We start from the raw sequence: 144,179 nt of genomic DNA on the forward strand, positions 1-144,179 counted from the left end.
CTTCAAGTTGATCTAGATAGGGTTTTGAAATGGTCAAAGGATTGGCAGATGCAGTTTAATGCTGATAAATGTAAAGTTCTGAGGTTAGGTAATGATGATAGAGTTACAAGATACGAGCTAGATGGTGATGTGATTGCGAAGTCGGATTGCGAAAGGGATCTGGGAGTTATGATTAGTAAGAATTTAAAACAAAAGGATCAATGCATAAATGTTCGTAATAAGGCAAATCGGACACTTGGATTTATTAATCGCAGCGTTAGTAACAAGACACCTGGTGTGGTTCTCAAGCTATATCTTGCTCTAGTTAGGCCCCATTTAGATTATGCAGTTCAGTTTTGGTCGCCATATTATAGAATGGATATAAATTCACTTGAACGTGTCCAGCGTAGGATGACTAAGTTAATTCCCCAAATTAGAAATCTTTCATATGAAGAAAGATTAACAAAGCTTAAGTTGCATTCACTGGAAAGGCGAAGAGTTAGGGGTGACATGATAGAGGTTTACAAGTGGATGAATGGACATAACCGGGGGGATATTAATAGGGTATTAAAAGTATCAACACAGGACAGAACACGAAACAATGGATATAAATTGGATAAGTTTAGATTTAGGAAAGACTTGGGTAAATACTGGTTCAGTAACAGGGTTGTTGATTTGTGGAACCAATTGCCGCGTATCATTGTGGAGGTGGGGTCCCTCGATTGTTTCAAGCACGGGTTGGACAAGTATATGAGTGGGATTGGGTGGTTATAGAATAGGAGCTGCCTCGTATGGGTCAATAGGCCTTCTGCAGTTACCTTTGTTCTTATGTTCTTATGTTCTTATCAAAAGCTTTGCTAAAGTCAAGGTACACAACATCACAATCCTTACCACTATCAACTGCCTCAACTATGCTGGAATAAAAAGATAGCAAATATGTGAAACATGAAAGGCCATTTGTAAAACCATGTTGCGACTCATTTATTAATTTATGTTTATCAAGATGAAGACGAATTGTATTTGCAATTATCGATTCAAGGAACTTTTCCACAATAGACGTTAGGCTAATTGGCCGATAGTTTGACGCAAGTGATCTATCTCCTCTCTTAAAAATTGGTACCACATTAGCTGCCTTCCATGACTCTGGCACTCTACCTAACTCTATTGATTTATTTAATATGGTAGACAGTGAATCGGAAAGCTCCTCTTTGCATTCTTTAAGCACCCTGGCAAACACTTTATCCGGCCCTGGGGATTTGTTTGGTTTTAGTTTTACTATTTGTTTAATTACGTCCTCCCTGGTAACTGCTAAACTATTGAACCTGTCCTCGTCCCCACCCACATATACTTGTTCGGCTGAAGGCATATTGTTAAGTTCCTCTTTAATAAATACAGATATAAAATATTTAATTAAAATACTACTCATCTCCTCGTCATTATCCGTTATTTGACTTGTCTCAGTTTTTAATGGACCTATCCTTTCCCTAGTCTTAGTTCGATATAACTGAAAAAACCCTTTAGGATTTGTCTTCGCTTGCCCTGCTATGCGAACTTCGTAGTTTCTTTTTGCTTTCCTTATCTCTTTTTTAGTATTTCTAACCAGTTGTACGAATTCCTGTTCTAAACTGATTTCCCCATTCTTAATCCTTTTGTAACACGCTCTCTTTTTACCTATAAGGTTCTTTAAATTATTTGCTATCCACTTTGGGTCATTAGTATTCGATCTATTCAATTTGTATGGTATACTACGTTCCTGTGCTTTGTTTAGAATATTCTTAAATAAGTTATATATTAAATCCACATCGAAATCCCCTTTTACGTAACCTATCGCTGGATTCATGTCTCGCTCCAAGACTGGCCCACACCTCATACCCAAGACTTTCCAATCTATTTGACCCCAAAAATTTCTTAGGCTATTAAAATCAGCTTTTCGAAACTCTGGAACTTTTCAGAATTTTCTCCTACCAGTCTATTCCATTCTATGCTAATTCTGATTACTTTGTGATCACTGTACCTTAGCTCACTCCCTATTTCGATGTCATTAATTTGTGTTTCCCTGTTAGTTAACACTAAATCTAAAATATTATTTTCCCGCGTTGGTTCCTTAATGTGTTGCGTAAGACAGCAATCGTCAATTAATTCTAGAAAATCTTCTGCTTCACTATTCCCTGTTTTGTTCACCCAGTTTATTCCACTAAAATTAAAGTCACCCATGACATAAATACTGTTAGATCTAGATGCTCTAGATATTTCATCCCATAGAGGCTTTGCTTCCATTCTGTCTAAATTTGGTGGCCTATATATAACTCCTATTAAAATATTATTTGCTTTTTCGTTTAATTCTATCCAAATAGTTTCTGTATGTGGCTCAGTTTTGATTCCCTCTTTGAGACTACATTTCAAATTGTCCCTAACATATATGGCTACTCCCCCTCTATAATATATCTATGTGTGTGAAATAGTTTAAATCCATTTATTTGATATTCAGCTAATAGTTCTCTATTTTCTACATTCATCCACGTTTCGGTAAGTGCAATAATATCTATTTTTTCTGTGCAGACAAGAGCATTTAATTCATTTATTTTATTTCTTAGACTTCTACTGTTAGTGTAATATATCCTAAGTGAATTGTTATTTTGAGGCCCTTTTCTTTCCCTCATCATTTTGCCAATTCTTTTCTCCCATGAACACATACTTTTATTATCTCCTTCCTAACAAACAAACACCTCTAACCACTGGTTCCAACGAGTTCGCAACAGCAACAACCCCAGCCCTCGATAGATGCACCCCATCACGAGCACACATTTCATTTCTTCCATAGACGTGTCCAACGTAGGATGACTAAGTTAATTCCCCAAATTAGAAATCTTTCATATGAAGAAAGATTAACAAAGCTTAAGTTGCATTCACTGGAAAGGCGAAGAGTTAGGGGTGACATGATAGAGGTTTACAAGTGGATGAATGGACATAACAAGGGGGATATTAATAGGGTATTAAAAATATCAACACAAGACAGAACACGAATCAATAGGTATAAATTGGATAAGTTTAGATTTAGGAAAGACTTGGGTAAATACTGGTTCAGTAACCGGGTTGTGGATTTGTGGAACCAATTGCCGCGTAAAGTGGTGGAGGTGGGTTCCCTTGATTGTTTCAAGCGCGGGTTGGACAAGTATATGAGTGGGATTGGGTGGTTATAGATAGGAGCTGCCTCGTATGGGCCAATAGGCCTTCTGCAGTTACCTTTGTTCATATGTTCCCAGTTTTCTATGAAAGATATTGCATTTGATTTGCAATATCTTTCCAGCCGGCAATTGACACCAAGTGCCCTCGACATCCATTCATTTCCCACTCCCTTTCTTGGAAGAATGCCACATATGATCGGAATAATGACAAGGAGATGAGTAGTATTTTTAACAAATATTTTATATCTGTATTTACTAAAGAAGAACTTAACAGTATGCCTTCAGCCGAACAAGTCTATGTGGGTGGGGATGAGGACAGGTTGACTAGTTAAGCAGTTACCAGGGAGGATGGAATTAAACAATTAGTAAAACTAAAACCAAACAAATCCCCAGGACCGGATGAAGTGTTTGCCAAGGTGCTTAAAGAATGCAAAGAGGAGCTTTCCGAGCCACTGTCTACCATATTTAATAAATCAATAGAGTCAGGCAGAGTGCCAGAGTCATGGAAGGTAGCTAATGTGGTACCAATTTTTAAGAAAGGAGATAGATCACTTGCGTCAAATTATCGGCCAATTAGCCTAACGTCTATTGTGGGAAAGTTACTTGAATCAATAATTGCAAATACAATTCGTCTTCATCTTGAAAAACATAAATTAATAAATGAGTCACAACATGGTTTTACAAATGGCCATTCATGTTTAACAAATTTGCTAACTTTTTATTCCAGCATAGTTGAGTCAGTTGATAGTGGTAAGGATTGTGATGTTGTGTACCTTGACTTTAGCAAAGCTTTTGATACAGTGCCACATGAAAGACTAATTAAAAAAATAGAAGCTCATGGTATTGGGGGTGCTATATTAACTTGGATTAGGGCATGGCTATTCCAAAGGAAACAGAGTTAGTACAAATGCGGTTAAGTCAGAGTGGGATAATGTTGTTAGTGGAGTACCTCAGGGCTCTGTCCTGGGACCTCTGTTGTTTATTATATATATAAATGATTTAGATTCAGGTTTGAGTAACAACATTTGCAAATTTGCCGATGATACATAAGAACATAAGAACATAAGAACAAAGGTAACTGCAGAAGGCCTATTGGCCCATACGAGGCAGCTCCTATTCTATAACCACCCAATCCCACTCATATACTTGTCCAACCCGTGCTTGAAACAATCGAGGGACCCCACCTCCACAATGTTACGCGGCAATTGGTTCCACAAATCAACAACCCTGTTACTGAACCAGTATTTACCCAAGTCTTTCCTAAATCTAAACTTATCCAATTGATACCCATTGTTTCGTGTTCTGTCCTGTGTGTCCTGTGATTCCATTTATACTAACTCTCCGTTTCCTTTGGTATAGCCCCAATCCAGCTCAATATAGCACCCCCAATACCACGAGACTCCATCCCTCCAATCAGTCTCTCAAGTGGCACTGCATCAAAAGCCCTGCCAAAGTCAAGGCACACAACATCGCAATCCTTACCACCATCAACTGCCTCAACAATGCTAGAATAAAAAGATAACAAATTTGTTAAACATGAACGGCCATTTATAAAACCATGTTGCGACTCAATTATTAATTTATGTTTTTCAAGATGAAGACGAATTTTATTTGCTATTATAGATTCGAGTAACTTTCCCACAATAGACGTTAGGCTAATTGGTCGATAGTTAGACGCAAGTGATCTATCTCCTTTCTTAAAAACTGGTATCACATTAGCAACTTTCCAAAACTCTGGCACTCTGCCTGACTCAATTGATTTATTAAATATGGTTGACAGTGGGTCACAAAGCTCCTCTTTGCGTTCTTTAAGCACCCTGGCAAACACTTCATCCGGCCCTGGGGATTTGTTTGGTTTGAGTTTTACTATTTGTTTAAGAACATCCTCCCTGGTAACTGCTAAACTCGTCAACCTGTCCTCGTCCCCACCCACATAGACTTGTTCGGCTGAAGGCATATTGTTAAGTTCCTCTTTAGTAAATACAGATACAAAATATTTATTAAAAATACTACTCATCTCTTCATCACTATCTGTTATTTGACCTGTCTCAGTTTTTAATGGACCTATCCTTTCCCTAGTCTTAGTACGATATAACTGAAAAAACCCTTTAGGATTTGTCTTTGCTTGCCCTGCTATGCGAACTTCTTAGTTTCTTTTTGCTTTCCTTATCTCTTTTTTAACATTTCTAACCAGTTGTACGAATTCCTGTTCTAAAGTGACCTCCCCATTTTTAATCCTTTTGTACCAAGCTCTCTTTTTACCTATAAGGTTCTTCAAATTCTTTGTTATCCACTTTGGGTCATTAGTATTCGATCTATTCAATTTGTATGGTATACTACGTTCCTGTGCTTTGTTTAGAATATTCTTAAATAAGTTATATATTGAATCCACATCGAAATCCTCATTTAAGTCACCTATCGCTGGGTTCATGTCTCGCTCCAAGACCGGCCCACACCCCATACCCAAGACTTTCCAATCAATTTGACCCAAAAAATTTCTTAGGCTATTAAAATCAGCTTTTCGAAAATCTGGCACTTTAACAGAATTTTCTCCTACTGGTCTATTCCATTCTATGCTAAATCTGATTTCTTTGTGATCACTGCTCCCTAGCTCACTCCCTATTTCGATGTCATTAATTTGCGTTTCCCTGTTAGTTAACACTAAATCTAAAATATTATTTTCCCGTGTTGTTTCCTTAATGTGTTGCGTAAGAAAGCAATCGTCAATTAATTCTAGAAAATCTTCTGCTTCACTATTCCCTGTTTTGTTCAACCAGTTTATTCCGCTAAAATTAAAGTCACCCATGACATAAATACTGTTAGATCTAGATGCTCTAGATATTTCATCCCATAGATGCTTTGCTTCCATTCTGTCTAAATTTGGTGGCCTATATATTACTCCTATTATAATATTATTAGCTTTTTCGTTTAATTCAATCCAAATAGTTTCTGTGTGTGGCTCTGTTTTGATTCCCTCTTTGAGACTACATTTCAAATTGTCCCTAACATATATGGCTACTCCACCTCCTCGTCTAATATATCTATCTGTGTGAAATAGTTTAAATCCATATATTTGATATTCAGCTAATAGTTCTCTATTTTCTACATTCATCCACGTTTCGGTAAGTGCAATAATATCTATTTTTTCTGTGCAGACAAGAGCATTTAATTCGTTAATTTTATTTCTTAGACTTCTACTGTTAGTGTAATATACCCTAAGTGAATTGTTATTTTGCGGACCTTCTCTTTCCCTGATCGTTTTGCCAATTCCTTTCTCCCACAAACACATACTTTTATTACCTCCTTCCTCCAAATCAATTCCCATACCTCTATCTACTAACAGTTTAAACCCAAACAAACACCTCTAACCACTTCTTCTAACGAGTTCGCAACAGCAAGAACCCCAGCTCTCGATAGATGCACCCCATCACGAATGATATTTCCCTACCGATACGAAAATCGGTAGGGAAATTAATTTGGAGGAGGACTCACTATCACTTCAAGTTGATCTAGATAGGGTTTTGAAATGGTCGAAGGATTGGCAGATACAGTTTAATGCTGATAAATGTAAAGTTCTGAGGTTAGGTAATGACGATAGGGTTACAAGATACGAGCTAGATGGTGTTGAGATTACGAAGTCGAATTGCGAAAGGGATCTGGGAGTTATGATTAGCAAGAATTTAAAACAAAAGGATCAATGCATAAATGTTCGTAATAAGGCAAATCGGACACTTGGATTTATTAATCGCAGCGTTAGTAACAAGACACCTGGTGTGGTTCTCAAGCTATATCTTGCTCTAGTTAGGCCCCATGTAGATTATGCAGTTCAGTTTTGGTCGCCATATTATAGAATGGATATAAATTCACTTGAACGTGTCCAGCGTAGGATGACTAACTTAATTCCCCAAATTAGAAATCTTTCATATGAAGAAAGATTAACAAAGCTTAAGTTGCATTCACTGGAAAGGCGAAGAGTTAGGGGTGACATGATAGAGGTTTACAAGTGGGTGAATGGACATAACAAAGGGGATATTAATATGGTATTAAAAATATCAACACAAGACAGAACACGAAACAATGGGTATAAATTAGATAAGTTTAGATTTAGGAAAGACTTGGGTAAATACTGGTTCAGTAACAGGGTTGTTGATTTGTGGAACCAATTGCCGCGTAAAGTGGTGGAGGTGGGTTCCCTTGATTGTTTCAAGCGCGGGTTGGACAAGTATATGAGTGGGATTGGGTGGTTATAGATAGGAGCTGCCTCGTATGGGCCAATAGGCCTTCTGCAGTTACCTTTGTTCATATGTTCCCAGTTTTCTATGAAAGATATTGCATTTGATTTGCAATATCTTTCCAGCCGGCAATTGACACCAAGTGCCCTCGACATCCATTCATTTCCCACTCCCTTTCTTGGAAGAATGCCACATATGATCGGAATAATGACAAGGAAATGAGTAGTATTTTTAACAAATATTTTATATCTGTATTTACTAAAGAAGAACTTAACAGTATGCCTTCAGCCGAACAAGTCTATGTGGGTGGGGATGAGGACAGGTTGACTAGTTAAGCAGTTACCAGGGAGGATGGAATTAAACAATTAGTAAAACTAAAACTCAGTCAGTCAGGTGAAGTCACAGTGAGAGGTTGTGTAAACCGGAGCTCCTGAGTGTTGTTATATTATCATAGCAATATGGAAGTTGTAGTTAAGGACCTGGTGACTCTAGTGGGAGCCCTGAGGACAGAGTTGGACTCTCTGCGGGAGGAGGTGCGTCAGCTTAAAGAACAACGAGAAGTAACGAAGGAGGAGACCAGTAGTAAAGGGACCTCGTCTTGGAGAGTTGCGAAAGACAGGGGCCTTAAGAAGACTTTGATAAAGCCGCCTTCAAACGCCATAGCAACTTCTAATTCATTTGACGTTTTGGAGGACGAGTGCTGTGGTGAGACTGCGGATCGCGCAAAAGGGATAGCAACGAAGAGAAAGGAAGCGCAGGCCCCTCAGAAAGTAAAGGAAGTACCTAAGCAAACATTAGTTGTGGGAGATTCCCAGATAAGGTATTTGGATAGAGCGTTTTGTGCTAGAGATAGGGGGAACAGGTTAAGGGTTTGCTATCCCGGAGCTGGCATTGGTGATATTATAAACAACATGAATGATATTATGGCTGGTAATGGGAACAATCCCATTATTTGCATTAGCGCGGGAGGAAATGATGTTGGTCGAGTTAGGAGTGAGGAACTGATTCAGAGGTATAAAACAGCCATAGAATTAGTTAGGAGCAAGGGAGGAATCCCGATCATATGTGGCATTCTTCCAAGAAAGGGAGTGGGAAATGAATGGATATCGAGGGCACTTGGTGTCAATTGCCGGCTGGAAAGATATTGCAAATCAAATGCAATATCTTTCATAGACAACTGGGAACACTTCTATGGAAGAAATGAAATGTATGCTCGTGATGGTGTGCATCTATCGAGAGCTGGGGTTGTTGCTGTTGCGAACTCGTTAGAAGAAGTGGTTAGAGGTGTTTGTTTGGGTTTAAACTGTTAGTAGATAGAGGTATGGGAATTGATTTGGAGGAAGGAGGTAATAAAAGTATGTGTTTGTGGGAGAAAGGAATTGGCAAAACGATCAGGGAAAGAGAAGGTCCGCAAAATAACAATTCACTTAGGGTATATTACACTAACAGTAGAAGTCTAAGAAATAAAATTAACGAATTAAATGCTCTTGTCTGCACAGGAAAAATAGATATTATTGCACTTACAGAAACGTGGATGAATGTAGAAAATAGAGAATTATTAGCTGAATATCAAATATATGGATTTAAACTATTTCACACAGATAGATATATTAGACGAGGAGGTGGAGTAGCCATATATGTTAGGGACAATTTGAAATGTAGTCTCAAAGAGGGAATCAAAACAGAGCCACACACAGAAACTATTTGGATTGAATTAAACGAAAAAGCTAATAATATTATAATAGGAGTAATATATAGGCCACCAAATTTAGACAGAATGGAAGCAAAGCATCTATGGGATGAAATATCTAGAGCATCTAGATCTAACAGTATTTATGTCATGGGTGACTTTAATTTTAGCGGAATAAACTGGTTGAACAAAACAGGGAATAGTGAAGCAGAAGATTTTCTAGAATTAATTGACGATTGCTTTCTTACGCAACACATTAAGGAACCAACACGGGAAAATAATATTTTAGATTTAGTGTTAACTAACAGGGAAACGCAAATTAATGACATCGAAATAGGGAGTGAGCTAGGGAGCAGTGATCACAAAGAAATCAGATTTAGCATAGAATGGAATAGACCAGTAGGAGAAAATTCTGTTAAAGTGCCAGATTTTCGAAAAGCTGATTTTAATAGCCTAAGAAATTTTTTGGGTCAAATTGATTGGAAAGTCTTGGGTATGGGGTGTGGGCCGGTCTTGGAGCGAGACATGAACCCAGCGATAGGTGACTTAAATGAGGATTTCGATGTGGATTCAATATATAACTTATTTAAGAATATTCTAAACAAAGCACAGGAACGTAGTATACCATACAAATTGAATAGATCGAATACTAATGACCCAAAGTGGATAACAAAGAATTTGAAGAACCTTATAGGTAAAAAGAGAGCTTGGTACAAAAGGATTAAAAATGGGGAGGTCACTTTAGAACAGGAATTCGTACAACTGGTTAGAAATGTTAAAAAAGAGATAAGGAAAGCAAAAAGAAACTATGAAGTTCGCATAGCAGGGCAAGCAAAGACAAATCCTAAAGGGTTTTTTCAGTTATATCGTACTAAGACTAGGGAAAGGATAGGTCCATTAAAAACTGAGACAGGTCAAATAACAGATAGTGATGAAGAGATGAGTAGTATTTTTAATAAATATTTTGTATCTGTATTTACTAAAGAGGAACTTAACAATATGCCTTCAGCCGAACAAGTCTATGTGGGTGGCGACGAGGACAGGTTGACGAGTTTAGCAGTTACCAGGGAGGATGTTCTTAAACAAATAGTAAAACTCAAACCAAACAAATCCCCAGGGCCGGATGAAGTGTTTGCCAGGGTGCTTAAAGAATGCAAAGAGGAGCTTTGTGACCCACTGTCTACCATATTTAATAAATCAATAGAGTCAGGCAGAGTGCCAGAGTTTTGGAAAGTTGCTAATGTGATACCAGTTTTTAAGAAAGGAGATAGATCACTTGCGTCTAACTATCGACCAATTAGCCTAACGTCTATTGTGGGAAAGTTACTCGAATCTATAATAGCAAATAAAATTCGTCTTCATCTTGAAAAACATAAATTAATAATTGAGTCGCAACATGGTTTTATAAATGGCCGTTCATGTTTAACAAATTTGTTATCCTTTTATTCTAGCATTGTTGAGGCAGTTGATAGTGGTAAGGATTGCGATGTTGTATACCTTGACTTTAGCAAAGCTTTTGATACAGTGCCACATGAAAGACTGATTAAAAAGATAGAGTCTCATGGTATTGGGGGTGCTATATTAAGCTGGATTAGGGCATGGCTATACCAAAGGAAACAGAGAGTTAGTATAAATGGAATCAAGTCAGAGTGGGAAAATGTTGTAAGTGGAGTGCCTCAAGGCTCTGTCCTGGGACCTCTGTTGTTTATAATATATATAAATGATTTAGATTCAGGTTTGAGTAGCAACATTTGCAAATTTGCCGATGATACGAAAATCGGTAGGGAAATTAATTCGGAGGAGGACTCACTATCACTTCAAGTTGATCTAGATAGGGTTTTGAAATGGTCAAAGGATTGGCAAATGCAGTTTAATGCTGATAAATGTAAAGTTCTGAGGTTAGGTAATGATGATAGAGTTACAAGATACGAGCTAGATGGTGTTGTGATTGCGAAGTCGGATTGCGAAAGGGATCTGGGAGTTATGATTAGTAAGAATTTAAAACAAAAGGATCAATGCATAAATGTTCGTAATAAGGCAAATCGGACACTTGGATTTATTAATCGCAGCGTTAGTAACAAGACACCTGGTGTGGTTCTCAAGCTATATCTTGCTCTAGTTAGGCCCCATTTAGATTATGCAGTCCAGTTTTGGTCGCCATATTATAGAATGGATATAAATTCACTTGAACGTGTCCAGCGTAGGATGACTAAGTTAATTCCCCAAATTAGAAATCTTTCATATGAAGAAAGATTAACAAAGCTTAAGTTGCATTCACTGGAAAGGCGAAGAGTTAGGGGTGACATGATAGAGGTTTACAAGTGGATGAATGGACATAACCTGGGGGATATTAATAGGGTATTAAAAGTATCAACACAGGACAGAACACGAAACAATGGATATAAATTGGATAAGTTTAGATTTAGGAAAGACTTGGGTAAATACTGGTTCAGTAACAGGGTTGTTGATTTGTGGAACCAATTGCCGCGTAACATTGTGGAGGTGGGGTCCCTCGATTGTTTCAAGCACGGGTTGGACAAGTATATGAGTGGGATTGGGTGGTTATAGAATAGGAGCTGCCTCGTATGGGCCAATAGGCCTTCTGCAGTTACCTTTGTTCTTATGTTCTTATGTTAAAACCAAACAAATCCCCAGGACCGGATGAAGTGTTTGCCAAGGTGCTTAAAGAATGCAAAGAGGAGCTTTCCGAGCCACTGTCTACCATATTTAATAAATCAATAGAGTCAGGCAGAGTGCCAGAGTCATGGAAGGTAGCTAATGTGGTACCAATTTTTAAGAAAGGAGATAGATCACTTGCGTCAAATTATCGGCCAATTAGCCTAACGTCTATTGTGGGAAAGTTACTTGAATCAATAATTGCAAATACAATTCGTCTTCATCTTGAAAAATATAAATTAATAAATGAGTCACAACATGGTTTTACAAATGGCCATTCATGTTTAACAAATTTGCTAACTTTTTATTCCAGCATAGTTGAGTCAGTTGACAGTGGTAAGGATTGTGATGTTGTGTACCTTGACTTTAGCAAAGCTTTTGATACAGTGCCACATGAAAGACTAATTAAAAAAATAGAAGCTCATGGTATTGGGGGTGCTATATTAACTTGGATTAGGGCATGGCTATTCCAAAGGAAACAGAGTTAGTACAAATGCGGTTAAGTCAGAGTGGGATAATGTTGTTAGTGGAGTACCTCAGGGCTCTGTCCTGGGACCTCTGTTGTTTATTATATATATAAATGATTTAGATTCAGGTTTGAGTAACAACATTTGCAAATTTGCCGATAAGAACATAAGAACATAAGAACAAAGGTAACTGCAGAAGGCCTATTGGCCCATACGAGGCAGCTCCTATTCTATAACCACCCAATCCCACTCATATACTTGTCCAACCCGTGCTTGAAACAATCGAGGGACCCCACCTCCACAATGTTACGCGGCAATTGGTTCCACAAATCAACAACCCTGTTACTGAACCAGTATTTACCCAAGTCTTTCCTAAATCTAAACTTATCCAATTTATACCCATTGTTTCGTGTTCTGTCCTGTGTTGATACTTTTAATACCCTACCAATATCCCCCCGGTTATGTCCATTCATCCACTTGTAAACCTCTACCATGTCACCCCTAACTCTTCGCCTTTCCAGTGAATGCAACTTAAGCTTTGTTAATCTTTCTTCATATGAAAGATTTCTAATTTGGGGAATTAACTTAGTCATCCTACGCTGGACACGTTCAAGTGAATTTATATCCATTCTATAATATGGCGACCAAAACTGAACTGCATAATCTAAATGGGGCCTAACTAGAGCAAGATATAGCTTGAGAACCACAACAGGTGTCTTGTTACTAACGCTGCGATTAATAAATCCAAGTGTCCGATTTGCCTTATTACGAACATTTATGCATTGATCCTTTTGTTTTAAATTCTTACTAATCATAACTCCCAGATCCCTTTCGCAATCCGACTTCGCAATCACAACACCATCTAGCTCGTATCTTGTAACTCTATCATCATTACCTAACCTCAGAACTTAACATTTATCAGCATTAAACTGCATCTGCCAATCCTTTGACCATTTCAAAACCCTATCTAGATCAACTTGAAGTGATAGTGAGTCCTCCTCCGAATTAATTTCCCTACCGATTTTCGTATCATCGGCAAATTTGCAAATGTTGCTACTCAAACCTGAATCTAAATCATTTATATATATTATAAACAACAGAGGTCCCAGGACAGAGCCTTGAGGCACTCCACTTACAACATTTTCCCACTCTGACTTGATTCCATTTATACTAACTCTCTGTTTCCTTTGGTATAGCCATGCCCTAATCCAGCTTAATATAGCACCCCCAATACCATGAGACTCTATCTTTTTAATCAGTCTTTCATGTGGCACTGTATCAAAAGCTTTGCTAAAGTCAAGGTATACAACATCGCAATCCTTACCACTATCAACTGCCTCAACAATGCTAGAATAAAAAGATAACAAATTTGTTAAACATGAACGGCCATTTATAAAACCATGTTGCGACTCAATTATTAATTTATGTTTTTCAAGATGAAGACGAATTTTATTTGCTATTATAGATTCGAGTAACTTTCCCACAATAGACGTTAGGCTAATTGGTCGATAGTTAGACGCAAGTGATCTATCTCCTTTCTTAAAAACTGGTATCACATTAGCAACTTTCCAAAACTCTGGCACTCTGCCTGACTCTATTGATTTATTAAATATGGTTGACAGTGGGTCACAAAGCTCCTCTTTGCATTCTTTAAGCACCCTGGCAAACACTTCATCCGGCCCTGGGGATTTGTTTGGTTTGAGTTTTACTATTTGTTTAAGAACATCCTCCCTGGTAACTGCTAAACTCGTCAACCTGTCCTCGTCCCCACCCACATAGACTTGTTCGGCTGAAGGCATATTGTTAAGTTCCTCTTTAGTAAATACAGATACAAAATATTTATTAAAAATACTACTCATCTCTTCATCACTATCTGTTATTTGACCTGTCTCAGTTTTTAATAAGAACATAAGAACATAAGAACAAAGGTAACTGCAGAAGGCCTATTGGCCCATACGAGGCAGCTCCTATTCTATAACCACCCAATCCCACTCATATACTTGTCCAACCCGTGCTTGAAACAATCGAGGGACCCCACCTCCACAATGTTACGCGGCAATTGGTTCCACAAATCAACAACCCTGTTACTGAACCAGTATTTACCCAAGTCTTTCCTAAATCTAAACTTATCCAATTTATACCCATTGTTTCGTGTTCTGTCCTGTGTTGATACTTTTAATACCCTATTAATATCCCCCCGGTTATGTCCATTCATCCACTTGTAAACCTCTATCATGTCACCCCTAACTCTTCGCCTTTCCAGTGAATGCAACTTAAGCTTTGTTAATCTTTCTTCATATGAAAGATTTCTAATTTGGGGAATTAACTTAGTCATCCTACGCTGGACACGTTCAAGTGAATTTATATCCATTCTATAATATGGCGACCAAAACTGAACTGCATAATCTAAATGGGGCCTAACTAGAGCAAGATATAGAACATAAGAACATAAGAACAAAGGCAACTGCAGAAGGCCTGTTGGCCCATACGAGGCAGCTCCTATTCTATAACCACCCAATCCCACTCATATACTTGTCCAACTCGTTCTTGAAACAATCGAGGGACCCCACCTCCAGCACGTTACGCGGCAATTGGTTCCACAAATCAACAACCCTGTTACTGAACCAGTATTTACCCAAGTCTTTCCTAAATCTAAACTTATCCAATTTATACCCATTGTTTCGTGTTCTGTCCTGTGTTGATACTTTTAATACCCTATTAATATCCCCCCGGTTATGTCCATTCATCCACTTGTAAACCTCTATCATGTCACCCCTAACTCTTCGCCTTTCCAGTGAATGCAACTTAAGCTTTGTTAATCTTTCTTCATATGAAAGATTTCTAATTTGGGGAATTAACTTAGTCATCCTACGCTGGACACGTTCAAGTGAATGGACCTATCCTTTCCCTAGTCTTAGTACGATATAACTGAAAAAACCCTTTAGGATTTGTCTTTGCTTGCCCTGCTATGCGAACTTCATAGTTTCTTTTGGCTTTCCTTATCTCTTTTTTAACATTTCTAACCAGTTGTACGAATTCCTGTTCTAAAGTGACCTCCCCATTTTTAATTCTTTTGTACCAAGCTCTCTTTTTACCTATAAGGTTCTTCAAATTCTTTGTTATCCACTTTGGGTCATTAGTATTCGATCTATTCAATTTGTATGGTATACTACGTTCCTGTGCTTTGTTTAGAATATTCTTAAATAAGTTATATATTGAATCCACATCGAAATCCCCATTTAAGTCACCTATCGCTGGGTTCATGTCTCGCTCCAAGACCGGCCCACACCCCATACCCAAGACTTTCCAATCAATTTGACCCAAAAAATTTCTTAGGCTATTAAAATCAGCTTTTCGAAAATCTGGCACTTTAACAGAATTTTCTCCTACTGGTCTATTCCATTCTATGCTAAATCTGATTTCTTTGTGATCACTGCTCCCTAGCTCACTCCCTATTTCGATGTCATTAATTTGCGTTTCCCTGTTAGTTAACACTAAATCTAAAATATTATTTTCCCGTGTTGGTTCCTTAATGTGTTGCGTAAGAAAGCAATCGTCAATTAATTCTAGAAAATCTTCTGCTTCACTATTCCCTGTTTTGTTCAACCAGTTTATTCCGCTAAAATTAAAGTCACCCATTACATAAATACTGTTAGATCTAGATGCTCTAGATATTTCATCCCATAGATGCTTTGCTTCCATTCTGTCTAAATTTGGTGGCCTATATATTACTCCTATTATAATATTATTAGCATTTTCGTTTAATTCAATCCAAATAGTTTCTGTGTGTGGCTCTGTTTTGATTCCCTCTTTGAGACTACATTTCAAATTGTCCCTAACATATATGGCTACTCCACCTCCTCGTCTAATATATCTATCTGTGTGAAATAGTTTAAATCCATATATTTGATATTCAGCTAATAGTTCTCTATTTTCTACATTCAATACGATGATACGAAAATCGGTAGGGAAATTAATTTGGAGGAGGACTCACTATCACTTCAAGTTGATCTAGATAGGGTTTTGAAATGGTCGAAGGATTGGCAGATACAGTTTAATGCTGATAAATGTAAAGTTCTGAGGTTAGGTAATGACGATAGGGTTACAAGATACGAGCTAGATGGTGTTGAGATTACGAAGTCGAATTGCGAAAGGGATCTGGGAGTTATGATTAGCAAGAATTTAAAACAAAAGGATCAATGCATAAATGTTCGTAATAAGGCAAATCGGACACTTGGATTTATTAATCGCAGCGTTAGTAACAAGACACCTGGTGTGGTTCTCAAGCTATATCTTGCTCTAGTTAGGCCCCATGTAGATTATGCAGTTCAGTTTTGGTCGCCATATTATAGAATGGATATAAATTCACTTGAACGTGTCCAGCGTAGGATGACTAACTTAATTCCCCAAATTAGAAATCTTTCATATGAAGAAAGATTAACAAAGCTTAAGTTGCATTCACTGGAAAGGCGAAGAGTTAGGGGTGACATGATAGAGGTTTACAAGTGGGTGAATGGACATAACAAAGGGGATATTAATATGGTATTAAAAGTATCAACACAAGACAGAACACGAAACAATGGGTATAAATTAGATAAGTTTAGATTTAGGAAAGACTTGGGTAAATACTGGTTCAGTAACAGGGTTGTTGATTTGTGGAACCAATTGCCGCGTAACATTGTGGAGGTGGGGTCCCTCGATTGTTTCAAGCACGGGTTGGACAAGTATATGAGTGGGATTGGGTGGTTATAGAATAGGAGCTGCCTCGTATGGGCCAACAGGCCTTCTACAGTTGCCTTTGTTCTTATGTTCTTATGTTCTTAATTTAAAACAAAAGGATCAATGCCTGAATGTTCATAATAATGTCAATAGGACACTGGGATTTATTAATCGAAGCATTAGTAACAAGACACCTGGTGTTGTTCTTCAGCTATATCTTGCTCTGGATAGGCCCCATTTAGATTATGCAGTTCAGTTTTGGTCGCCATATTATAGAATGGATATAAATTCACTTGAACGTGTCCAGCGTAGGATGACTAACTTAATTCCCCAAATTAGAAATCTTTCATATGAAGAAAGATTAACAAAGCTTAACTTGCATTCACTGGAAAGGCAAAGAGTTGAAAGTGACATGATAGAGGTTTACAAGTGGATGAATGGACATAACAAAGGGGGATATTAATAGGGTATTAAAAGTATCAACACAAGACAGAACAGAAACAATGGGTATAAATTGGATAAGTTTAGATTTAGGAAAGACTTGGGTAAATACTGGTTCGGTAACAGGGTTATCTTGAGATGATTTCGGGGCTTTTTAGTGTCCCCGCGGCCCGGTCCTCGACCAGGCCTGCACCCCCAGGAAGCAGCCCGTGACAGCTGACTAACACTCAGGTACCTATTTTACTGCTAGGTAACAGGGGCATAGGGTGAAAGAAACTCTGCCCATTGTTTCTCGCCGGTGCCTGGGATCGAACCCAGGATCACAAGCCCAGTGTGCTGTCCGCTCGGCCGACCTCCCCTCCCTCCTCGACCGGGTTGTTGATTTGTGGAACCAATTGTCGGGTAACTTGGTGGAGGTGGGGTCTCTTGATTGTTTTAAACGTGGATTTGACATGTATATGAGTGGGATTGGATGGTTATAAATAGGAGCTGCCTCGTTTGGGCCAATAGGCCTTCTGCAGTTAGCTTGGTTCTTGGGTTCTTACGTTCGTATGTTCTTTCAAAGAAGAAACGAATCTAAATGAATAATTTCACCTCACCTCCTTCCATGAATACCATATAATGCCCTGAAGTTAGATTCTCTCATCCCATCACATCATCATTACAGATTCTCCCCTCATTGCTATCTTAATAGCTTGTCTTGTTTGACTCATTCGCGACGCTGATTCCTCTTGGGAGCATCTATTAATCCAGAATGGACATTTTCGAAGATTTCAGTTCTAGACGTCATGCATTTCTCATTGCCGCATCGCAGATCAACCCCACCAAAATCTCTCCTGAATATATATTTAAAACTATGAAAGAGGCTGAGCAAGTGCTTGACGATGATGCAGATTTTATAAAGGATTTATACGTTAAGAAGGCGCGTCTTGGAATGTTTTGGGCACAAACAATAGCCTCATGTATGGGTACGAGCTTGATGAAGATGACAGGTCGTTGGGAGGACGTTCTCTGGACCATGATAAAGCTTGTCAGACACTGGCAGCCAGAGAACTACAGGGATTCAGTCCTATTATATTCTGATTTCTTGAAATCGTGGATTCTGAAGATGTATTCTGATCAGAAATTGTGTCCCAACCCGTATCTGCGACTGGAAATGATTCGCTTTATTGCCATGTGTCCAGAGAAGTACTTGCAAGAGGCCAACTGCGGCATGCAAGTTGTTGAAGGATTTGTAGCCACGAGTCTATACATGGAGGTGAGTCACCTCAATAACGAATCACCCACGAGCATTGAATATTGTTTCTTCAAGGTATTTGAAGACCTTAACACACATGGTTACTTACATGCTGTTGCAGCTGCAGCCGTGCAACAGGTGAGGCATCTGAAGATTGGACCAGAATCCTCCTTCTTCAACCACATTGTGCAGTTGTTGGGGCGAATGTCCGAAGCATTACGATCGAGACGTCTTTCAAGTTCCTCGGATACTCTTCGCACAGTGTCGTCGTTCGATAGCATTTGTTATTTATATGAGATGATGGTTACTACACCATCCACAATGGTGGCTTTTGTGGTTCCTGGCCTGGCTGAGGCCGCTGCAGCTTCCATTGTATGTATAACCTCTTCTCTGGTTACTGTGAGCTCGACATTACAAAATGAGAATGCCAGCTACTTATGGCCATCAACCGTTTTGGACAGAGTTTACAAGGCATTACCAACTCCTGTTTCTCGAGTCCTGAGCCTGAATCACTCTCAACTTTTGTTTTCATTCAACGAAAAGGTAGCAGAGACTGGATTCTGTTTTAGTTACTTTCCCACTCCCATTGAGGAGTCGACGGAGGAGTGCCCGGAGAGGTTCCTAGACAGCGTGACGCATGCAGTGATGGAGGCGCCGGTGCTGTTACACTCGTCCAAGATGGTGGTGGACGAGTCGACGCTGGTCACCCTGCTGCTGACGTCCCACCCGTCCGACCCCTTCACGCGAAGCCCTCTGGACCACGGCTCCTACAGTCGCCTGCCAGACCTCCAGGCCGACATTATTGCTTGGAAGAAATCTACCATTGGAGTTAGCTGTAGCGAGAGTGATGTCAATAGCGACAGTATTAACGACTATGGGATCACGAGAGAGAACGACAGCACCGCCAGGAACATTGACATAGACTATATCGACAGCACTGATGTAGACATTGACAGTTGTGAACTACGGAAATTGCTTTTGCAGTTTTCAAATTATATGTGATTATTATTGCTTCATACGTGGTACTGTAGTTTTCTCTATATGATTACTTAGTTAAAATGTCTTTTTATGTATTGTATTTATGCACAAGTATTTTAGTAAATAAGTTTTTATACCAAAACATATAACCAGTTTTATTTCATTAAACCTGGGCAGAACAGACATGCCAGCATGGACATGGTACATTTCCTTTAACCGAATGCGCCTATTCACCTATCAGTAAGTAAGTACTCAGGAGTTAGTCAGCTTCTTGTGGGGACGCATTCACTCCAAACATCCGTTTTTGCTTCCAAGATGGACAACAGGACCCAAGCTCGTGTGGTCCAGGACCCACCTGCACCATAGGAGCAAGGTTCGCCACGTTGACGGAGATTTTAGCACACATCTCAGCTAACGTCTCACCGACATCCTGGAGACAAGAGAGTAGGGACTCGTACCACGAGAAGGTATTCACTGCCACGGTCACGGTTTAAAATATTGCTTCTCCCGATAGCATGACCGTCAAGTAGAGTAGCTCTGGCCTTAAGACGTTTGGGACGCATTGTGACTACACTGCTCCTTGTGGTGAGTGGTGTCAGACTGGACCACTGTGGTATGTGCTCAAAAACCTTATTCCAAAATGTTAATCTTAAACCAAAACTTCATAGGTGTAATAACCCCATGAGCACCACACCAGAAATAAATATCTCTTTGATATCCCCAGAGTCAGACTAAAGCTGTGCAAACACTCCATGCTCTCTGATGAATTAAACTATTGTCCAAGCCAACCCCCTGTTCAAAAGTAAAACCAAAAAGCACCTAATTTCATCCTCATAGTTTCCTACCTTGTGCTTCAAACTCGCACTGTATCTTGTACTACCAACTTCCCCCATATTTATTTATTTATTTATTTATTTATTTAGTTATTTATTTATTTATGTAGGAGTAAATAGAGTAAGAGAGGTACCCTCAGAGATTAAAGGAATTACCTAAGCGAATTTTAGTTGTGGGAGATTCCCAGGTAAGGTATTTGGATAGAACGTTTTGTGATAGGGGGAACAGGTTAATGGTTTGCTATCCGGGAGCTGGTATTGGTGATATAAACAACATGAATGATATTATGACTGAAATGGGAACAATCCCATTATTTGCATTAGCGCGGGAGGAAATGATCGAGTTAGGAGTGAGGAACTGATTCAGAAGTATAAAACAGCCATAGAATTAGTTAGAAGCAAGGGAGGAATCTCGATCATATGTGGCATTCTTCCAAGAAAGAGCGATGGGAATGTCGAGGCACTTGGAGTCAGTTGTCGGGTTGAAAGATATTGCAAATCAAATGCAATATCTTTCAAAGACAACTGGGAATACTTCTATGGAAGTGAAATGTATGCTCATGATGGGGTGCATCTATCGAGGGCTGGGGTTGATGCTGTTGCGAACTCGTTGGAACCAGTACTCACCTAATTGTGCTTGCGGGGGTTGAGCTTTGGCTCTTTGGTCCCGCCTCTCAACCGTCAATCAACAGGTGTACAGATTCCTGAGCCTACTGGGCTCTATCATATCTACATTTGAAACTGTGTATGGAGTCAGCCTCCACCACATCACTTCCTAGTGCATTCCATTTACTAACTACTCTGACACTGAAAAAGTTCTTTCTAATGTCTCTATGGCTCATTTGGGTACTCAGTTTCCACCTGTGTCCCCTTGTTCGCGTCCCTCCAGTGTTGAATAGTTCATCCTTGTTTATCCGGTCGATTCCCCTGAGGATTTTGTAGGTTGTGATCATGTCCCCCCTTACTCTTCTGTCTTCCAGTGTCGTAAGGTGCAGTTCCCGCAGCCTTTCCTCATAACTCATGCCTCTTAGTTCTGGGACTAGTCTAGTAGCATACCTCTGGACTTTTTCCAGCTTCGTCTTGTGCTTGACAAGGTACGGGCTCCATGCTGGGGCCGCATACTCCACACCCCATACAGTGCTCGTTGTCTCCTGTTGCTTAGGTACTCCTCTATCCACCGTACAGGAGGTACAGTCTTTAACATGGTTGGGAAGGTCATTCCACAATCTGGGTCCCTTGATTTGTAGAGCATTTCTAGTTTGATTAAGTCGTACTCTAGGAATATCAAAACTGTATTTATTTCTGGTGTGGTGCTCGTGGGTTCTGTTACAACCTTCTATGAAGCTTTTGAGGTCAGGATTCGCATTACAGTTTAGCGTTTTATATATGTATAATACACATGAGAGAATGTGCAGTGACTTAATGTCTAACATATTCAGAGATTTGAGTAGGGGTTCCGAGTGATGTCTGGGGCCAGAGTTGGATATCGTCCTAATAGCAGCTTTGTGTTGAGTAATTAGAGGACGTAAATGATTTTAGGTAGTAGAACCCCAAGCACAAATACCATAGTTGAGATATGGATAGATGAGGGAGTAATAGAGAGTCACCAGGGCAGGGCGGGGTACATAATATCTGATCTTAGAAAGAATGCCAACAGTTTTTGAAACTTTTTTTGATATATTTAGAATGTGTCCCTGGAAATTCAGCTTGTGGTCAATGAGAATGCCAAGGAATTTGCCATCTAATTTGTTACAAATTTGGGTATTGTTTATTTTGAGATTTATTTGATTAGAGGATTTATTGCCAAACAGAATATAGGAAGTTTTGTCAGTGTTAAGGGTGAGTTTGTTGGCAGTTAGCCAAAGATAGACTTTATTTAGCTCAGTGTTTACTGTGGCATTTAGAGCAAGAGGGTCAGGACTGGAGTAAATGAAGGTTGTGTCGTCAGCAAATAGAATTGCTTTGAGGTGTTGGGAGGCATTTGGAAGGTCATTAATGTAGATGAGAAAGAGGAGAGGGCCAAGTATGCTGCCCTGAGGAACACCAATGTTGATGGGTAGGGTGGGAGAAATTGAATTATTCACAGAAACATACTGGAGCCTGTTAGTAAGGTAGGATTTGAGGTATTGCAGGGAGTGTCCTCTGACTCCATAATGATGTAATTTAAGAAGAAGGTTTTGGTGGTTGACAGTGTCAAAAGCCTTACGCAGGTCCACAAATAACCCAACAGGGAACTCATTTTTATCAAGAGCTGTATGAATCGAGTTAAGCATACTAATAAGTGCATCGTTAGTGCTTTTTTTGGGTCTGAAGCCATATTGGCAAGGGCTAAGTATATTGTGTTTGGCTAGGTAAGAGTAAAGCTGCTTGTAGATTAGTTTTTCAAAAAATTTTGACAAGTTTGGCAGGATTGATATAGGTCTGTAGTTGTTAACATCTGTAAGATCACCACATTTGTGGACAGGCGTTACTCTCGTTTTTTTTTAGAATATCTGGAAAGGTTTGGAGTTCAAGTGACTTGTTGAAGAGCAATGCAATAGCAGGGGCTAAAGATCTGAAGGTTTTTTTGTAAATTAAAGTTGGAATCTCCTCAAGGGCACTAGACTTGGTTTTAAGGGAAAGGATTATCTCATTGACGTCAGTGGAATTAATAGGCTTTAGGTACAGAGACTGTGGATAGTTACCTGTAAGATAGTCCTTAACGTCAGTACTGGAAGATGGAATATCATTTGCAAGGGATGACCCAATGGAAGAGAAGAACCTATTGAACTCAATAGCAGAATCTGAGGCTGAAAGCTGACCATCGTTATTGGACAGGAGTGTTGGTTTGTTATTTAAAGTTTTCTTTGATCCCAATATTTGTGAAATTGTGCTTCAAGTTTTTTTAATGTTGCTCTTTATTTGGGTAAATTTATCTTCGTAGTATTTAGTTTTGGCTCGTCTAATTATCTTAGATAGCAATAACGAGTAATTCTTTGAGAATTCTTTGGAGACAATTCCTAACCTATACTTCTTCTCAAGGTCATGTTTTTTATTAATGGATTTAAGTATTCCCTTTGTAAGCCAGGGATTGTTAAGCCTTTTTGTTGTGACTTGTTTTGTAAGCATAGGAAGCTGTCAATGTAATCAATCAGAGCTTTAATATAACAATGTGCTTTAATATACTTACTAAGCTCTCTCATCTCATTTTTCTCTTGCAATGTATTTGTTTTCATTTATCAATTCTGATAGAAATTACCTACTTAAAATTATCTGTTAGATTAAGGACCTGCCCGAAACGCTGCGCGTACTAGTGGCTTTACAAGATTGTAAATACTGTACTATTCAATGTATTTTCACAAACCCAATGTACCTTCTTGTATATATATAAATAAATAAATAAATAAATAAATAAATAAATAAATAAAGGGACCCAGTCTATGGAACTCACTCCCTATTGAATTGAAAAGCTGTCCAACTTTTGCGTCATTCAAAAACAATACTAAAAAGTACCTAATTTCATCTTCATAGTTTTTTACCTTTTGCTTTAAAATTGGGTAGCAATAGATACAGTGCAATCTCCCAATCTTTATGTACTCAATCTGAACCTTCTTGTATATAAATAAATAAATAAATAAATAAATAAATAAATAAATAAATTTAAAACATACCAATCTTATATGTAATCTTAGCAACCTATTGTACCTTATTCTTGCAAGTTAGTTTAGTTTGTTTATTATGCACCCCATACCCATCTTGTGGGTGGTAGTGGGAACGGTTACAGAGACACATAATGGGCTCAGGGACTGAACCCCACAATTCATTGAACTAAACAAGTTACAATCTTGATGAGCTAGTTACAAAATTCAATGCACCGTCACATCATTAATGGGCTCGAGACCGACCACAAGTACAGTTTCTAAATTAAGCAACTGGCATAGGTGGAGAGCCAGTGTCACAAATAATATGTATATCAATTAACATTACTATTATTAGTAGTATTAGTAGTAGTAGTGGACCCTTTGGGTAAATACACAAGTTAGAGCTAGTATCAGACCATTTTCTATGGCAGGAAGATGGTGTTCAAGGCCGCCGGTAGATGGTGCCACCGACCACAACACTTAAAGTGGCACTGAGTTGCTGTGCCAGCTGCTGTGTCCTGTCCAGCTGCTGTGACCTCTCTAGCTGGCTGTGAACTCCTCAGCTGGCTGTGACCTCCCCAGCTACTGCGACGTTCCCAGCTGGCCGTGACCTCCCTAGCTGGCCGTGACCTCCCCAGCTGGTTGTGACCTCTCCAGCTGGTTGTGACCTCTACACCTCTCTCATATTACGGCCTACTAGCCCGGATAATATCAGTTCAGTGTGATTTTTTAAAGAGGATTAAGGTCAAAGTTCGACCATGTCAAGACTGTACAGAGCTGTGATCAGGACGGCTGACAAGTTTGTCCCAGAGAAATTTCAGCCTTTTTGGAACCACCCAGCAGGTAGGCCTAAAAAATATATTTTAGTAGGCCTTTAGTTTAAAAGTAGATCTTCAGTATAAAAATAGGCCTTAAGTATATTTTGTGGTTTTTACAGCAGCGATTGGAATGCCCATATTCAGCTCAATTTCAGGTTTATCACATGTGTGATAAACAGTGTGACATTGTAATTGCCAGAATTATTTATTTATATATATACAGGAGTTGTTACATTCTTGTACAGCCACTATAGCATGCATGGCGTTTTGGGCAGGTCCTTAATCCTAATTTTTATCCCCGGAATACGACCCACCAAATAGTTTAACAACCAGGTACCCATTTTACTGTTGGGTAAACAGACGCTACAGTTAAGGATTGGCGCCCAGTAAATCCTCTCCCGACCAGGATACGAACCCAGGCCAAAGCGCTTCGAAACACCAGGTGAGTGTCTTACCACTACACCGTGGAGAATTAGGCCCGGAAGCACCTCAAGGTAACCTCAAGGGATATAGATATCTATAGCAGGTGGCTGCAGGTAATGAATCCCCTGAATGGTGGACATTCCAATTGTAAACTATGTGAACAAGAGTTGGGGCATACTCTCCAACACTATATCTGTGGTTGCCCTGTTATAAGTTTTGATTTTCAATTTTGCTAGAAATATCTACTTCCTGTTAAATTATCTGTTAGAGTAAAGACCTACCCGAAATGCTATGCGTGCTAGTGGCTTTTCAAGACTGTAAAAGCATCAATGCTTCTCATAAACCCAATGTATCTTCCTGTATATATATAAATAAATAAATATAATAAATGACTTTAGACCAAATAGTATGAGGTACTTTGAGCTTTGTAATTACTTAATACACTCAGGAGTATTGGAAGATATTCTTGTGCTGTACCCAGATTTTGCTAGTGTAGGCTAATAGATCAGCCTTGCATTTCATGTTCTCTCCTGATTCCATGTATGACTGGTCGTCCTGTGAGATGGGGATGTTGGATGAGCTTGTTGCTGGTTTTTGATCTACACTGTGTGGTCCTTCATGGAAGCAGCACATTGCTATGTATACCTAAGCTTGTTTAAAAACAACAACAACAACAAAAAATTATTTGAGTTGAATCTTATAGAAACTGGTAAAAATAATATAATATTTTTATGATAAAGTGCTTTGCTCTTACTAAAATTGTAAAGTTATTATTTTGTCAAAGTTAATTTATCTTTGTATTGAGGCAGGTATTTGTTCCCTTTAGTTAGTTTTAGTTTAGGTTATTTATTATGCACCCCATACCCATCTTGTGGGCGGTAGTGGAAAGGGTTACAGAGGCACATAATGGGCTCAGGGACTGAACCCCACAATTCATTTAGCTAAGCAAGTTACAATCTTGATGAGCTAGTTACAAAATTCAATATAAGTCGTCACATCAACAATGGGTTCGAGATCGACCTCAAGTACAGGTTCTAAATTAAGCAACTGACATGTGTGGAGAGCTAGTGTCACAATTTATATGTTTGTCCTGCACACCGCCTTATGACTAACCATCCTGTGAGATGGTTAGATGTAGTTTTTGATCTACATTGTGTAATCTTTCATATAGAATAGGGTAGCAGTATATTTTGTCTAGGATAGCTAGTTCATAGAAGCTCGACATATTCAACGTTCATTGTTGGGCCGATTAGTGGTATTGTAAACAAAAAATATATATATAAAAATAGGCCTATCTGTACATAAAATAGATGTCATCATGCCCCTATGTTTATCTTGTAAATTATAGTTATTCTCGTAGGAAAAGTTGGGTGGTATGTAATGAGAAAGATCCCTGGACAAAGGTTAGGCCTATGGGCTCGACTCAGGTTGGATTTTTATTATTGGTTTTATTATAATAGTTTTTATCCTGATTTTTAGTATTATAATAGTTTTATCCTGATTCTTTTTACTATTATAATAGTTTTATTTTGATTTTAATTATTAGTTTTATTATTATAATAGTTTTTATCCTGATTTGTATTATTAGTTTTAATATTATAGTTTTTTATTTTTATTAGTTTATTTTGTATTTCTTTATTTTCAAAATGTAGTAGCAAGTCTAGGTTAATTTAGGATGGGTTGTGCTACGCAAGTGTTTGTTGGGTTATTTTGGTTTCAAGCAGAGTTTGAAAGGGGGGATGACTTGTACAGTTCCCATGTTCTTAATTATTAGGTAAAATGAAATGCTCGGTGTTGAAATAATTTTCAGATTGCTCACGTGAAAAGTTAGTAGTTTCTCACAAGTGGCTATAAGTTACTTCATAAAAGCGTTTGTGAATGCTTTGTCAATTTTGTTTTGTTAATTAACACATTTAGATACATCTGCATTTGTGCAGCTGCCCTAGACTATGTGAAGGGGAGTACAGTGTTTGTCAAGAACTAGCTACATGATGCTAAAAATCCCCATCACACAGGGTGGTTATCTAGAGAGGATTTCAGGCCTTAGCATCCCTGATCTTTGGGGGTACATTATGAGGATATCCTCAAGGACACAAGAGTTAATAAAGTAATTACAAAGCTCTAGGTACCTCATGCCAACGGGTCTGAATGGTCTGATAACTGGTCATTCGGTGATGTAGTGTGGGAGATTATGCCGCAGTTTCTGCTCACAGAGTTTGCTCCTGGAGTGCTCAGGATTGGGAGATCTGTCACCTGTAGCCACCTGCCACAGGTAGTGGTAACCCAACCTGATCCTGGCAACAGTCACCTACCCAACCACCATTTAATAATTTAATAAAATGTACAAACAAAAATTAAACAAATGAGCTTTGTGGGAAACTTGTGGGTTTTGTTGCTCCCCATGAATGCAAGGATCAACATCCCCCTGGCCCAGTCCTTGACCAGGCCTCCTGGTTGCTGGACTGGTCAACCAGGCTGTTGGACGCAGTTGCTTGCATGTATGAATCACAGCCTGGTTGATCAGGTATCCTTTGGAGGTGTTTATCAAGTTCTCACTTGAACACTGTGAGGGGTCGACCAGTTATGCCCCTTATGTGTAGTGGAAGCGTGTTGAACAGTCTTGGGCCTCTGATGTTGATAGAGTTCTCTCTGCTGGATGAACAAGAGCATCAGGTTGAAAGAAACTGCCCATTTGTTTCCACCTCTGCCAGGGATCGAACACGGAACCTTTGGACTACGAATCCCGAGCAATGTTCACTCAGTCATCAAGCTCCCTATCAACATGAACTCTGCAGATCTTGGAAGAAAAATTGACAGCATGGGGCCCTAAGCCTCTGGCTGACCAACTGAGCCCTGGGTTCAGACTCCTGGAACCCAGTACAGTATATATAAAGAAGTGCAAAGGGCCAGTAGCACAAGCACTTAGACTGAAGCAATTTTGCGGAGAAAAAGCTTGGGCACTGGGGATATACCAGAAGTGCAGATAGTTCTCCTACACAAGAGAGGGAGCAAAGCATTGGCCAAGAATTATAAAATAATCTCACTAATGTTCCATATAACTAAATATTTTGGAAGTGACCAAGAGTCAGCTCCCCAGTTTTTGGGAGAATAATGAACTCCACAACCTAGCCCAACATGGATTTAGAGCGGGAAGATCATGCTTTTTGTAGCTACTTGACCACTACGACAAAATCAATGATGCATTAGAAGAAAAACAAAATGCACATGTGGTATACACAGGCTTTGCTATGGCATCGTTGATAAATGTGACCATGAGTGATAGCCCACAAAATGAGAACAGGAATAACAGGTAAAACTGGGCGATGAATAATGTATTTTCTGCCAAACAGAATGCAGAGAACGGTCAATTAAATAAAATTAAATGCAAGTGCAGTGAAAAGCTTTGTACCTCAGGGCACAGTCCTTGCACCACTGCTTTTCCTTATTCTCATATCAGATATAGATAAAAATACAAGTCACAGCTTCGTGTCATCTTTTTCATATGTGACATTTTCTTTCTTTCAACCATTGTTTTATCCATTCTAATATTTTGCCAATTACAAGGTTGTTCACTGAAAGATGATGAATGATTTTCTCCCTGAGGGAATACAGCTAAACCACACGAGATAGAGAATTTGACTTGGATTTTCATGCTTCATGGCTGTTAATTAATGTCAAAACAAAACAAAAATGTCAGAATAACTTTTTTTTTATTATGATTATTACTATTTATTATTTTATTTATTATTTTTATAGCACACACATTTTAAAATTTGACATGTGATGGTTGTTGACATTTTACAGGTGAGCAGTGCTGAGGTTAAACATTTCCGTTTACTTATTCAGTAAGTCTCGTTGCTGTACTTCTTTCTTCTTTCTAGAAGAAGGGGGGCCTTTGCTTTCCAAAATAATTTTATTAAATTTTTTTTCTCCCTGTCCTCTCATTCACTCTAATTTTTATGGTTAATATTTTTCATATAGGCTAAGGTTTATTCTCCTTGATACCTGCTTGATGGGGTTTTTCTACTCCCCAAGCCCGGCCCGAGGCCAGGCTTGACTTATGAGAGCTTGGTCCACCAGGCTATTGCTTGGAGTGGCCAGCAGGCCCACATATCCACCACAGCCTGGTTGGTCCGGCACTCCTTGGAGAAAATAATCTAGTTTTCTCCTGAAGATGTCCACTGTTGTTCTGGCAATATCTCTTATACTCGCTGGGAGGATGTTGAACAACCTTGGACCTCTGATGTTTATACAGTGCTCTCTGATTGTGCCTATGGTACCCCCTGCTCTTCACTGGTTCTATTCTGCATTTTCTTCTATATCATACACTCCGGTATGTTGTTATTTACTGTGTAGGTTTGGAACCTGGCCGTCCAGTATTTTCCACGTGTATACTCTCTTTATATATATACAGTGGTACCTTGAGTAACGAATTTAATCCGTTCCATGTTCGTCATGTGAAATGGACGTCATACAAAACAAATGTCCCCATGTAACCAGTGTGATGCACTGTGTTTATTGTGAAATTCCCCCAGTGTGCATGACATCAAATGTTCCCCAAGATATTATTTTTCTTTGTAAAATGATAAATTACCTTCCCTGAACATGTCTATGTAAAAATAATTACCAAAATTCCACTCTTACTTTGGCTGTGAGGGCGTGGACAAGGTGCGCTGTAACGTCATCAGGGGCCTGGTCACCCGTGTGTGTGTGTGTGTGAAGCTCCCAGATATGGTCGTGCAGGTCATTCAAGCACCGCGTGTAGCCACAAATATATTTTCAAATATTTTTTCTATGTATTTCCAATGCGGTTTTATTTGTTTCTTTTATCGTATATGATGCATATTTGTGACCTTTACAATATGTATACAGTAGAATGTTCATAATTTTCCATGGAACTGTGATACATGTCAGTAATGTGTCCATAATAAATGTTTATTGTCACAATATTACATGGTAAAAATTCACTAAAATTGCAATACCTGTACAGTTTCACATACTATTTACACAGTAACACACTGTATTACACACTCAGTACTTTGGAGGTGCGTAATAGTCAACGAAGTAGTCCATGATACACAGCGCGACTTTGCTCTCCTTGCACCAGCTACAGATAGATTTGCGTTTCCTGTTTCATCCTTCTGTGTGCTTGCAAATAACGCACTTGCGTGCACCCTTGGCTTTAGTACTTGTAGGTGGTATGTAGCCAAGCTTGTAAAGCATAAGGTAGTATTGAAATGATTATAGGAAAAGCTCAATTTGTAAGGTAGACTTGAAAAGATCGCTTTGTAAGGTCCCACACAGGAAGAGATTCAGCTAGCCTGAAAGAGTGTCCATCAGTCAGGAAGAGATTCAGCTAGCCTGAAAGAGTGTCCATCAGTCAGGAAGAGATTCAGGTATTCTTGAAAATATCTATGGACAACACCACCATGGAAGTCGCTAACACTGTTCATCTATGCTACTTGTATCAGATGCATCATCACTGAACGCAGAAAACGATTCATCTATATAAATTGGAGATGGCAAGGGTGGGGCTCAGAGCTACAACTGGATACGCTCGCTGTATCATCCTCATAGGTGTTGTATCACTGGCATCCGACCGTTGTGTTAAGCCCTTATTGTGCCTAGCTTCACCAATGTTATGACCCTTATGTTCTTCAAACAATAGGGTCTGAATTTCACCGACTGAGCGCAGTCTTTCAACACCGTGTCGGACAGGTGTTTGAGAGCCAGAGGCACGTGTGCCACAAATGGTTGCTCATGCAGTACTAACCCAGCCAGCAGCCCTAGTCTTTCATATTCATTATAGCAAAAAGTTCATTCAGTGTTTGTTGGGTAGGCTGCTCCATTATGACAATCTTTCTTTGTTTCAAATGTGTTCCATTTGTTTTGTATTTGTCACTTACATCTCAAAAATGGAGCAGCCTACCCGACAAACACTGAACAAACCTTTATGGCATTTGTCCATTTTTCAAATTGTTTCAACAGTTCTTTTATTTTTCGTTTTTTTTTTATTTAAGAAACGTGGAGCAGCCGACCTGTAGACCACCGAATGAACCTTTTTGACATTTGTACTGGTTTTCAAAATTCTTCATTTTTTTTTATTATTTACGTTTTTTGTATGTAAGAAACATGGAGCAGCCTACCTGCCGACCACCGAACGAACCTTTTGCTATAAGACAAATGAAAAATAAATATTGAACACATTTGAAGAAATGAAAATGTCATAATGGTTTGTTGAGTGTATTTGTAAGATAGGCTGCTCCATTATTGAGACGTAATTGACAAATACAAAACAAATGGAACACATTTGAAACAAAGAAAGATTGTTATAATGGAGCAGCCTACCTGCCGAACACCGAACGAACCTTTTTGACATTTGTTGTATATCAGACATTTCATTTCTTTTTTCCTACAAAAACCTCAATGCTTTGCAGCATCTCAGCAGTCACCCCTTTATATCCCAGCATCATTAGCATCTTTAACCCTTAACATGCTCGGGGTCTAATATCCTGCTATCCACACAGGCGCATGTCATTTTGAAAAAAAAAAAATTTTTTTTTTTTTGCTAATCTGTTAAGTTCTGTTCACTGATCACGGGAAAAATAAAAAAAAAATTCTATTGTACTTACTTTTGTTGCAATAGAGCCGAGAAGCTCGGTGATGACGTCACAATCTGCATGTTCGCTCATGCAGTACACGCCCGGGAGATGTTGCGCGCGGTCCTCAAACAGCCAGAGTTGCCACAAATATATTTTCGCGCTATTTATTTACAATGTCTAAGCGCATTTTATCTAATTTTTTTTCACTAATTGTGTTTCAAATACTGTTTGAACATATTTTGTATCAATAATTGTTGCATATTTGAGTATACACAGGCGCACACAAATGTTTTCAATTACGGCAATATAATATGTCATTACAGTCTATTATATTGTATGTTCTGCTTATATTTGTATATATTTACACACACGCACGCGCTATCTGCTTATATGTTTACATATTTACACACTCGCACACGCTATACACACTTTGAAGCACACTTAGAAGATTTCTAGACTGTGGTAGTCATTGAAGCAGTCGACAGCACATAATGGGATACCACACGTTTCACACCATGTTTGCACAAACTTCCGTTTCTTGTCTCTACGTGTCGTTGTTTTACACACCAAGCAATCACGTTGGGCTATTGCACGCTTCACACCAGGTGGCAAATACTTAAGTTTGTGTGCTAGGAAGCCTTCAGTGTGAGCGAGGCGTGGAGTACCAGCATGCTGCAACAGTGGGTTTATGATGGGCCGCTGAATACCTGGGACATCTTTTGCAAACTTTCCTAATAACTGTATTGCAGCATCAAATACAAAGTCACGGAAAGTGGGCTTATGTCCAGTTCTCACAAGGTACATGTTGAAACAGTTCAGCATGCTCATGTCCACAAGATGGAAGAACACTTTTTTCGTCCACCTACATGTCTTCCGCACACACTCTGCAGTGCCAATCATCATGTCTGATTTATCAATCAACCGCATGTTGATATTATAGTCTAAAACACAGTCTGGCTTATATAGTGGTGCGTTTGTTTTATGGCTCACTTTCCCACTGTTCACCATTGTTCCATCATGAATTGTTGTCAACAAGTTCACCTCTCTTTTGTCTTTCCACCGAACTGACAGAATGTTATCACTTTTCCTTCTCTGACACTCACCAACTGCAATGTCGTTGTCAAACACAGGCATTTCCCTTCGTTGTGGCTTTACTGTACCAACCAATCCGGTTCTATTTTCTAGCAAGAACCGAGCTAGCAAGGGACTTGTATAGTAATTATCTGTGTATAAAATGTGTCCCTTGTTCATCCACGGAGCCATGATGGTCTTCACTACACTCCCCGAGAATCCATGTTCGTCGTTACCGGGAATGTCTACATCACTAGCCGAGTACAGAATCATGTGTAACACGTATCCTGTCTCACAATCACAAAGAACAAAAAATTTCAGGCCAAATCGGTTTCGTTTTGAGGGAATGTACTGTTTGAATGGAACACGTCCCTTGAAAAGTATGAGAGATTCATCAACCACCAGCTTCTGTGCTGGTACGTAAAAATCTCTGAATTTTCCAATAACATCGTTCATGTAGTGCCTCACTCGCCACAGTCTATCATCAGGTGTTCGGTCCTGAACACTTCCAAAATGTAGACACCTGAGGAGTATCTGAAACCTGTCTCGTGACATATATTTCCCGAATAAAGGTGTTGGTATTGTCTTGTCCTTGCTCCAATAGTCATTTATTGCATGTTTGTGACAGTGCTTCATCAACAAACAGAGTGCCAAAAACACATACATTTCCGCCACTGTGGTATTTTTCCAACGCTGCAGTCGTGAAAATTCTGTGATTTCCCTCTCAATCAGGTAAGCAGCATGCAGGTTCGTTTGGTGTACAATGTATTCCATGAGTGGTTCATCATAGAATGCTGTAAAATATTCCATCTCAGCCATGTCCTCACCTTGATTAGGGAAAAGGTTTGTAATCCCTACATCTTTATCGTCAAAGTGAGGAATATTAGGAATAAAATCGTCACCATCACTCCACTCAAGTACACCAGGCGTCCTGCGAGATGCAGAGGAAAGACGGCGAGGAAGCGATGCATACCGGCGACCAGGAGCTGAATACCGTCTGCGAGAAGCACGGCGGCTACGTGCACGTGAGGTGGGTGCACGTGAGGTGGGTGCACGTGAGGTGGGTGCACGTGAACACGAGGGTCTTGGTCCCTCATGTGGTGCCATGCGGTGGCGCTTGGCCGGGCGAGATGCTGCTGACGCGACAATTTCTCGCCCAGTTACACCACTGGTACCAGCCACAGGCTCAATAAAACTTTGATCTGAGTCACTAAACCCAGAAAAGGAGTCGCCTCCCTCTGACTCGTCACCCTCAAACAGAAAATATCCACAGGAACTGTGAGGTCGTGGTAGAATTGGGGTAGAAAATGGGCGAGGAGGCATGGGAGAGCGTATAGGCCTCGCCATGGCATGGCGGTCATTCTCACTTTCACTGCTGCTGCTACAATCACCCGACAACTGTGTATAATGCTCATCGTTGTCTGAATCGTCAAACACACTTTCTTCACCTTCAGAGAATAATTCGTGGGCTATTTGCTTTGGGGTGAGGGACTGAGTGGTGCGTGCCCGTGAGGCGTTTGACCGTGCGCTCGCCATGGTGACTCTCGCTAAACTGAGGCCTCCCATGCCATCGAATCGTGAGCTGGATTTTTTTTCAAAATGGCCGCTGTTTACTAGAGCCCCTGGGCAGCGTATGGGACCCCCAGCTACACCGCGGGCCATTCAAATCATGTGCGGTACCCATACACTTCATATGAAGTGAAGCGCAGTTGACTGGTAAAACGATTTACACTTCATATGAAGTGATGCGCACTTTAAGGGTTAAACAAGAACAACATAATTTATGTGCATCGTTGGAGGCGTCTAAGAATGTGCAAGAAGCAGCGCGACCCCACCATGTGGTGTTGACGTTACTCAAACCAGCGTTCGCCATACGGGACAATTTGACGCCGATCGAGCTGTTCGTTACCCAAAATGTTCGTCTTTTGGGGCGATCGTTATGCGAGGTACCACTGTATATATATTTTTTTCCTCCAACATTCATCTTGTATTCAAAACATTCTCTTATTTGTCTTACAATCAGTTGCTCTTGCCTTCGAGCAAATCCAACAAAGCTGCAATTTTTGTCACAGCAGCGATTGTCAAATATCCAGATGATCTGAAAGCTGTTTTCGAAGCTTACCAGCTATATGCCACTCCAAGCATTTAATGTTGGAGGGGCAAAAGAGACTGTACTTTTGCTCCTTTGTGTTAATGCTGAGTTCTTTTGTAATTCTTTCTTCTAAATTTTCTACTTTCTTTCCTAAAGCCTTTATTGTATTGTACACGCTGCACGCTTCACAATCGATTCGACTTGGTTTCATATCCTGGCCGAGGAAGATAGACTGTTCGCCAATCCTTAACTGTTCACCTCTGTTTACCCATCAGTGAATGGGTACCTGGTTGTTAAACGATTTGGCAGATTGTTTTCCGGGGAAAATTAAGATTAAAGACCTGCCCGAAACACTATGGATGCTAGTGGCTTTGGAAGAATGTCTCTTGTATATATAAACTCTTGTACAGGTATATATAAATAAAATAACAAAATAAATAAAATAAAATTTATAATTTCTCTTTGGGTCCAGGTAAATGCCGTTCTGCTCATTCACCCATTTCCTGAATGATTTTTGCGGCTCTATCATAAAAGTTGAGTAAATTTGTTAGATATGACCTTCCAGGTTGAAAACCATATTGCTTGTTCATTATGCCATTTCTTTAAAGATAATCCACCCATTATCTACAGTTTCGTTCTCTGGTGATTTGGCTACTACATGTGTTTATGATACTGCTATTTGCCAATTTCCATATGTCTGCAAGTTTTCCTGCTCGTAACTTTCTGGAAAATAATCTTGAATGGGCTGCTTATTGCATGAGTGCATTGTCTTGGTATCCAAGATGAAATTCCATCTGGTTGTACTACAGTATTTTATTTCTGCTTAACCCTTTAAGTGTGCCGCCTCCAAATATGACACCCCCCCAGTGCGCTGGAACAAAATTATCTGGAAAAAATTCTTTTGTTTTTTTAACACTTTCACGCTATGTGGACGCGCCGGCGCATTCGGTTTCGTCTAACGTAAACGCATAGTGGACATAAAGTTATGTCAACTTTTAAAATATTTGTATAAAATTCAATTTTAATCCGATTTCATTGGGGTTTGTTTCAAACGACGCGCCATGAAGTTCTCTTTCTCACCACTAGGCCGCCTGGCGCGTCGGCCTACCCGGTCACGTGACGGGCCCATTGTTTTCGTGTCACGTGTCGTGAGTCGATCACGCTCCCCTCGCGCGCCAAACTCGAGCATTTTTACCCGTTTCCGTGTGGATTATACCCAATTACTTCATCAAAAATGGATCAAGGTCAAGGCCCAAGCACTTCTACAAGCACTCAAGAAACATTGAGAGAACTTGGGGTGTACACATGTGGCACAATTAGAATGCTACGTGGCACCCCAAAGGTATTGCAAGCTCTAGCCAAGGGTAAACTTCCACTGGATACCACAGTATACCGCCGCAAAGATAATACCTTCATTCTCCTGTGGAAAGACAAGCGAGTGGTTTCAATCATTACCAACATCCACAATGCAGACACTCAGCGAGTTCAGCAAAGGAAGCGAATTCGCAACCGAGACGGAACAAGTGGAATACAACAGGTAACAGTGAACAAACCGACTGCAATTTGCAAGTACAATAAGTTCATGAAAGGTGTGGACCACTTCGATCAAATGGTTAAATATTACCATTTTACCAGGAAAACTCACAAGTGGACCAAAAAGATTACCTTTTATTTCCTGCAAATGGCATTGCATAATGCCTATGTTTTGTACAAATACAACACAACTGATCGAAAAAAGCTAACATTGCTACAGTTCCACGAAGTGGCAATCTGGGCCCTATTGCACTGGGACACAGAGGAGTGGCCTAAAACAACATCATCATCTCAACACTTGCGGCACGCTCCAGACATAAATGATGACACAGCTCCTGCCAATGCTGACGCCATGCCAACTCCCGGACCATCTGGTGTGAGGCGGCCTTTGTTCACTACACCACCTCAAGATGAAGCAGACAACGAATCTGAACCCGACATGTCTGCCACACTGCCAGTTGACGAAACTGTTTTGTCAGATGAATCTGACTCTCCTGCAACTCCTGTTACACCTCCAGCGAGAGGACCTGGCCGCCCTATTGTTGATTCAGAAAATCGCATGAACTACAAACTGAAACATGAAATTTACAGACTGCCCAAACGTCTCAAGTGTCATGCATGCGCACGGTCCGGTAAAAGGAAGGACACAAACTATGGATGCAAGACCTGTGGTGTTGCACTCTGTGTTGTTCCCTGCTACACCAATTACCACCGGAAACAGGTGTATTGGGTGGTGAAGAAGTAACCACCCGCAACAGCTTCACTCCACCTACAAACCATCTGTTGAGCAACTTCAGGAATGAAGAACCTGAAGAAGGTGGAGAGAAGAACAAATGCTCAACTTACTGTTCCACAACCAGCCTTCCCTTGGTAAGTACACCTATTTGGTCCAAGTTTGTGTAGTATAATTTAGCTCATAGAACATTCTATTGCGAAAACATTGCCACAAAAATGAATGACATACATACAATAATAATATCAGAACAGTGAAATAAGTATAAACTTTCAAAGCAACGTTTCGCGCGTGTGTCGTCCAGTCACCGTTACCGGGTAACAGTGCGCCCACTTCCCACACTCTTGCGGGTGGGCCGGGACCATTATTCTACGATTATATTCATATCATCGTGTTGGGAATTTTATTGGGAGTCCATTGATACCAAAATTAAGGCTGTAGGACAATTGTAGAGGTGATAATAATCCCAAGAGTAAAAACATTTTGTTGCTGTTGAGCGCTCACGGTGACTCATCTTCGTAGTTATTTATTTCATGCTGGTATCTCTATAGCTTTTGTGACTTTTTTTACTAATGTTCTTCTAGAGAATTTTATTGCGAACACGTTGGTACCAAAATGAAATACGTAGCATGAAAACTAAGGTCAGAAAAGTAAAAAGAGTATCCACATTTTTGTTTTTACGCTTAAGTGATAAAAATGCCGCGCGCACATACGGTTGGCTGAGTGACCTTCGCCGAGAGCGCGAAAGTGTTAAAGTGTCAAAAACCCTTCCCTCAGTATGGGTATGTCAAAAAAAAAAATTGAAATTGTACTTTGGCTGCTATGGGGTCCGTAAGTTGGCTCGTGACGTCATCATTTCCCATTTGCCCGTGACGTACGCTCCCAGGGCCAGTAGGGTGCCCGGGGCGGGGCGTGCGAGTTACCGCGAATATATTTATGTTCATTTTTTGCGCACGGTTCCAAATACATTTTATTTGTTTTTACATACTAATCCTATGTATAATGAGCACGTACACTATATTATGGCAGTAAAGCATCCATACTGTCCGAAGACACTATGTTACATGCATGACACTTGTGTACACACATGTTGCACATATTTACCATGTATCATGCTAATTTATGTATATATATACAATCTATTTACACACTACACTGTCACGCACACTATATACATTCACCATCAACACATTCAGAACACCGCGAGTGTGAGCAGCCACTCCCAGCCAGTCTCCCTCCCTCACTCCAACATCTTACTCGCCAACATTGCTTCTCCCACCATACTGTTATTGTTTTTATTGGTGTATACTGGCAGCAGGTTTTTCTTTTAAACATGTCTCATTGAATACGACCGCATATTCTGTATTTACTATCTTCTGATTTAGGGCTTCTATCCCTCTAACTATTTTCTTAGCATCAGGGCTTAGCTGAAAGAGGAGTTCTCCAAAACTCATTTTCGTAATTTCAAGGTGAAGAAAAAAGTGAATTACTATAGAATGTATTACACTTATTATACAATTTGCGCAACGTTTTGAACCTTCATGGTTCATTCTCAAGTGAAAAGAATTTACAGAACTGGTTGATTCATACCCGCACTGGGTCAGGTGATAAGACAATAAAGGTAAAACCTGGGGGATACATAAGGAATAAATGGGGCATGAAGCACATAAGAAAGAAGGTAACTGCAGAAGGCCTATTGGCCCATACGAGGAAGCTCCTATCTACATACAAAGATTAATCAGGTGTAATTGGCCTGTTATGGTGAACAGTGTCTTCTGTGTTGGCATCGTTATGTTCTGGTCTCGTCCTTACTCTCATGGTGGGTAGAGTAAATAGTTCTGTGATTTGTGTGTTCATGGTAGGTTGTTCTATTCTTATGTGAATTGCTACAAGAATTTGTAATCTTCTTGCATCTTTGGTTTTGTCTATTATACAGGTATTTTTGTTCAACATTTCTCTTGTTAGGGTGATGTCATGGGCTTGTCTCATGTGATTCCTAGGGGCACCGGATTGAAGATGACATGTCAAATGCCTCGTCAGCTTGGTCGACGTCATACCTATGTACTTAGATTGAAGGTTACATCCTTCGTGGGGGCAAGTGTGCATGTATACAATGCTTGACTGCTGTAGAGGGTTCTCCGTCGGCTTCGGGCTATTTTTGATAAGGAGTTCGGAAGTCTTCTTGGTTTTGTAGAATATGATCAGGTCTATGTTTTGGTTAGGAGTAATGCTTTTTACTCTTTTACGGATTATTTCTTTCATTATTCTTAACTCTTTTATATGTTAACTGTGCATGGTTGATTTGTAATATAATTTTATTGGAGGTATTGTTGTTTCTGTTCTAGGTTCAGGATTATACCATCGGTCCAAGTTTCTTCTTATAGCAGCGTTTATTTCCGCGTTGCTATATCCGTTGTTCACCAATACCTGAGTTACTCTTTCAAACTCTCTACTCACGTTGCTCCATTCAGAGCAGTGGGTAAGCGCTCGACGAATATAAGCATTGACAACACTGGCTTTGTATCTTTGGGGGCACTCACTTCTACCGTTCAGGCATAATCCTATGTTGGTGGGCTTAGTATATACGTTGGTGCATAAAGAGGTTCCTGTTTTTGTTATTAGTACATCCAAGAATGGCAGACTGTTATTTTCACTATTTTCATGTGTAAATCGGAGTACTGACTCTCTCTCTAGATGGCTTTTTAGATCAATTAGTTCATCTGAGTCTTTTACTATGACGAATATGTCATCTACATAACGGCGATATACAGTTGTTATTTGTCTGCTACTGAAGACTCTGTCTGCGATGGTTCCCATATAAAAATTAGCAAATATAACTCCTAAGGGGGAGCCCATTGCTACTCAGTCTATTTGTAGATACATGTCTCCTTGTGGACTGATGAAAAGGGGCTTCCTTTGTACATGCTTCGAGAAGACTTTTCAAGTGTGGCTCAGGTATGTCTAATTTGGGGGTGCTCTCGTCTCTGTATCCAGTATCATTCCTATGGTTGTCGACTGGGACGTTGGTAAATAGGGATTCGACGTCCAGGCAAGCAATGATTCCATCGGGCTGAGTAGATTTGATCAATTCTAGGAAATCTGCTGATGATTGTAGACTATACTTGCTTGGAATGTATGGAGTTAGGAGTTCGTTAAGTCTTTTTGCCAGGTGATAGGTTGGAGTTGGTATTTGGCTGATTATTGGGCATAGTGGGTTACCTGGTTTGTGTGTCTTAACATTGCCATAGGCATATCCTAAGCCACAGTCACCTTGAAGTTTAGTGAAATGCACAATACTTTTCTTTGCGTTGATTGCAGTAATTGTTTTGTTTACTTTGCGTTTAAGGTCTTCCACAGGGTTCCTCGTGATTCGTTGAAATTTGAGCATCTGTTAAACAAATGGACCCAGTACGACATTCCCAACCAACTCAAGCAAACCATCAACAGTGAACTATTTAACCTGAAACAACAACATAAAACTCGTGTAGAAACGAAGACACTCCGTAAATTAACAGCCCTAAACGGTGGACAGTTAAAGATCCCTCGTCCTAAAGATGGCTACATTAACCTGACTTCTTATGATCTTACCCAGGACCAACGAGACCTCTTAAATCTTGGTCTAAATTGTCAATTCATATCAAAACCAAAGATGCATCAAAAACTCCTGGAAATCGAAATGCTTCTGTACGACATCCATAAGCTAGAAGACAACAAAAAAGTCATCACCACTGACACACTTCAAGCTGAACTACTAACAGAAGCAGGGAAAAAATGAGGAACATATTCATCTACAATCTTAACCCCACAACTCAAAGAAGCAGCAAAACAACTAAAAAACCTGAAAGACGTAACAATAAGAAAGGCCGACAAGACAGCAGCATATGTATTGATTCTTACCCAAGAATACATGAACAAAATTAGCGACATCCTTAGTGATGACACCAAATTTCAACGAATTACGAGGAACCCTGTGGAAGACCTTAAACGCAAAGTAAACAAAACAATTGCTGCAATCAACGCAAAGAAAGGTAGTGTGCATTTCACTAAACTTGAAGGCGACTATGGCTTAGGATGTGCCTTTGGCAATGTTAAGACACACAAACCAGGTAACCCACTACGCCCAATAATCAGCCAAATACCAACTCCAACCTATCACCTGGCAAAAAGACTTAACGAACTCCTAACTCCATACATTCCAAGCAAGTATAGTCTACAATCATCAGCAGATTTCCTAGAATTGATCAAATCTATTCAGCCCGATGGAATCATTGCTTGCCTGGATGTCGAATCCCTATTTACCAACGTCCCAGTCGACAACCATAGGAATGATACTGGATACAGAGACGAGAGCACCCCCAAATTAGACATACCTGAGCCACACTTGAAAAGTCTTCTCGAAGCATGTACAAAGGAAGCCCCTTTCATCAGTCCACAAGGAGACATGTATCTACAAATAGACTGAGTAGCAATGGGCTCCCCCTTAGGAGTTATATTTGCTAATTTTTATATGGGAACCATCGCAGACAGAGTCTTCAGTAGCAGACAAATAACAACTGTATATTGTCGTTATGTAGATGACATATTCGTCATAGTAAAAGACTCAGATGAACTAATTGATCTAAAAAGCCATCTAGAGAGAGAGTCAGTACTCCGATTTACACATGAAAATAGTGAAAATAACAGTGTGCCATTCTTGGATGTACTAATAACAAAAACAGGAACCTCTTTATGCACCAACGTATATACTAAGCCCACCAACATAGGATTATGCCTGAACGGTAGAAGTGAGTGCCCCCAAAGATACAAAGCCAGTGTTGTCAATGCTTATATTCGTCGAGCGCTTACCCACTGCTCCAAATGGAGCAACGTGAGTAGAGAGTTTGAAAGAGTAACTCGGGTATTGGTGAACAACAGATATAGCAACGCGGAAATAAACGCTGCTATAAGAAGAAACTTGGACCGATGGTATAATCCTGAACCTAGAACAGAAACAACAATACCTCCAATAAAATTATATTACAAATCAACCATGCACAGTGAACATATGAAAGAGTTAAGAATAATGAAAGAAATAATCCGTAAAGGAGTAAAAAGCATTACTCCTAACCAAAACATAGACCTGATCATATTCTACAAAACCAAGAAGACTTCCGAACTCCTTATCAAAAATAGCCCGAAGCCGACGGAGAACCCTCTACAGCAGTCAAGCATTGTATACATGCACACTTGCCCCCACGAAGGATGTAACCTTCAATCTAAGTACATAGGTATGACGTCGACCAAGCTGACGAGGCATTTGACATGTCATCTTCAATCCGGTGCCCCTAGGAATCACATGAGACAAGCCCATGACATCAACCTAACAAGAGAAATGTTGAACAAAAATACCTGTATAATAGACAAAACCCAAGATGCAAGAAGATTACAAATTCTTGAAGCAATTCACATAAGAATAGAACAACCTACCATGAACACACAAATCACAGAACTATTTACTCTACCCACCACCAGTTCTGTAAATTCTTTTCACTTGAGAATGAACCATGAAGGTTCGAAACGTTGTGCAAATTGTATAAATAAGTGTAATACATTCTATAGTAATTCACTTTTTTCTTCACCTTGAAATTACGAAAATGAGTTTTGGAGAACTCCTCTTTCAGCTAAGCCCTGATGCTAAGAAAATAGTTAGAGAGATAGAAGCTCTAAATCAGAAGATAGTAAATACAGAATATGCGGTCATATTCAATGAGACATGTTTACTGTTTTTATTACACTATTTATACATGTTATATATACCTATCTACATGTTTTATTTACCAGAACTATTCAAGTAAGTCGGTATTGTGTGAGAAGAGTGCATCACCTTCAGTGATTAAGTGCTTAATTGCACACTAGTTTCTTTATCAGCTATCTCACCCTGTCAGAGTAAATGAGACAGATGTATGTGAATGCATGTGTGTGTATATATGTGTGTATATGTGTGTGTGTATGTATATGTATGGGTATAAAGTATATATGGAAGCTGATCAGAATTACATTTCACCTTTGCGAATGTACATTAATGACACTATGTAAGACACATCAAACACTTTATGTAGGGCATACGTAAATTTGTGTATCTATGTATTTACGTATGTAGGTTAGCTTAGCATTTTAAAAGCACCGAATCACCTTCTGTGGTTGAGTGTTCAATAAACCCTTGAACTATATGTTTAACGTTTCTCTAACCCTGTCCATGGAGGACAGAAGAAAATGTATATATGCTGGTTAGCATTGTAAATGTGTGGCCACGTCTGTGGTAGAAAATAATAAAAAAAAAAAAAAAAAAAACTGCATGAGAAATCACACAGCAGACGATGCTACGATTACGACGTAACCTCCTTCACCAAAATAGCTCCTCTCAACACACTCCTGTTTCTGTTATTACACTATATACACACACACTGTATATACCCATGTACATGTGTTCCCCATAGCGAACCACGAAGCTAGTATGGTGAGAAAACAAGAGTGACTGCCACACATAGTGAGGCTACGTCAATTCTCTCCTTTCCTCTCTCCCTCGCCAAAATTCCTCCTTCCACAATACTATGCACAACGCTAATTATAACCACAATTCTGGTAACTAATTCCTGCAAATGAATAATTGACCACAAGTTTATTTTGAAAAGGAACCTAAGAAGTCATTTGAAGATTCCTAGATAACGAAATAATGCTGTGGTGCTGTGGCTGCCGCTGTGAACATCATGAACAGCATTGAATTACTGATATTTGAACATTGTACCCAGTCATTATCACACTCGGGCTCTTCTAATACTTCTTCTTTCTAATACTATCATGGTTAAATAATACAGGTTATGTATATTTTTTGACATTATTAGGCGATGCTGTGGTCACACACTGAACAGCAGTGCTGTGCGCTCATGCTGCGTGCGCCGGCCTTGGTTGCTCACTCGCTACTAAGGCTCTCATACCTGGGAATACTTGACCCATACCTCATACTTGACCACATTTGACCACGATTTTTTTTAAAGGTGGCGTCTGTTTACAAGAGCCCTATGGAAGCTGATGTGAACCCATGTAGCTCTGGGAGTTTTGAATGGAATGTGAAAATACAAATACCTGGAGGCACGTAGCGCACCCCAGACATGGGCCTGCAGGCGCGTTGCGCAGTTAAAGGGTTCTTAAATCAGTTTTATTATACAGGTATTATCTCTTAAAATTATGCAGGTCCTCTAGGTTTTCTCCAATGTATGCAATGAGCCTGGCACTATGTAAACTTCATTTTTGTAAATGCACACTGAAACTGCTTATGTTGGATTTTGCTCATATCTTTGACTCTGAATCTATTGCCCATTTTAATCTTTAGATTTTACCTTTCACATACAATTAACGTCTTACGAATTTGATTGAAACGGCTAGGTTCTATTTTGTATTTGTCTACTATACCTTTATCAAAGTTACTTTCCTCCTCCCTTTTTCATACCGTGAATTCATTTCGGGCTTGTTTGTTTTTGTTTGTGGGTTATGTCATTAACCCCTGGGCTGCACTCCGTATAATAACACATTCCCCAGTGCACAAGAAAAAAATTAAAAATATTTATTCTTTCTAATATTGTTAAAGTGTGTTTCCTGATCACAGGAAACAATAAAAAAATTTGTGTGTGGATTTACAGGACATGAAGCCTAGAAGTCTTGCGATAACGTCATGATTCACGAGCCGAGCAATCTCCCCGTAGTGGTCGCTCCAAGGCATGTGGCGGGAGTTGCTGCGAAGATATTTTTACATATTTCAGTGTCTTATTTTTTTTTTCTTTTTTTTTTTTTTTAAGTATTATTCAATATTGTGTCTTGAGAAATTTATAATGTGTGGAACTTCGGAATGCTCAAATAAATTTGTGTCGCCAAGATTCGCACTGTATTATTTGCTTAGAACAATAAAATATATATATAGTAAGTGTAATTACATAAGGGTAGTTAAAAGATTTATGAGAATTGCTTGCAAATTAATCCAGCAATTAGAGTTTAAAGTTGTAATAAATAATTACCAACAAAAATTAATGTTATATTCTGGCAATATTTCAGTAATACAAATAATCTGTTATTTCTTTCTTTCTAAGTTGCCATACCAGTTGTTTGGGATCTGTACTCCAACATGTACAAAATTCAGCCAAATATCTATTAAAACAAGATAACAAATATTTAAATCCCCTCCAAATAGAGTACAGTATTATTTTTCGTAAAATTCAATCGTATTTTTATGGAAATTGGCATAGCGATATTTTATTAACATATGTTATTGCATTTATTTTATATTTAAAAACATTTGCCCTGATATATCATTTATTGACCTGTATTAAAATTCTTGCAATATATTGCAACCATAATTCACTTGCTCAAATCTTTACTATTATAATGACACTTATTCATTGCCTATAAGGTATAATGTATGCCATAATACATCTGTACTACAAAAACAGCTATTGTGAATACTGTATTGGAGTAATATTTAGCGAGTTGAAATTATGCTCGGGTTGTATTATATATGTGCATTATATGCGAGGCGTAGCAGCAAGTAATTGTGATGGGGTGGCAGGGCATGATGACGTAATTTTTGTATGCTATTACAGTATTGGTAGTCTAACATATTATTTAGCTTGCCTTCTATGCTAACTAATTACAGTGGTACCTCGGCTTACGAATGCCCCTCTTTATGAACTTTTCGGGTTACGAGCCCGATTTCTTCGGAAAATTTGAATCGGATTAGGAACCTTACCTCCGGAAACGAGTTTGTTGATACGTGTATGGCTGACCTATCGCCCTTAAATTCTTTGCAAGGATTTACAGTTTTTTCGGATTTTTGGCTATTTGAACATAAAATTTGTTTTTATATATCTTGTCATGGGTCCCAAGGAATCCAGTGGTAAGGTTCAAGGCAAGAAAACACATGTGAGAATGACCATAGTGGAAAGACAAGAGATCGTTTGTAAACATGAAAATTGTACACGTGTTGTTGAACTAGCTAGGCAGTACAACAAATTTTTAGGGAAGGAGGAGGAAGAGGCAGTAGAGGATGTCCCTTCCTCATTAATTAAGAAAATGTGTGCAGTATGGGAAGAACTACAAAGATTTGCTGAAAAGAATTGCCCAGATAAAGCTGTAGCAGGCCATTGCATTGATCTTATTAATGACAATGTGATGTCTCACTACAGACAAGTGTTACAAAGAAGGGAAAAACAATCTTCAATGGAACAATTTCTAGTGAGAAAATCAAGCAGTGAGCCAGAAGCAGGTCCTAGTGGTATGCAGGCAAAACGTGCCAGAGTGTGTACCCCAGAGAAGTCATCACTGCCTGATGTTATAATGGAAGGGGACTCCCCTTCCAAACAGTAACACCTATCTTCCTCCTCCCCCTCCTCACCGTCTTCCATGTTCCAACAGGAGTCATCAGTAAAGGTAAGTAATAACTTGTACATAATTTTGTAGTGAAGATTTGGGCACATTAGGTATAAAATTTGCTTTAAAGTTAATTTTTGGGGAGTCGGGAACGGATTAATTCATTTCTAATTATTTCTTATGGGGAAATTCACTTCGTTTTACGAATTTTTGGGTTACGAACCGTCTCTAGGAATGGATTAAATTTGTTTACTGAGGTACCCCTGTACATAGGCCATTCGGCATCTACCTATACATAAACAAACACAGTAAGAAGGAAAAATAATAGCATGTCTTATAATACGATTGACGCGACAAGAAAAGACAATCATCCTAGTACAATCATCCAGGGAGCCGGTCGGCCGAGCGGACAGCACGCTGGACTTGTGATCCTGTGGTCCCGGGTTCGATCCCGGGCGCCAGCGAGAAACAATGGGCAGAGTTTTTCACCCTATGCCCCTGTTACCTAGCAGTAAAATAGGTACCTGGCTGTCAGCTGTCATGGGCTGCTTCCTGGGGGTGGAGGCCTGGTCGAGGACCGGGCCGCGGGGACACTAAAAGCCCCAAAATCATCTCAAGATAACCTCAAGATAAGATAGCACACCAACAGCTGGTGATATTCTGGGGTACCTTTTTCACAGTATTGCGAGATTTGAAAAGACATCCTGGAAAGGTGATGTCAAGAGGATGCAGAAGCACCATCTTGCTGATGGGGAAGGGAGGGGGGGGTAATATTACCCATAATTATATTACTTACAAGAAATTAATTTTGATTTCACCATCGTGTTGCCATATTAGACCTGATTTTTCTTTTTTTTTCCATTTTATTTTTTCTTCAGATGCCATCTCCTGCTATGAAAAGGGGAATTAATGATGGTAATGTTGTGGTTAATGACATAATCAGATTAGATATGCAATTGCTTTTAATACAATTCACAATGTGTTTTTCTTCTCCACAGGTCCCAAAACTGTGTTCTTTTGGGGTCCTTGCGTCAAATGGGTAAGTTGTTTATTTCCCCTGGCAACTAACTTGTAACTATTTTCTCTCTGGTAACAAATATGATTTTTATAACTATTATTCTCATATACTCCAACTTTTCTGGGGAAAGCCCCTTGTGGCTCCCTGAAGCTATCTTACTGAGATGGCTTCCAGCATCACATGGAGTTCTGTTGGGGCTTTTGTGGATAGAACCCCAACAGTTCTAACTGTTGATAGAACTGTTGGGGTTCTATCCAGAACCTGTGGTCCTCCCTCTCTGAGATGCAGAGAGCAGGTGGCACTGCCACCCCACTGGGAAAGCATCCAGAAGGGCAGCGAACGAGTACAGACTTCTGCTGGATTCAAAGAGACTGAAGCCTCAAAACTGTTAAATGAAACTCCCCAACAATATAAACACACAATTAAATCTCTTGAAACTAGCACGAGATGAGCTCGTTAGCACTACCCCCCATTATTTAGGGCCTGAGAGCCTTCAGTGCTCACTGGGCTATGAAGCCCAGTGTGTTAGTTTAGTTCATTTATTATGCACCCCATACCCATCTTATGGGCAGTAGTGAAAAGGGTTACAGAGGCACATAATGGGCTCAGGGACTGAACCCCACAATTCATCTAGCTAAGCAAGTTACAATTTTGATGAGCTAGTTACAAAATTCAGTATAAGTCGTCACATCAACAATGGGTTCGAGATCAACCACAAGTACAGTTTCTAAATTGAGCAACTGACATATGTGGAGAGCTTGTGTCACAATTGATATGTTTGTCCTGCACACCGCCCCCTCATCCAGTGGGCAGCGGTGGATAGGTTACCTACAGTTAGCAAACTGGGGATATTTGGTTAAAATTTCTGGTAGCAGATCATTTTGAATTAAATATTTACATATCATTGGAACATTGGTTGCAGAATTGTCTCTGAATTCATATCTTTTCGCACTCCATCACATAGTGACAGAGGGTGTACGAATAATTTCATTGACAGTTTACATTTGGTCAGGTCTACATCGGCAGATAATGAGAATTCCCAGAGATACTTGTAACCGAGTCTAAGCCAAGCAGTAGTAACATCTAGAAGCCTGCTGATTTTATTGGATGAACCATAGATGTGTGGCTCCTCTTGCATGATAGCATGATGATAGATGGCAGCCGCTGATGCGAATTGGGCACCATATCTGCTGTAGGGTTCATGGGTAGTCAGCACACTGTGGCAGGTCCCACTGTTTCTCAGCTAAGTGCTGGCCATCTATGGACTTTGAGGTTGAGGTACACTGGTGGTTTATGTGCTTCTTCATACAGCATGCCCAGGTTGGCCATAACAGCAATGTTGCCTAAGCTTGTTGGCTTACCACAGTATATACAGTAATATCCATCAAGCATCCAAAGTGCTTAGGGGTATCCTGCTTGGTTTACCCTTCAGGTCCTGGAAATCGCATACAGATTTGGTATGGCGTATGGATATCCCTTCCGAATCCACTCTCGCCTTGTGCGAGTTTGAGGGCTGTTCGTTGTTCGTGCCACAGGGTGACAATCATTCACCCTGTGGCTACCTCTTGGGTCAGTGACACCTATGACCCCGTATTCTGTGGGGTTTGCTGTCCCCACGGTTCTTCTTTCTGACCCCTCCTGACATGAAGAGTATCAGAAGCTTCTGCCTTGCAGTGGTGCTACATAGTCTCTCCAGCTTGGCACCTTATTTTGATAATTATTCTGCCTTGCATGTTCATTTCGGCTGGCTGCAGTGGTCTCAATTGTGTGCTTGATTAGCAACCCATCCTCCGAATTGACAGTACGATTTAATACTAAGTGTAATAAGTACACTTTCTTACTGTAATAAGCAGTGCATAATTGCACTTATGGGGCTGTTACATTGACCCAACTCCCTCCCCCGCTTTAATAATTCTCGTTTTCTGTTAAGTCACTCAGAATTTTAGGATGACGTTTTCAATTTCGACTTACGATACACAAGTTTTAAATATCAGGAATTTCTTTTTCAGGTTAATTAAACAATATAGACTTTATACAAAATTTTAAAATATCCTGAGTTACTTTACAATTTATTGATATATTTTAGTTTTGTTTTATTAGTTTTATAAAACTGTAATATCAATATAGCTATAGATTAAGTACTAATTGTAATTAAGAAGCAATACAATTATTATCTTCAAAAACTAAGACGGTTAGGTGAGGTTGTGGTTTTCTTTTCAGTTTTTCAGGTAAACTCAAATATTCACAATATATCTAACAGTACGATTTAATACTAAGTGAAAATAAGTACAATTCCTAACTGCTATGAATAGTACATAATTGCACTTATTTGTCTTCTTACATTTACCACCCCATTTTTGGAGGACGGGCTGTGATTAGATACCCTGGAGTTGGCCCATCTTGTGGTTAGGGACACAGAATTGGAGGTGTTGGTTAATTCCCCTTTGGTTCCATCTGCACTTCTTTCATTCCCCTTAGGTGTGGTATGTTCTGCTTCTGTTCCTATCCACCTTGCTTCTGTCTCAAAAACGTCCAAGGGTGTCCGAGTCAGGGCAGGGCTTATCTTGGGATTGGCCTCGGCCTTCTCTTGGTGATGGCTCCTTCCACTTCATGTGTAGAGGCAGTTGAGCTACCTAGTCCCACTGAGGTTTCAGGGCTTTCTTTTTTCCAGCTGACCCCTTCCTCTGAAGCCCCTCCTTTGGACTCCAGCTTCCCTGGAGCCTTTGTGTTCGGATTCCAAGACTTTGTGGCTTGGGGGGTAGAGTCCAATAAGGAGCCCTGGGTTTCCTTGTACCCCAATTAGACCATTGTCCCCTTTGATGAGGGCCTTTTGTTTCAAGGGGAAGGGTTTCATATCTACCCTCCTTTTCTGAGTTTACCTTTATGTGCCCCCCCCCCCCCCCCAGGGTTCATTTCTGGGTGCCTCTCAGTCTGTTAGATGCATTCTTTCAGAGGTTTCCTTCCACTTGGATTCCCCAATTTGGTGGCTTAGGTGGATCTCTAGTAACTCCTACGAGACCAATGGAGTTTGCCTCTATGATGGACCCTGCATCTTTTGAATTTGGGTCTTCCTCTCTGTATTTGATGTACAGTATTTTGAGGTTCCAGAGTCTTCCTGGCCAGCAGACAATCCTCTATTTTCCTTTGGGGCTTGGCACGGCTTTTGTCACTCCTACACACTTGTGTGACATGACATGTCGAATGTTTCAATTGTTGGGTGGTCCTTCAAAGACTGCCCATTTGATCTCACTCTTTCCCGGGATGTGGGCTTGATGCAGATCCATGCCCAAGTGCCTTTGCTTTTTGCAGCCCTCATGGCAGAGAACTTTTGGGTTCATTCGCACTTGACTTTAGTTGTGTGGTTTTTGGCCCTCGTGGAGTTCCATGCTGATTGGCTCCATGAGGATGCTGATGAGCTCGGCTCTGAGCCTAGTACTGTATAGGTGCTTTGGTGTCTGCAGTGCTCATCATCAATGGCTTTGCCCAAGCTATATGCGCCTGTGCTCTGGGAGGCAGCGACGATGTTCTATGCCATTTGCCTCGCTTGTTAACAGGGTGTGTTGGTTTAATCTTTGGGTTCAGCCCGGTCCTTGGCCTTTCTGTCTGCCTCCTTCCACCTTTCTGTGGGGAGCCCCTACGGCTCCCTGGAGCTTGTCGGGCTAATGCATGTTATATTAGACCAGGACATTAGCTAAGGAGTTCAGACCTACCAGGGACCAGTGCCAGAACCTGGCCCCTTCAGAGAGTTTCGGGGAGTAATGGCCCTAGAAAACCCCCTTTTGGTTGGGGTTTTCCTTATCTGCCATCGACCAGGGTTAGGCACCCAGAAAGGTAGGCATAACAAAACAAACCCCACATTGTAAAAACTAAAACAGAAAACCGAACAGAGAGGTAGAAATTCCCTATAATCCCAAGGAAACAAGCAGACAAGCAAACATCACACTTTACTGCCATACTGATCGTCTGTGCAGCCCTCCCTGCCCCAAGAGGGGGAGGGGGGAGCCTCGGACCTTACCACGCCGGCTGCGTCCCGATGCAGAACTGATGCAGCCGGCTGCCGCCGGCTGCATCAGTTCGTAATCTAATGTCAACCGGGATAGACGCTTCTCTAGCCTCAGTTTCCTAGGCGGTGTTTGCCAATCGTGGCGTTTACTGCCGTGTGTTGTGTTGTGCGGTGACCAGGTGTTGCTCATCAGTACCGGGGATGCATGCGCTTAAGGGCTTCCTTCCCTAAGCGCCCTGTGAGTGCTGCCCCTGCGTGACAGGGTTATCTTCCCTGGAGCGTTCGGGAACCATTCCCATAGAGGTTCTTGCTGCTCGGCATTTGCCTCGCCCTTGGGGCCAGCTGGGGCTTGGGGCTCTTGTTTGGCCCTGGGTAGGGACTGGTATTGTGCTGGTTAGGGTGTCAAGGTGTTGCGCAACCTGCCAATTAAGCGGTGACCGGTTCCTGTTGCCTCTGGGGACGGTTTCTTTTGTTTTTATTTTCTTTGCCAGGTAGGGGTCTGCCTAGTGTTGCTATACAGTACTTCCACTGGTAGTGTTTGGTGGCCCTCTGCTAGGCCCCCGTGACTGTACTCGTCGCAGGGGTTTTCAGTGTTGTCCTCTACCCCCATGTTGTTTTTGGGTTTTAACCAGTTAGCAACACCTTGCCCGGGCTTCCCGTAGTTGTTACCCTACGGGTCCTGGAAAACCCTGTCGGGGCTCGGTGGACCATTGAATGTGTCTTCTGGGTTTCAACCCATCTCGTACGGGTTCGTTGGTTGCTGTGCCCATGTCTCCGGGTGACAGTCGCCACTTTTACCTCCGTAATGTTGCCTTTTGGGTCACTGACATCTAGACCCGTAGTCTTGCGAGATATATTCTCTGCTTGTTCTCCAGTACTCTTCTGATGTTATTACTGTTCAGAGTACAGGCAACATCCGTGTTGCAAGCTAGATTAGGTTGCTGCAACACGCTAGGTTGGTTTTCCACCCAGATGCCCCGGGGCCACCCCGTTTTGGTTAAGTGCTGTTTGCCCCTTTCCCTCCCTATTCCCAGCTCCGGACCGTCTGCGGGTTTCAGGCTCAGGGCGAGGTTTAGTTGGGGCCGAGACTCAGGTGGTTTTGGGGGCTGCCCCATTCGGGTGGGGGACGGAGGTTTTCGAGCCTGTTCCTCCTGCCAAGGCTTCTGGGTCTTACCAGCGGCTCTTTCTTGCTGCCTTTCCCTTGGACTCTTCCTTTTCTTTAACCCATAAACCGCGCATATCATATATATATATCAGTGACAAAACCGAAACCGCGCACATCATTTATATACAGTATCCACTCAATTTAACGGCCTATATGGGGCTGTACCCTGGTCGTTATTTCCGGAGTTCTGGTATTTCCGAAGTTAAGATGTCGGTAATTTTTCAAGTAACATTCAGGTAGTTGTCTCCACTCGACTATCCGGACTATATGGGAAGGACCCCAAGCTGGATTATCACATGTTCCGGATAATAGTACTTTTTCACCTCTGAGTCCAAAAGGGACCATTTCCGACAATTTTTATACCACACGCATGATTTGAATTGACACACTAATTAGTGTGTGGGGCTGGTGCATGGGTGGTTAGCTGCCTAGCTGGTAGGTGGGCAGGGAAAGTGGGTGAGCAGGCAGGCAAGTGGGTGGGTGGGCAGGCAGGGATAGGTGGGTTCAGGCAGGTGGGTTTTGGATGAGTGGATAGCAGGTAGATGGGCTTGGTGGGTGAACAGGTTCGAGCAGGCAGGTGGGTGAGTGGGTAAGCAGGCAGGTGGGTGAATAGGTGGGTGGGTGCATTGACAGGTGGGTAAGTGGGCATGCAGGCATGTGGGTAAACAGGTGGGTGGGCAGGGAAGTGGGTGAACAGGTGGGTGTGCAGGGAAGTGGGTGAACAGGTGGGTGGGTAGGGAAGTGGGTGAACAGGTGGGTGGATGGATTGACAGGTGGGTAAGTGGGCGTGCAGGCAGGGAAGTGGGTAAATAGGTGGGTGGGTGAACAGGTGGGTAAACAGGTGGGTGGGCAGGGAAGTGGGTAAACAGGTGGGTGGGCAGGGAAGTGGGTAAACAGGTGGGTGGGCAGGGAAGTGGGTAAACAGGTGGGTGGGCAGGGAAGTGGGTAAACAGGTGGGTGGGCAGGGAAGTGGGTAAACAGGTGGGTGGGCAGGGAAGTGGGTGAACAGGTGGGTGGGTAGGGAAGTGGGTGAACAGGTGGGTGGGCAGGGAAGTGGGTGAACAGGTGGGTGGGCAGGGAAGTGGGTGAACAGGTGGGTGGGCAGGGAAGTGGGTGAACAGGTGGGTGGATGGATTGGCAGGTGGGTGGGCAGGGAAGTGGGTGAACAGGTGGGTAAACAGGTGGGTGGGCAGGGAAGTGGGTGAACAGGTGGGTAAGTGGGTGTGCAGGCAGGTGGGTGGGCAGGGAAGTGGGTGAACAGGTGGGTAAACAGGTGGGTGGGCAGGGAAGTGGGTAAACAGGTGGGTGGGCAGGGAAGTGGGTGAACAGGTGGGTAAGTGGCGAGACTGGACGACACGTGTGATCTGCCTGGTCAACCTCCCTCCCCCACCTCACGCCAGCCTTCCCATCTCCCCTCCACATGTGTCGACAGACACGTGGGTGTTGACACGCTGTACGATGCGCCGTAAGTTCTGTTAAATCCCATTTTATTTTATTGTAAATATTTAAATGAATAAATAGCAAACCAAATACTGTACTGTACTGTTCATCTATTATAGTGTTATTTAATTAATATTCGTAACTAGCTCTCCACAGCAATAAGAAAACAATATAATTCTTGCAACACCGCCAACGCCACCTTCGTTAGGCTTAAGCGAGTCCCATACACACCACAATTGTTTTTCCTCCTTCCGTGACCAACTCCCTCCCTTCCTGACCAACTCTCTCCCGCCCTTCCTGACCAACTCCCTTCCTCCCTTCCTGACCAACTCCCTCCCTCCCTTCCTGACCAACTCCCTTCCTGACCAACTCCCTTCTTGACCAACTCCCTTCCTGACCAACTCCCTTCCTCCCTTCCTGACCAACTCCCTCCCTCCCTTCCTGACCAACTCCCTCCCTCCCTCCCTTCCTGACCAACTCCCTCCCTCCCTCCCTTCCTGACCAACTCCCTCCCTCCCTCCCTTCCTGACCAACTCCCTCCCTCTCTCCCTTCCTGACCAACTCCCTCCCTTCCTGACCAACTCCCTCCCTCCCTCCCTTCCTGACCAACTCCCTCCCTCCCTCCCTTCCTGACCAACTCCCTCCCTCCCTCCCTTCCTGACCAACTCCCTCCCTCCCTCCTTTCCTGACCAACTCCCTCCCTCCCTCCCTTCCTGACCAACTCCCTCCCTCCCTCCCTTCCTGACCAACTCCCTCCCTCCCTCCCTTCCTGACCAACTCCCTCCCTCCCTCCCTTCCTGACCAACTCCCTCCCTCCCTCCCTTCCTGACCAACTCCCTCCCTCCCTCCCTTCCTGACCAACTCCCTCCCTCCCTCCCTTCCTGACCAACTCCCTCCCTCCCTCCCTTCCTGACCAACTCCCTCCCTCCCTCCCTTCCTGACCAACTCCCTCCCTCCCTCCCTTCCTGACCAACTCCCTCCCTCCCTCCCTTCCTGACCAACTCCCTCCCTCCCTCCCTTCCTGACCAACTCCCTCCCTCCCTCCCTTCCTGACCAACTCCCTCCCTCCCTCCCTTCCTGACCAACTCCCTCCCTCCCTCCCTTCCTGACCAACTCCCTCCCTCCCTCCCTTCCTGACCAACTCCCTCCCTTCCTGACCAACTCCCTCCCTCCCTCCCTTCCTGACCAACTCCCTCCCTCCCTCCCTTCCTGACCAACTCCCTCCCTCCCTCCCTTCCTGACCAACTCCCTCCCTCCCTCCCTTCCTGACCAACTCCCTCCCTCCCTCCCTTCCTGACCAACTCCCTCCCTCCCTCCCTTCCCAACCAACTCCCTCCCTCCCTCCCTTCCTGACCAACTCCCTCCCTCCCTCCCTTCCTGACCAACTCCCTCCCTCCCTCCCTTCCTGACCAACTCCCTCCCTCCCTAACCAACTCCCTTCCTCCCTTCCTGACCAACTCCCTCCCTTCCTGACCAACTCCCTCCCTCCCTTCCTGACCAACTCCCTCCCTCCCTTCCTGACCAACTCCCTCCCTCCCTCCCTTCCTGACCAACTCCCTCCCTCCCTCCCTTCCTGACCAACTCCCTCCCTCCCTCCCTTCCTGACCAACTCCCTCCCTCCCTCCCTTCCTGACCAACTCCCTCCCTCCCTCCCTTCCTGACCAACTCCCTCCCTCCCTCCCTTCCTGACCAACTCCCTCCCTCCCTCCCTTCCTGACCAACTCCCTCCCTCCCTCCCTTCCTGACCAACTCCCTCCCTCCCTCCCTTCCTGACCAACTCCCTCCCTTCCTGACCAACTCCCTCCCTCCCTCCCTTCCTGACCAACTCCCTCCCTCCCTCCCTTCCTGACCAACTCCCTCCCTCCCTCCCTTCCTGACCAACTCCCTCCCTCCCTCCCTTCCTGACCAACTCCCTCCCTCCCTCCCTTCCCAACCAACTCCCTCCCTCCCTCCCTTCCTGACCAACTCCCTCCCTCCCTCCCTTCCTGACCAACTCCCTCCCTCCCTCCCTTCCTGACCAACTCCCTCCCTCCCTAACCAACTCCCTTCCTGACCAACTCCCTCCCTTCCTGACCAACTCCCTCCCTCCCTTCCTGACCAACTCCCTCCCTCCCTCCCTTCCTGACCAACTCCCTCCCTCCCTCCCTGACCAACTCACTCCCTCCCTCGCCAATGCCCTCCCTCCCTTCCTGACCAACTCCCTCCCTCCCTTCCTGACCAACTCCCTCTCTCCCTTCCTGACCAACTCCCTCCCTCCCTCCTGACCAACTCCCTCCCTCCCTCCATCAATCACTGCCTCCCATCCCTCCCTCAAGGCCTTGGAGGTCGGTGGCCTGTTGCCACATGAGGGGCCGCCGATGCCAAAACAAACTCAATACCGACCTTCGGTAATATCGACCGCCAGACTGGTATATGAGGGTCCAGATACCGATCTCCCAAACCGGTCGTTATTACCGGCAGATCGGTATAAAAGAGGCCGTTAAATTGAGTGGATACTGTACAGGCATACCTCAGAATAAGAGTTTAATCCGTTCCTGGAGACGCCTCGCCTTCCGAAAACTCGCATTCCGAAGTTAATTTCCCCATAAGAAATAAAGGGAAATGAATTAATCCGTTCCTGACTACCCCAAAAACCCCACATCAAACTAAATTTTTATACCTAATTTACCTAATTCATCTAAATAAACCTACAAAACTGTGTTCCAGTTATTACTTACCTTGCTGTCGAGTGCTGTAGGCGTATGGAAGATGGTGAGGAGGGGGGAGGAGGAGAGGAGTTACTGTTTGGAAGGGGAGTCCCCTTCCATAATCACATCACATAACCCCATGCCTTGTAACACTATGGATACCACTTCTCTTTCTAAATTTTTCAAACCAGCCCCTGCTTGCCTTAAACTCTTTCTTATCTGCATCACTCGTTGCAGGGGTATTCTTTAGAAGGTCTTCGTGCAACACCCTGGCTTTCTCACAAATAATGGCCTCCGAAACACTATCACCCCTCAACTCCTTGTCGTGTATCCAAATTAATAACAACTTTTCCACTTCTTCAAGTATTTGTGGTCTTTGTGCCGTTAATGTTCTTACTCCTTTTGCCACTTTAGCACCCATAATCTTATTTTTCTTCCTAAGTATAGTGCATATTGTTGATGTGGCTTTGTTGTACTGCCTACAAAGTTCAACAACACGTGTACCGTTCTCATGCTTCCGAATGATCTCTTGTTTCTCCTCTATTGTCATCCTCACAGGAGCTTTCTGGCCTTTATCCTTACCACTGGCTTTCTTGGGACCCATGGTGAGATATATAATAACAAATTGTATAGACAAATCACCAAAAATCCAACAAAACACTGAAAATCCGCGAGAAGAATTGATGTGGGGGTAGTCACTGAGCGCCAGACAATAATAAACTGAGGGGCGACGGGGCGGAGGGGCGACGAACGCGCTAGGTCGGCTGTACGCGTATCAACAAACTCGCGTCCAAACTCGCCTCCCGAAGTAACCCTCGCCTTCTGAGACAAATTTTTGGAGTAAATACACCTCGCCTTCCGAAAACCTCGCATACAGGGACAATCGCATTCCGAGGTACCACTGTATTTATTTATTTATTTATTTATATATATATATATATATATATATATATATATATATATATATATATATATATATATATATATATATATATATATATTTATTTATTTATTACCCACAAGAAGGTACATTGGGTTTGTGAGAATACATTGGATAGTACTGTACAGTATTTACACTCTTGTAAAGCCACTAGTACGCGCAGCGTTTTGGGCAGGTCAAATATGCTTTCGTGTCTAGCGCTATAATTTAAACGCCCCGCCTGGGATAGGGGCAGCTATAGTACAGCCACGACCGATAGTTGACAGATGCCACCTAGAAAAAAAATCCAGGCCAACATTCTTGGGTGTGAGAGCGTCGGTAATGAGCAAGCCACCAAGGCTGGCGCACGCAGCACGAGCTCACAACACCGCTGTTCAGCTTGTGACCACAGCATCGCCTACAAATGCCATAATATATATGATCCTGCTATTACTTAGCGATGATAGTATTATAGAAGACCCCTGACTGTGATAAAACTGACTAGGATTCTCATAATAGCAGGATTGTGGCGATATTTAGCGCTGTGCTCCATGGAGGGAGGGTTGTGGCGTCGTCTTCTGACTGTGTGTGGCCACCTTTTATTGACTGCACTCACCATATCAGCTTAGCGGTTCACTATGGTGAACATAAATGTAGATACTTATATATAACGTGTGTATGGTGTGAGATAACAGCAACAGGAGTAGGTTGGGAGCCGCCATTTTGGTGAGGAAGATGCGTTTTCTGCACGGCTTATGTTGTTTACTGGTGGCCACTATGGTCTTTGGGTACCATACCAGCTTATTTGTACAGGTATGGTGAATAAAACAGGTAGATACTTATATATATAATGTGTGTATATAGTGTAATAACACCACAAACAATATTGTTGGAGGAGAAATATTAGTGCGTCTGGCCTTGAGGGCGACCGCCACCAGCTGACTGTATGAGTAGCTACGTCTTTGTGCCTTTACTCACCATACAAGCTTAGATGTACAGTTATGGTGAACAAAACATGTAAATACTTATATATAATGTCTGTGTATAGTGAATAAATGCAAAAACAGTATTGTGGGAGGAGAATGAGGGTGAGTGAGGTGTTGTTGAGGGAGGGAGTGGCAACGAGTGGCTGGCTGGTGTGTGGCGGTCACTCCTCGTTGCTTTTTGACTCACAAGACCAACTTAGTGGTTCGTTATGGTGAACAAAACATGCAAATACTTATATATAACCTGTGTATATAGTGTAACAACAGCAAAACTATTTTTTATTGTTTTATGAACATAATAATTGAATCACTAATATGCACACCATAATTTTGAGTACAGTGATGGTTCACACATTTTATTATATAAATATATCACAATTCACTGTATTGAATAATATTACTGCAAAAAAACTAAGCAAAAATCAATCGGAGACATTGAAATAATCAGGTAATGATATATTTGTGGCAACTGTCGCCTGACAGTTCGGGCGGAGTAGACCTCGTCTAGTGAAGGTTCTGTCAATGCCCCTTTTTTTGTTAGACTTCGGTACCCTATTGCGGCTAAAATATGCCACCTACGATTTTTTTTTTATTTTTTCAGTGATCAGGGAACAAAAATGAACACTAAATAAGACGAAAGAATTTTTTGGATTTTTTTTTGTTTGTTGCGCCTGTGGGTGTTGAATCCATTTGGGCCCCTAGCGGTTTGAGGGTTAAGGGCGGAGGGCGTGGAGGACGGCTCTGCCTCGGGCCTTCTGTTGCGGGTTCCCGGGGCTGTGGGGGATGCCTGCTAGCAGTTCTGGGGCTGTTTGCCCCTGCCTGGGTTTTCTGCTTCTGGGCGGAGTTTTTCGCTCATCCAGTCTGCTTGCTTCCCACTTTTGCTGGCATGTTTTCATATCTTTTGCGTCGATCACAGCCCCCTGTTTTGGTGGCCATTTTCTTCTGACAGTTTCCCAGCGTGGCCACCAGGGCGGCGTTGCAGTTTGTTTACGTGAGTCTGGGTGTGCGAGCGAGCGTCTTGGGTGAGTTTTTTCACTTTTTTTTCAGGGGTTTTATTCTCCTGTTGTCATTTCTTTGCTTTTTTGGTGTTTTCTGCTCGTCGTCTGTTCCTCTGGGAACGTTTGGGTGTTGATTTTACATCGGGTTTTCCACTTAGTCTGTTTTGGGTCTGGGCCCTAAGGTTTGGGCTCAGTGTCCCTGTCTGTTTATGCTTGCTCTCACACCTTGTCCCTTGGTTTTCAGTCTGTTTTGGCCGTTTCCCTGAGGGTTCTGTCTGGGGGCTGTGCTTTGCCTTTCTGTGGTGTATCTCCGCCCGCAAACGTGGTGGTTTGGGCTCCCCTCGGGTTCGATTCCAGGTTCCTTTGGGTTCTTTGGTTTCGTTCCAGAGGTTTCTTCCTCTTGGGGCCCCCCTTTGTGATTTCAAGGGGCTTTGTTTCCTCGTGTGTGACCCTGTTCTCCCTTCTGGGGTTCCGGGGTCTTCCTGGCTTGCAGGCTGTTCTTTTTGGGTCTTGGCACGTGTTGTGGCCGTGCCAGGACTTTGGGTTTTGTTGTTGAGGTGAGGCTATTGATGCTGTTTTGTGCCTTCTTCGCCTGACTGGCGTGGGGCTCTCTGTCCACTGGTCGGCGGCTTATAATTTTCTTTTCACGTGTGTGTACACACATGTACATGTACACTGTGTGCATGTGTATACACATGTGTGTGTAATACACCTTGTGTGTATTTGTATATATATATACAGTGGCACCTCGACATACGATTACCCCTACTTACGATAATTTCGAGTTACGATGTAAATTTCATCGAAAAATGCAACTCGACATCCGATGGTGTCGTCGACTTCCGATATTTGTTGGTACATGTTCGGGTCGACCGAGCACGTGGTTCCCAATCACGCAGCCGACCTGCCTCAGTTTACTACAGCTGCCCGCTTAGTGACGATCGCGCCTATAAGAAATTCCGCTTTTGTGGTGATTTTTTGCATTTTGAACATTAAAGTAATTATTATATATCACGCCATGAGTCCCAGGAAAGTCAGTGGTAAGGCTCAACATATGAAAACCCATGTAAGGATGACCATAGAGCAGAAACAAGAGTACAGAATGTCTCTTCCTCAAGAATTAAGAAAATGTGCGCAGCATGGGAAGAATTGCAAACCTTTGCTGAAACGACTCGCCCAAATCAAGCTGCAGTAGGTCGTTGCCTTAACCTATTCAATGACACTGTGATGCATCATTACAGACAAATGTTAAAACGAAGGGAAAAACAAATGTCTCTTGACAAATTTGTAGTGAGACAAACAAGCACTGAACCACAACCAGGTCCTAGTGGTATTCAGGCAAAACGTAGGAGAGAGAGTACCCCAGAGAAAACATCACTGCCTGATGTGTTAATGGAAGGGGACTCCCCTTCCAAACAGTAACAACTCTCTTCCTTCCCCCTCATCACCATCTTCCATGCGCCATCAAGAGCCCTCCATAAAGGTAAGAGACACTTTGGTACTGTATTGTAGTTAGAAAAAAACATTGTATTCAGTATAAAATGTATTTGTATGTTGATATCTTGGAGGGTGGGGAACGGATTAATTCAATTCCCTTTATTTCTTATGGGGAAAAATCGCATCGACTTACGATATTTCGACTTACGATCCGTCTCTGGGAACGGATTAGCATCGTAAGTCGAGGCCCCATTGTATATTTTTCTTTCGTCATGTCATCTTAGTGGGTGTGTTGGACGTGGTCGATCCGCCCCATCCTTCTGGGGTTTCTGTCTGCTCTATGCAGACACGGGCCTGGCGGATCTGCGGTTCTTCTGGACTTCGTCAGTCTGCGCCCTGGACTTTATGCCCTCATCGGAGGACTGTTGTCTCCAGTCCGGCTTCTGTTGGGGCCGGGTGCCTGGATGGTGGCCCCTGGACCCCCAGGTCATTTCTTGGCACATTGCTCTCCAGGTTTCCGGGACTGGCACAGTTGGTGGTGGGGCTTCAGGCTTGCCGCTTTTTTTGCCTTCTCTAGTTTGTAGTTGGCACTTGGTGTATTTACGCATCTATACCGGATCTTGGTGCTCTGTCCGAGTCTGCTCGGGATTCGGTGTCTGGCCTACCTCAACGACTGGCTGGTGTGTGCTCCCAGTTGGTCCACTTGTCTGCTCGCCAAGGGTTTGTTTTTTTCCAGATTGCCGGGTTTGGTTTCCCGGTGATCTGAAGGCCGTTCCATCTGTTTCCGTCCTAGGTTCGGACCTGGCTGGGTCTAGTTTAGGGCTCTTGGACCACTCCTTGTATTTCCCTCCAGAAGTGTTGCTGCGGCTGTGGTCCCACCTTCAGCTGTTTAAGGGGGTCCCGGGTTGCTCGATGGTTGCTCGAGCGGTTGTGTGCAAGTCTGAACTTCGACGTGCTGGTCTGCCCGCAGGGTCAGGTTTGGCTTCGGCGTCTGTTTGGTTCCTTCGGCGACTCCCCTTCCACTTCTCTTGCAATCATTGGGTTCGTCCTCCGGTGATCTTGTGTTAGTGCTGCGTCACCAGCTTCCTCTTTGGGGTTTTCGGGGTTCTGTGCCTTGGCACCTCCCCAAGCCTTCGCTCGATGTGTTCACAGACAGGTCATCTCTCGGCTGGGGCTTTGTGACCAGTGCTCACCAGGTCGGCCGGGGATGGTGTGGCCTGTCTGTCCGGGGCGTTTTCCCCCGGCTCTACCTCTTTCGGCAGGTCGGACCAACCCTGTACGTGACTGGTTCGGCCTTCTCCTCGGCTCTTTGCGTCTGGTATTTTGACGCAGGTATCACCATCTCTATGGTGATCAGGTGGCTTCATTGATGGTGTCCCACCTGTGAGCTTTGTCTCAGCAACAGTATGATGTTCCTGGTGTTTCTTTGCACCTTTTTCTTGCTCTTCATAGGTTGTCTTCTCTTTCGCATCGGGTTGTCCTGTCTTTTCTTGGGTTTTCAGGACTACAGTTATTTGACGTTTCTTCCTGTTGCCTCATTTTGTGCAGCGCTGGCGGAGCTGCTCCGGCTTGCGTTCGGGGTGGTTACCTTGAGGTTACCTTGAGGTGCTTCTGGGGCTTAGCGTCCCCGCGGCCCGGTCGTCGACCAGGCCTCCTGGTTGCCGGACTGATCAACCAGGCTGTTGGACGCGGCTGCTCGCAGCCTGACGTACGAGTCACAGCCTGGTTGATCAGGTATCCTTTGGAGGTGCTTATCCAGTTCTCTCTTGAACACTGAGGGGTCGGCCAGTTATGCCCCTTATGTGTAGTGGAAGCGTGTTGAACAGTCTCGGACCTCTGATGTTGATAGAGTTTTCTCTCAGAGTACCAGTTGCACCTCTGTTTTTCAACAGGGGTATTCTGCACATCCTGCCATGTCTTCTGGTCTCATGTGATGTTATTTCTGTGTGCAGGTTTGGGACCAGCCCCTCTAATATTTTCCACGTGTAAATTATTATGTACCTCTCCCGCCTGCGCTCAAGGGAGTACAGTTTTAGGCTCTTTAGTCGGTCCCAATAGTTTAGATGTTTTACTGAGTGGATTCTAGCAGTAAAGGATCTCTGCACGCTCTCCAGGTCAGTAATTTCTCCAGCTTTGAAAGGTGCTGTCATTGTGCAGCAGTACTCCACTCTAGAGAGCACAAGCGTTTTGAAAAGTATCATCATCGGTATAGCATCTCTAGTGTGAAAAGTTCTTGTTATCCAACCTGTCATTTTTCTTGCAGTTGTGACGGCTACTTTATTGTGTTCTTTAACCCTTAACATGCTCGGGGTCTAATATCCTGCTATCCACACAGGCGCATGTCATTTTGAAAAAAAAAAAAAATTTTTTTTTTTGCTAATCTGTTAAGTTCTGTTCACTGATCACGGGAAAAATAAAAAAAAAATTCTATTGTACTTACTTTTGTTGCAATAGAGCCGAGAAGCTCGGTGATGACGTCACAATCTGCATGTTCGCTCATGCAGTACACGCCCGGGAGATGTTGCGCGCGGTCCTCAAACAGCCAGAGTTGCCACAAATATATTTTCGCGCTATTTATTTACAATGTCTAAGCGCATTTTATCTAATTTTTTTTCACTAATTGTGTTTCAAATACTTTTGAACATATTTTGTATCAATAATTGTTGCATATTTGAGTATACACAGGCGCGCACAAATGTTTCCAATTACGGCAATATAATATGTCATTACAGTCTATTATATTGTATGTTCTGCTTATATTTGTATATATTTACACACACGCACACGCTATCTGCTTATATGTTTACATATTTACACACTCGCACACGCTATACACACTTTGAAGCACACTTAGAAGATTTCTAGACTGTGGTAGTCATTGAAGCAGTCGACAGCACATAATGGGATACCACACGTTTCACACCATGTTTGCACAAGCTTCCGTTTCTTGTCTCTACGTGTCGTTGTTTTACACACCAAGCAATCACGTTGGGCTATTGCACGCTTCACACCAGGTGGCAAATACTTAAGTTTGTGTGCTAGGAAGCCTTCAGTGTGAGCGAGGCGTGGAGTACCAGCATGCTGCAACAGTGGGTTTATGATGGGCCGCTGAATACCTGGGACATCTTTTGCAAACTTTCCTAATAACTGTATTGCAGCATCAAATACAAAGTCACGGAAAGTGGGCTTACGTCCAGTTCTCACAAGGTACATGTTGAAACAGTTCAGCATGCTCATGTCCACAAGATGGAAGAACACTTTTTTCGTCCACCTACATGTCTTCCGCACACACTCTGCAGTGCCAATCATCATGTCTGATTTATCAATCAACCGCATGTTGATATTATAGTCTAAAACACAGTCTGGCTTATATAGTGGTGCGTTTGTTTTATGGCTCACTTTCCCACTGTTCACCATTGTTCCATCATGAATTGTTGTCAACAAGTTCACCTCTCTTTTGTCTTTCCACCGAACTGACAGAATGTTATCACTTTTCCTTCTCTGACACTCACCAACTGCAATGTCGTTGTCAAACACAGGCATTTCCCTTCGTTGTGGCTTTACTGTACCAACCAATCCGGTTCTATTTTCTAGCAAGAACCGAGCTAGCAAGGGACTTGTATAGTAATTATCTGTGTATAAAATGTGTCCCTTGTTCATCCACGGAGCCATGATGGTCTTCACTACACTCCCCGAGAATCCATGTTCGTCGTTACCGGGAATGTCTACATCACTAGCCGAGTACAGAATCATGTGTAACACGTATCCTGTCTCACAATCACAAAGAACAAAAAATTTCAGGCCAAATCGGTTTCGTTTTGAGGGAATGTACTGTTTGAATGGAACACGTCCCTTGAAAAGTATGAGAGATTCATCAACCACCAGCTTCTGTGCTGGTACGTAAAAATCTCTGAATTTTCCAATAACATCGTTCATGTAGTGCCTCACTCGCCACAGTCTATCATCAGGTGTTCGGTCCTGAACACTTCCAAAATGTAGACACCTGAGGAGTATCTGAAACCTGTCTCGTGACATATATTTCCCGAATAAAGGTGTTGGTATTGTCTTGTCCTTGCTCCAATAGTCATTTATTGCATGTTTGTGACAGTGCTTCATCAACAAACAGAGTGCCAAAAACACATACATTTCCGCCACTGTGGTATTTTTCCAACGCTGCAGTCGTGAAAATTCTGTGATTTCCGTCTCAATCAGGTAAGCAGCATGCAGGTTCGTTTGGTGTACAATGTATTCCATGAGTGGTTCATCATAGAATGCTGTAAAATATTCCATCTCAGCCATGTCCTCACCTTGATTAGGGAAAAGGTTTGTAATCCCTACATCTTTATCGTCAAAGTGAGGAATATTAGGAATAAAATCGTCACCATCACTCCACTCAAGTACACCAGGCGTCCTGCGAGATGCAGAGGAAAGACGGCGAGGAAGCGATGCATACCGGCGACCAGGAGCTGAATACCGTCTGCGAGAAGCATGGCGGCTACGTGCACGTGAGGTGGGTGCACGTGAGGTGGGTGCACGTGAGGTGGGTGCACGTGAACACGAGGGTCTTGGTCCCTCATGTGGTGCCATGCGGTGGCGCTTGGCTGGGCGAGATGCTGCTGACGCGACAATTTCTCGCCCAGTTACACCACTGGTACCAGCCACAGGCTCAATAAAACTTTGATCTGAGTCACTAAACCCAGAAAAGGAGTCACCTCCCTCTGACTCGTCACCCTCAAACAGAAAATATCCACAGGAACTGTGAGGTCGTGGTAGAATTGGGGTAGGAAATGGGCGAGGAGGCATGGGAGAGCGAATAGGCCTCGCCATGGCATGGCGGTCATTCTCACTTTCACTGCTGCTGCTGCTATCACCCGACAACTGTGTATAATCCTCATCGTTGTCTGAATCGTCAAACACACTTTCTTCACCTTCAGAGAATAATTCGTGGGCTATTTGCTCTCGGGTGAGGGACTGAGTGGTGCGTGCCCGTGAGGCGTTTGACCGTGCGCTCGCCATGGTGACTCTCGCTAAACTGAGGCCTCCCATGCCATCGAATCGTGAGCTGGATTTTTTTTCAAAATGGCCGCTGTTTACTAGAGCCCCTGGGCAGCGTATGGGACCCCCAGCTACACCGCGGGCCATTCAAATCGTGCGCGGTACCCATACACTTCATATGAAGTGAAGCGCAGTTGACTGGTAAAACGATTTACACTTCATATGAAGTGATGCGCACTTTAAGGGTTAAAGGTAAGGTCTTCCGACATGAGTACACCCAGATCCTTTACATTGCCTTTTCGTTCTATGTTATGATTTGCCCGAGTTTTGTACGTGGTTTCCGTTTTTATATTTTCGTTTTTTGCATAGCGCATGAGCTGGAACTTATCTTCGTTAAACACCATATTATTTTCTGTAGCCCATAGAAAGACCTGATCTACATCTGACTGGAGGTTCGCCGTGTCCTCTATGTTGCCTACTCTCATGAAGATCCTCTGTCATCTGCAAAGGATGATACAGTGCTATAGGTTGTGTTCTTGTCTATGTCCGAAATGAGGATGAGAAAAAGTACTGGAGCAAGCACAGTACCCTGGGGGACTGAGCTCTTCACGGTTGATGGGCTGGATTTTATTTTGTTGACTATTACACATTGGGTTCTGTTGGTCAGGAAATTGTAGATCCATCTGCCTATTTTTCCGGTAATTCCTTTTGAACGCATTTTATGTGCAATAACACCATGGTCACATTTATCAAAAGCTTTTGCGAAATCTGTGTAAATTACATCCGCGTTATGTTTGTCTTCCATAGCATCTAATGCCATATCATAGTGGTCCAGCAACTGCGACAGGCAAGAGCGCCCTGTTCTGAAACCATGTTGTCCGGGGTTATGGAGTTGCTGTGATTCCATGTATTTTGTGATTTTACTTCTTGGCACTCTCTCAAAAATTTTTATGATGGACGTCACATCTGCCACGTTCCGTACGCTTTCTCGTGTTTTGTTTTACCTCCGGCCTGCTCATGCGTCGCCTGAGCCGTCCTGGTCCCTGATCAGGGTGCCCTCTTCTCATCTTCTCCTCAGTTTGTGATAGCCCTTTTAGTTCAAATTTGGTTTTCATAGGCCATATTTTGTTGGCATGGGCCTCTGCGGGTTGGGTCGGGGAGTTTCTGGCTCTTCCGGTGCAGAGGTTTCTGCTCTTTGGTGATAGGTTTGTACGTTTTCAGCCTTTCTCCGTCCTTCTGCCGATGGTCGAGACGGCTGCTTTCCAGAGAGGTCCTTGGGTTCTTGATGCTTAATTGGTTCGGCCGGGGGTGCATCCTGTGCTGTCCGGTTGCGCCTCTGCCGTTATCTGCGTAACATGTCTGGGGATGCGCTTCAGGTTGATTCGGTTCCCCTCATTCCCTGTTTCAGGGCTCGGGTCTCCCAGGTCATCTGCAGAGTTTTGAAGCCTTCCAGCCTGCGGTCTATCCTTGCGCCCGTGCTGTTTGAACATTTGCAGCTTACGCTGCTGTGTTGTGACGTCTAGGGCTCATTTCGGGCGCAAGGATTTGAGGGTCGCACAGGTTCCTGGCCGCCCGTTCTTTGTGCGCGTGTCTGTTCCTGTGCGTTCTTGTGTTGCCTTGGGTCGCACGTTGTATCCTGTTGTCTTTGCTTCGTGTTGCAGAGTTTGTGGCAGCTGCCTCCCGGGTCAGCCCTTTCTTTTCCTTCTCTTTGGGTATGAAGCTCCAGAGAGCCATAGGGGCTCCCCACAGAAAACCAGCGTTGAATGTAATGAAACGCCATTTTCTGGGTGAGCCTCGGAGGCTCCCTGGCAACCCTTCCCTCCCACCGGTTGGCGTTTTTTTCGCGTTGGTTGAAGCTTAGCTTCCAAACTGATGCTAGGCAGCTAGAGCGGTAAGGTCCGGGGTTTCCCCCTTCCCCTCTCGGGGCAAGGAGGGCTGCACGGACGATCGGCGCGCAGTAAAGTGTGACGTTTGCTTGTTTCCTTGGGATTGTAGGGAGTTTCTACCTCTCTGTTCGGTTTTCTGTTTTAGTTTTTTACCATGTGGGGTTTGTTTTGTTATACCAACCTTTCTGGGTGCCTAACCCCGGTCGATGGCAGATAAGGAAAACCCCAACCATAAGGAGGTTTTCCAGGGCCATTGCTCCCTGAAATCTCTCTGAAGGGGCCAGGTTCTGGCGCTGGTCCCTGGTAGGTCTGAACTCCTTAGCTAATGTCTTGGTCTAATATAACATACTGTACATTAGCCCGATAAGCTCCAGGGAGCCTCTGGGGCTCACCCAGAAAATGGTGTTTCATTACATTCAACGCTGGTTTTTTGCCCTTCCTTTTTCCTAAAGATGTTGTGGCTCAATTTCTGTCTTCTGCAGCTGCTTCTTGTCCGCCAATTTTTTACTTCTTGTAGAATGTTCATAATTTTCCATGGAACTGTGATACATGTGCGAGTAATGTGTCCACAATAAATGTTTATTGTCACAATATTACATGGTAAAAATTTACTAAAATTACAATATGTACAGTTTCACATACTATTTACACAGTAACACACTGTATTACACACTCAGTGCTTTGGAGGTGCATAATAATCAACGAAGTAGTCCATGGTACACAGCACGACTTTGCTGTCGTTGCACCAGCTACAGATAGATTTTTTATTCTTGTTTCATCATTCTGTGTGCTTGCAAATAATGCACTCGCGTGCACCCTTGGCTTTAGTACTTGTAGGTGGTATGTAGCCAAGCTTGTAAAGCATAAGGTAGTATTGAAACGATTATAGGAAAAGCTCAATTTGTAAAGCAGTCTTGAATAGATCGCTTTGTAAGGTCCCACACAGGAAGAGATTCAGCTAGCCTCAAAAAGTATCCGTCAGTCAGGAAGAGATTCAGGTATTCTTGAAAATATCTATGGAAAACACCACCATGGAAGCCGCTAACACTGTTCATCTATGTTACTTGTATCAGATGCATCATCACTCAACCCGTTCTCGCACTTTCTTATAGTCAATATTGACTTATTGAATAAGTGCATATGTGACATACTAATTTATTGTGAATATTTTAGTTTACCTTGAAAAGCTTCATAGAAAACACTGACCTTACTTAACCTTCTTAGCATGTTAAGATAAGCATCTTATTGCTTCGTAATTACAATTATTACTTAACCTATTATAGGTATAGGTTAAGTAATAATTGTAATTACGAAGCAATAAGATGCTTATCTTAACATGCTAAGAAGGTTAAGTAAGGTCGGTGTATACCTATTATAGGTATAGGTTAAGTAATAATTGTAATTACGAAGCAATAAGATGCTTATCTTAACATGCTAAGAAGGTTAAGTAAGGTCGGTATTTTCTATGCTTTTCAAGGTAAACTAAAATATTCACAATAAATTAGTATGTCACATATGCACGTATTTAATAAGTCAATATTGACTATAAGAAAGTGCGAGAACGGGTTGCATCACTGAATGCAGAAAACGATTCATCTATGTATCATCTGTATAAATTGGAGATGGCAAGGGTTGGGCTCAGAGCTACAACTGGATATGCTCGCTGTATCGTCCTCATAGGTGCTGTATCACTTGCATCCGACCCTTGTGTCAAGTCCTTATTGCGCCTAACTTCACCAATATTATGACTCTTATGTTCTTCAAACAATAAGGTCTTAATTTCACTGACTGAGCGCAGTCTTTCAACACCATGTCGGACAGGTGTTTGGGAGCCAGAGGTATGTGTGCCACAAATGGTTGCTCATGCAGTACTAACCCAGCCAGCAGCCCTAGTCTTTCATATTTGTTATAGCAAAAGGTTCGTTCAGTGTTTGTCGGGTAGGCTGCTCCATTATGATAATCTTTCTTTGTTTCAAATGTGTTCCATTTGTTTTGTATTTGTCACTTACGTTTCAATAATGGAGCAGCCACCCGACAAACGCTGAACAAACCTTTATGGCATTTGTTCATTTTTTCAAATTTTCAACTGTTTATATTTTTCGTTTTTTATTTTTATTTTTTTTAAGAAACATGGAACAGCCTACCTGTAGACCACCAAATGAACCTTTTTGACATTTGTTCTGGTTTTCGAAATTCTTCATTTTTTTTTATTTTTTTTTTTTTTTTTTTTTTTTTTTTTTTTGTAAGACACATGGAGCAGCCTACCTACCTACCACCGAATGAACCTTTTGCTATAAGACAAATGAAAAATAAATATTGAACACATTTGAAGAAACGAAAATGTCATAATGGTTTGTACAGTGTATGTAAGGAAGGCTGCTCCATTATTGAGACATAAATGACAAATACAAAATAAATTGAACACATTTGAAACAAAGAAAGATCATTATAATGGAGCAGCCTACCTGCCGAACACCGAACGAACCTTTTTGACATTTGTTGTATATCAGAAATTTAATTTCTTTTTTCTACAAAAACGTCACTGCTTTGCAACATCTCGGCAGTCACCCCTTTATATCCCAGCATCATTAGTATCTTTAAACAAGAACAACATAATTTATGTGCATCATCGGAGGCGTCTGAGAATGTGCAAGAAGCAGCGTGACCCCACCATGTGGTGTTGACGTTACTCAAACGAGCATTCGCCATACAGGACGATTTGACGCCGATCGGACCGTTCGTTACCCAAAATGTTCGCCTTTTGGGGCGATCGTTATGCAAGGCACCACTGTATATGAGTCTTTACATTTTCATGCATTACAAACCGCTACACACATCTGGTGGGTGTGGTAGTTTCATTACATGTTATCAAAGTTTAGCCTAGCTCTGCATGTTTTGCATGATATCATAATTTCTCTCATTGAATATATAATATTTATTTTGTATTTCTTATGAATTACCATGGCTTTTCAAGTGCAGTGATGTGATGGACTGTCAATGATGTTACTGTATTGTATCACAGAACATGTAGATCATAACTATGCACAGATCTATTCATGTTACTAAGATATGCACTATATTATTTGCTGAAAACAATAAAACATATTGTTTTTGCTGTTAAAACACTATATTCACATTATACAGTACATCACAACTACTGTATTTACATATCTAGAGAGGGAGCCCTTCGTGGCTCCCTGAAGCTACCATCTCTGACGTAGGTGTCATCTACTAGGTGCCATGATTTGCGGAGTTCTCTGGAATACCGGGAACCCAGAGCCCGAACCTGGTTCCCTCAGATGTACAGTGAGCCATGGCATTTATGTACAGTATTAAGTTATTCATTTGTGCCACCACTGAGGATGGCACCCAGAAAGTCAAAAAGGCAAAACAAACCACAGCTGGCTGCCTCCAAGACCTGCAGACATGAAAAAGGCCATAGAACTCCCTAAACTATGTAAACAAATGATGGAAAATTTTATTAAACTAGTGCCTGCTCATTTGCTCCCCCTCCCCCCTTTTCTCCTCATTTGGAGGGTAGGGGACAGGTCACTGTTCTCGTGCCGCTCCACCGTCAGTTCGACGAATGATGTAAGAACCCAACTCCGTGGTGGAAGAGTGTTGTCAGGTAGAATGTTTCATTACATTCAACTGTTGTTTTCTGGGAAGAAGCCCCTTGTGATTCCCTAAAGCTGAATTCCCCTTGTGAGTTTCCTTGACCCATGGAGAAGGAAGAAATGGGCATGTACCAGGGAGGCGGCAGCATCATCACAGGTATCATAATAAAGAAGAGTCAGTTGGCCAAGAAAGTCAACCCTCCAAAGCCACACAGGGAAGCTGAAGCCTTGTTTTCGGGATTTGGCGCCCCTGGGCTGCCATCATCCTGCATAATCCCTGCGCTCAAATATCAGTCCAGAACATATTTGCAAAAAATACAGCCATAAGAACAGTTTACTGTCAGATGTTATGGGTACGAGGGTAAACTGCAGGCTGGCTAGACTCGGTGACACTGCGGACGACCTGAGAAAAATGAGCCTTGAAATGGGATCAACCCATAAGGCATCCACTGACGCAGAAGTGGTGGCTCGAAGGTAGTGATGGAGAACTGCCACCGAACACAAAATATGATGCACCCCCGGCCATACCAACCAAGCATCAACAACCAACCAACTTATTCTTTGCCAGAAAAGGAGGAGCCAGCAGAAGATGAACAAACAGATCCGCAGGACCATAGGAACAAAATCCCTGGTGCCGAAGGAGAGCCTGAAGTTCGCCTACATGGCAACTGGAAGTCAGAGAGACTTGGGAAAGGGTCTTGAGAAAACAATTCTGGTTCAATGGGGACACAGTAAACAGAATGGAAAATGGAAAATGGAGCATGTAGTCGACAGACCAAGCTAACTCTGGTGGCACATGAGCAGGCTGGAGGTGAAACAACACATGAGACAGCTTGCCAAATGGAGCCGAGGAAGTATCGACCTCAAATGCAAGCAACAGCAGCTCTGCCAGAGCCACACGATACGAGGTGACAATATTTGGCACAAGGTGCCAATAATGAAATAACCAGGATAGAAAGGAAAGATCCATCCACTCGGAAACAGACGAACAATATCTGAGAGACGGGAAGCGATGTGTGAAATTTGGTAGGAGATAAGAGAGAGAGGCCAGAAAGGATGGTTGGCATTTGTATTTTTAAGAAAAGGCTATAATACTTGTTGTATCATGAGAAGCACAATATAGTATGTATTTCTACAAATATTTCACAATGTTATATGTATTTTGATATATGCCTAGCATGTGGGACCAAAGATTCCTTCATGAATTAGTTGAGATTGTGAATTATCTAGTTTTACTTCATTTTTGCAGTGTTTGGTGATTGCTGGGCTTGGAGATGCAGCACGACCTGCTGATAAGCTCTCTCTCTCCCAGTCGACAGCCTTGGGTGCTACTGGTCTCATTTGGTCAAGGTTAGTAGAGTAGTTCCATAACCCCAATAACTTACAGGTATTTCACATTCCTATAGATGGATACCATATAGTATTGCTGACCAATTTTTTTTTTTTTTTTAAGCCTTTGTTTTCTGGGGGGGAGCCCCGTCGGCTCCCCGGAGCTTTACCAGGATGATATGCTAATGTCAGACTTTGGCATCAGTCATGTGTATGGACTAGGGCCTACCGGGGACCACGGCCAGAACCTGGCCCCCCTCAGAGAGGCAATTGGAGCAATGGCCTATAGAAACCCCCGTGTGGTTGGAAGCATTCTATGTCTGCCATCGACCGGGTCAAGCATCCAGAAAGTTGAGCATTCCAAAACAAACCCCTATTCTGGTTAAAATTGCTACCTAAAGCCGAACTAGTGGATAAAACTCCTCAACAGAAAACAAGCAAACTAGTATGATGTCACTGTGCTGCTGTCTGCGCAGCTCCCCCTCCCCAGGAGGGGGGAGGGGGAGCCCCAGACCTCCCCCTCCCCGGGAGGGGGAAAGGAGAGCCCCAGACCTCCCCCTCCTCGGGAGGGGGAAGGGGGAGCCCCAGACCTCCCACGCCGGCTATCCACCCATCAGTTCTTCGGTGATGCTATAGGCACCAGTTGTGTGCTCTGGCTCCAGTAGTTGTTTCAGCACTGTACCTAGAGTGTGGTGTCAGTCTTCTAGGTGGTGCGTGAGCCGGGAGTGAGTCTCCAGTACTCGGGCTGCATGCGCCTAGGGTTCCCTTCCCTAGGTGTAGTAAGTACTGCCCTTGGGGCTTGGGGCCACTTTCCACAAGTTCCTTGGGTCCTGCCCCTGCTAGGCCGTTTACTGCTTGGTTTTCGGCCGCTCTTTGTGTGCTCGGGTGTTCTGTTTCCCTTGTTTGCCTTGGGGTAAGGGGCAGTTTTGCACTTGTGGGGCACAGGGTACTGTGCAGCTTGTCTTTACCAATCGTGGCGGCCGGCTCTGTTCTGCTTGGGTACGCTGTCCTCTTGCGGGGTTTTCTTTTTCTTGTTGTTTATCTACCTGGTGGGGGTCCGCCTTCGTTCTTGCCCCTTGTGTCCCTTGTGTTCTGAGTATTTTCTGGTGGTACCCCCTGCTAGGTCCCCGTGAGTGTACACGTCCCGGGGGTTCAGCTCTTAGAAAGTTGTTTGGTAGCTTTGGGCGCCGGTTAGCAGCACCCTGCCTAGGATTACCTGAGCGTGTCCTCTTATACCTCTCTTATAGTCCTCTTATAGTAAATGCTCGGGACCCTGGGAAACCCCTGGGGGCGCGCAGGTCCGATGGATGTGACCCCAGAGTCCCCCCCTCGCTTCCAGCGAGTTTGAGGGTTGCTCTCACCCCTTGTCTCTGGGTGACTTTGTTTTGCCTCCATCTGCTGCCTGTGGGGTCGATGATACCTTCGACCCGGAGTCCTGCGAGTTTTGTTGCTCGTTGTGGCTCGGTTACCCATTTGTGCTGACTAAGAGGGTGCAGGCAGCAGGGGCGGGTGCAGGCAGCAGCTCCCTGGGAGCCCCGGGGCTGCCCCGTTTTGGTTCGTGTTGGGACTTGGGGGTGTTGGTTGCTTCTGTTCCTTCCATGTCCCCTTGTCTTTCCTCTGGATCCCCCCTTCCTGCCTGCATCCGGTTCCTTACTGCCTGTAGGTTCGGGGCGGGGTTTGATGGTTTTGAGACTCGGGCAGTCTCGGGGAATTCCCCTTCCGGGTTAGTGACGGGGGCATTTGAGCCTGTTCCTCCAGCCGTGTTGTAAGAGTCAGCCAGTGGGCTCCCTTCTTTAGTGTTTTCGCGGCTGCCCCAGTTTTCTAGTACGGCCGGGGCTTTAGGGGGACGGCTCGGCCCCGGGGCCTGTCGTGTAGGTTCCCGGGGCTGGGGAGGGGCTGACTTGGGGGGGCCTTGGCCCCTAGGACCCAGTGGGGGGTTTTCTCCCCCTCTAGGCGGGGCTTGTGGTTACGCGAAGTGGGGTTTTTCCTCCCCACTCGCCGTACGTGTTGTTGGGCGTCGGCCCCTCCCCGGGCTCGGTTCCTTGGCCTTTGAGTCTGTTGGTTCCGTCCTGTGGGTGGATGCTCCCCCTTCCTCTTTTTGGGACGGTGTCTCCGTCATGTTTCCCGTTCTTGGGGTTCTATGTGACTTCTGGTCTCGGGTGCGCCTGTGCCTTTGTGTGCCTTCGGGACTAGTGTTAGCTTCTGTGTTCTCGGTTCCATCTCCTTGTGCCACCTGGGTTTCAGTGATCGCTCCCGAGATCTTCCCTGCTCGGAGGGGCCTTGTCGGGGCTGCTTACGTTCTGCCTCGCGGTCTCGCCTCCAGTTGGTGGTCGGGTGGCTTCGTGGTTGGTGTCCCACCTGCGTACTTCTTCTTGGCGGCAGTATGGGGTATTTAGGCGGTCCTTCCTTTTCCTCCTGTCCCTTCTTAGGTGGCTGCACTTGTTAGCGTCGGCTTGGTTTTCTGGTGGGGGTTGGGGGCCGTCGTCTTGCCACATACTGTTGCCTCTTTTCGTGCGGCGCTGGCGGAGCCGCTTCGGCTTGCTTTCGGTCTTGGTGTTGCTTCTGCACCGTTAGTAAGCTGTCTCGTGCGCTGTTTCACTTCCAGCCTGTTCATGCGCCGCTTGCACCGTTCTGGTCTCTGGTCGGCGTGCTCTGTCTTCTCCTTGGTTGGTAGAGCCCCTTCGGTTCCGGTTTGTTTTTTCGTCTGCTCTTTTTTCCTTTTGGCATTTGCCTCTGGGGGTCGGGTCGCTGAGTTTCTTGCTCCTTCGGTTTTAGCGTTTTGGTTGTTCGGTGGCAGCAGTCTCCATCTTTTCTGGCACGGGGTGGGGCTGCTGCGTTCTGGAGGGGTCCTTGGTTTGTTGGGTCTTGGTTGGTCGGGCCGGGGGTGTGTCGTGTTTTGTGTTCAGTGGCGGCCCTCCGCTGGTATTTGCGTGCCACGGCATCTGTGTCCGGGGTGCGTTTTGCGTTGATCCGGTTCTGTTCTTCCCGGTTCGCGGGTGACGGTGTCCCGGGTTGTCAGCCGTGTTCTTGCGGCTAACCTGCCTGTGTTCTTCCCCCATACCCGTGGCGTTCGTGGCTTCACTGCTCTCGCTGCCGTCTGAGTGACGTGTCCTTACGGTCATTCGGGCATGGATCTTTGGTGTTCGTACGGGGGCCTAGCTGTTCGTTGTTCTCGTGTTGTTCCCGGGCCCTTTCTGGGCTGTGGCGCCTTGGGTTGGCGTTTGCTGCCGGTTGTCTCTCTTCCGTGGGAGGTGTGTGGGGTCCGCCTCCCGGTTCCGTCCCTTTGACCTTCCTCTGTGGGTAGTTAGCTCCGGGGAGCCGACGGGGCTCCCCCCAGAAAACCAGCGTTGAATGTAATGAAACGCCATTTTCTGGGTGAGACCCGGAGGCTCCCTGGCAACCCTCCCTCCCTCCGGTCGGCGGTTTTTCGCGTGTTTTGACATCCAACCTCAGAACTGATGGGTGGATAGCCAGTGTGGGAGGTCTGAGGCTCCCCCTTCCCTCTCCCAGGGAGGGGGGAGCTGCGCAGACAGCGGCACGGTGAAGTGTGACATCATACTAGTGTGACGTCATACTAGTTTTTCTGTTGGGGCGTTCTAGCCACTAGTTCGGCTTTAGGTAGCAATTTTAGCCAGAATAGGGGTTTGTTTTGGAATGCTTAACTTTCTGGATGTTTGACCCGGTCGATGGCAGACATAGAATGCTTCCAACCACACAGGGGTTTCTATAGGCCTTGCTCCCCTTGCCTCTCTGAGGGGGCCAGGTTCTGGCCGTGGTCCCCGGTAGGCCCTAGAACTCCATACACATGACTGATGCCAAAGTCTGACATTAGCATATCAGCCTGGTAAAGCTCCGGGAAGCCTCCGGGTCTCGCCCAGAAAATGGCGTTTCATTACATTCAACGCTGTTTTTTTTTAAGTATGTCGTGGGTGTGCCTCTTCTAGTTGACTGCATATTTGAAATACTTGCATATACTGTACATTTAATTTTTAATGCAGTGTTCATATTTATATTAAATACTGTAAACCTCTGTTGGCAGCTTGAGAATAGGTTTTGACTAACATCAGGGAATCGTCTTTGTTTCTATTCAGTCTCGTGAAAATATAGTGCATGATCTCGTTTGAATATTGCAGACTTTGAAAATATCTAATGGACAAATATTTTGCAATGCAAGTTTGTAGAAGGATTCCCTTGTGGCTTGCTCAAGCTATCTTCCTGAGATTGCTTCATACTAAAATGTCACATCAGTCACGGAAAGTTCTGTTTGGCCTACCAGGCACCAGAGCCAGAACCTGGCCACAGGGGCAGGATTGTCACCTGTATAGGGAGCAAGATTGTCAACTGCACAGGGGGCAGGATTGTCACCTGTATAGGGAGCAAGATTGTCAACTGCACAGGGGGCAGGATTGTCACCTGTATAGGGAGCAAGATTGTCAACTGCACAGGGGGCAGGATTGTCACCTGTATAGGGAGCAAGATTGTCAATTGCACAGGGGGCAGGATTGTCACCTGTATAGGGAGCAAGATTGTCAATTGCACAGGGGGCAGGATTGTCACCTATACAGAGCATGTGACAATCTGCCACCCCACCAAAAAAAGCCTCCAGAAAGTCAGCACAGCTTTACAAACACCTGAAGCGTTCACAAAAAATGAAGCCTCATGAACCCCTAAACAGCTCTGCAAACAAGTCGCACGAAGCGAGGGATTCACTCGAGTGAGCTCAAAACTTTAGTCCCAATTGCTACCACCAGGTGGCCTGGCTCTGGCTCCCAGCCAGCTCCCCAAATCAGTTCTTTTCCTGATGCTGGTATCTTCACACTTGCTTTCAGTGCTTCTAGTCATGCCAGCTCACAGGCAAGCCCCTAAGCTTCAGTCTAAGTGCTGGCCATCATTGAACTTCGTTGTTCTTTTTCCATTTGCTTTGTGTATTGGTTCCTGTTTTAGTGTTCACATGTATGTTTTGATTCCAGCTTGAGTGGGCTTGCCTTATTGGGCATTTTGGGCTGTGTATTTGGTGTTCTCTTCCATGTGTGCCCTCTCATGCAGCCCTTACACAGTCAGAGCCTCTTTTATTCTCTAGTGTGTTCGGAATTATTCCCTGTGAGACCTGTCTACCGAGGTGGGAGCCTCGCCCTGGGATTTGAGGAGTCTTGGATTCTTCTGTGTGCATCATTGTTTGGGGGCATTTTTTGGTTTGGGGCACACTGGCGGTTCATGAGGATGTTTACATGGCATGCCGCAGTTGCCTCCTGTAGCCTGGAGTTTAGCCTGCAGTTATTGTCTGATTCTCCAGCGAGCGGCTCCAGTGCCTGTGGTACTCGCCATTCAGCTTATTGGGTTGATGTTTACGACCCAGAGTCCCGTGAAGTATGTTCTCACTGGGTCTCTGTTTTAATGGTTTCTGTCTCCCAGTTGGAAACTTTTCAGGCAGCTGCCATTTTATGGGCTAAATATGCTAGTGTAAAGTGTTTGTCATAACCATGTTAATTGGTTGTCCAAGAGTTGGCCCCAGTGGTGTGTAGTGATCTGGAATTGAAGATGTTAGTGACCTCTGCCTAAAGTCTATCTGCACCCTCCTCTTCCTTTTTCCCCCTGCAGGTGTGGCCCACCCTACTTCAATATACCCCCCTTCCCTTCCTGGTTCTGGCTCTGAAGCATCTGAGGGTTTCAGAGCCAGATTGGGGTTTAGTTCAGGGTATAGCTCGGCCTCCTCCAGGCGTGATCCTTTTCCATGTTGATGGCAGAGGTATTTGCTCCTAGTCCTGCTATGGCTTCGAAGTGTTCGCTTTCACAACCACCACCTTACCCCAAGCCTTCTCCTTTGGAGGATGCCTTCCTTTCTCAAGTGTTGGGCAAAGACTTCGGCTCTTCCCTGAGGCAGGCTTCCATGACTGAGGGGGAGCCCCAGAGTGCCCCCTGGGGTGCCTTTCAGCCTTTGGTGGTTCTTGGTCCCTTCTGTGGAGGGGTCTTGTTTTGCAGGAGGGAGAGCACTTTTCTCATCCCCCGTCCACATATAAATTAGATTACTTAACTGCTTCCCCCTCAGGTTCATTTTTTATTCCTGTTCGGTGGCTCAGATTCATCTTTTATTTTCCTGGAGGTTTCCGTCCTTCATGCTGTATTCACGCTGTGTCTTGGGTGATTTGCACAGATTTGCTTCGGTACCTCCTGAGGAGCTTGGATCTCTCTTTCTGTAATGGACCCTGCCTCTTTTTGAGTTTGGGTCTGTCTCTGCTCTTTGGCTGCAGTTTAAGGTTTTGGGCTCATCCTGACTGGCTGACAAACCTCTCCTTTCCTTGGGGTCTTGGCAGGGGATTTGTTGTTCCTGCATGATTGACTGGCAGGAGGTTAGCTTTGTTCATCTTTCAGGTTTTTTGAGTAAAGTTCGGTTAGCTCTGCTTCAGTCCTGCCTGTTTGCTCCAGTTCTTTGCTAGGATGTGTAAGTGGTAGCTCTGTGCAGCTGCCTCTGCTTTCTGGGACTGTTATTGCAGCGGGGTGATGACAGGGTGCATTTACACCTGGCTGTGGTTTTGCATATGTGGGTCTTTGTGGAGGGGCTTGCTGAGTATCTCTGTGAGGATGTGGCATCATTGGGGTTAAGTCAGGTGGCTGTGTGGCTTGCAAGTCTGGTCCTGATGGCCTTGCATAAGATGCTCACTCCATTCCTGCAGAAGGTGGTGGCTGCATTTAATTTGGCCTGCCTCATGTGTTAGCGGCTGTGCTAGCCCCTTGTTTAGATTCGGCTTGGTCTTTCGCCCTTGTAGCTGCCTCCCCCTTTTCACCTCTCCTCTTTCATGAGGATGTTGTTGCACAGGTTGTTTCGGCTGCAGCTTTTTCATGATTCATTTTTCATTTTCTAGGGGCTCTGTCCCCTTTTGGAGGAAGTCTGGTAAGGTAGGGACCTTTGTTGTTAGTTGAGATAGGTCAGATTCCCAGGTCGTTGCACTTACTAAAGAGACTTTATCCTCTGGTCAATGTTGCAATCATGCGTCACAGAGTCTGGTTCCACTTGGGGCTCACACCAGCCCTTTTGCGGTTCACCATTTTAAAGCTTTTTCGTAGAGGGGGGTGGGGGAGTTTGGCCCATTTTGCTAGCTCCTGGTCTCACGATTTCTGGGCGATTTGGGTAGTTTCTCATAATCTTCAGTAGAGCTGGTCAGTCTCTCCACCATATTTGGGATTGGATCTATTAGCTGGCTGGGAACCAGGGGGTCACCTGGTGGTGTAATCAGTTTTGATGAGCTTTGGATGCATCTGAGTGAATCCCTTGTTTCGTGTGACTTGTTTCTGGAGTTTTTTGGTGGTTTTCGAAGCTCCTTTTCTTTGAACCCTCCAGTTGTCTGTAAAGCTGCACTGAATTTTTGTAGGCTTTTTTTCTGGGTCATCAGCGGGGTCATTTGGGGTTTCCCGTTGTCTTGTTTTTGCGTTTGGGGCACGTGGCGACTGCCTCCCAGGTCTCTTGAGGTTATCTTGTGATGATTTTGGGGCTTAGTGTCCCCATTGCTCGGTCCTCGACCAGGCCTCCTTTTTATTACACATCCCCAGGAAGCAGCCCGTAGCAGCTGTCTAGCTCCCAGGTACCTATTTACTGCTAGGTAACAGGAGCATCAGGGTAAAAGAAACTCGGCCCATTTGTTTCTGCCCCCACCTGGGATCGAACCCGGAACCTCAGGACTAAGAATCCGAAGCACTGTCCACTCAGCTGTCAGGCCCACTTTTCCCATAGCATTCCCACAGTCCCACAGCAATCCCACAGCATTTAGCACTGGTATGTCCCTCTTTTTTTCCTTATCTTTGATTAGGTAGTTCTGGGAAGCCTTTGGGGAGGTGGATAGTCATTTGCTCACCCTTGTTTCTTATGAGGGGGCCAGGCTCTGGCTCTGGTCCCTGGTAAGCCAAATAGAACTTTCCGTGACTGATGTGATCTTTTAGTATGAAGCAATCTCTGGAAAATAATTTCATGGGGCCCCTTCAGAATTTGGGTTTCATTACATTCAGCACTGGGTTTTTTGCCTGATTTAGAGGATCGCTTTAACGTGATTTAAAAGAAAGAACTATAGGTATCAGATTCTTGTAAGTGTTATTTATGATTAAAATATTTAGTGTTTTAGTCCCTTAAAGGTGGTTCCAAGAAATTAATTAACCGACCCACAAGCCGTACACCTCTAGACTGAGAAGGTTCAAATATAGGGTTTTGTTCAAATTAGCAATCAATTATTTTCTGCCTTCCCATAATTTCCTGCTAAAATATGGTATGATCTTCGAATCGAAGAAATGTACCGAGTGTCAACATTCCCGGGTAACTCAAAACAAGGACAATAAATATTTGTATTAAAATTATCTTTTAATGGTTAAAAGTAAGTGTTTACATACATACATACATACATACATACATACATACATACATACATACATACATACATACATACATACATACATACATACATACATACACAAGTCGGGAGAGAAAAGATGTATAATATAAGCCATCACCACCATTTCTCTAACAGTCCAACACTCCAACAGTTGGGAGCCTGGTATCTGAGTGGACAGCGCTTGGGATTCGTAATCCTAGGAACCTGGGGGGGGGGGGAGGGTAATTGATTGACATTTGAGAGACGGGCCAAAAAAAACAGAGCTCAACCCCCACAAGCACAACTAGGCGAATACAATCATCCACGACAGCAACCAACGACGTTATAAGATCATGTATAGAGTTCTCGTCATGAATGATCATATATATTGCAAGAACATAGGAACATAAGAATAAAGGAATTGCACAAAGGCTTGCTAAGCTAACGCAGTCGACTCCTATTTATATTGTTCCCAACTTTCATATGCTTGTAATAATCCAGTGATCCCGCATCTATCATGTTATCTTATAATTTGTGCCATACATTTTCAACCCTGTTTCCAAACAAGTATCTATGCAGGTCTTTCCAGAATCTTAAACTTGCTCTGTTTATATTCATTATTTTCATTTCTATTTTGTTGATATATTTAAAACTGTTTATACACCCTTTGTTATATCTTTGTATCCAAATATCAACGAGTCCTCCTGTTTAGATGTTACCTATTGGGGCAATCGTCAATAGTTATGAATTCATACGTACTTAGCTTTTAGATAGTAGTATACTGACTAGTAAAGAATTCTTTTAAATAAATGAAGCTAAAAAACAGTCTTAAATATTCCTAGGCCTAGTATAGCACACATATGTACTGTATTAATCCTCATATATCGTGTATTAGGCCTGGGAAGGTTAGGTTAGGTTAGTTTAGTTTGTCAAAGCGACACAAAAATTATTTTCCTGTTTGTTCAATTATATAGTTCAGATTTCTGCTTTCTAATTTTCTTGTACGTTGGTTTATATACTATGGTCCTCATCGTTATTATAAGAACTACAAAAACAGGAGGATGGGCTGCCCAATATATATAGTGTTACCTCGGAATACAAGTAATTACCTAAGTGTAATTACCTAAGTGTAGTTACAGGATGAGAGCTACGCTCGTGGTGTCCCGTCTTCCCAGCACTCTTTGTCATATAACGCTTTGAAACTACTGACGGTCTTGGCCTCCACCACCTTCTCACTTAACTTGTTCCAACCGTCTACCACTCTATTTGCGAAGGTGAATTTTCTTATATTTCTTCGGCATCTGTGTTTAGCTAGTTTAAATCTATGACCTCTTGTTCTTGAAATTCCAGGTCTCAGGAAGTCTTCCCTGTCGATTTTATCAATTCCTGTAACTATTTTGTATGTAGTGATCATATCACCTCTTTTTCTTCTGTCTTCTAGTTTTGGCATATTTAATGCTTCTAACCTCTCCTCGTAGCTCTTGCCCTTCAGTTCTGGGAGCCACTTCGTAGCATGTCTTTGCACCTTTTCCAGTTTGTTGATGTGCTTCTTAAGATATGGGCACCACACAACAGCTGCATATTCTAGCTTTGGCCTAACAAAAGTCATGAACAATTTCTTTAGTATATCGCCATCCATGTATTTAAATGCAATTCTGAAGTTAGAAAGCATAGCATAGGCTCCTTGCACAATATTCTTTATGTGGTCCTCAGGTGATAGTTTTCTATCTAGAACCACTCCTAGATCTCTTTCTTTATCAGAATTCTTTAAAGATTTCTCACATAATATATAGGTTGTGTGGGGTCTATGTTCTCCTATTCCACATTCCATAACATGACATTTATTAACATTAAATTCCATTTGCCAAGTGGTGCTCCATATACTTATTTTGTCCAGGTCTTCTTGAAGGGCATGACAGTCATCTAAATTTCTTATCCTTCCTATTATCTTAGCATCATCAGCAAACATGTTCATATAATTCTGTATACCAACTGGTAGATCATTTATGTACACAATAAACATCACTGGTGCAAGAACTGAGCCCTGTGGTACTCCACTTGTGACATTTCTCCATTCTGATACATTGCCTCTGATTACTGCCCTCATTTTTCTATCAGTCAGAAAATTTTTCATCCATGATAGAAGCTTACCTGTCACCCCTCCAATATTTTCCAGTTTCCAGAACAACCTCTTATGTGGAACTCTGTCGAAAGCCTTTTTTAGGTCCAGATAGATGCAGTCAACCCAACCATCTCTTTCCTGTAATATCTCTGTGGCTCGATCATAGAAACTGAGTAAATTCGATACACAGGATCTTCCAGATCGAAAACCATACTGTCTGTCTGATATTATATCATTTCTCTCTAGGTGTTCTACCCATTTAGTTTTGATTAGTTTTTCCAATACTTTCACTATTACACTTGTCAATGATACAGGTCTATAATTGAGGGGGTCTTCCCTGCTGCCACTTTTGTAGATTGGAACTATGTTAGCCTGTTTCCACCCTTCTGCTACGATTCCTGTACACAGGGATGCCTGAAAGATCAGGTGAAGTGGAATGCTGAGCTCAGATGCACATTCTCTCAGAACCCATGGTGAAACGCCATCTGGGCCAGCTGCTTTGTTCTTACCGAGCTCCTTGAGCATTTTTTCCACTTCGTCTCTAGACACCTCTATGTGTTCTATGTTGTTCTCTGGAATTCTTATTGTATCTGGTTCCCTAAAGATTTCATTTTGTACAAACACACTTTGGAACTTTTCGTTTAGTGTTTCACACATTTCCTTTTCATCTTCCGTGAATCTATTTCCCATTTTCAACCTCTGAATATTATCCTTTACCTGCAATTTGTTGTTTATGAATTTATAGAATAGACCTGGTTCTGTTTTACATTTGTCCGCAATCCCTTTTTCAAAATTTCTTTCTGCCTCTCTCCTCACTGCCGTGTAGTTGTTTCTCGCATCTTTGTATCGCTGGTATGTTTGGGGGTTCGGCCTCTTCCTGTATTGATTCCATTTTTGTGTCTTTCGGTCTCTAGCCCTCTCGCAATTTCTATTGAACCAATCCTGTTTCCTAGTTCTGCATCTCTGTTTTGGTATAAATTTTTTTGTGCCTTTATCATATATTTCACAAAACTTGCCATACATCTCATTCACTTCCTTGCCTAGCATCAAGTCTGTCCAATTATACTCACTAAAAAAATTTCTAAGGTCACCATAATGTCCTCTCCTGAAGTCTGGTTTTTCAACTGCTTCAACCTCCTTATTTTCTTCCAGCTTATAACGCATTGCATACTTTATTCCCAAAAAGACATGGTCACTTTTACCCAAGGGAGGAAGGTACTGAATGTCAAATATCTCTTCCTCCTTCCTGGTAAATATCAAATCTAGCATGGAGGGAACGTCCCCTTCCCTCATCCTCGTAGCTTGTTTAACATGTTGATACAAGAATGTTTCCAGGATGAGGTCTACAAATTTACAGGTCCAAAAATCTTCTGTTTTAGCTTCATATGCTTCCCAGTCTATGGATTTCAAGTTGAAGTCACCGACTATCAACAGTCGTGATCTATCGTTATCCGCTCTCGCTATAATCTCTCTCATTATTGTTATAAGACCTTCACGTTTACTATCTAGCTCCTCCTTTGACCATGTGCTGCTTGGCGGTGGACTATATGCATTTATCATCATTAGTTTATCATCCTCATAGCAGATCTCTAGTGCTATTATGTCAACTTCTTGTGGATTGGCAGTCATTATTTCCTTCACCTTTAGGTGTTCTTTTACCAGCACAGCAACGCCACCGCCTTTCCTAATTTTTCTGTCCCGTCTCCAAATTGAGTAGCCCCTTGGGAATATGACCTCATTTAAAATTACATCTTCAAGTTTTGTCTCCGTGAGTGCAACAATGTCTGGTGTCTGCAGCTGTATTACATCACTTAACTCCAGTATCTTCGATCTCACTCCATCTATGTTGGTGTATGCAATCTTCAGGAACTTGTTCCCCCTCTCCTTATTCTTCACTCCCCCTCTCTCTATTGATTTTGTTGGTTTGCCTTTATGTACCACTTTACTGGTTTGCCTACCCCTATCACTTTGTAGAAAAAAGAATTTATTTCTTCTTCATTCCTGCTCTCATTTAAATGTTTTGCCTCGGCGAGGTTCAGTTTCAGCTTCTCTCTATCTTCTTTTGAAAGATCTCGTCTTGTGTCCCTGAATACAAGTTTTTCGGAATACGAGCAGGATTTGCTCGGAAAATGTGCCTCTGAAGGCGAGGGTTACCTCGGAAGGCGAGTTTGTTGATACACGTACAGGCTGACCTAGTGCATGGTGGTACGGTGATCGTCGCCCCTCACCCCTCAGTTTACCAATGCCTGGCGCCCAGTGACTATCCCATGTCAATTCTTCACCCGGATTTTCAGTGTTTTGTTGGATTTTTGGTCATTTGACCATGAAAGTTATTATATATCTCACCATGGGTCCCAAGAAAGCCAGTGGTAAGATTCAACCTAAGAAAATTGTGCGGCGTTTTGGGCGATCGAGAGGCAACACTGAAAAGTGTACTCTTTTTCACTGTCCTGACATTAATTTTCGATGTACATATTTCATTTTTGTACCAATGTGTTCGCAACAGAATGTTCTAGAAGAACATAAGTATAAAATGTCACACAAGGATGCGTTAGACCAGCACCAAATAAAAAACTAAGTCGATTACACTTGTGTCAACAATACAATGGTCCTACCTCGATGGTGCTATGCTATGCCGTTCTCCCAAATAGGCTATGTGGCTATTAGAGAAAACGGAAATTTCATGGCGAACATTTTCAAGCTATCCCAAAGTCGATCGCATAACAAATATAGTTTTTAGAAATATTTTTTCTTGTGAGCGAGTCCGCTGTGCGACCTCAACACAAAAAGTGGTAATGCTCTCGAGCGCCGTGATAACGCTAAAGTGTTAAAAGTAAATGTGTGAAGTATGGGAAGAATTGCAAAGTTTTGTTGAATAAACTCACCCAGATAAAGCTGTAGCAGGCCGTTGCATTGACCTTTTAAATGATAATGTGATGTCTTACTACAGACAAGTGTTAAAATGAGGGAAAAACAAGTGTCTTTAGACAGATTCTTAGTAAGACAAGCAAGTCTTAGTGGTATGCAGGCAAAACGTGCCAGAGTGTGCACACCAGTGAAGTCCTCACTGCCTGATGTTATAATGGAAGGGGACTCCCCTTCCAAACAGTAACACCTCTCCTCCCTCCTCCTCACCATCTTCCATGTGCCAACAGCAGTCATCAGCAAGGTAAGTAATAACTTGAACATAGTTTTGTAGGTTTATTTAGATGAATTAGGTATAAAATTTAGTTTGAAGTGAGGTTTTTGGGGTAGTCAGGAATGGATTAATTCATTCCCATTATTTCTTATGGGGAAATTAGCTTCGGAATACGAGCTGTCTCCAGGAACAGATTAAACTCTTAAACCGAGGTACCACTGTATAAAATACTTCAATCGTGTCATTCCTTGCTCTTCGTCTTTTAGAGAGTGTAAATTAAGCTTTTTCAAGATGGGGCTAATTAGTTGGCTCCTTGTTGCTAGCTGCCTGCATTGCTCCACCTAATTCAATCCATGCCAAGCACTTGTGAGCCATTGCAAACACTGTTGCTAATTTGGATGATTTACATCTAGATCTAGAGCACTTGCAAGCCAATATGTTGTCAATTTGGATGTTTACCATCTAAATCTAGATGATTTTAATTATATCTGGCTGTCAAAAAATGCTATTCAGGTGTTAGTGTTAGATGTAAATATACAGTAGAAGGTTTTAACCATTTGGCTGCAGACATCGTCAATTGTTGATTCACAGGTTAATGCAGTTATCATTTTGTGAAGATTTAAACAAATATTGTCTGGGTTTTACATGTAGGATGCAAATATGGTTATAATAGGTCGGTGTGGATGTAATGGCGTTTACCTTGTCCCGTGAAAAAATCCTGCTACCATATCATGGCTACAAATGCGGTTATCGTCATGAATGTTACTAGGGAAATGCAGTCGTCGTCATATGATGATTTAAATCATTATTGTCTGGGTTTTACATGCATGCTGCAAATATGGATATAATAGCTCTCTGTGGATGTAAATAAAGAACAAAAGTGATAAAACAGTCTGTGAAACATCCTAGGATAAAACAGGAAACGTCAACAAAGTCGAGCATCAGGCATTGGCAAGTTTTTTTTTCTTCTTCTTCTTCTTCTTTTTTTTTTTTTTTTTTTTTTTTTTCTTTCTTTCTTTTCTTCTTTTTTTTTCTTCTTCTTCTTCTTCTTCTTCTTCTTCTTCTTCTTCTTCTTCTTCTTCTTCTTCTTCTTCTTCTTCTTCTTCTTCTTCTTCTTCTTCTTCTTCTTCTTCTTTTTCTTCTTCTTTTTCTTCTTCTTTTTCTTCTTCTTTTTCTTCTTTTTCTTCTTCTTTTTCTTCTTCTTTTTCTTCTTCTTTTTCTTCTTCTTTTTCTTCTTCTTTTTCTTCTTCTTCTTCTTCTTCTTCTTCTTCTTCTTCTTCTTCTTCTTCTTCTTCTTCTTCTTCTTCTTCTTTTTCTTCTTCTTTTTCTTCTTCTTTTTCTTCTTCTTCTTCTTCTTCTTCTTCTTCTTCTTCTTCTTCTTCTTCTTTTTCTTCTTCTTTTTCTTCTTCTTCTTCTTCTTCTTCTTCTTCTTCTTCTTCTTCTTCTTCTTCTTCTTCTTCTTCTTCTTTTTCTTCTTCTTTTTCTTCTTCTTTTTCTTCTTCTTCTTCTTCTTCTTCTTCTTCTTCTTCTTCTTCTTCTTCTTCTTCTTCTTCTTTTTCTTCTTCTTTTTCTTCTTCTTTTTCTTCTTTTTCTTCTTCTTTTTCTTCTTCTTTTTCTTCTTCTTTTTCTTCTTCTTTTTCTTCTTCTTTTTCTTCTTCTTTTTCTTCTTCTTTTTCTTCTTCTTTTTCTTCTTCTTTTTCTTCTTCTTTTTCTTCTTCTTTTTCTTCTTCTTCTTCTTCTTCTTCTTCTTCTTCTTCTTCTTCTTCTTCTTCTTCTTCTTTTTCTTCTTCTTTTTCTTCTTCTTTTTCTTCTTCTTTTTCTTCTTCTTCTTCTTCTTCTTCTTCTTCTTCTTCTTCTTCTTCTTCTTCTTCTTCTTTTTCTTCTTCTTTTTCTTCTTTTTCTTCTTTTTCTTCTTCTTTTTCTTCTTCTTTTTCTTCTTCTTTTTCTTCTTCTTTTTCTTCTTCTTTTTCTTCTTCTTTTTCTTCTTCTTTTTCTTCTTCTTTTTCTTCTTCTTTTTCTTCTTCTTTTTCTTCTTCTTTTTCTTCTTCTTTTTCTTCTTCTTTTTCTTCTTCTTTTTCTTCTTCTTTTTCTTCTTCTTTTTCTTCTTCTTTTTCTTCTTCTTTTTCTTCTTTTTCTTCTTTTTCTTCTTTTTCTTCTTCTTTTTCTTCTTCTTTTTCTTCTTTTTCTTCTTTTTCTTCTTCTTTTTCTTCTTCTTTTTCTTCTTCTTTTTCTTTTTTCTTTTTCTTCTTTTTCTTCTTTTTCTTCTTTTTCTTCTTCTTTTTCTTTTTTCTTTTTCTTCTTCCTTCCTTCTTTTTCTTCTTCCTTCCTTCCTTCTTCCTTCCTTCTTCCTTCCTTCTTCCTTCCTTCTTCCTTCCTTCTTCCTTCCTTCTTCCTTCCTTCTTCCTTCCTTCTTCCTTCCTTCTTCTTCCTTCTTCTTCTTCCTTCTTCTTCCACGGCATTGGCAAGTGCCAGACACAGCCTTGCAGAGTTCCTCCACTCAGTGAAACAATAAATATTCACTTATTTTCGTGTTTTTCTTACATTTTGCATACAAATTAATAATTCTATCACGAAAAATTATTTTTTGGAATTTTTAAATTTTTTGTTCATAGGCGGGTATGACCCTTTCACGATAGCCACTGTCTAAGAGTTAATAGAATCTTGGATGTTTTCAGATGAATTTATCAAATTTGTACCAGAACAAATATGGTATTTGCATGTCTCCGAGCATGCTATCGTTCGTTTCTCTTTAACTGGTCGATTTGTTTTTCTGCACACAGCAATTGGCATTGCTGCACACACACACAGTGCACATGATCAGTACGGGACTAGTCAGTAGAACCGGTGACTCAGTGGTGTCAGTGGCTGTGCAACAGTGATAATAATTCTTTGTTGTCATAGTTCATTGTATTGGATATTATTAATACTGGTACAATGGGGCCTTGACTTACGATGCTAATCCGTTCCCAGAGACGGATCGTAAGTCGAAGCGATTTTTCCCATAAGAAATAAAGGGATTTGAATTAATCCATTCCCCACCCTCCAAAATATTAACATACAAATACATTTTATACTGAATACAATGTTTTTTCTAACTACAATGCAGTACCTAAGTTTATCTTACCTTTATGGAGGGCTTTTGATGGCATATGAAAGATGGTGATGAGGAGGGAGGAGGAGAGTTGTTACTGTTTGGAAGGGGAGTCCCCTTCCATTAACACATCAGGCAGTGATGTTTTCTCTGGGGTACTCTCTCTCTCCTACGTTTTGCCTGAATACCACTAGGACCTGGTTGTGGTTCAGTGCTTGTTTGTCTCACTACAAATTTGTCAAGAGACATTTGTTTTTCTCCTTCGTTTTAACATTTGTCTGTAATGATGCATCACTTTAGCACCCATAATGTCCTTTTTCTTAGTCAGTATGGTGGATATCGTTGACTGAGATTTGTTGTACTACCTAGCCAATCCAACCACCCACACGCCATCTTCATATTTACGAATGATCTCTTGTTTCTGCTCTATGGTCATCCTTACATGGGATCTCATATGTTGGGCCTTACCACTGACTTTCCTGGGACTCATGGCATGATATATAATAATTACTTTAAAATGCAAAAATTCACCACAAAAGCGAAATTTCTTATAGGTGCGATCGTCACTGAGAGGGCAGCTGTAGTAAACTGAGGCAGGTTGGCCGCGTGACCCGGAACCACACGCTCGGTCGACCCGAACGTGTAACAACAAATATCGTAAGTCGACGACACCATCGGATGTCGAGTCGCATTTTTCGATGAAATTTACATCGTAACTCGAAATTATCGTAAGTAGGGCAGACGTAAGTCGAGGTGCCACTGTATATCTAAAATTTATAACCTATTACAAAACTGTCAAAAATAAAGCAGTATGATACAAAATTCAGAAAGGAGTTGTTACAAGACCAACTTCTCAAGGATTGGATAATGATTGTTCCAGGTGATAATAGAAGAACAGACTTCCAGAAAAGTCTCCCAGTCCAACTACCCCAAATAGAGTAACCTCATTTATCTTTGCCAACATACAAGGACTAAAAACAAGAGCAATAAACAAAGTACTGTTCATAAACAGTCTCCTCGCTGAGTCAAATGCAGTATTTGGAGCTTTCACAGAAACATACATTCAATGAGGAAACTGTTCTAAGTACCTGTAACAATCACACGCAAGGAATAGGAATAGAACAACTGACTTCTGAAGCATATCAAGTCTGAAACATGTTGTTTTGTGGAAAGTCAGAAAGAGGTCCACAGTAGAAAGAGAACGCAATGACACTACAAAAGGAACAAAAATAACGAAAATGCTTAAGCAGACACGACTTTCCCTACAAGGAAGGAAGATTTAAATAGGGAAATAGAAGAAATCAAGCAGAGACTGAAGCATTCATACCAGATTGAAGAAAGCTAGTAGAACAGAAAGCAATACAAGAAATATAGAAAAACACAAAATATTTTTTCACAAATGTGAAATCAAAAGCGAAAGACCTGCCAGTATTGTATCTATTCGTACAAATGAAGATTCATTCACAGAGGATGACAAAGAATTTAGTGAAATCCTAAAAAAGCAGTATGAGGACATGTTTAGCACCACAATAAACAGCATGAAATTTGAAGATTTCTTCAGCTTCTTTATGCATGATATCCAAACCCCTGTAAATATAACGGATATAAACACGAGTGTGACACATTTTGAAAGATAAATTGCCCATGCACTCAGCCCTGGGTCTAGACTTGTGGAATTCAATATTTATAAAGAAATGCAAAGTGCAAGTAGCACAGGCACTCAATATAGTGTAGAGGAAAAGCTTGAACATAGGGCAGATACCAGATACTCTTAAATCAGCAGACATAGCCCCTCTACACAAGGGAAGGTGCAAAGCATTGGCTAAGAATTATAGACAGTTGCACTACCTTCCTACATAATAAATGTATTTGAGAGAGTGATCAGGAGTCAGGTCACCAGTTTCATGGAAACCAATGACCTCGACAATCTAGGCCAACATGGATTTAGAGTGCAAAGATCATTCCTCCTGCAGCTACTTTACCACTACGACAAAATCACTGAGGCATTAGGAGAAAACCAGAATGCAGATGTGGTATACACACACTTCGCAAAGGCATTCGATAAATGTGACTATGGAGTGATCTAAAGATGGAGTTAACTAAATAGGGTTAATGGGAATAACAGGTAAAGTATGACAGGGGATATTCAATTTTCTGTCGAACAGAACACACAGAATAACAGTCAACCAAATAAAATCGAGTCCAAGAGCAGTTAAAAGCTCTGTACCTTAGGGTACAGTCCTTGCATCACTTGCACAATCCTGTATCTCAGGGTAGAGGCCTTGCTTTTTCTTATTCTCATATCAGATATAGACAAAAATAAGTCACAGCTTCATATCATCCTTTGCAGATGACACAAAAATTATATCTGCTGAAGACATTGAAAAACTACTGTACAATCAGATACTGTATTAATAAAGTTTTTGATTGGGTAGCAGAAAATAACGTGATGCTTAACAGTGATAAATTCCAGATACTCGGGTACAGTAAAAATGAAGACCTTAAACAAAATTCAGGGTACAAAACACAATCAAATCTTCCCATAGTAGGAAAACAGCATGTAAAGGATCTGGGTATAATGATGTCTGACGACCTAATGTTTAGGGAGCATAACCAAGCAAGTATTGCGTCGGCCAGAAAAATTATAGGGTGGATTATGAGAACCTTCAAATCCAGGATCCCATCACAATGGTTGTACTATTCAAATCACTTGTGCTGTCCCGTCTTGAGTATTGCTCAATACTCGTCTTCAGCGAGGAAGAGATTGCTGAAGTAGAAGGAATACAGAGAACATATACGGCATTCATAGACACGATAGAGCACCTAAATTATTGGGATCACCTCAGAGCTCTCCAAATGTACGCGCTAGAAAGGAGACGAGAGAGATATAAAATAATATACATATGGAAAGTACTGGAGGGCCAAGTCCCAAATCTACACAGTAAAACAACAACATACTGAAGTGAACAATATGGAAGAAAATGCAGAACAGAACCAATAAAGAGTAGAGGTGCCATAGGCACAATTGGAGAACACTGAATAAACATCAGAGGTCCACAGTTGTTATTATACTTTCAACGAGTATAAAAAATTATGATGTATTCTGGAATAAGGCAGTTACTAACCTGGGGCCAGATTCACAAAGCAGTTACACAAGTACTTATGAACGTATACATCTTTCCTCAATCTTTGACGGCTTTGGTTACATTTAATAAACAGTTTACAAGCATGAAAACTTGCCAATCAACTGTTCATGTTATAAATAGCCTCCTGGTGCTTCGGAGCTCATTAACTGTTTAATAATTATAAACAAAGCTGCCAAAGATTGAGAAAAGATGTACAGGTTCGTAAGTGTTTGCGTAACTTCTTCGTGAATCTAGCCCCTGGCAGGTGTTGGGCCAAATGCAAATCAGTTAAAAGAGAAAGCAAAATAAAATATAGCTCCTGAATCCTTTACAGTGTACGAATTCTGGGTAAAGAACAAGAGAATAAACACTTTTATTCTTTACTTTAACACTTTAAAATATTTAATGTAACAAAACTTAACAAAAATTTACTTTAATCCTACAGAAAATAATAATAAATAATTAATGACATAAACCCCTTAACCACTTGCCTTACACAATCAAAGAAAAAATATATATTTACTTTACGTTACTAATAATGGGGAATGATACACTTTATACAAAATGCTCCGAGCGTCTACCGTCACCTGTCGTAAGAACATGAGGTGATGATAGATGCAGGAGCGGTGAGCACCAGAAGGGTAATCTGCTTGACCACAGCCCCAGCCAGGACTTATATTCAGGCTGGTGACGTCATACTGGGTCTTAGATGAAGAACTGGCAGCGTAATGTTGTTTGCTGGTGGTGAATTGGAACCGGTGAATCGCAGGTGCGCATCTGTCGTGGAAGGTAGGGTGGTGGGGGGAAGGGGGGGAAGGAGAGACTGGACAATACATTTTGGCACGTATTTTTGGCAATTCTTGATGTTGACGGAAGCATACTGATATTGAAGACTGTAGGAAGGGACAGAATCCACTGCTATGCAGGGAATAACTGTAACAAAATATTGCTGGAAGTAACGTGGACATTATATAGTTTTCTTCAAGAAGTTCCTGACCAACCAGGCTGTGTTGGATATGTAAGCCTGCAGGCAGCTTCAAGCAACAGCCTGTTGGACTAAGCTTTCACAAGTCAAGCCTGGCCCTAGGCCAGGCCCTAGGCCAGGCATGGGAAGAAGAATAACTTCCAGAACCCCATCCAGGTACACTCCAGGTACTGCAAGTACTGCAAAATGGAGATAAAAGGAAAATATCAAGACTTGGAAATCATCCTTAATTTAAGAAACATATCAATGCAAGTACTTGAGAGAACTACACACCTCATTCTTCAATGTTAACACCTGCTAAACATAAAACATCATAGCCCAAAGAAGCAATTGCCATGGACCTAGTCATCACTCTGCTCTAAGGAACTGTGACCATCAAGTTAATCCATGCATAATTTGTGCAAGAACAATATTGATGATAATAAAATTGTCAGGTTTGAAGATGCAGTGCTCAAAGTGCAGTAATATCATAATGAATGTTCTAAACATCTTTTGAAGACGGATACTGGTGTTATCCCTAGCATACTTAAAACAGCAGAGATTGTGGCACTTCACAGAGGCGGTAGTAAAGCTGGTGCCATAAAATTATACCAATTGGTCTATCATAGCACTCTTTCAAATATTTTTATGATGTGCAAAGAAGTAAGATCACAAAACACATGGAATCACAAGGTCTACATAATCCTGGGTAGCATGGGTTCAGAGCAGGGTGCTCCTGCCTTTCACATTTGCTAGACCATTATGATGTGGCCTTAGATGCCATGGAAGACGAACAAAATGCTGATACACAGATTTTGCAAAAGCCCTCGACAGATGTGACCGTGGTGTTATTGCACACAAAATGTGCACAAAAGGAATTACCGGCAGCATTTAGATGGATCTTTAACTTAATAAACATAACCCAGAGTGAAATAGTAAGACATTATGTAAGGGCACGACCTTGTAAACCGTACCCCAGAGTATGAACTCGAGAAACCCGTTCTTTACTTCCTTACTTATAGTATAGATTTGTTACTTTAAAACAGAGATGTAGAGCCATTATACATTTATAAACAATTCTAACACAAGAGTGACCACATGGAACTGGTACCATATTTTTGCATTGGTAGGACTTGAGAAACAACCAAAGTGCGAGCATTGCATTTATTAAAACACAGGAAATGGGATAATACACTAACAAGGAATAATCAATCTCTCACTCGCCAGATTAACGACAATGTTCTAGTCACTCAGATTTAATGGAGGTGATAACTTCACACAGTGAGGTGGGCACCTCACAAGTACACACACCTTGTGAGATGTGTGTGCTACACGCTGACTCCAACCTGTCAGTGTGGAGTCTAGCCCCTCTCTCCTCGTGGAGGGCAGGGACGGAGTGTCGCAGCATGTTTCCCCCACCCCATTTTCTCACGAAAACACATGGGAAAACTTGACACACAGAATCATACACATTTACTAATACTGTACATACTCTCCAACACAAATGAAATATATAAATTAACACAAATAAAACAAACTGGTATTTTAACTAGGAAAAACATTTATAGTAATAGCAACTTTATATACCAGTCATTACAATTAGTGCTCTCTTACAGTGGAATGTTGTTGCACACTAACAGCCTTATTCAAAGCTGGAGAAATTGCTGACCTAGAGAGCATGCAACGATCCTTTATCGCTATAATGTACTCAATTAAACATGTAAATTATTGGGACTGCTAAAACATTTTAAATTTGTATTCCCTAGAGCACAGGCAGGAGAGATACATAGTAATCTGCACTCGGAAGATATTAGAAGGACTGGTTCCAAATCTGAACACAGAAATTATACCACATGAGACCAGAAGGCATGGCAGGATGTGCAAAATGGCCTCACTGAAGATCAGAGGTGCAGTAGGCATGCTAAGGGAATGCTCGATCAACAACAAAGCCCCAAGACTTTCTAGACTCTTTCCCTACACACACAGGGCATAATTGGTCGATCTCTCAGTGTTCAAAGGAGAACTCGACAAGCCATATCAGGTTGATTTGGTATCAAAGGATACTTGATCAACCAGGCTGTGACACATACGTCAGACTGTGAGCAACCACATCAGACAGCCTGGTGGAGCAGACCAGCAAGCAGAAGGCCTAGTCAGAGACCGGGCTGGGGGGAACACTAATTCCCGGAATCAACAACAGGTAGTCAACAAACAGATAGGTAAGCAGGCGATGAGTCACAATAACGTGGCTAAAGTATGTTGACCAGACCACACACTAGAAGGTGAAGGGACGACGACGTTTCGGTCCATCCTGGACTATTCTCAAGTCGATGAGAATGACTTGAGAATGGTCCAGGACGGACCGAAACATCGTCGTCCCTTCATCTTCTAGTGTGTGGTCTGGTCAACAGGTAGGTAAACTTGCTAGATGCTTTCCAGGTGGAGTGGCAGAATGTCACTTGCTCTCTCTCTCTGCCTCTGTAAGGGGGCCAGGTTGTGGCTCTGGTCTCCTGCAGGCCAAACGCAACTCTTGCAACTGATGTGGCCGAGTAGTAGAGAATAGTCTTGGTGAGATAGCATCAAGGAGCCACTGGAGCTCTACCAGAATGAGGCATTTCATCACATTCAATGCTGGGTTTTTGTCTCTGCAGGATGCCTCCACAACGAATAAGCAGGACCTCAACAAACTTAATTGTTCCAGATGATGGATAGTCTCAGATGAAATTGCTAACCCAGGTAGTTTTCTTCTAGAGCCAATTTTTTAACAATTATAGGATTTTTTACTACTATGCTTTTTTTTCTCTGGATGGTTTTTGAAACAATTCTTTGCACTGGCTTTATAAATTGAAATACAGTACTGTATTTGTGTTTTATATACCGAATGTTCATAATTTTGCTTCCTACTGAAATTTAGCAGTGGTGCTGGCAATTTTTATATTTGTATTTTATTATATGTTATTTAATATTGTAATGATGTTTGGGTGCAATGTGAGGATGCAATTTGCTTTATATTTCTCACTGCTGCTTAGATGCTGAATGATATAGTTAGGCTCTGAACATAAAATGCTGATATTGTTATACTGTGGTTGTTTATTGGTACAGTATTGTATATTTATATTGTAATAATTAATTAATAATAATTCATTGTGTTGAGGGACAGGAAGCCAGGAGGGTATTCATACATGTTAGGCTTATATCGAGGACCCCCCTAAGTTTGAATTACTGGCCTAGCTCAGGATGCAACCCCACAAAAAGCTAGCAAGCTCCCGAGTACCTGCTTACTGCTAGGTGAACATAGTCATTAGGTGAAAAGAAATATGCCCATCAATTTCTGTCATGCCTGGGATTCGAACCCGAAATTCTCAATTGTGTGTCGAGAACAAACCCAACTGTACTATTGGGACCTTAAAGTTAAATGTGACAAACTCTACAGTTTGTCACATTTTTCCTTAATGTTGCACTTGTAGACTGCTTCAGCTGGAAAATCCAGCTTTCAGTGAATAGTGTACATTTTTGTAACATATGTTAGTTGTGACGTGAAAGTGTAGGAGTGTAGATGTTCGGCAGTCCTCCTAATGGCTGGTGTCAATGCCCGTCACATTTACAAAAAAAGAGACTGCTTGGCTGTTGTCCGTGGTAGAGTAAGGGAAGACACGCAAAACACATAGTATGAACAATGAAACTTTAATTAACTGGAAAGCAAATTTAAAAACAAAGATAATCCCTTGGCTATGTACAGTGCAAACAAACAAGTCATAAAAATTAAGAACAGGGATAAATTACTCTAGGAATAATATAAAGACAAAATGACATAAACAGGTGCTGAGAATATAGCGCTAGCTGAGAACCTCCACCAATAAACAGGACATGTATCAGTTGGTTGTTCACAGCTTGAGAGCACAAGGATATTCTGACTTCAATGGCTGGTTCAAGCCCAGACATCGACTTAGGTAGAGGGCGCAGAGGTGCAGGTGTGCAGACAGCGGGTCACCAATCAGAAGCAGGCAGGCTGGAATGGTAGTTTTCTGGTTGACGACGGGCGAGCCGGCATGGAGGGAGTGTGGAGTGGGGGTTTAGGGTACGATTTGCCTCCTGGTCAAAATGTTTTGTGCTACTGGTAGACGTATCTTAAAGGTAGCATCTTATTCTTGTATATGTGTAAGTAACTTTATGTAGGGAAGAGCAGGCTCAATCTCTCTTGAAAGAGATTATCATCACAACTCTCCCCCGAAGCCTGCGCTTACGGATGAAGTTACGTCTTCAGGTGGTAGAGTGATAGGTGGATCTGCCTCTACCTCAGACTCTGGAGAGGGCATCTGCTATGATGATGTCAGAACCCTTAATGTAGAAAATCTCCAGGTTGAAATTCTGCAGATATAAAGCCCATCGTAGAAGTTGTTGATTGTTGAAATGGGCTTGCTGCAAGAAGCGTAGGGGATTGTGGTCCGAGTAGATGGTGGTAGACCAAGCACCTTGTAGGTACGATGCAAAGTGTTGTAAATTCAGGACGATGGAGAATAGCTCCTTTTCGATAGTGCTGTAATTCTTCTGGTGTGGTTTTAACTTGTAGCTGTAGTAGCTAACAGGTAGAACCTCCTCGCCTCATTGTTGCATCAGGTCGCCCCCGATGCCGGTACTACTGGCGTCGACATAGAGGATGAACGGCTTCGTGATATCTAGCGAGGCGAGAATGGGATTAGAACAGAGCAGAGATTTAAGTTGTTCAAAAGCAATGGTTTGCTGAATGGTCCAATGATACCATTGCTTGGGGCCGGTTAAAGTGATTAATGGTGTCGCTACCGTACTAAATTTCTTCACAAACCTACGGTAGTAGGAGGCAAGACCCAGGAAGCGCAGGAGCTGCTTCCTGGTGGTAGGCTGTGGGTAATGCTGGATGGCTTGAGTGTGTACGTTTAACGGAGCTAGGCTGCCACTCCCTATCACATGACCAAGATAACGCACTTTACCTTTAGCAAAGGTGGACTTGCCCAAGTTGATGGTGAGGCCGGCTGTCAGGAGCTTGGCGAACAATCGTTGCAGCTGGAGCAGATGTTCGTCCCAGGTGTTAGTTGCTACAACAATATCATCCAAGTAGGCATAGGTGTTATCTAAGCCATGGATGACACGGTTGACAGCTCGCTGGAAGGTGGCCGGGGCATTACATAGTCCAAATGGCTCAAGCAGGCTCAATCTCAAGATATTCTCAATTTCAAGATAATCTCTCTTGAAAGAGATTATCGTCACATAGTGTAGGGAGCCCCTTTGGCTCCCTGGAGCTATCGGGCTAATATGTGAATCATTAGACCGAGAGACTCTGCCTACCAGTGACCACTAACCAGAACATGGCCCCCTCAGAGAGGTGCAGGGTGCATATGCCCTGGAAAACCCCCCTGTATTTGGGGGTTATCCTTATCTGCCATCGACTGAGGGTTAGCCACCCAAAAAGGTAGGCATAACAAAACAGACCCCACATGGTAAAAAAATTACAACTGAAAACCAAAGAGAGGGGTAAAACTCACTGAATTTCCAATTAACCCTCAAACCACTAGGGGCCCAAATGGAATTCACACCCACAGGCGCAACAAAAAAATAAAATGAAAAAAATTCTTTCGTCTTATAGAAGTGTTCATTTTTGTTTTCTGATCACGGAAAAAATAACAAAAAAATCGTAGGTGGCATATTTTAGCCGCAATAGGGTAGGGAAGTGTGGCAAAAAAGGGGCGTTGGCAGAGCCTTCGCCAGACGAGGTCTACTCCGCCCGAGCTGTCAGACGGCAGTTGCCACAAATATATTATTACCTAATTATTTCAATGTCTCTGATTGATTTTTTCTTAGTTTTTTTGCAGTAATATTATTCCATACAGTGAATTGTGGTATATTTATATTATAAAATGTGTGAACCATCGCTGTACTCAAAATTATGGTGTGCATATTAGTGATTCAATTATTATGTTCATAAAACAATAAACAAAAAGTTTTGCTGTTGTTACACTATATACACAGGTTATATATAAGTATCTGCATATTTTGTACACCATAACGAACTACTAAGTTGGTCTTGTGAGTCAAAAAGCAACGAGGAGTGATCGCCACACACCAGCGAGCCACTCACTGCCACTCCCTCCCTCAACACCACCTCACTCACCCTCATTCACCCCCCACAATACTCTTTCTGTATTTATTCACTATACACAGACGTTATATTCACGTATTTACATGTTTTGTTCACCATAACTGTACATCTAAGCTTGTATGGTGAGTAAAGCAACATAGATGAAGCTACTCACACAGTCAGCTGATCGGCGGCCGCCCTCAAGGCCAGATGCACTAATATTTGTCCTCCAACAATATTGTTTGTGGTGTTATTACGCTATATACACACATTATATATAAGTATCTACCTGTTTTATTCACCATACCTGAACAAATAAGCTGGTATGGTGCCGAAAGATCATAGTGGCCATCAGTAAACAACATGCCAAGTCGGGCAGACGACACTCCTCCCTCACCAAAATGGCGGCTCCCAACCTACTCCTCTCACTGTTATCTCACACTATACACACGTTATATATAAGTATCTACATTTGTGTTCACCATGGCGAACCACTAAGCTGGTATGGCGAGTGCAGTCAATAAATGGTGGCCACACACAGTCAGAAAACGATGCCACAACCCTCCCTCCCACAGCCTTACTCCTCCCTCCATGGAGCACAGCGCTAAATATCACCACAATCCTGCTATTATCAGAATCCTGGTCAGTTTTATCACAGTCAGGGGGCTTCAGTAATACTATCACTGTTAAATAATAGCAGTATCATTTATATTATGGTATTTGTAGGCGATGCTGTGGTCACAAGCTGAACAGCGGTGCTGTGAGCTCGTGCTGCGTGCGCCAGCCTTGGTGGCTTGCTCAATACTGACGCTGTAACACCCAAGAATGTTGGCCTGGATTTTTTTTCTAGGTGGCATCTGGCAACTATCGGTCTTGGCTGTACTATAGCTGCCCCTATCCCAGGCGGGGCGTTTAAATTATAGCGCTAGACACGAAATCATATATAAATGATGTGCGCGGTTTCGGTTTTGTCACTGATATCATTTATATATGATATGAGCGGTTTGAGGGTTAAACAAGCAAACATCACACTCCATTGCCATGTCGCTCTATCTCCCCCCCATCAGGAGAGTGAGGGGGGGAGCCCCAGACCCCCCGTGCTGGCGACCCAGCCACTCTATTTCATCAGCTAATGTGAACCTGGACGGACATCTTCTCCGGCCTTGCTTTCCAAGCAGTGTTTGCCTTTGTGTTGTCCTCTGCGGTGTCGTTGTGTGTGGTGGCCAGGTGTCCTCAAAAGTACTGGGGCATCCTTCCCTAAGCGCCCTCTGAGTACTACCCTTGCGTGTTAGCACTTTAGTCCGGGCATGACGCAGCATTGTGTTATCCGTTTACTGTCGGTAATCTCGGGGATGACGCAATGCTGCGTCGTCCACTAAAATAATTGCCAAAAATCAGGTTTTTATCCAATTTTTTGGGGACTGTTTGGTAACTGTCAACAAGCCGAATGCAATCTGTGACTACAATACAAACATGGAAGGTGTTGATCACTTTGACCAAATGATCAAATATTATCACTTCATAAGGAAAACTCACAAATGGACGAAGAAAATGCCGTTCTATTTTGTGCAAATGGCTATCTACAATGCTTATGTGATGTACAACTACTACACAAAAAATACAAAACTATAATACTAAATATACTAAAATACTAAATACTAAACATTTGTGGGCAGGAATTGGGAGTGTAGCTGGAAGGCGTCTGGGTGCTCACTCGCGGTTAACGCGTGGCCCGTCTTCAACTCGTCGGCGGGTGGAGCGTGACCAGGTTTTTTATTTTATATGCTAATATTCCTCTAGAGAATTCTATTGCGAACCCATTGATACCAAAATGAAAGACCTAGGACGAAAATTGAGGTGACCAGAGTGAAAAGAGAGAACACATTTTATCGCTTTTGCGCGCTCCTGGGTAACTCATTCGCACTTTCTCTGTTTGCTGTGGGTAATTAGCCAGGCTTTTGGAGTTTATATGCATTTAGTGCTGTAGAGAATTCTATTGCGAACACAATGATACCAAATTTAATCTCGTAGGACGGGAATTGAGGTGACAAAGTTGAAGAGAGTATGCACTTTTCAGAATTAACGCGGCTCCCGTGAAACGCTGGGACTCAAATCGCACAGTTGAGGGGTGGCGCGCGGGGTACGCCAAAGTGTTAGGGTTCTCTTCCCTGGTGCAATAGGGAACCAGTTCCGTAGGGATTTTTGCTGCTCAACACTTACCCCGCCCTTGGGGCCAACTGGGGTTTCGTGGCCCTTGTTCGGCCATGGGTAGGAATTGGTATCATGCTGGTTAGAGCGTCAAGGTGTTATGCAGCTTGCCTACCTATGCTGCAGCCAATTCCTGTTTCCTCTGGTGGTGATGTAATTTTGCAGGTTTTTCTCTTGTTTTCTTTGCCTGGTGTGGCTATAGTCCACTTACAATATATTGGTGGCCATCTACTAGGCCCCCAAGATTGTACATGTTGCAGGGGTTTCAGTGTTTTGATCCCTCCCCCCCTTGTTAGCTTTGGGTCTTAACCGATTAGCAACACCTTGCCCAGGCTTCCTATAGCAGTCAGCCTACGGGTCTTGTAAAACCCTGTCAGAGCTTGGTGAACCTATAGATGCATCTTCAGAGTTCCAGCCCGCCTCGTGCGGGTTTGAAGGTTGCTGTGTGCCCCGTATCTCAGGGTGACAGTCGCCACTTTTGCCTCCATCATGCTGCCTGTTGGGTCAACGACACCTTTGACCCAGAGTATTGCCAGTCATGTTCTCTGCTTGTTTTCCAGTACTATTCTGATGACATTACTGTTAGGGTACAGGCAGCATCCATGATGCATGCTCGGTTCAGGTTGCTGCAATGCACTAGGCTGATTTCCCACCTGGATGCCCTGCGGCTACCCCGCTTTGGTTATAGGGACCCGGACTTGGGGGCGTTAGTCTCTTTGACTTTGGTTCAGTCCGTACTCCCTGGTCCTTTCCCTGTTGTTCATCCTGCACCTTCCCACCTTCCCTTGCTTCCGGCTCCCAAACGTCTGAAGGGTTTCGGGGTCGGGGCAGGAGTTAGTTGGTAATGAGACTCGGGCAGCTTCGGGGACTGCTCCATTCGGATTAGGGACGGAGGCATTCGAGCCGGTTCCAACTTCCAAGGCTTCTGGGTCCCATCAGTAGACCCTCCTTCTTTCCAACCTTTTCCCTGGACTTTGCCTTTTCTTCAGGGGCAGAGGGTATGGAGGCCGGCTCTGCCCCGGGTCCAAACTTGGGGGATCCCAGGGCTGGGGAGGAGTTGACCTGGGGGACCCTTGGGGCCTATTTGACCCCACTTCCAACACCACAAAATTCAAAGCGATTTTGGGTGATGATGCCCTCTTCGTGGGGCTTGTTGTTGCAGGGGGAAGTAGTAGTAGCAAAGTCACTGCTACTGTAGTACTAGTGGCTTTGCAATGATGTACAAATACCAATCTTGTGTAATCTCACCAACCCATTGTACCTCCTTGTGAATAAAATATTATTACTGAACAAATCCACCGGAGCCTTGATGAGGGTTCGAACCCACGTGCTAGATATTCTCAGACGTGCTCTAGTTAACTGCACCATGACATGGGAAAACAATTGCAACCTGGGGTACTACTGCACCCACAACTGCACTTGTGGGTGCAACATGGAAAATTCACTTCCATGTCGTGGTGTAGTTGACTAGAGCATGCCTAGGAACACCCAGCACATAGGTTCAAAACCCTCATCAACGTTCCAGTAAATTTGTTCATTGATATATCAGGTTAATGTGAATTCTCTGTGTATTATTATTATTATTGTTGTTATTATTATAATTATTGTTGTTATTATTATTATTATTATTATTATTATTATTATTATTATAATAATAATAATAATAACACCACTATGTGCCTCCATTCACTATCTTGTACATAACTTATCATGGTGGCCTGTGAATAGCTTTCTTGATTCCCCTGAAAGCAAATAGTTTATATGCAGTTAAGGTTGTCCTTTTTTAATGGAGTTGGTTGTGCATTATCACTTTCTAAGCCTTACCTAGGCCTTTTATGATACGATTAAACTATTTTAGCAATTGCTAGCAAAATATATTTAGTTTTGTAACCAGCGTGAATCAGGATTAGAATATTAGAATACAATGGTTCTAAAGTCTTAGGTGTGTAATTAGGATGATGACCAAACCACACACCAGATGATGAAGAGACGAAGACGTTTCGGTCTTCGTCACAATCGACTTGATAACAGTCCAGAACAGACTGAAACGTCGTCGTCTCTTCATTTCCTGATGTGTGGTTTGGTCATCATATCTTCAGCCATGTTATTGTGACTCATTGTGTAATTAGGTCCTAATATTGTATCATAAAATATATTTTTCTGTAAGTTGTGACAAAATATTTTTGCATTTCCCTGGGCTTTGGGTACCCATAAGCATTCTTATACCTTGTTTGCCAAGTCGGGTCCCAAATTCTCAGCATCCCCATGGATGCTGAGAATCCTTGGACCTAATGCATTCAGGTCCATGTCTGCATCCATTAAACAAAATATTTTCTCAATAGAAGGTTTGGCACTTCTTTTGCCAGCTAATACAATATGTTAATTGTGCTGCAACAGCAAATGTAAAATGTATTGTTCAGTAAATCTAAACTTGAAATTATTACAGTTTAGCATGTACAATTTCAGTTTGTGTATCTTCATAAAGTATTTTATTTTTTATGAATATTTTTGTTTTAACTCTACCTGCTTTGATGAATATCAATGCTTAGTAGGTCTGGCACTGCATAACTGATTCAGCTGTTAAGTTTAAAGCTTAATTTATTATTATATCAAACCAATTTTGTAATCGATTCAATTTGGAGGTGATTTATTGAGGAGCCAAATAGTGGCTTCCTGAAGTTAGTTCATTGGGTGTGTTCCACATAGATGAGTCACTAAACTTTTGGTCCCGAATAGCCTACCAGGGACGAGAGCTAGAACCTGACTTCTCCCCCCTCCTCTTCCTTACAAAGGAAGCGGGGGATTTTTATGATCACCATCACCTAAAAACATCCAGAAAGTAAACAAAAGCAATGTGAACAGCTGGCAGGTGAAAGGTTCAGAGAGAGAAATGAACTGAAGCAGCGAAAAACTTCAAATGATTCACTCGGTAAACTAAAGCTGACCACCGAGGGAGCCTGACAGCCGAGTGGAGAGCGCTTCGGATGCATAGCCCTGAGGTTCCAGGTTTGATTCCCGTTGAAGGCGGAAACAAATGGGCAGAGTTTCTTTCACCTCGATGTCCTCTGTTCACCTAGCAGTAAATAGGTAACTAGGAGTTAGACAACTGCTACGGGCTGCTTCCTAGGGGTGTGTAACAAAAAGGAGGCCTGGTCTAGGACCGGGTCGCGGGGATGCTAAGCCCCGAAATCATCTCAAGATAACCTCAAGATAACCAACAAGTTGCATCACCACTGCGAGCTCCTGGCTTCCACACCATCAGAACCTAAGAAAATCAGCTTCCACAGTCCTGTCGCTGATGTCCTTGAATGCGGACCTCCATGAGTCATTGACTCCAGCGAATCTCTGTTTTTCTAAGATAAGTGTAGGCCATTCTTAGGACACTGTCCTGTGGTGGCCATTCTTTGGACACTGTCCTGTGGCATATTGACTTATGTGTTGTTTCCAACTTTGGAATATGCTTCATGAGCATGTCTTTCAAGTCACACTTCTTATGTAGACTTATATTCTTCATCTTAAGCTGTATTGTTTAGAGCTACCATTCCACAGGTGCTCGTTTTGTTTTTGTTCTTGTTCTGACAGTGACTTCTCTGGTGAGTCCAGCCCTGAGAGGCTGTACTACTGTAGAGTGCTTTGCGTTGGGCAGTGCAGGATCTCTGACTCCTCTGCAAGGCTCTGTGGTTAGTGTGTTTGGGTTTTGCTGTGGGGTGTACTAGGGTTCACATGATTGTCTATATGGTACATTTCTAATGCCCCTCGCAGTCACATTTATCCTGATGTCTACCTTCCACAAGCATCTTTATTTCCTGGGTGTCCTGCTTGGGACACCCAGGAAACCCTTCAGCCCTGGTAAGCTCTGTGGGTTTTCGGCTATGGTCATTATGAATTGACTCACCAAGCCTGTACTCACTACTTGCAAGTTTAACAGGTGCCCATTGACCTTGTTATACACAGACAGTCATTCTTGCTATCTCTGTCATGCTACCTACTGGGTTGGTGATATCTTGACCTTGAGGCCTGTAACGTTTACACTCACAGGGTCACTGTTTTATTCGAGCCTGCCTCAAGACGAGAAGCTTATTAGGCAGCAGCTGCTTTGTAAGCTAATTTTGGCTATGTTCGTTGCTTTTGAGATATATACAAGAGTTGTTACATTCTTGTACAGCCACTAGTACGCGTAGCGTTTCGGGCAAGTCCTTAATCCTATGGTCCCTGGAATACGATCCCCTGCCGCGAAGAATCGTTTTTTCATCCAAGTACACATTTTACTGTTGCGTTAAACAGAGGCTACAGTTAAGGAATTGTGCCCAGTAAATCCTCCCCGGCCAGGATACGAACCCATGACATAGCGCTCGCGGAACGCCAGGCGGGTGTCTTACCACTACACCACGGAGACTGCTTGTGACATGGTACTCAAGTGGATGCCCTGGAGTTGGCCACTATGGTGTTTAAGGACTCAGAGTTGGAGTAGTTTGTTAGGCCTCCATTCTCCTCTCTTGCATTGGGTCCTGAAAAGTCTGAGGGGTTTAGTCTAAGCAGGGTCTAGCTTTGAGTGTTGCACAGCTGCCCCTGGGGTCTTCCCCCGTTTGATAGCCGAGACTATTGGGCCATTTCTTCCCACCAGGGATTCAGAATCTTCTACTTCCTGGGGGTTTGCTTTGCTTCAATCCCTTTTTTGTGGGACATTCTTAATCGACTGGTGTTGGTTAAGAAATGATCAGGTTAGAGACTTATGCAGGCAGGGTGGTCTTTTGAACTCCTTGATAGCCAGCTCAGCCTTGGTTTCTGGATCTTCTGGCCAGGTGTCTGAACCCTGGCATTTTTCCGCCTCTTGCAGCAAATTGGCCTGGTGATGTACCTTGCTGGTTTTGACATTCTACACTAATCTATGCATCTGGACTTTCTAACAAGTCTATTACCATTTGTATGGTATGCAGGTGGCCAAGTTGTTAATACCCCACCTGCATATTTGATAGCAGTGACAATATGAAATTTCTCCTTTGCCTCTTTGCCACATTTTGTCTTGTTTGTCAATCAGTATCCTGTGCTTTATACTGTCACCTCTTATCATTTGGCCATAAAATGGCCCCTCTGGTTGGCATTCAGTGTCGAGGGTGTCCTCAGCACTATTTCGTAAGATGTCTCGTGCCGTCTTTTACCTTCATCCAGCGCGTGCTCTTTCTGAGCCATCTTCGTCTCTCGGTATGTTGCTGGCATTTCCCTCCTCTCCTCAGTTCTTTGTTGCCCCTTTGGTCTGGGATATGTTCAACCCTTTATCTGTGTATAACAATCAGGGTTTTTCATCAATGTTGAGTACAACAACCAGGGTTGTTTTTAGGTCTAGCATAAGATTTTAAATTCCCGTGGGTACAAGGGGCTCACATTTTATTCATGTTTCCAGTAATCATACGCCTTCTTTGAAAATAATCGTAGCACCTATGCTGGGTGTGAGCCACAGTACAGTCTATCCTGGTTCCTTCCTATATCTATAGAGTGGACTGTCAATGCCGCCTCCTTCCTCTGACTTTGTGAGACGTTAGGGTGCCTAGACATGGACCTCTTCATATCAGCATGGTCTCGGTGCCTTCCCTTATATGCAGTTCTTATTCACAATGGATACCTTCCTGTTGGACTGGTCTATGTGGGAGATTCCTACACCTTTTTTCCCTGGTTTGGCTGTTTCTCCAGATCCTATCATTTTTGTAGTCCTACCAGGGGATGCTGATCCTTCTGGTGGCTGGCTCAGTTTTGGTTTCAGGACCTGCCTTTTTCCGAAGGTCAGCTCGATGACGTACTTCGCTGGTTTGGTCTTCTTCAGTCTTTGTGTCTGGTAGTTTTGACTCATGTTTTTTGCCATCCTTTCAATGAGCAAGTGGCTTCATTAATGGTGTTCCATTTTTGATCCTCTTCCCGGCAACAGAAAGTGGTTTTGTGGCACTCTTTTCGCCACTTCTTTTCTCCTTGTCGTTGTTCTTCGATTTCTGAGCATGTGGTGCTCTCCTTTCATTCCTGGCTTTTTTGTGATGGGCATCTCATGCCAAATACTGTCACCTTGTATTGTGTGGCACTGGTGAAGCCGCTGCAGCTTACATTTGGTGAAAATATTTGGCTCCGTTTTGCAAGCTTTCCCATGCGTTATTTCATCTCTGGCCTGTTCATGTTCCACATGAGCCTGCTTCGTCTCTGGACCAGGTTCTTATGTTTCTTTCTTCTTCTTGGTTTACGATGTCCCCTTCGATCTGTGATTGTTCCCATAAGTCTTTGTTTTTGGTTTCTCTTGCTTCTAGTTGTTGGGTGTGGAAATTTTATGCCCTCTTTCAGTGGCCGGGGTTTTATTCTTCTGGCCCCTGGTGGGTGGTTTGATCATTTGCAGCTGGCACCTTCTTTCCTAGCTTCCAAAGGGATGCAGATGATCAGTCACAATGACATAGCTGAAGATATGATGACCAAATCACTCATCAGAAGATGTAGAAATGACGACGTTTCGATTCAGGACGGACTGAAACCTTGTCAGTCTTTTTTCTTCGGGCCCTACACATCAGTGATCGCCAGTTTCTTGACACTGAAATTTCTTTTATTTAAAAGTCTTTCTCTTACCTTGGATATCCCTAAAATTTATCAGCTGTGCATATTCTCAAGCTAAACAAAATTTATCTCATTCCAAACCTGTTTCTAAAGCTAGTAACACTGCTGTGCCTTCCTTTCATATCTGAACTAAAAAATCTTACTAATACCTTTTGTCCTCTTGACGTAAAACTCGTCTTTCGGCAAACTAACACACTTCGTAGTAATCTGGTTCACACTGCTGCTCCTGCTTCCTATGCTGCTGGTGTCTATTCTATTTCCTGTTTGTCTTGTCCTCTCCAATACTTTGGTAAAACTGATTGTACACTAAATGACTGACTTAAGGAACACAAAAGAGGTTTTTAGTCTACAGATACAAACTATACTCTTTTTGTGTCATGTTAGGAACTCTAATCATTCTATAGATTGGTCTCCAAAAATCTTTCCTGCCTCTACTTTTCACAGACGCCGTCTTGCTGACTCGGCTCTGATACACAACGTGCCCAACATGAACCATTGTCATGACTTTGTTGTTGTTGACTCTTTCCTTTTCCAGTACATACAGTGGTACCTTCGTTTACGAATTTAATCCATTTCCAGAGATGGCTTGTAACCCGAAACAAATTTTCCCATAAGAAATAATGTAAATTGAATTAATCCATTCCACACTCTCAAAAATATTAACTTCAAAATACATTTCATACATAATAAACACAAATAAACATACTATATTTTGTACTATAGTATGTAGAAGTTATAGCATACCTTTATTGATGACTCTTGTTGGCATATGGAAGACGGTGAGGAGAGGGGGGGGGGGAGGAGAGAAGTGTGTTTGTAAGGAGGATCCCCTTCATTATAATATCAGACAGTGATGACTTCTCTGGGGTACTCTCTCTTCCCTACGTTTTTCCTGCATACCACTAGGATCATACCACTGTGGCTCAATGCTTGTTTGCCTCACTAAGAACCTTTCCATAGACTTGTTTTTCCTCTATAATCATCCTCACATGTGTTTTCATAGGTTGAATCTTACCACTACTTTCTTGGAACCCATGGCATGGTATATAATAATTACTTTTATGTTTAGAATCCAAAAAAAGGTGAAAAACAATGAAATTCTTTACAAAGAATTTAAGCACAATCATCACTATGCCGGAGGCACTGTCAAACTGATGTCCATTCGCCCGTTCCACCAGGAACCACATGCTCATTCGACCCATACGTGTATCAACAAACTCGGAACTCGAGGCAAGGCTCGTGAACCAAATCAAATTTTACTCAAAAAATTTATAAATAAGGGCATTCGTAAGCCGAGGTTCCACTGTTCTTATATGGTCCAACTTTCTTAACAAATGTGACATGATTTAAGGCCCCTCCTTTTTTTACCTCTTTTCTTTTTCTTAGCTTTCCTCTTATCTCTTATTCTTACCTTTCATCCCATTCTTACCTTTCATCATATTCTTACCTTTCATCTGACACTCACCCTTTTCTCTTACCTGCTCCTCGCCTCACTCTTACCTTATTTATTTGCCCGTACTTTACTCTTTCCTATCACACAGCTTGATGATGACCCAGGACAGACTGGAACATCATTATTTCTCCGTCTTCTGATGTTTGGGTTGGTCATCGATGGTTTAGCTGGGAGTGCATCACGTGCTGTGGCCGGTGGTGGCTCCACGCCTTTACCTTCGTGCTTCTGATTGTACCTTGATGGATGTGGATTGACCCTGTCATCTTGGCACCCGGTTCCAAGGCTCGCCTTTCTCAAGTTGTCTGCCATGTTAAGTATAGGCAGCCTGTGGTCTACCCTCATGCACATGATGTTAGGAAGTACAGTATGCCACTCTCTTAGCAGTGTTCTGGGCTGATATTTTGGTGTAGAGGTTTTGGAGGTCAAACAGAGTTCTAGCAACCCAGTCTCTTGTTAATGTTCTTGGGCCTCGGCGCTCTTCTGTGGGTTTGAGCCGTGCGTCTCAGCCTTTTTGTCACTTCTTTTGATTCCTGTGATGCTCTGTCCTTCCTGGTAAGTGCCTGTTTCTTTTCCTTCACCATTGGTAGTTATCTTTAGAGAAGGAGGGAAAGAATTATCAAGGGAAAGCACCAAGCCATTATGACTATACGAGTATATAGCACTTGGAAGGGGTCAGGATAAGGATTTGGGACGAGACGAGGGAAAGGAAGAGTGCCCAACCACTTGGACAGTCGGAGATTGAACACCAACCTGCACGAAGAAATACCATTGTTCAAGTATCCAGGGCACCTTTTCTGGGGTGAGCCACAAGGGGCTCCCTCCAGAAAACCAGCGTTGAATGTAATAAAATGACAATTTCTGGGTGAGGTCTGGTGGCACCCTTTCACCCTCCCTCCCTCCCTTCAGGTCATCAGGGGCAGAGATGCCAGCTGACCACGTGCTGCCTCCTTCTCCCCCTCAAAACAAGTGAAGGGAGGTGGATCGAACAAGCAAGTGAGAAGAATTCGATCGCTTGTTTACATAGTTGGGGGAGTTCTTTCTGTGGTTTTAGAGGCTGCGGTCTCGATTGAAGCCAGTTGTGGCCTACTTTGACTTGCTGATTTTCTGGTTGCTTCCTCACTGGTGACATACATTAATACTGTACAAGGGTACCTTGGTTTAAGAGTTTAATCTGTTCCTGGAGACGGCTCGTAACCCGAAAACTCATAAACCGAAGCTAATTTCCCCATAAGAAATAATGGGGAAATGAATTAATCCGTCCCTGACTTCTAAAAAACCTCACTTCAAACTAAATTTTATACGTAATTCATCGAAATCTACACTACAAAACTATGTTCAAGTTATTACTTACCCTTGCTGATGACTGCTGTTGACGTATGGAAGATGGTGAGGAGGGGGGGGGGGGAGGAGGAGAGGTGTTACTGTTTGGAAGGGGAGTCCCTTTCCATTACAACATCAGGCAGTGAGGACTTCTCTGGTATGCACTCTCTGGCACGTTTTGCCTGCATACAACTAGGACCTGCTTGTGGCTCACTGCTTGCTTGTCTTACTAAGAATCTGTCTAAAGACACTTGTTTTTCCCTACATTTTAACACTTGTCTGTAGTAAGACATCACATTGTCATTTAAAAGGCCAATGCAACGGCCTGCTACAGCATTATCTGGTGAGTTTTTTCAACAAAACTTTGCAGTTCTTCCCATACTTCACACATTTTCTTAATGAGGAAGAAACATCCTCTGCTCACAACTGTTTTCTTAGGTTGAACCTTACCACTGGCTTTTTTGGGACCTATTGCGAGATATATAATAACAACTTTTATGTTCAAATGGCCAAATATCCAAGAAAACACTGTAAATCCTGGTGAAGAATTGAGGCGGGATAGTCACTGGGTACGAGGCACTGGTAAACTGAGCGGCGATCGCCGTGCCACCACGCGCTAGTCGGCACGTACGCATATCAGCACCCTCGTATCCTGAGGCAACCCTCGTATCCCGCTACAAGTTTTCAGAGCAAATCCTGCTCGTAACCCAAAAAACTTGTAACCAGGGGCACTCGTAAGCCGAGGTACCACTGTACATGTGAATGCTCCTTGCACCTCTGTGAGGTGGGGGGCCAGGTTCTGGTACTGGTCCCCAGTAGGTCAGAAGAACTCTGTGGCTGATGTGACCTAGTAGATGTTACATTATCAGTATACGATAGCTTCAGGGAGCCACCAGGGATCACCCAGAAAATGGCGTTGCATCACATTCAATGCTAGATTTTGGGGGGCACACTATACTAGTGTCAGATATGTAACAGGTGTGCAGTGCAGGGGTTAAAGCTCTGGTTTTGTTGGCCTACACTTCTGTTCGTTGAATGAGGAATTTCGTGCTCAATCCTGGAGGCATGGGCTTTGTTCTTTCAGTCCTGGTAGGCGGTTTCTAAATTTGCAGCTTAAGCCTTCTTTTCTATGCAGACGAAGAGTCACAATAACATGACTGAAGAGATAACTAAATCACACATCGGAAAATGAAGAAATGATGACGTTTTGGTCCATCCGGGACCATTATCAAGGCGTGTAAAAGAAGAGAGGAAGGTTCAGGCAAATAAAAGTTAAAAGAGTGAGGTGAGAAGTAGGTAAGAGAAGGTAAGAATAGGATGCATGCAAGAATAAGATAAGAATGGGATGAATGTTATTATAAGGTAAGAATTGGATGAATGTAAGAATAGGAGAAATGAAAAATAAGGTAATAATAGGGTGAATAAGAAAAACAGGAAGGTAATAGGAAAAGGGAGTAGGAATAAGCAACAGGGGCCAAGTTTAAGTCAGGGCACATTTGTTAAGAAGGTTGGAGCATCTGAGTATGTACTGTGGAAGGGAAGAGTCAACAGCAACAAAGCCAGGACTAAGGTTCATGTTGGGTAGATTGTGTATCAGAGCCAAGTCAACAAGACGGCGTTTGTGAAGAGTAGATGCAGGAAAGACTATTTTAGAAGAAGACCAATCAATAGGATGATTAGTCCCTAACATGACTAAAGAGGGCATTGTTTGTGTCTGCAGACTTGACACTTCTTTTGCGTTCCTCAAGTCTGTCACTAAGTGGATGGCCAGTTTCACCCTTTACCAGGTGCGTCACTTCAGGGGTCTTTCAGCTACAGATTGAGGTTCCGATGACATGGAAGCTGGGAGCTCCCAGTTGTGTTGTCACCTGTTGGTGAGTGAGTTGGTGATGGGACCAGGTTCTAGCTCTGTTCCCTGGTAGAAAATTCCGAACACCCAAGGTTGATGTGAATCATCTATGTACTCATCTAATTGTATTATACTTGCCTAATTGTGCTTGCGGGGGTCGAGTTTCGGCTCTTGGGTCCGGCCTCTCAAGTATTAGTCAACTGGTGTACTATTGGGTTCTATCATATCTACATTTGAACTATGCATAGAGTCTGCCTCGGCAAGTCTGCTTCAGGGAGCTACTGACGCCCAACCGGAAAGCGGCATTTCATTACAGTCAGTGTCGAGGTTTGTTTATGGAATGATTTGCAGAATAAATAATCTCATTTTTGATGCAAGAAATTTGAATATGAACACTGTTCACATTATTGTACTGTTAACAAAAATTGCAATTTTTCAGATATTCATTGGTTATAATTCCTAGAAACTGGAACCTCTTCAGTGTGAATGTGTTCGTGGCCACTACAGGAATCTACCAGGTGGCTCGCATATTCAAGTAAATACTTATCTCTCTTTATTTGGATCACATTTGCAATAACAAAGCTTCTTGATTAAAGCTCATTGATATTTGGTAATTCATCATCAATGAGTTTTTTATATATTAATTTTAGTATTAAGGACGTTTGTAATCTGATTGAACACTGGATCCACAATGCTTGCAGTACATTGTGTGATCGTAACCAGTTATCACTCATAAGTCTATCAGATGTTGCTTCCATTAGAGGGAAAGATCATCTACAGGCTGTTTGTCTTTCTCCATCTTCTTGTCTTTCTCTCTCTTTCTTCTTCCCCCCCCCCCCCCCTCTCTTCCTCCTTCTGTTGGTATCTTTATGATTTTTTCTTGCTTTCTGGTTGTGTGTAATTACCTAGGTGTACTGTAGTTACAGGATGAGAGCTACGCTTGTGGTGTTCCATCTTCCCAGTACTCTGTTATATAACATTTTGAAACTACTGATGGTTTTGGCCTCGACAACCTTCTCACGTGTTCGAACTGTCTACCACTAAGCTCGCAAAAATGAACTTTCTGATGTTCTTTCAGTAGCTTTGTTTAGTAACTTAAATCTATGACCTCTTGTTCCTGAAGTTCCATGTTGCAGCAATAATTTGTTTTTTGTCAATTCCCATTGGTATTTGGTACGTAGTGATCATATTGCCTCTTTTTCTTCTATATTCCAGCTTTGGCGTATTTAATGCCTCTAACTGTTCCTCATAGCTCTTTGTCTTTCAGTTTTGGAAGCCATTTTCTTGCATGTCTTTGCACCTTTTCTAGTTTGTGCTTCTTGAGATATGGGCACCATACAACCGCTGTGTATTCCAACTTTGGACTCGCAAAGGTCATGAACAATTTCTTTTAATATTTTGCCATCCATGTATTTAAACGCAATTATGAAATTGAAAAGCATAGCATAAGCTCCTCGCACGATGTGCTTTATTTGGTTCTCCGGTGACAGCCTGAGGACCAATAGGAGGCCTATTGCCTCCTATTCTATATTCCATATCATGGCATTTATTGACGTTAAATTTCATTTGCCAGGTGTTGCTCTATGCACTTGTTTTGTCCAGGTCTCCTTGAAGGGCATGACAATCGTCTAAGTTTCTTATCTTCCCTAGTATTTTAACATCATCGGCAAATATGTTCATATAATTCTGTATTCCTTTTGATAGATCATTTATTTAGACAGTGAATATTACTGGTGCAAGAACTGAACCCCTGAGGTACTCCACTAGTGATATTCCTCCAGTCTGATTCATTGCCTCTGATTACTACCCTCATTTCTCAGTCAGAAAATTTTTCATCCATGTCACCTTCCCTGTCACTCCTCCAGTATGTTCCAGTTTCCAGAAAAAACTCTTATGTGGGACTCAGACAAAAGTCCCTTTTTAGGGCCAGATAAATGCAGTCAACCCAACCATCTATTTATTGTAAAGTTTCTGTGGTGGCTCTATCATAGAAACAAAGTAGATTTGTTACACAGGATCTTTCTGATGGAAAACCATACTGTCAGTCTGTTATGACATTTCTCCCCAGGTGTTATACCCATTTGGTGTGTAATTACCTAAGTGTAGTTAAAGGATGAAAGCTACGCTCGTGGTGTCCCGTCTTTCCAGCACTCTTTGTCATATAATGCTTTGAAACTACTGACGGTCTTGGCCTCCACCACCTTCTCACCTAACTTGTTCCAACCGTCTACCACTCTGTTTGCGAAAGTGAATTTTCTTATATTTCTTCGGCATCTGTGTTTAGCTAGTTTATATCTATGACCTCTTGTTCTTAAAGTTCCAGGTCTCAGGAAATCTTCCCTAACGATTTTATCAATTCCTGTTACTATTTTGTATGTAGTGATCTATCTTACCTAGTTACAATACTTACTTAGTTGTGCTTGTGGGGGTTGAGCTTCGGCTCATTGGTCCCGCCTGTATGTGTGTGTGTCTTCTCAAGAAGGAATGTGGATTATATAGCTTGTATGAATAGATTTCATGCACCGATGAATTTGATCTTTGTATATACAGTTCATGTATTTCCTTTCTGTATATTATTCACAATTTTTTTTTCCCCTCAGCTATGAGCGGATGAAGAAACTGAAAGAAGCCTGAGCATTACAAATTGGTATAACGAGTAGTATTCTGTTAACACTGACGTGCGTTTTAAAGTGCTAGTGCTAGCAGGTAAATATACAGTTACTGTACCAGTACTGAATAGAAAACACCACTAATGGCAACACACATTGATTTGTACTGTCTGTATTATATGAGAGAAATGTATATTATTTTTATGCCATATTTAGAAATGTAAATAAAGGTTTAATGTTTGAAATTGGATTTCTTTGTCACTCATGGAATACAGTTTCTTCTTTCAAAGCAAATTTCTCCTGCACTGTATACAATACAAGTTTGTCTTGATATTATATAATTTTCCATAAGAGCACCTTTTTTCTGTGGAAAGCCTCGGAAGCTCCCTGAAGTTATCCTACTGATACAGTGCTATATTAGTTGGGATCATCAGTTGTAGAGTTCTTGTTGTCTACCGGGAACCAGAGCCAGAACCTGGCCCCCCCCCCCTCAGAAAGGAACAGAGAGCAATGGCCTTTAAGCACTTTACATTTAAGAAGCACTTTACCAGGGAAGGCACCCAGAAAGGTAGGTGAATCAATACAAACCACTGTCTGGTTGAAAATTGTGACCTACATTCCCACAATAGGAAAAGAACTCCCCCCTGAAAGAAAACAAACAAGAAATGTGTCATCCAACAAGTGCTCCCCATTCATTAGCACAACCCCCCCCCCCCCCAATGCCCGGTTGGACGTTGACTCGGGCTGCAATTTCTTTTCTGGATTTTTCCTTAACGGCTGTTCGTACACTTGTATGCTGGCCTGGAGTTTTACAGGGTAATGGGGCTGCATGCTTCTAGGGTTACCTTCCCCTTATGCTCCGTGAGTACTGCCCTTGCGTGGTCAGGGTTATCTTCCGTGGGGTGTTTGGAATCACTTTCCTTTCGAGGGCTTCCTCACTTAGGGTTGTGCTTGCCCTTGGGGTAAGCCAGGGGTCTTGGGCTATCTGTCTTGCCCCATGTTTGGGGGGGTGTTTGTTGCTGGTGGGGTGCACTGCGGCTGGCACAGCCTGCATTACTATCACGTTGCGGCCGATGTTTCTCTCTGACTGTTAGTTTGCTAGTTGGGGGATTTCTTTTTTTCATTCTGGCGGTTTTGCCTGTTGTTGCAAAGATCTGCTTAGCTTCTTATTAGATTTGCCTAGGATGTCGTGGTGGTCCTCCTCTGTTACTTACGAGGTTTCACAGCTGCTACTTGCAGTCTGCCTGCTACAGACAGGGTTTACCAGCTTAGCTGGCCCCATTGCCTGGGGTTCCCATGGGGCTTATTCACTCTACAAGCCCTGGAAAACCCCTGTGGGATCGCTCGTACCATGGATACTTCTTCCGAGCCCACTCTCGCCTTGTGCGACTTTAACCCTTTATAATAATAATAATAATAATGTTTATTTAGGTAAGGTACATACATACAAGAAATTTTTACAAAGATTGGTGGACTTATAGATAGAGCTAGTACATGCAATGCCTAAAGCCACTATTACGCAAAGCATTTCGAGCATGAAAAACTTAAATGACTAAAGCTTAATACTAATTGAGCATAAAGAGTAAAAAGAAAACATGAAATGAAAACATAGCTGAAAAAGCAGCACAAATACAATTCTGTTGACAAACAGCGCTCTTTAAAAAAAAAAAAAACAGACATTGGTTGACAATAGAGGGGTAAGGTAGGTTACAGGGAATTTTGTTAGGTATAGCTTCGTTTTTATCTTAAACTGGTTGAGAGAGGTACAGTCTTTAACATGGTTGGGAAGGTCATTCCACAATCTGGGTCCCTTGATTTGTAGAGCATTTCTAGTTTGATTAAGTCGTACTCTAGGAATATCAAAACTGTATTTATTTCTGGTGTGGTGCTCATGGGTTCTGTTACAACCTTCTATGAAGCTTTTGAGGTCAGGATTGGCATTACAGTTTAGCGTTTTATATATGTATAATACACATGAGAGAATGTGCAGTGACTTAATGTCTAACATATTCAGAGATTTGAGTAGGGGTACCGAGTGATGTCTGGGGCCAGAGTTGGATATTGTCCTAATAGCAGCTTTGTGTTGAGTAATTAGAGGACGTAAATGATTTTGGGTAGTAGAGCCCCAAGCACAAATACCATAGTTGAGATATGGATAGATAAGGGAGTAATAGAGAGTCACCAGGGCAGGGCGGGGGACATAATATCTGATCTTAGAAAGAATGCCAACAGTTTTTGAAACTTTTTCTGGGGGGAGCCCCGTCGGCTCCCCGGAGCTTTACCGGCTGATATGCTAATGTCAGACTTTGGCATCAGTCATGTGTATGGAGTTCTAGGGCCTACCGGGGACCACGAGCCAGAACCTGGCCCCCTCAGAGAGGCAAGGGGAGCAATGGCCTATAGAAACTCCCGTGTGGTTGGAAGCATTCTATGTCTGCCATCGACCAGGTCAAGCATCCAGAAAGGTAAGCATTCCAAAACAAACCCCTATTCTGGTGAAAATTGCTACCTAAGCCGAACTAGTGAATAGAACTCTTCAACAGAAAACAAGGAAACTAGTTTGACATTATACGTCACCACGCCGCTGTCTGCGCAGCTCCCCCCTCCCCGGGAGGGGGAAGGGGGAGCCCCAGACCTCCCACGCCGGCTATCCACCCATCAGTTCTTCGGCTGATGCTATAGGCAATGGTTATGTGCTCCGGCTCCAGTGGTTGTTTCAGCACTGTACCTAGAGTGTGGTGTCTGTTTTCTAGGTGGTGCGTGAGCCGGGAGTGATTCTTCAGTACTCGGGCTGCATGCGCCTAGGGTTCCCTTCCCTAGGTGCCCTGTAAGTACTGCCCTTGGGGCTTGGGGCCACCTTCCACAAGTTCCTTGGGTCCTGCCCCTGCTTGGCCGTTTACTGCTTGGTTTTCGGCCGCTCTTTGTGTGCTCGGGTGTTCTGTCTCCCTTGTTCGCCTTAGAGTAAGGGGCAGTGTTTGCACTGGTGGGGCGCGGGGTACTGTGCAGCTTGTCTTTACCAATCATAGCGGCCGGCTCTGTTCCGCTTGGGTACGCTGTCCTCTTGCGGGGTTTTCTTTTTCTTTTGTTTATATACCTGGTGGGGGGGTATGCCTTCGTTCTTGCCCCTTGTGTCCCTTGTGTTCTGAGTATTTCTGGTGGTACCCCCTGCTAGGTCCCCGTGAGTGTACACGTCTCGGGGGTTCGGCTCTTAGAAAGTTGTTTGGTAGCTTGGGTGCCGGTTAGCAGTACCCTGCCTGGGATTACCTGAGCGCGAGTCCTCTTAAAGTAAACGCTCGGGACCCTGGGAAACCCCTGGGGGCGCGTGGGTCCGATGGATGTGACCCCAGAGCCCCCCCCTCACTTCCAGCGAGTTTGAGGGTTGCTCTCACCTTTTGTCTCTGGGTGACTCTCTGTTTTGCCTCCGTCTGCTGCCTGTGGGGTCGGTGACACCTTCGACCCGGTGTCCTGCGAGTTTGGTTGCTCGTTGTGGCTCGGTTACCCAGTTGTGCTAACAAAGCGGGTGCGGGCAGCAGGGGCGTTGCACTTGAGCCTTGGTGGTGGCAACGTTCTCGTGGTTTCCTCCCCGGGAGCCCCGGGGCTGCCCTGTTGTAGTTCGTTTTGGGACTTGGGGGTGTTGGTTGCTTCGGTTCCATCCACGCCCCCTTGTCTTTCCCCTGGTTCACCCTTCCTGCCTGCATCCGGTTCCTTACCGTCTGTAGGTTCAGGGCGGGGTGTTTGGTGGTGTTGAGACTCGGGCAGTCTCGGGGAATTCCCCTTCCGGGGTAGTGACGGGGGCATTTGGGCCTGTTCCTCCAGCCGTGTTGTATGAGTCTGCCAGTGGGCTCCCTTCCTTAGTGTTTTCACGGCTGCCCCGGTTTTCTGGTACGGCCGGGGCTTTGGGGGAACGGCTCGGCCCCGGGGCCTGTCGTGTAGGTTCCCGGGGCTGGGGAGGGGCTGACTTGGGGGGGCCTTGGCCCGGTTAGCCCCCGTGGGAGTTTTTATCCCCCTCTAGGCGGGGCTTGTGGTTACGCGGAGTGGGGTCTTTCCTCCCCACTCGCTGTACGTGCTGTTGGACGTCGGCCCCTCCCCGGGCTCGGTTCCTTGGCCTTTGAGTCGGTTGGTTCCGTCCTGTTCGTGGATGTTTCCTCCCCCGCTTTTTGGGACGGTGTTTTTGTCATGTTTCCCCGTTCGATGGGGTTCTGCGTGACTTCTGATCTCGGGTGCGCCTGCGCCTTCGTGTGCCTTCGGGACTAGTGTTGGCTTCTGTGTTCTCGAGGGTACGGGAAGGTTTTTCGCTACTTCCCGCATTATTGGAACGTCTGTCGGCTCCTAGTACTTGTCGCCCTGTTGGGCTACTTGTCGCCCTGTTGGGCTACTTGTCGCCCTGTTGGGCTACTTGTCGCCCGGTTGGGCTACTTGTCGCCCGGTTGGGCTACTTGTCGCCCGGTTGGGCTACTTGTCGCCCGGTTGGGCTACTTGTCGCCCGGTTGGGCTACTTGTCGCCCGGTTGGGCTACTTGTCGCCCGGTTGGGTTCCTTTTTTTTTGGGCTCTGTGCTTCTTTGGCCGGTTTTATTGTTCCTGCTTCCTCTTTTGGCTCCTTTTCTCGTGCAATAGTCCTGGCTGGCGCCTTCCCGCAGGGAGGGTGTGCGGTTCGGCCAGCGTGTTATGCGCATGCGCCGTGGAGTTTGTTTTGGTCTGGGCGGTGTTTCAGTGCTGGGGTTTTGCGCCCTTTTTGCTACAGTGCTTCGCCTCTCGTTCTTCTCCCTGGCTGCGGTATGTGCCCCTTCGCGCCGGGGGTGTCCTGGTTCCCAGTTGTGGGGAGGACACCGCGGTTTTCCCTGTGTCATGGGTGTGGACCGCCTCCTTCGCCTCTCCCTGTTCTCCTGCGGGTCCGGCAGGGTCCGGCTCTGGCGTCTTCACCTGGCGGTGCTCCCAAGTTCTTCTGGGCACGGTTGAGTCGTGTCAAGTTCGAGCCACCATTCGCCAGGTGAGTTTCTGCGGTCTGGCGTCTTTTGGCCGGGCGCTGGATGCGGCGGTGTTTATATACCTGTCTTTATTTAGGTATATTTTTGTACGACTGAGACCGTTCGCACACCAGTGACTGTCCCTTTATCACCCCTTCCTGTCCCCCTCATGTGCATGTCCAACCCATGCTGGAGTCATTCAGGGGACCCTCCTTTTTTAATGTTGTGAGGTGTGGGGGTTGTAGGGTTGGTTCTGTACTCACCTGGTGAGGCTCCTGGCTGTGCTTGCAGGATTTGAGCTCTGGCTCTTGGGTCCCGCCTATCTGGTAGAACTTGCGGGATAGTACCAGTGGAGTGCAGTGGTGCTATTGGCACTTTTGGGGAACACTGTATTACCATCAGTGGTCTGTGCTTGTTACACGACCTACTTGCGAGCATAAGCCTTCTTGCTGGTTCGTCCGTGGACTTCCAGGGCGCACTGGCCTGTTTTCGTATGGCTGTTCCGGCCCGTCCTGGTTGTGGGGGTATGTGGGCCGGTGGACTGCTCCTAGCAGCTGCCTGGTGGGCCATCCTCTGGCCGGTCTGGCCTGACCTTGGGCCGGGCTTGAGGTGTAAAAGAGCTCCCAGTACCTCATCCAGCAGGTATCGAGCGGGGTTTCTCCGCCGTCGGTCGCCTGGTGCAGGTTTCTGGGCCTGCAGGGTTTTGTCGTGTCTCCGTTGGCCCTGTCTGGGGTCTGCCTGCTCCGTTCTCTGCCTTTGCAGAGGGGAGTTGCTATTTACATGTTGCATGTTGCAGTGGTGCCTGTTGCTGCTGCTGCACGTGTGCATTGGTACCGTGTTTCACGGTGGCGTGTCCTTGTTCCTGTGTCCGGTTGTGGAGTGGCACTTTGCTGCCGTTTTGTGCCTGGGGATTGCGTGGGGTTTTTGTCCCTGCCTGATTGTCCACCCCTGGTTGTTCTCCTGGTTTTTTTTTTTTTTGTGCTTCTGCTCTTTCTTCCTGCCTCCTCTGCAGCAGGGATGTTCTGCGTGTGTTCTTAGGCGTTGGTCAGCCTGTGTCCTGTGATGTGCTTCTTTGTCTCGGTCTGTTGCAGTTGTTCGTGCCCCTTGGTTCGGGTCCTGTTCTGGCGGCGACCCTTCCGCCTTCTTTGGTTTTCCTAGCTTGCCCTGCCGGTTGTTGTTGTTTTTTGTTTTTTTGGGGGGTTCTTGCGATGTCTCGCGTCGGACCCGTCGTTTCTGGACTCCTGGCGGGCTTGCATGCTTCGGGGAGTTTTCCTGTTCGGCAGACGTTCCATCTCCTTGTGCCGCCTGGGTTTCGGTGGTCGCGCCCGAGATCTTCTCGCGGCTCCACCTTTTTCCTGGGCTCGGGGGGGCCTTGTCGGGGCTGCTTATGTTCTGCCTCGTGGTCTCGCCTCCGGTTGGTGGTCGGGTGGCTTCGTGGTAGGTGTCCCACCTGCGTGCTTCTCTTGGCGGCAGTATGGGGTATTTTGGCGGTCCTTCCTTTTCCTGTCCCTTCTTAGGTGGTTCCTCTTGTTAGCTTGGTTTACTCTCGGCTTGGTTTTCTAGTGGGGGTTGGGGGCCGTCGTCTTGCCACATACTGTCGCCTCTTTTCGTGCGGCGCAGGCGGAGCCGCTTCAGCTTGCTTTCGGTCTTGGTGTTGCTTCTGCACCATTAGTCAGCTGTCTTGTGCGTCATTTCACCCCCGGCCTGTTCGTGCGCCGCTTGCACCATCCTGGTCTCTGGTCAGCGTGCTCTGTCTTCTCCTCGGTTGGTAGTGCCCCTTCGGTTCCGGTGTGTTTTTTCGTCGGCTCTTTCCTTTGGGCCTTTGCCTCTGGGGGTCGGTTCGCTGAGTTTTCTTGCTCCTTCGGTTTTAGCATTTTGGTTGTTTGATGGCAGCAGTCTCCATCTTTTCTGGCGCGGGGTGGGGCTGCTGCATTCTGGAGGGGTCCAGGGTTTGTTGGTGCTTCGTTGGTCGGGCCAGGGGTGTGTCGTTTTTGTGTTCAGTGGCGGCCCTCCGCTGTTGTTTGCGTGCCACAGCGTTTGGGTCCGGAGCGCGTTTTGCGTTGATCCGGTTCTGTTCTTCCCGGTTCGCGGGTGATGGTGTCCCGGGTGGTCAGCCGTGTTCTTGCGGCTACGCTGCCTGTGTTCTTCCCCCATGCCTGTGGCGTTCGTGGCTTCGCTGCTCTCGCTGCCGTCTGGCCGACGTGGCCTTGCAGTCTTTCGGGCATGGATTTTTGGTGTTCGTGCAGGGGCCTTGCTGCTCGTGGTTCTCGTGTTGTTCCCGGGATTTTTGGGGCTGTGGCGCCTTGGGTTGGCGTTTGCTGCCGGTTGTCTCGCCTCCTTGGGGGGTGCGTGGTGTCCGCCTCCCGGTTTTGTCCCTTTGACCTTCCTCTGTGGGTAGTTAGCTCCGGGGAGCCGACGGGGCTCCCCCCCAGAAAACCAGCGTTGAATGTAATGAAACGCCATTTTCTGGGTGAGACCCGGAGGCTCCCCGGCAACCCTCCCTCCCTCCGGTCGGCGTTTTTCGCTTGTTTTGACATCCAGCCTCAGAACTGATGGGTGGATAGCCGGCGTGGGAGGTCTGGGGCTCCCCCTTCCCCCTCCCAGGGAGGGGGGAGCTGCGCAGACAGCGGCGCGGTGACGTATGACGTCATACTAGTTTCCTTGTTTTCTGTTGAAGAGTTCTATTCACTAGTTCGGCTTAGGTAGCAATTTTCACCAGAATAGGGGTTTGTTTTGGAATGCTTACCTTTCTGGATGCTTGACCCGGTCGATGGCAGACATAGAATGCTTCCAACCACACGGGGGTTTCTATAGGCCATTGCTCCCCTTGCCTATCTGAGGGGGCCAGGTTCTGGCTCGTGGTCCCCGGTAGGCCCTAGAACTCCATACACATGACTGATGCCAAAGTCTGACATTAGCATATCAGCCGGTAAAGCTCTGGGTCTCGCCCAGAAAATGGCGTTTCATTACATTCAACGCTGGTTTTTTTATATATTTAGAATGTGTCCCTGGAAATTCAGCTAGTGGTCAATGAGAATGCCAAGGAATTTGCCATCTAATTTGTTACAAATTTGGGTATTGTTTATTTTGAGATTTATTTGATTAGAGGATTTATTGCCAAACAGAATATAGAAAGTTTTGTCAATGTTAAGGGTGAGTTTGTTGGCAGTTAGCCAAAGATGGACTTTATTTAGCTCAGTATTTACTGTGGCATTTAGAGCAAGGGGGTCAGGACTGGAGTAAATGAAGGTTGTGACGTCAGCAAATAGAATTGGTTTGAGGTGTTGGGAGGCATTTGGAAGGTCATTAATGTAGATGAGAAAGAGGAGAGGGCCAAGTATGCTGCCCTGAGGAACACCAATATTCATGGGTAGGGTGGGAGAAATTGAATTATTCACAAAAACATACTGGAGCCTGTCAGTAAGGTAGGATTTGAGGTATTGCAGGGAGTGTCCTCTGACTCCATAATGATGTAATTTAAGAAGAAGGTTTTGGTGGTTGACAGTGTCAAAAGCTTTACGCAGGTCCACAAATAACCCAACAGGGAACTCATTTTTATCAAGAGCTGTATGAATCGAGTTAAGCATACTAATAAGTGCATCGTTAGTGCTTTTTTTGGGTCTGAAGCCATATTGGCAAGGGCTAAGTATATTGTGTTTGGCTAGATACGAGTAAAGTTGCTTATAGATTAGTTTTTCAAAAATTTTTGACAAGTTTGGCAGGATTGATATAGGTCTGTAGTTGTTAACATCTGTGAGATCACCACATTTGTGGACAGGCGTTACTCTCGCTTTTTTTAGAATATCTGGAAAGGTTTGGAGTTCATGTGACTTGTTGAAGAGCAATGCAATAGCAGGGGCTAAAGATCTGGAGGCTTTTTTGTAAATTAAAGTTGGTATCTCCTCAAGAGCACTAGACTTGGTTTTAAGGGAAAGGATTATCTCATTGACGTCAGTGGAATTAATAGGCTTTAGGTACAGAGACTGTGGATAGTTACCTGTAAGATAGTCCTTAACGTCAGTACTGGAAGATGGAATATCATTTGCAAGGGATGACCCAATGGAAGAGAAGAACCTATTGAACTCAATAGCAGAATCAGAGGCTGAAAGCTGACCATCGTTATTGGACAGGAGTGTTGGTTTGTTATTTAAAGTCTTCTTTGATCCCAATATTTGTGAAATTGTGCTCCAAGTTTTTTTAATGTTGCTCTTTATTTGGGTAAATTTATCTTCGTAGTATTTAGTTTTGGCTCGTCTAATTATCTTAGATAGCAATAATGAGTAATTCTTTGAGAATTCTTTGGAGACAATTCCTAACCTATACTTCTTCTCAAGGTCATGTTTTTTATTAATGGATTTAAGTATTCCCTTTGTAAGCCAGGGATTGTTAAGCCTTTTGGTTGTGACTTGTTTTGTAAGCATAGGACAGTGGGTGTTATAAAGGTTAAGAGTTTTTTGAAGAAAAGATTGCACTGATAGGTTGATGTCCTCTATGTTACCCAACTCGGACTCCCAGTTGACATTATCAGCAGCAGTTATAAAATTGTCTATAGCAGTTTCATTGTGCAGTCTAAAACTTAACTCTCTTGACTCTAGAGGTGGTTTGCTAATGTTAGTTAAGAGAAATGTGGGGTAATGGTCTGTAGTGCTATCGGTGATTATACCTGAAGTAAGCGGAGAGGTTATGTTTGTCCAGATGTGATCTAGAGTCGTGGCAGTGCTATCAGTGATTCTAGTAGGTCTAGTGATTAAGGGTATGAGGAAGCAGGAATTCATACAGTTGAGGAAGCTAACAGCAGTAGGGTGTTCAGGCTCGCAGAGGTCAATATTAAAGTCCCCTGCGATAATTAGATGGTTTTTGTTCAGTCTGTTATCAAGTATTAGATTTCTAAGGTTTGAGTTGAATTCGGACACATCAGTGTTACGAATTCTATAGACTGCACCCACAGACAGGACAGACTCGGCACCCTTGACTCTGAAGCTGGCGAAGATATACTCCCCATAGCAGTCTCTAGTTCTAATTTCTTTTAAGCATGTTAGTTCTTGGTGGTAGTAAAGAGCAGTGCCACCACCTCTCTGAAGTTGACGACAGTTGTGAATTGCCGAGTAGTTAGGCATGTTAAAGAGTTTAGTATCCTCTTTCAACCATGTTTCAGTAAGTATAATAAAAGAGAATTTGTTGTCAATAGTTTCAATCAAGGCACTAACATCATCGAAGTGTTTACCTAGGGATCTAATGTTCAAGTTGATTACAGAGATATTGTGATTATGAGTTAATACATTGTTTACATCATGTGCTGCAAAATATCTGCAATTTAGATCATTAAAGTGATGATTGTCATAGATAGTGGATAAGAGGTTTAGTTCTGGGTCTATACTTGTCTGCATAAAAAAGCTGGTTGCAGGAAAACAAGGCAAGAAAGGCAAATTACAAAGTAGAATTAAGCTATAAAAGGGGGAAAAATTTATAAACAATAATATACAAAACAAACACAATATGAACAACAAAAGAAAAAAATGAGGTAGCTTACAGGGGTACAATGGAGTAAGGGAGTATGGCGAGGCTAGGCAACCTAGGTAATAAATGAAATTAAAGAAAAAACATATAAACATGGACTATACAAAACAAAAGATACAGAAATACAAAACAAAGATATAAACAAGACTATACAATACAAAAACAAATTGAGCAAAAAAAAAAGAAAAAATGAGGTAGATTGCTTACAAGTACTCTCGGGTACACTGTAAGTAACAATTTGCAATTTGAGATACAGGCAAAGCCAGGGGTACAATGGAGCAAGGGAGTATGGCGAGGCTAGGCAACCTAGGTAATAAATGAAATCAAAGAAAAAGTTGAATAATAAACGTAGGCAAATTTAAGCTAATGATTATTAACTATAAATAGTTCAGTTATGACTGTGTAATTAATAAGACCTGAAGAAATATTAATGCACTCAATAAATTAAGTTCAGTAAATGACTAGTGAAGAGTAAGTTAAAAATTAAGTCAAAAAATGAAACAAGAAGACTTAGGATACCTAGCCCCACTAGTTGACAAGGGGGTTAATTAAGTTAATTCATTGAGAGTGATAATATGGTGAGACGAACCACATTGGGAGAGGAAAGTATTGAGGTTCTCTTCATTAGCAATTGTAAACATTTTGCCCTCTGCGGTCTTTCTCACCTTTATCAATCCATCTCTAACGAAACACTGATGAATCGCATCTGGGTTTTGTTGACGGATTTGACGCAGGCGGTAGAGGAGTTGCTGTCTGTTCCTAGTCAAGCACTCGTTGATGTATAATCCCTTCCGTAGGGATGCAGCTGTCCGGACAAGATGGGATTTCATGAACTGGGAAGTCAGCTTCAGGCGAATTTTCCGCTGGTTTTGACCTGATGGATTCTTTTTTGCCTACTCTGTAGGCAGCAATAATGTCAGTTTTGTTTAAAATGACCTGCAATTCGTTTTTTATGAGAGCCTGAGCTATTTCGACACACTTTTCACCTTCACGTTCCACAGGTATATCTTGAGATGACACAATAACAGAGTCTAGCAGCTTTTGTTGGTCTTGTTCTTCCTGGGAGACGGAACGTTGGGCGGATAGTGTACTGATACATGCAGTCATTTTACTGAGAGCTTCCTCCTGTTTTTTTATGGCTTCATCAGTTTTCAGAAGATTGTTTTCCTCACGGAGATCATTCAAGTCATGCTGGAGTTGGTCTTGGCTAGCCTTAAAGTTTCTAATATCCTCGCGGAGGAGGGTTATTTCTTGTTGTTGATGATGGAGATTCGTGCGGTTCGCTAGATTCTCATTTTGAAGACTCAAGATGATAGCATTTTGAGACTCTTTAGACTTGAGACTTGAGACTTTAACTGTGCAACGCACCTGCAGGCCCAGGCTTCGGGTGCGCAACGTGCCTCCGGGTGTTTTTATTTTTCACGTTCCATTCAATACTCCCACGGCTACATGGGGTTCACATCAGCTTCCTCAGGGCTCTTGTAAACAGACACCATCTTTACAAAAAAAATCATGGTCCACATTGCCGGGTGTCAGAGCCTCAGTAGTGAGTGTGCAACCAAGGCTGGCGTTCGCAGCATGAGCGCACAGCACTGCTGTTCAGCGTGTGACCACAGCATCACCTAATATTGTCAAAATATATATATAATCTGTTTTATTTAGCCATGATAGTATTATAGAAGAGCCTGAGTGTGATAATGACTGGGTACAATGTTCAAATATCAGTGATTCAATGCTGTTCACAGCACTAGCCACAGCACCATAGCATTATTTCGTCCATCTAGGAATATTCAAACGACTTTTTAGGTTCCTTTTCAAAATAAACTTGTGGTCGATTATTCATTTACAGGAATTGGTGACCAGGATTGTGGTTATAATTAGCGTCGTGCATAATATTGTGGAAGGAGGAATTTTGGCGAGGAAGGGAGAGAATTGAGGTAGCCTCACTGTGTGGCAGCCACTCTTGTTTTGCCCACCATACTAGCTTAGTGGTTCGCTATGGGGAACACACATGTACATGGGTATATACAGTGTGTGTGTATAGTGTAATAACAGCACCAGGAGTATGTTGAGAGGAGCTGTTTTGGTGAGGGAGGTGACGTCGTACTCGTAGCGTCGTCTGCTGACTGCTGTGCGATTTCTCATGCAGTGTATGGTGGCCACTGTACTGTTTGGACACAATACCGGCTTACTTGCATAGTTCTGGTAAATAAAACATGTAGATAGATATTTATAACTTGTGTAAACAGTGTAATAAAAACAATAACAGTATGGTGGGAGGAGCAATGTTGGCAAGTAAGATGTTGGAGTGAGGGAGACTGGCTGGGTGTGGCTGCTCACACTTGCGGTGTTCTGAGTGTATTGATGGTGAATGTATATAGTGTGTACATATGTTGTAAATATACATAAATGAACATGAAACATTGGTGTGAATAAATGTATGATGGGAGGAGCAATGTTGGTGAATAATGTTGGAGGAGTGAGGGAGGGCTGGCTGGGTGTGACAGCTCACACTCGCGGTGTTCTGAATGTGTTGATGGTGAATATATATAGTGTGTGACAGTGTATAGTCTGTAAATAGATTGTATATATACATTGTGACGATAATCTCCTTCAAGAGATTGAGCCTGCTCTTCCCTCCAAAATTACGTCTTCACAATTATATAAAAAGACTATGGAAGAAATGTCCAACAACGACAACAACACCAGCACCAGCAAGGCTTGCCAGGGTGAGCAGAAACGTATGCATCCAGCCACCTGTTCGAACTCCAACCACCAAACTACCCGTTGATCGCTACGGCTCCGCTGATTGGTCGCCGGTCTGGCTGCACCTGCACTCGCCCCCAATACTACCTGATGTCTGGGGTCGCCCCAACATCAGTCCTCAGAATGTTCCGTGCTTTCGTAGCCAGCACTCCTCCCAGCTAGACGTTAGCGTGTACTGAGAGAGGTGGTGGCTTTAAGCCAATATTCCAGCACCTCCCACTTACTTTTGTGTTGCACTTCTTATTTTGCCTTAACGTAACTTTTCATTGTGTCATTTAAGTATTCTTATTATTTTGATTCATTGATTTTATTATAAGAATTTGTTTGTGCATTATTTTCATGTTTGATTTATTTAACGTAATTAAAATTTCATTGTTAAAGTTTACTTGTGTTTTGTGTGTCTTCTCCTTACCTTACCACAGACGAAGTTCCAGTTTTTTCTATTTTTTTTTATAACTATGTGACGAGGCCATACCCCTAGCCTTAAACAGCCGAACACCAACGCGTTACCGTCACAAGTTTTATGGGGGCCCTGTCCTAGGAGCCTCACTCAGGTACTGGTGCCAAGTGGTAATTTATGGTAAGCGTATTTAACTTTGTTAACGTAGCTTTACTATTTTTCATTCAATTTCATTTTTTATAAGGTGCGGTGTATTGTGCATTACGAGAGTAACATATAGTGAAGGTGAGACAACTTTGGATTACGTGGTGACTGTAGGCCTCAGTCATACTCTTAATTGGTCATCTCTCCCTCCATGTTATTACTCGTATTTACCATCTATGTCCCTTGAATATTTCTCATTCTGACAGATCATCATATTGGTACCCTGGTACTGTGGTCTGCCCCGGGTCAAGAGTACCCAATCTTCTGCAATCTGACTGTAGGAGGACAAAGAGGGCCATAGTTCCTCTAGCTCGAACTTTAGTTGCTGAATTGGGACCTCAGCAGCAGTTCTCGTCACCAGTTGACACCTCGCACCCCTACACGTCAGTCAGAGATGATGATACATACAACGGTAGGGAATTAGCTTATTTTTTCAGAGCACAAAAGTTCGCTAATTCTGTAAGTATCATATTAAATTCAGTGGGAAAAACTTGCTTTATGTCCTTTAGAGACTTGGCAAGGTATGCCTACATCCTTGGACTACCAATTTTACTTTTGAAGCATTTAACTGTTTCATTTGTTTTCGAAAACTTTGTTTCATTTGTTAGTAGGATTTTCTTGCCCTTATTCTCTTACATGAGTACCGGGTACAAGATTTCCTGCGCCCTTGATTTAATATCTTTCACTTAACGTTAATTGTTAAAGATCACACAGGATAGGTACCAGTTGCCACGTTGTCCTGTTTCTGACATTTCATTATTAAACATTCGTGTACCTTTATTTGCTAATTTCACCATGTTTCGTCTCCAAACTTTCCGTGCAAATCCAGCAGGTGAAATAGGGACTTTAAGTCGTGCCAAGAGGACTGAATTACAAACTCTTGCACATGAGTATCAACTAGAAGTTCCCTACCAAGCCAACAAAAATGACCTACACAACCTGTTGCTGGATTACTATTTAGAGCAAGGTAAGATAGACTCTGAAACTTACTATATTGCAGATAAAACTGATTTGGCAACGCTGAAACTCAAACTAGAGCTGGCCAAGATTGAAGAACGAACAGCTGCCATACGGAGGGAAGAACAAGAACGCGAAGCTGCTATGAGGAGAGACGAACGAGAACGTGAAGCTGCTTTGAGGAGAGAAGAACACGAACGCGAGGTCGCATTACTCCGTGAACGTGAACGAGTACAGCTTGAAACCAAACAACGCGAGTTGGAAATACAACGCGAACATGACAAGCAACAAGCGACTCTGGCTCTAGAGTGTCGTCAACGCGAAATCGCCTTGGAAACTTCACACTTCACTCAACGCCAGCAAGCTACTGCCAATCTTCCCGTCAGTTTTAATATATCACATGCAAGTAAGTTAATGCCATCCTTTGTAGAAGCAGAAGTTGATGTGTTCTTTACCACCTTTGAAACCCTTGCTAATCAACTCAGTTGGCCTGTCGACCAATGGGCCACACTTCTCAGAGTCCATCTTACAGGTAGAGCTGCAGTCACACTCAGTACTTTGGCGTCTGAGAATGACTACTACACTCTGAAACAAGCAGTGTTGGACGCCTACCTCCTCTCTACTGAAAGTTATAGAAGGAAATTCCGTGACCACCTGAAGGCAAGTACCACTACCTTCCTCGAGTTTGCTAACACGAAACGGAGGTATTTCATGAAATGGCTGGAAGCAGCACATGTCTCCACTTTTACAGAACTCGTCAACCTGATGCTTGTTGAAGAATTCTTGAGACGTGTGCCGCCTCCTGTCCGCCTCTACTTAGCAGATAAAGAAGAAACCGAATACCTGAAGTGTGCTAAGTCGGCTGACACTTACAGCCTCATCCACCGGCTGACACCTGAACCATCCTCCAGTAAGAAGTCGTGGTACAGTTACGAGAAGGTGAGCCCCGATCAAGCTGGTTCACAACTGTACTGCAAGTATTGTAGACTCTATGGACATACCATAGACAAGTGTGGTAAGTCTCAATACAAGGGAACCACTGACCAACAACGACCCAAACCAACTCCTCCTAAGTCCGGTAAGCCTGTGATGAATGTTGGTGTTGATGTTAATGATCTTTCTCTTTTCAGTAACCACCTGTATACTGGAACTGTCTCTGCCAACGGTTCAAATCCGGAGGGACGTTTCAAATTGAAGATCTTGAGGGACACAGCGGCTCTACAATCGATCATCTTGAAGTCGGCTGTGCCCAACATAGTCTACACCGGGGAAACAGTCTTCATCACTGACCTCACTGCTACTACTCCATACCCTCTCGCCAGAGTCCACCTGGATTGTCCCTACGTGAACGGGGAAGTCCAAGTCGCCGTCAGGGAAAAGCCTTTTCCCATGCCTGGAGTGCAACTTCTCCTAGGCAACGACTTGGCAGAAGACCTGCAACCGACCAACCTGATCGTCATGGACAAACCCCAGGTGTGTAACTCTGTGCCAAGTAACCCTATTCTTGAGTATGTTCCAGCAGAGGTTCAAGAGAGTGATGAAGTTTCTCCTCCGGTTCTCGTGACCACCCGTGCACAAGCCGCACGTCCACAGCCAGCTGACTCTACTGCTACCGCTGTCCCTCAAGACCCTCAGAAACTACCCCCGCATCTGACCAAGTTGGAGTTCCGTAAGTTGCAGAGGGAAGATCTTACTTTAACACCATTGTTTTTCCAGGCTGAGACTCAACCCGACAGTATTCCTGGGTTCTTCCTAGAGAACGACTTGCTCTACCGCAGATATAGACCCAGTAAACTGAAGGAGGAGGACGATTGGGCCAACACCGAACAACTTGTGATTCCCACCAGCCTGCGGCCCACTATTCTACACCTGGCCCATGGAGCATTCTCCCACTACGGCTTCAACAAGACTTACCATGGGATTCGTCAAGACTACTACTGGCCAGGTATGGTAAACAACGTCAAACAGTACGTAAAACAGTGTCATACATGTCAGATGGCAGGCAAACCGAACGTCTCCATTCCCAGAGCACCACTGATTCCCATACAGGTGCCTGCGGAACCTTTCCACAGACTCATAATAGACTGTGTTGGTCCTTTACCTCGGACCAGTTCAGGTAACGCCTACATCCTAACCATCCTGTGTCCTACCACCAGATTTCCCATAGCAGTTCCAGTGAAGAACATCACGGCTGCTACGGTTATCAAACATCTACTGAAGATCTTCACTCAATACGGATTTCCCAGGGAGATTCAAAGTGACTGTGGCACCAACTTCACCAGTGATCTCTTCAAAAGGACACTGGAGGAGTTCAACATCAAACAGGTATTGTCCAGCCCCTATCATCCTGCTTCACAGGGTTCTCTTGAACGTAGTCATCAGACCATCAAAGCACTCTTGGAAAAGTTTTGTAGTGAAACCTCAAAGGATTGGGATAAGCAGATTGACCTAATAATGTGTATTTTCAGAAGTCTCCCCAATGAGTCCCTAGGAGTATCTCCTTATGAGATGCTCTACGGCCGTAAGTGCCGTACTCCCCTTAAGGCTTTCAAAGACTCTCTCAGAGATGCCACCTTCAGTGAGCATCAGAATGTGCCCCAGTTTCTTCAAAACCTTCAACACATTCTAGAGAGAGTCCACCGCTTTGCCCATGATAATCTATTGAAAGCCCAGGTGAGAATGAAGACTCATTACGACCAGACCAGCAAAGTAAGAAAATTCAAGCCGGGAGACTTCGTCCTTGCCTATTTCCCTATCCCAGGTTCACCTTTACAAAACAAATTTTCAGGACCCTACTGCGTCAAAGAGTGCAGAAACAACGCATACGTCATAGAGACTCCAGATAGGCGGCGGAAGACCCAGCTGTGCCACGTCAACCTCCTGAAGCAATATAATGGTACTCCTCCCACTGTCTTGATTAATTGTTCTACCTTCACAGAACCCTACATCCACAGTGAGACCATCCCGGCTTCTTCTCCCGAAAGCACTGACAAGGAGTCGGCGCTTTCTAATTCCAAAATCCTTAATGATCTTCCCAAATGCTTTCAGGATAATACTCGTGCTCCTATGCCCTCTTCTAATTCCACTCTCACCTCGTCAGATAAGCCCTACATCCTCCATGTCGACGCCAATGGTACCGACGATGGTGGTGTCGTGATGCAGCAACGAGGCGAGAAGAATACACCTGTCAGCGACTACTGCTACAAGGAACGACGGAACAATTGGCAAGGAGCTACTCTTCCTCATCCTGAAGCTTCAGCACTTCACTCCACACCTGAAAAGTGCTCGGTCCACCATCAATACGGACCACACCACCCTACACCTCCTGCAGCACGCCCACTTCTCATCTCAACGTCTTCTACTATGGGCTTGCTAACTGCAGAAATTCAACCTGGAGACACGCTATACCAAGAGTCTGACAACATCTTAGCCCATAATCTCTCCAGAGTTTATGAAGTAGAAGCGACTCCATCCATTACTCCACCACATAACGACGTACTTCTTCCAGAACCGCAGGCTTCGGGGGAGAGTTGTGACGATAATCTCCTTCAAGAGATTGAGCCTGCTCTTCCCTCCAAAATTACGTCTTCACAATTATATAAAAAGACTATGGAAGAAATGTCCAACAACGACAACAACACCAGCACCAGCAAGGCTTGCCAGGGTGAGCAGAAACGTATGCATCCAGCCACCTGTTCGAACTCCAACCACCAAACTACCCGTTGATCGCTACGGCTCCGCTGATTGGTCGCCGGTCTGGCTGCACCTGCACTCGCCCCCAATACTACCTGATGTCTGGGGTCGCCCCAACATCAGTCCTCAGAATGTTCCGTGCTTTCGTAGCCAGCACTCCTCCCAGCTAGACGTTAGCGTGTACTGAGAGAGGTGGTGGCTTTAAGCCAATATTCCAGCACCTCCCACTTACTTTTGTGTTGCACTTCTTATTTTGCCTTAACGTAACTTTTCATTGTGTCATTTAAGTATTCTTATTATTTTGATTCATTGATTTTATTATAAGAATTTGTTTGTGCATTATTTTCATGTTTGATTTATTTAACGTAATTAAAATTTCATTGTTAAAGTTTACTTGTGTTTTGTGTGTCTTCTCCTTACCTTACCACAGACGAAGTTCCAGTTTTTTCTATTTTTTTTTATAACTATGTGACGAGGCCATACCCCTAGCCTTAAACAGCCGAACACCAACGCGTTACCGTCACAACATAAATTAGCATGATACATGGTAAATATGTGCAACATATGTGTACACAAGTGTCATGCACGTAACAGTGTCCTCAGACAGTACGGATGTTTTACTGCCATAATATAGCGTATGTGTTCATTATACATAGTATTAGCACGTAAAAACAAATAAAATGTATTTGGAACTGTGCGCAAAAAATGAACAAAAATATATTCGCGGCAACTCGTGCCCCGCCCCGGGCGCCCTACTGGCCCGGGGAGCATACGTCACGGGCGAACGGGGAATGATGACGTCGCGCACCAACTTACGGGCCCCATAGCAGCCAAAGTACGTACAAGTTCGATTTTTTTTGACATACCCATACTGAGGGAAGAGTTTTTGACACTTTAAAAAAACAAAAGAATTTTTTCAAGAGAATTTATTTCCTGCACACTGGGGGGGGGGTTGTCATATTTAGAGGCGGCACAGTTAAAGGGTTAAAGGTTGTACATCCGCCCTGTCTCAGGGTGACGATCATCTGTTCTGCCTCTGCCTTGTTGCCTGTTGGGTCGGGAACAATACGACTCGGATTTTTGCAGGACTTGTTCCCAACCTGTGCTCCAAATTACTCATCCCTTATCTGAACATCTTAGGGATCGAGCAGTGGTCATGTTGAATGTTCCCTTCTCTATTGCAGCGGACTAGGTTGGTTGCCCGGTTGGAGGCCCCGAAGCTGCCCCGCTTGGGTTTTAGGGACTCGGATTTGGAGGCTTTGGTCGCTTCAGCTTCAGTTCAGTCCGTGCCCACTCTTCCTTCCCAGGTGGGTGTGTTATGACCTGCTAATACTTCCCTCCTTCTGGCTACCAAACATCTGAGGGTTTCAGAGTCGGGGCAGGGGTTTCACTCGAGATGAGTTTTTTTTTTTCTCTCTACCACAGACGTGGCCACACATTTACAATGCTAACCATAATATATACATTTTCTTCTGTCCTCCATGGACAGGGTTAGAGATGTGTTAAACATATAGTTCAAGGGTTTATTGAACACTCGACCACAGAAGGTGATTTGGTGCTTTTAAAATGCTAAGCTAGCCTACATGCGTAAATACATAGATACACAGATTTACGTATGCCCTACATAAAGTGTTTGATGTGTCTTTTACATAGTGTCATTAATATACATTCACAAAGGTGAAATGTAATTCTGATCAGCTTCCATATGTACTTTATACCCATACATATACATACATACACACACACACACACATATACATACATATATACACACACATGCATTCACATACATTTGTCTCATTTACTCTGACAGGGTGAGATAGCTGATAAAGAAACTAGTGTGCAATTAAGCACTTAATCACTGAAGGTGATGAAGGTGCTTTTACAAGCTCAGGTTATATAGTTACATCATATATATACATTGTATAATTGATATATTACATGGTCAATCTTGGATACAAGTCCAATATATCAGGTGTTCCAGTACTCATATAGTAATTACAGAGTTCAGCATACCTTAGCCCAGGAGGGCGAAAGTCAGTCAGTATGGGACATTGTACAATATAATGTTCAAGAGAGTGCATGTTTTCTCTTTCACAAATTTTCTTTCACAAATTGCAAAGCCATGGAAGAAGAAAATAAACTCTTAAAAATAGCTTTGGAAAAAGTTAAAGTAAATTTAAACATAAATGACTACAATAGGTTAGGCAAGGAAATTCAACAGGAGAAACAGCTTTTGTCAGCACAGATGGAGGAAGTTACACAGGGAATAGAACAGTGCAAGAAAGATATGCAACTTACTTATGCACAAGTGGCCAAGGAGAAGGAAAAAATAGAAGAAGCAATAAAGGAAGTCAAACACTGCAGCAACCAAGATAAAACAAACATTAGGCTGGAGGTGAGAAAAGAATTGGCATCTAACCCGAAGTTGGTGCAAAACACAGTTGATCGGAGCAAGTCCCTGATCATTTATGGCTGCAAGGAAAAGGCGATAACATCTAGGTCAGAAAGAGCTGTAGAAGAAGCTAAAGTAGTAGATAAAATTGTTGGCCTCGTGGAAGGTCTTACAACCATAGAGAATGTGTGCGACTACAGGAGAATAGGCAGGTACGTAAAAGGGAAAGATCGACCTTTGAGGATAACCCTAAACGGTGCCAAACAGATGGAAGAAGTACTAAGGAATGCTAGAAAATTGCAAAGTGATGAGGATGGGAAAGGGTGGTCGTTAAGACGAGATCTTTCAAAAGAAGATAGAGAGAAGCTGAAACTGAACCTCGCCGAGGCAAAACATTTAAATGAGAGCAGGAATGAAGAAGAAATCAATTCTTTTTTCTATAAAGTGATAGGGGTAGGCAAACCAGTAAAGAGGTACATAAAGGCAAACCAACAAATTCAATAGAGAGAGGGGAAACTCATTTTTATCAAAAGCTGTATGTATCAAGTTAATCATATTAATAAGTGCATCGTTAGTGCTTTTATTGGGTCTGAAACCATATTGGCAAGAGCTAAGTATATTGAGTTTGGCTAGATATGAGTAAAGTTGCTTGTAGATTAGCTTTTCAAATATTTTTCATAAGGTTGGCAGAATTGAGATAGGTCTGTAATTGTTGACATCAGTGAAATCACCACATTTGTGGACTGGGGTTACTCTCGCTTTTTTCAGAATATCCGGAAAGGTTTGGAGTTCAAGTGATTTGTTGAAGACAATGCAATGACAGGAGCTAGAAATCTGGAGGCTTTTTTGTAAATTAGAGATGGTATCTCATCAAGGTCACTTGACTTAGTTTTAAGGGAAAGGATTACCTCACACACATCAGAGGAAGTAGCGGGAGCTAGGTGCAGAGACTCTGGATAGTTACCTGTGAGGTGATCTTTAATATTAGTGAGTGAGGATGGAATATCATGAGCAAGGGATGTCCCAATGGATAAAAAGAACCTATTGAATTCAATAGCAGTGTCAGGCCGAAAGCTCACCATCGTCATTGGATAGGAGAATTGGTTTTTTATTCAAAATCTTTTTTTGATCCTAATATCTGGGAGATAGTGCTCCATGTTTTCTTAATGTTGCCCTTAATTTGGGTAAATTTATTTTCGTAGTATTTTATTTTGGCTCTTCTAATTATTTTAGACAGCATGGATGAGTAAATCTTTGAAAATTCTTTGGAGACGACTCCTAACCTATACTTCTTTTCAAGGTCATGTATTTTATTAATAGATTTAAGTATACCCTTTGTAAGCCATGGAGTGTTTAACCTTTTATTTGTAACTTGCTTCGTTAGCATTGGACAGTGGGAGTTATAAAGGTTCAGAGTTTTCTGAAGAAATGTTTGCACTGCTAGGTTGCTGTTCACTATGTCACCTAATTCAGCCTCCCAGTTGATGTTAGCAGCAGCAGCAATAAAGTTGCTTATAGAAGTTTCATTGTGCAGCCTAAGACTTATCTTCCTTGTATGTAGAAATGGTTTATTAATGTTGGTTAGGAGAAATGAGGGGTAATGGTCTGTGGTTCTATCAATGATTATCCCTGAAGTAAGTGGAGAGGTTATGTTAGTCCAGACGTGGTCAAGAGCAGAGGCAGTGATTAAGGGTATGAGGAAGCAGGAATACAGTTGAGGAGACTAGCAGCAGTAGGGTTTTCAGGCTGGCAGAGGTCAATATTAAAGTCCCCTGCAATAATTAGATGGTTTTTGTTCAGTCTGTTATCTAGTATTAGATTTCTAAGGTTAGAGTTGAATTCGGACACATCAGTGTTAGGAATTCTATAGACTGCTCCCACAGTCAGAACAGACTCAGCACCCTTGACTCTGAAACTGGCAAAGATATACTCCCCACAGTAGTCTCTAGTTCTAATTACTTTTAAGCATGTCAGTTCTTGGTGGTAGTAAAGAGCTGTACCACCACCTCTCTGAATTGGTCGACAGTTGTGAATTGCTGAGTAGTTAGGCATGTTAAAGAGTTGAGTAGTATCCTCTTTTAACTACGTTTCAGTAAGTATAATCTAGGGCTGGGGTTGTTGTTGTTGCCAACTCGTTGGAACCAGTGGTTAGAGCGGTTTGTTTGGGATTAAACTGTTAGTAGATAGTGGTATGGAAATGGATATGGGGGAAGGAGGCAATAAAAGTATGTGTTGGTGGGGGAGGGGGGGGATAACTGGAAAAGTTTACAATTGGAATGTTCACCATTGGGGGAATTCATTACCTGCAGTCACCTGCCATAGATATCGATATCCCAGCCTAAATCTGGCAATTACAATGTCACACTGTCAAGTGGATGTTTTATGCTGCCCGTACATATAATCTTTCATCACCCTTATACACAAGGTAGTACTGAGCTGCTCAATTCTTTCACATATAATCCTTTGAGATAATCCTTTCCCTTAAAACCAAGTCTGGTGCCCTTGAGGAGATACCAACTTTAATTTACAAAAAAGCCTCCAGATCTTTAGCCCCTGCTATTGCTTTGCTCTTCAACAAGTCACTTGAACTCCAAACCTTTCCAGATATTCTAAAAAAAGCGAGAGTAACGCCTGTCCACAAATGTGGTGACCCCACAGATGTTAACAACTACAGACCTATATCAATCCTGCCAAACTTGTCAAAAATTTTTGAAAAACTTATATACAAGCAGCTTTACTCATATCTAGCCAAACTCAATATACTTAGCCCTTGCCAATATGGCTTCAGACCCAAAAAAAGCACTAACGATGCACTTATTAGTATGCTTAACTCGATTCATACAGCTCTTGATAAAAAGGAGTTCCCTGTTGGGTTATTTGTGGACCTGCGTAAAGCTTTTGATACTGTCAACCACCATAACCTTCTTCTTAAATTACATCATTATGGAGTCAGAGGACACTCCCTACAATACCTCGAGTCCTACCTTACTGACAGGCTCCAATATGTTTCTGTGAATAATACAATTTCTCCCACCCTACCCATCAACATTGGTGTTCCTCAGGGCAGCATACTTGGCCCTCTCCTCTTTCTCATCTACATTAATGACCTTCCAAATGCCTCCCAACACCTCAAACCAATTCTATTTGCTGACGACACAACCTTCATTTACTCCAGTCCTGACCCTCTTGCTCTAAATGCCACAGTAAATACTGAGCTAAATAAAGTCCATCTTTGGCTAACTGCCAACAAACTCACCCTTAACATTGACAAAACCTTCTATATTCTGTTTGGCAATAAATCCTCTAGTCTTATAAATCTCAAAATAAACAATACCCAAATTTGTAACAAATTAGATGGCAAATTCCCAACCCGTTCTCACACAAGACAGCACATATATGACTTAATGCTTAAAGTCAATATGTTGAATATGAATTAGTAAATATGTGATATATTCCCAGTTACTTTTTTTTCCAAGGCCCAAACTCTTCCTCACGTACCAACTTGCGTCTCACAGTACCCGTCCGTCAACCTAGATAGCAGAATAGTCGTGATTGGTTCAATTATAAGGAAAATTGTACTTTTCAGGTCCCACATGGGTTGTGAAATTTACCTACTATTGTCCATGCTCTTAGAATATTATAGATCAGCTACTTCCTATTGAAGGTTCGTAGTTTTGTTTTGAGAAATATTAGTTGTTCTTAGTAAATTATAATAAGCACTAAAAATTATTACATAGAATAACAGTCCTTCACCAATCAATATTATATACCATAGTTGGTGCTTTACAAATCTTTAAAGGATGTTTTGTAGGAACGCTAACAGAAAACGATGGTTCATTGGAATGTCTATGGGGTAAACTACTCTAAACAGGATGGTATTGTGTCTACTATACCAACTACAGGATCGGTATATTGTCCACTACCACCTGTTAGGTGAGTAAGGGGTGCAATACCACCCACAGGATGGGTATGAGGGTCACATCCACCCAGAGGATGAGTATGGGGATCACATCCACCCACAGGAAGGGTATGGGGTCCAATACCACCCACAGGATGAGTATGGCGTCCACTACAACCCACAGGATGGGTATGGGGCTCCAACCACCCATAGAATGGGTATGGGGCTCCAACCACCCATAAAATGGGTATGGGGTCCAATAACACCCACTGGATGTGTATATGGCGTCCATTGCCGCGCGTCGAGCTCGAAAATCGCAGCATTCATCTCAGAACCATGCCTATTTCACGCAGATTCCTTAATAAACGTAAAAGTTTTATATGTCACAAGAAAGATAGAAATATAAGCTTCATTCTAAATACCTTACCATGGGCATATTTAAATTTAAACCGAAGATACGTGTACTTTTATAATAGCCGAGCTCCGACCCCGGACAGATCGATCGACCAAGCAACTCTCTCTCAGAACAATGTTTATTTCACGTGAATTCGTTAATAAACATATGTTTTATATGTCTCGAGAAAGACAGACATATAAGCTTCACTTTAAACACTTTACTATAGACATATTTAAATTTCTAATGAAGATTATTGTATTTTAAAAATTACGGAGCTCCCACCCCGTACAGACAGAGCAACTCTCTCTCAGATCAATGTTTATTTCACGTAAATTCGTTAATAAACACAAATGTTTTATAAGTCTTAAGCAAGATAGAAATAAGAGCTTCATTTTAAATACATTACAATAAACATATTTATAGCTCAAGTGAAGATACATATGTTTTTATAGTAGTGCTCAGTAGCTTGTCGGGCATGGAGTGCAGACGCCTACGCACTTGCCGATATATTGTATAATTAACAAAGATACGCTAATAAAGCCTAAAATCTTATATGCCTCCAGAAAGACCGATATATGAACATTATTATAATTGCACCAAATGAAATATATCATGTTCGAGAACAAAGATATATCAATTTTAAATTAAGTTTCGACTCTCTCTCGGGTGAGAGAGATGGGGCGACTCTCGCCCCATCTATTGGAGATTCTGTGCACTAAATACCCAAAGCTACTCAAACCCTCTTAGCATTATTTAAGTAATGAAGTAATATGGTATATTTACTCACTATAATGTGGGTGCTGAATGCAGAACATGAGAAAACATATATTTACTCCAAACTAATATAATTTCATTATGAAATAAGTAGCATCAAAGGAAGTCGATGGTCCAAGCAGCAATGTTGTGGAGCGACTTATCCAAGATATATCGTTGTTTGGAGAGTGTTTGTTGGCATATCCAGTTGTCGCACTTCTCTGCTCAAATTATCACAAATTTAAATTATAATGTTAACAAGTAGAATACGTATTTTTAATAAAATCTAACATAACTAGCCAGAAAACATTTAACATTAATTAAAAAATATATGTTTGGAAGTTAAATCGACTTCATAGGACAATGGTTTTGTTATATATACTCGTTATTCGTTGACATGCGTTCGCTACTTAAACTACCATGTACTGTACTTATGTAAAATCTCCCATGTCTCTTCGCTCATCTCACCGAACCCTACAGGCTCTGTGATATATTGTTTAATTGAGATTCACAAATAAAGCTAATAATTGTATATGTTATCAAAAAGGCAGAGCTTAGTTTAGTTCATTTATTATGCACTCCATACCCATCCTATGGACGATAGTGGAGTGTTACAGAGGCACATAATGGGCTCAGGGAATGAGCCCCACAATTCATATAGCCAAGCAAGTTATAATCTTGATAAGCTAGTTACAAAAGTCAATGCACATTATCACATCAACAATGGGCTCGAGTCCGACCGCAAGTACAGTTTATAATTTAAGCAACTGACATATATGGAGGGCTAGTGTCACAATTGATATGTTTATCCTACACATAACCCCCTCTCCCCCATCCAATGGGCAGCGGTGGATAGGTTACAATCAAGTCGTTTTTTGCGTTTTATTCAGAGATTAGATCTTATTGGGTGAGGAAAGATATTCATATTTTAAAGAAGGCTTCTTGGCTGATGCTCTCCATTGATGGAAAATATACAACCTTTTGAAAATCAATGTTAGTTTGATCTAGATATTGTAATTAACGAAAGTATTTATGTCATCTGAAAGGTAGAAATATAGGCTACATTTAAAATCCTTTGTCATAAATATAACTGAAGTGAAAACGAAGATATATGCGTTTTGATAGTTACTTGATGGCTTGCTCTGAGAGTGTGAAGCCCTGCACACCAGCCAATAAATTGTATAATTAGTTTCCATATATTTTAATTAATCTTAAAAATCTATATGTCAGAAGAAAGGAAGATGTAGCCGTTAATGTGACAACATTTAAAAATATATATATCTTAAGTTAAATAAATAATACCACCTTATTGCCGGTGTCCGGACACATGAAAATTACCTAGGTATCAGTATCCAGCCAGGCGGGGATCACAGGCTGCACAATACTGATAAATTTATGTAATGCACTACTTGTGGTCGATCTCGAACCCATTTATGATGTGACGACTTATAGTGAATTTTGTAACTAGCTCAAGATTGTAACTTGCTTAGCTAAATGAATTGTGGGGTTCGGTTCATTCATTTTCTTTCTTTATTATGCACCCCATAATACACATCCCGTGGGCGGTGGTGTAAAGGATTACAGAGGCACATAATCGGTTCAGGAACTGAACCCTCTAGTTCATTTAGCTAAGCAAATAACAATCTTTTGACGCTAGTTACAAAATTATTAATGTACACATACTTATGCATACATGTACATATTCATACGTATACATATATACATACACATACATATTTAATCACCACCACAAATACACACATCAGTAATCTTTTGTGTCACAAGTGATTCAACAAGAGGCTCACAACAGTCACTATACAAGGCACTTTACATCTATGGTGAGTCACACAGTTACTAGTCTTGCTGCACACCCACCCAACTGGGCGGCAGCTTTACAGTCATGTGCTCCACACCCACCCAACTGGGCGGCAGCTTTACAGTCATGTGCTCCACACCCACCCAACTGGGCGGCAGCTTTACAGTCATGTGCTCCACACCCACCCAACTGGGCGGCAGCTTTACAGTCATGTGCTCCACACCCACCCAACTGGGCGGCAGCTTTACAGTCATGTGCTGCACACCCACCCAACTGGGCGGC

At 42.9% G+C, this 144,179-nt stretch overlaps 1 protein-coding gene across 2 annotated transcripts; it reads left to right on the forward strand.

Annotated features, from left to right (window-relative positions):
* The first annotated feature begins 24,488 nt into the window (after positions 1-24,488).
* LOC123760272 (mitochondrial pyruvate carrier 2) lies at positions 24,489-116,381 on the forward strand. Of its 2 annotated transcripts, XM_045745789.2 has the most exons (5): positions 24,497-24,900; positions 47,724-47,764; positions 73,126-73,226; positions 113,967-114,062; positions 116,128-116,381. In XM_045745789.2, exons 1-5 carry the CDS (start codon positions 24,816-24,818, stop codon positions 116,159-116,161), a joined length of 357 nt encoding a protein of 118 aa, XP_045601745.1. In that variant the 5' UTR covers positions 24,497-24,815; the 3' UTR covers positions 116,162-116,381. The 2 variants fall into 2 exon arrangements, with proteins under 2 accessions (XP_045601746.1, XP_045601745.1); XM_045745790.2 differs by lacking the exons at positions 113,967-114,062; positions 116,128-116,381 and adding an exon at positions 96,652-104,817 and having other exon boundaries at positions 24,489-24,900.
* Positions 116,382-144,179: the final 27,798 nt, after the last annotated feature.

This window comes from Procambarus clarkii, chromosome 39 (genome assembly GCF_040958095.1).
Source record: "Procambarus clarkii isolate CNS0578487 chromosome 39, FALCON_Pclarkii_2.0, whole genome shotgun sequence".
In the NCBI taxonomy this organism is placed as follows: domain Eukaryota; kingdom Metazoa; phylum Arthropoda; class Malacostraca; order Decapoda; family Cambaridae; genus Procambarus; species Procambarus clarkii.

Excerpts from the sequence above, each read along its gene's own strand:
- LOC123760272 (XM_045745789.2), top strand. The coding sequence starts at position 24,816 with ATGTCAAGACTGTACAGAGCTGTGATCAGGACGGCTGACAAGTTTGTC. Across the intron at positions 24,901-47,723 it reads TTTTTGGAACCACCCAGCAG|GTCCCAAAACTGTGTTCTTT; the intron begins GTAGGCCTAAAA and ends TCTTCTCCACAG. Across the intron at positions 73,227-113,966 it reads ACTGGTCTCATTTGGTCAAG|ATATTCATTGGTTATAATTC; the intron begins GTTAGTAGAGTA and ends GCAATTTTTCAG.